Source organism: Strix aluco, chromosome 8 (assembly GCF_031877795.1).
Source record: "Strix aluco isolate bStrAlu1 chromosome 8, bStrAlu1.hap1, whole genome shotgun sequence".
NCBI classification, from domain to species: Eukaryota; Metazoa; Chordata; class Aves; order Strigiformes; family Strigidae; genus Strix; species Strix aluco.
Window position 1 is genome coordinate 16,261,020 of NC_133938.1, and position 134,359 is coordinate 16,395,378.

A 134,359-nucleotide genomic window follows, 5' to 3' on the forward strand; every position below is an offset into this window, starting at 1 on the left:
AGAGCAGTCAAATCTGGTATTCAAACCCTGCAATTTACAGGCATTGCTGCAATGGTAAGGCAGGCTGGCCACATAAAGAAGATTACAACTAAGGCAAGTACATATTCATAACCTGAGCAGAGCCTACATCCTCAGGGTAAGAGTTATCAGTATGGATGGGCAAAACCATCAATCTGTATATGTCAATCGCTTGCAATGCAGGCACACCTTAAATGCGAGGGAAGAAAATTAAGATGTGTAATGATTTAAATTTAGTGACTTGTTTCAAATGTGTATTGAAAACAATTGCTGTAGTTGCTACAGAAATGTCACTATCTCATCTAGAAATTGGAGTGATTATGAAGTGAAGTGATATGTGGCTCCAGAAGTAATTACCGTATGAAAAAGTGATTTCCATTAAAAGCACGTGAGAGCTTTTGATCTAACAAATTTCTCCTTTCTGTCCTGAAATGACCCTCTCATTTTTAGTTCTGAGTATATGTAGAGTGGAATATGTAAGTTTCATGAGGGAACTATACATCTGCTACAGAGCTTTAGGCTTTCTCAGAGAAAAAGATTGGTCTTGCTAGGATATTCCTAATTAATACTTCTCAACAAATATGTAAAAAAATGGATTAAAACCCACTGTGAGTCACTGAAACTGCATCATTAAACGTGAATAGTTCTAAAACTGCTGAGCTGACTTTCTTAAGAGTATAGCTATTTTTTAAAATCTTATACAGATCAGCAAAACAAATGAAATTTGAATTTCTTAGATTGCTCCATCACTGAAATGTTCTAACAGATTCAAACGGAACATTTTTTGTATTTGCATGATTTGATTTTTTTTAACCAATTGTGTTGAAAGAAAGAAAACAAACTACTTTTGTAGGAGCAGTGCTATGAGGCATCTCAGCATCGAAGGATTTTATATAAGAAAACCAAAGGATTTTATATAAGAAAATTAAGGCAAGCTGAAGATTAGGGCTAGAATAAGAGTTGATGCTCTGAATGATAAATATATATACATAACATACATAATCTATACTACATTGCTACGTTCTGCAATTAATTAATGAATATTAACTTGTTAATGTAGCATAAGTTGTGTAAGTGGTGTGAACGACAATGCAAATGTCCAGCCCTAAGTCCTTGTTTCTGTAATCTTCACTTAGACATGTAATGCTAGGATTGCAGAAGCAGTTCATTTAATGTTCCACAGCACTGTTGACTTATATTTGTTATGGTTTTGATTATGAGAGTGTTTGGGTATAAGCATTTATGCAAATCCATCAGTGCTGCATGTGTGTTCAGAGCATGTGCTTATTTGAGAACTAGTGTCGTGCATCGCTGCACATACATATGCGGTGCATGTCTGTATATGTAGGATTTTCCTGGAGTATGTGCAATGACCAGCAGATCCTTGTCCACCAAATCCCAAAGGGCAGCAATGGCTATTGGACCTTGGTGGATCCTCACACAGGGAGCCTGTGCAGCATAATTTGGATAGGCTGTAATGCCAAGAATATGCTAAAGATGCTGCAGCATATCTCATTTGTTAGTGATGCTGCTGCTGTCTTCTCAAGGATATCAAAATGCCTGTCAGCACCTGGATGAAAATCAGCTGACTCAGATTCAATCTGGCCAAAATGAAAATGATGATGACTGGAGCAGGGAAAATGTTTAAAACTGGGGTAACATCTTTAGCTATCTATAACATCTTCAGACATTTATTTAAATACTACGGCACCTCAGGCTTCTATTTTTTGTCATTGTCTGAGTGATCAAGATAGTCGATGGCAAAATTACCCTCTTCTTTTCCCAAGCTTAACTTCTGGTGCAGAACTGGCCATTGCAATCTACATGCCCTTCCCTGGCAGAGTGAATTACTGGTAGCTCACTGAACGTCTGGGTAAGTGTATAAAGAATGCAGAGACTCTAGCTTTGGCAAAATGAGACAGCCCTCTTCAACAGTAGCAGCTTTACCGCCCCCAATGATTTGCAGGTTATATCCTCACTGTGTCTCTTGTTTCTGATCTTCAAAGTAATAAAGACCTGGCTTCCCCAGAGACTGCTTCTTTAATCATAAAAACACAGGTACTCCTCTGAAGCAAGCAGTATCACACAGATCAAGATAATGCAAGTAAAAAGGTGAAAATCAAGAGAAAGTCCCTTAACAGAAACATTCATCAATAGAACTTCAACCTACAGAACGTCAAGATAATTCAGGTAAGCGTGCGCAAAACTTTGCTGCTGGATAACCCAGGCAGCTCGTACCACTGTCAAGGTAGTCACACGCTGGCTCCATCTGCCCAGCATCTGCATGCAACGTACTCCACTGCACGGTTTTAGGAGATTGGAAATTTCCCAGAGGCATCTGCTTTAGTGTGCACTAGTGCATGTATGTGTATAAAACCCTGGCTTACAGAGAGTAAGGTAATTCAGTAGTAGGCCGTGACAGCATGTGCTGCACCGGCAGGCAGCCCACAGTGTCAGGAGAGGATTTGGATAGCTGCTGGGAAAGGTGGTAGCCAGGACGGCTGCAGCCAGAACAATTCATGCGGCCTGCAGCCTTGGGGAAAGAATGCTGCCAGAAGAGGCCGATATCACATAAATTGTCCTGGCAGAATAAACACGGTTTGTGATCTGCAAGATTAGCACTTCTGCTCTCCACTCTCCCCACTTTAAGGCATATAAAGTAGAGCCTTCTTTTTGATAAGCATTTCCTCCCAGAGCTAAAACACTCAAAGCATTTCACATGGTAAACATATATATTTAAGGAGAGCTATCATCAACTTGAAAGTCACAATACCGTTTAAAATGCGTAGTTGTAGCTATTTATGACATGAGTGGCAGCAAAAGGGGGGAGGAAAAAAAAAAAAGTCTTTCCTGGCAGCTCGCTCGTTTTTTTTTTTTTTCTATAGTCTATTGAGCCATGTGAAAACAGTTTGTGAACAGGCGGCAAGTGCGAGTTTTCTCGGGTACGCCGCCGCAGCGCAGGCCCGGCCGGGAGGGGACGGGACGGCCCGGGCGGCAGCCGCGGGCCCCGCGGTGGCAGCTCCGCGGGGTGAGGGGCCCCGGGCCGCCAGGGATGCTCTGCGGGAGGCGGCCGAGCCCGCCTACCCCCCCGCCGGCGCCGGGCGAGCGCAGCCGCAGGGCCGCGGCGCGCTCGGCCGCCCGGGGTCACCTTGGGCACGTCGCGCCTCGCCCCCGCCCCAGCCGCTGCGCCCCGCGAGCCCTCCGGCCCTCCGCGGAGCGGCAGCGCTCCCACGCCGCCGGCCCTGCGCGGCCGGGCGCTGGCCGCGGCTACACGGAGGCGGCCGCGCCCCCGCCACAGCTGCAGACGCGGAGGCCGAGGGCAACCCGCCCGCCCCGGCCCTCTGCGAGCCGCTGCTGGCGCGGGCGGCGCCGCCCCGGGCTCCCGCACCACCGCCCCCCCCGCCGCCTCCCTCAGGCCGAGCGGCCGGGGCGGTGCCCCGCGGCCTGAGGCGGCGGCCGGGGCCGTGGACGGCGGCGTCCCGCGCCCCGCGCGCCCCCGGCGGGCGGCGTAGCAGGGAGGAGGCGCCGCCCCGGCCGTCATTTCCGCCGTGTGTCGGGGTGGGGGAGGGGGGCAGAGCGCTCGCCTCCTCCTCCGCGGCGGCCGGAGACACAGAGACCCAGCGCGGGGCGAGGGGAACCAGCCGCCGCCGCCGCGCCCGCGGGCCGCGCCGCCCCGCCAGCCGAGCCCTGCCCCCGCCCGCCGCAGCCGCCCGGCATCCTTCCCGCCCCCCCCCGCCCCGCGCCGCCCCGGCCCGGCCATGGGGAACGCAGCCACCGCCAAGAAGGGCAACGAGATCGAGAGCGGTGAGTGAGGGGAGGAGGGGGGGATCCGCCTCCGCCCGGCGCCTGGCTCCGCTCCCCGAGGAGGGGCCGGCGGGCCGGGCCCGGCGCGCCCGCCCCGCGCCGCCGCAGGCCCCGCGGCCTAGCGGCTGAGGCGCCGAGCCCCCCGCCCCGCGCAGGCCCCCAGCTCGGCGCGGCCTGCTCGGCGCCGCGGGGAGCCCGCCCCGGCCCCGGCCCGCCGCCGGGCCGCCCGCCCCCCTTCCCTCCTTTTCTCCCTCCCTCTCTCCCTCCCTCCCTCTCGGCGCGCCCGCCTCGGGGTTTAGCGTCTCAGGAAATAAGCGGGATAAATCCGCCTGCGGCCGCTGGGCCGAGGCCGCCGCCGGGCCGCGCGTCCGGCTGTCCCGCGGCAGGTGTCGGTCCCCGGCGAAGGCGGAGCTGCCGGGGTGGCGGCGGGCAGGTGTCAGCGCCGCCGCCAGCCTCCAGTCTCCATCCTTACCCCGGCCGGCTCGCTTTCCCCACCCCTGAACACACCCTTGCCGGCGGGGGAGGCCGCCCGCCCGCCGCGCTCCGTCTGCGGCGGGAGGGCTTCCATCCCGCTGCGGGGAATGTAGGTCAGGAGCTCCTAAGCCTGCCCGGATCGTGCGGCCCCGGTGACCCCGGCCGGCCTGCCCGCGCCCCGTGGCACGGCCTCAGCCCCGCGGCGTGTTGACATGGTTGGGGAGTGCGCTGGGAGAGCGCTCGGCACGAACCTGGCGCTGGGTAAAATGGAAGACAAAAACGTTGATCCGAACTTGCCATCGTAGGGTGCTTTTTGCTGGGTGTTTTGTTTTGGTTTTTTTTCCCCTAAGTCTTTCACCGTAGTCTTTAAATAATATAAAGCCGATTCGGTTGCTGGGAAAAAATACCCCAGACTTTATTTTTAGTAAGCTAACTTCCTTACTTCGCTTCTAGTGGAAGACTTTGGGTATGTTTGTGATGGATAAGAGAAAACACAAGACGTAGAGAGCAGCCAGTTGTGCAAGCTCAGTGTTACTACAATACCCTTTGTTACTGGCAATTCCTGGGGCGTTATTAAAATGGAAAGAAGTTCAAACATCGAAGTTACTTTTTGTTATCTTTTGTGCAGTTTGTTTACTTTTTGTGCGTTTACTACGGAGGTCTGGGGTAGAACCGGGTCACCCGGTTTGCAGGGCCGGTGCCTGCCCACACAGCATTGCTCCGGCGGCCCGGGGATCTGCATGGCTGTCTCCAGCTGTGGGACCAGGGGCTCTGCTTCACCTACCCAGGTCTGCTGTGTGGTTTGGCCTTGCGGTTCTTGCACCTTATCTCATTATTATTATAGGTTTCACAATGCAAACGTTTTATGAGTATTTGACCGTTACTGTTTAGTGGTTTTATTTTTAATATATTTAGCCAAGTACGTTAATTTCCGATAGGAAGTATTTTTTAGCCTACCTGTAAAGATATGTGTGAAGGGAGAGAGGGTGGATTGTGTGAAGTATTTTAGATGATAAAACACTGCATTTTGTACTTTATAGCAGCTGTATTGCTATTAGTCTGTGCAGTTAAATAACACTACACCACACAACGTTTACTTATGTTTTAATTAATTCTTTTCTCATATTACCAAATACAGTGATTTTTAAGTTGCAGAAGTTTGCTTCAGAAGTCCTCTCTCTCTCACTTTGCTAGAGTTTGAAAATTAAATGCTGCTAGAGACATCAAGCTCCAATGTTCAATTACTCAGTATATTTAGCAGCGAAAAGCTCTGTAATGATACGGCTTCTGTAACTTGGAGAAGGAATTGATCATCATTGACATACTGTTGGGAAAGACCAGGATTCACTTACTGTGAGGATCAATAGTATATGAATACTATATGCATAATAAATTATTAGAAACAATATTTGGTTTACTGGCAGTGAAAGTTGACGTGTAATCTATTCATACAATACACGGCAACTAAAGAAACATAATACGAGGGGACTTTAATATTTCTGAGACATATTTGCATTGTTGAGCCAGTTTTCCTGTGTTGCGCATTAAGGGTCCTTAGTAGCACATATTCCAAACTTAAGGACGCTGAAAATGAAGTTGTTTGAAGTGGTAACATAAAAATATCCAGTTTGACTTGTAAAGGTGATGTTATGCCCTTGATCTACATGTGGAGCGTATGGTATTGTGTGGATCAAGGACATGCTAAGGTCCCTGAAAGAACAACGAAGGGTAACACAGCTTCCACTGATAACTATACTTACTAGTTCATGAAGTGTAATTTGAGACCTCTTTCACTGTCTCTGGTCAGCACAGTAAATGCTGTTCACCTAACTGTGGCTCTTACATTCTTCTTGTTTATTTTAGCTTTCAATATATATTCAAATATACTTGTTACGTCACTCAGGCTATGAAGAGGAATATAACCAGTTGTGTGTGAACACCAGTAGTAGAATGGAGCAAATATTTCAGAGTATTTCTAGGCAGAAGTTGCAGGTGAATGAGATCTCCATGCTGGTTAAGTTTCTTAAGCTTAGCCACCAAAAAAGTAAACCAGGTTTGCGTAGCAGGGAGGGCAAGATACATGTGTCTATATACAGAAGGTGGAAAGCTTCAGTGTAGTCTGTTAGGGTTTTCTTTCCCTTCTCTTCCAGGTTCTCCTAATATGTTGTAGATTTTGATTTGGAGGACCAAAATTAAAAGTGATCCTTTACTGAAAAGAAGCTTAAGGTTTCTGTACCTGTTTAAACTCTGTACCTGTTCTAAACGGGTTCATGGTTTTCCACAAGCCACAGCCACCTACAAATTCTTTTAGAATAATAATATAAGTATTTTTCATTTGAAATCTGAAGACACACAATTGTCAGTTGTCTTAAAAGTTTCTCTAAGCTTGATCTCTCATCCTAATACTCATTTAATTATTCACTTCATTGTTTGGGGTTTTTATTTCAGCTGCTCAGTTTACAGTAACTGAGAAAACTTCTTTTGCAACCTGTGAGTTAAAAATGGCAGCATGTGGTAAATTACATTTTTTTAAAAAAAGGCCACAGGGAGTCTACCTTAACTTGTTGCAATTAATGTAGGAAAATGTTAGCTTTATTAATATTCATTATCTTGGAATCATTTGTTAAAGTAGCACACAACATAAAAGAAACATAACTACAACATATCTCTGAGTTTAAAAAAGGTCCCATAGTATTTTTTTAATCCAGTAAGTGAAACTCTTATGTTAAAGATCATTATTGATTTTGAACAAAACAGGAATGTTTTAACTTTAATAGAACTCTTTTCTAAACTGGAATGAATGTCAACCCTGCAAACTGTAAAGTTTGTAGAAAGTTGTGGGGTTTTTTTCTTCAGAAAACTCAATAATACAGATTTTTAAAGTGATTACTGCAAATGGCTCTGAATTACTCTTTAAATATGCAAGGAAATGTCATACATGAGGGCAAAAAGTTTGTTTAGAAATTAATAGTAATCTCACTTGGTGTTCTGTTTGTTTTGGTTTTTTTCCCTAGATTCAAGAATACTTAGTTGTGATACTGTCTGTTTCTTTCTTTTTAATCACCAAACTGGATTAGAGACCAAGTGATTAGAATACACTCTTTGGTGACTGGGAGATTTGTATACTTTTTCTTCTTCCAATAGGTCTTGAAACCACATGGTCTTGGCTTCCGAGTTGTGTTAGCCAGGATTTAAATGGCCCTTGCTGCTTTTTCTGTAGCAATATGTGGCAGTAAATTGCACCTAAAATGTATGTTTTAAACAAAACTATATATGGTTTTCAAAACATAATTCTGTACACATACCTTCTTACCTGATAGCCAGATCTCCAGCTTTCAGTGTACAAGGGATTTATTAATCTAACATGACTTTACTAACTTCAACTTCTGTGGTCTTTAAATAGCCAAGCACAGCATGTGTGATGTGTATTCTGCATGTGAATTTTATGTTCATTCACTCCTTCTCCTCAAAGTGTTCCCGCTACAGTATCTTCAGTATGACAGATTTCCTATTATAGTCAATTCTTCCCTTTTTAACTCTTACAATTATTCTGTAAGTAGTGCTCCTTTGAAATGTGCTTGACAGGAAGATGCAACCTTCTTCATTTTCCTTTGCCAGTAGATTTTAACCTTCTCAGGGGACGTTTCTTGGAAGTGAGATATTTTTTCTTTGTCTTATTTTTCACGTGCATTCAGTGCTGGGTCATTCTGTTGTATTTACTCATTGAGGACCAGAAGAGACCACAAGTTTGTTTCTTGTTTAGACCGGATGAGACAAAGCTCTGTCACTGCTGACCTTGATTAGATTAAAATTGGTGAAGCAGAGGTGAAAAGCTCTGTGTCCATTACTATTCCAAGCTTGCTGATTCCCTGTCACTTTTCCAGAGACCCTTGTTTCAGTGTTTTTGATCTGAGTGAAGTTTTGTCAACAGCTGTCTTCTTGCTTTTGCTCATTGTGTTTATGCTCTCTGATTTTGAAATGGATAGCTTTTGGAGCCTTGCTTACTCAGTTTAGAATGTCAGCTATAGTATATATTGTATAAAGAGTAATTAACACTATATATTCCAGTGATGCTGGAATGGAGTGTATTGATAACATTTCTAAACGATGTATTTAAAACTTCTTTCCATATATTTTTGGGCTTGTATTGTCTCACTATTGATCAGTTAGGTTTCAGCAGTAAGGAACTCCATCATCTGAAAATCAGAAGTAGTTATAATTACTTGCTGAAGAAATATCTAAAAATTCTTTTGCTGTAATCACTACTGTAAGACTACCAGTATGCACCACCTGAAAATTCTGCTTTAATTAAAAACAAAATACTTCTTCACAGCTTGGACTAGCAAAGAGAGAGGCTATCACTCAGTAAGTGATAGCCACGTGGTAGCATAACAAAAGGTCAGAAGGACCTCCGAGTGATAAATTAATGTATTTTGTTGTTGTAGTTAGGAGGGCTGTATTACAGGCTCAGACTGCTTTAAAGACAGAATATTTTTAATTACTTGACATTCCCTTGATGCTGGGTTTCTTTAGTGTTCGTTCATTTACCCATATATCCACATTCGTAGAAATGACACAGTCAAAAGTAGTATTGAAAAATGCTCAAATTTCTCATATTTTTGGCAACAGTCACATTGTTCCTTAGTGTAATTAAGGCTGTGTCTGTGCTGCAAAAATTAACAGTCTCACTAGTACAGGGAGCAGAATGTGGACAGAGGAGTAAGTGGAAAAGCTGTAAGGATGCAACGCTGCGAGTTCTGGTGTGTGGGCTGCCCTGCCCAAGTGGAGGACTGTGTTCCACGCCGCGTGTCAGGCTGTCAGGGAGTCTTTTCCAGTTAGTTAAGTTCTTCCATAACTAACACATCTCTCCTTTGGACAGAACTCTGGAAAGGCCTTTGGATGGCTCAGAGATTTTTGTGTGTTTTGCCTGCATCTTTACTATAGACATCACGAAGGACTTGTTTGCCGATAAGCTTTTTCTTTTTTTTCTTTTTTTAAACTACAGCAGTTAGTTTAATAAAGGATATTGTCTCTGCTACACAGCAGGTGGCTTCCAGATCAGATCCAAGTAGAGTGTAATTTTTTTTAATCAGTGCTTCTGGTCATTTAAGCTTGCAGAGTTTCCAGTGTTAGGAACCTTGAGTCAATGGGGTTTTCTCTTATAAACTTGTGCAACTTAGGGCTAAAACGTGGCAAAGAGGCTGCCCTGCAGTGCTGCTCTCAAGCTTTGTCTTTGTTACAGGTGCAAGGTGTTATTTCATAAGCATTTCTTTCAGTTGCAGTTCTGCTTTTCTGTCCCCTGCCACTTTTTTCCTGCCTCTGTGCCCTCAAGGGTGCTGGAGCAACTATTTATGAGACAACAAGGTGAACTGAATTTGAGATTGATCTAGGTTAAAAATAACCCTGCAGAAAAGGGAAAGCAGAAGGGACTTTAGTTAACCTGGATCAGCTTCCTGATCCAGTTCACTGCAGCTGCACTAACAATTGTAGCAGTGCAGGTGGGATACATCACACAAGTGAGACTGGATAGCAGGCACAAAGTAGGGGCTGCCTGACCTCCTGCTGCTGCTGAAAGCAGAGCTGTGGTTTCAGGCTGTACTGCAATTCTTTTCCCACCATACACAGTTTCTATGCTGTGAGGTAGAAACGCTTCCTGGGAAATAGGAGAGGACAAAGTAGCAGTGGAGCTATGAGGAGGTAAGTGAGGTGAGAAATGTGTTGTCTTAGGAGCTGCAAAACTAGAAGATGAAATTACCTTTTTTTCCTTTTCCTCCCCTGTCGGTATGGTTGGGAAAGGATTACGTATATTCCTCAGTGTGGTGTGCAGGAGGACTAGTCATGAATAAGGACCCCATTTTGTTTGAACAAACACAAACCAGACAATTTATTCTCCGAAACCCACGCGTTCTGTTTTGGGTAATAAGGTGAATGTAGACAGATGGGAAGTACGAGATGAAAGCAAGACTGTTATTCTGTGTAGCAGGAAAATCAGGATAAAGCAATTTGAAGGTATGTTTATAGATGTTGCTATGCAGGAAGCTAAAAGGAAGATACCGGGGTAGCCCTGCCTGTGGTGTTCAGGATCAGCACCGGTAAATGACAGTCTCTTTGGTGCTCAGTTGAGCCTGTCTCTTTGGCATCCTGCTTGCTGTTTCTTCAGCGTCACAGCAGAGTAACATCCACTAAGAGTAAGGTTTCACAAAACAGCTGAGCCCATCTGGTCGCTTGTACTGTTGAAAAATCTGTTTTTATTCCTAGACCTTTCACAGGTCACAATTCTAGTGTTTTTCCGATCCATTGAGAAGCTGTTTTAAATAGGCAGAAAACTATGTGGATTTTATCTCTTTGGGTTATCTATAATTATTTTGCACGCCAGATAATTCACTGAGGTGTCAGATGGCAAGAGACAGATTCAAAGGAAGCGCTGAAAGCACTGTTGGCAATGACATGGTGAGGTGGCAGGAGAAAGAAGTCTCTTTTCTTAGCATTGAGCTCTTAGATGAACTCAACAGTTTCCTAAGATCTCGCCCTGTTAACTTCTTGGAAAAGTGATTACTCCAAACTACCCGTTTCCTGACTGCCTTTGTTCTTATAATGAATTACTTCAAGGCATTAAGTTTTTAGTGTGAAATGTTAGCACCTAGCAGTTGGACTTTGCTTTTTCAAGCTTTTAGAGTTACATGAAGATAGAGAATAATATAGCAAAACATTGCTTCTTTCCATCTCTGTACCTATCGTATGGGTCTTTAAGACAATAGTATTTTAGAAGATTTTTAAAATTTTTTTCATTTTGTATTTAGTTTCAGTTCTCTTTTTGCCAATTTGATATTCAAACTAAGAAATGTACCAAAATTTTTATTTCATTCATTAAACAATTTTCTGCTTTTCCATGCCCAGAGGGGTTAATCTGTAATCATGGAGGACTTGCTAGTTTGCAATATAATTAGTTTCTGATATATATTCCTAGATACACATGTAGTAAGGGTTAGGCTAACTGTGGGTTGCATAACATTTTACTATGTAGTAAAGGTGTGGAAACACCTTGTTTTGGTTTTTGGTGGGTTTTTTTACTTTTCATTTTGTTTTTTTTAAAAGCCACAATTTTTATGACTCCAGACTAAACAACCAGTTTGTTTCCAGTGTTTCCTTACATTGGGATATCATCTGTCTGTAGTTTGAACCATAGTTTTGAGGGTTTTAGAAGATCTTTCAGAAAATCATAGAGGTATATAAATACACTCTGTATGTGAGACATAAATGAGCCTCCAGACTGTGAGAAAGCAAAAATCTTTTCTATGACATAGCTGTTCTCTACCAGAGAAAGCCTGATGAGCATTCTGAGCGAAGTTCTTCCCATAGGAAGGGCACAGAATTACTGTTCTACCTTGCACTGACTCTTTCCTCTGGGAGATACGGTATCTGTGTGATAGACTGACACTGAAATAGTAAGATACCTTACCTGTGATGTTAGAACAAGAGGCATAGAAAATCCTTCTTCAACTCATGGTTAGATGAATGAATATCTAATCTGCTGGGTGATTTGTGAAGGTAAGTGTTAGTTTTGTTATCCCTCTGCCTCTTGTTAACTTCTATCCTTTTGTTAAAATACTGTAATGTTTAAACAGAGGACGTCAGGAACTTTTTGTTTATGTCATTCACATTAAGCTGCTTCCAGCAAGTATGTACTTGTTAACCTACTGCACCTGCTGTTAGCGCTTGTCTGTAAACCCACAGACTTCCACAGCAGTGTGGTTCAAGAAATTAAAACAAAGGAAACTATATTTCTGGCACAAAGATGGAAACTTTAGAGATAGAAAAGATTGTTATTTTGCCTGTGCCCAGAATCTGTTTGCTCTTCCCTCTCATGAAATGACATAATTAAGGGTGTGTGTACTCGGATACATCAGCAGGTGCATTGTAATAGTAATTAAGGTTAGTTTTGATTACTATGATGTTAGGCAGTTTGAAATTCATTGTTTGTCTTGTAGCAGGTAACAGTAATAGGTTTATTGTATATTTAAATTCTAATTGTTAAGCATATGATAATCTAGCCTTACTTTGCACAGGGGGAAAATGTGACTTAACTGCACCAAAGTCTATCATTAAGATGAAGTTTTTAATGCAAATTACCTGTATTCAAGCATTTTATTAACAGATCCATAGATTAATGTGGAGTCTGGAGGTTTTAATCAGGGTTTCTCATTTGAAAAACAGGGTAGGTGGTGAGAGAGAGAGAGAAAAAGCATTACATAGCTAAAATCATGCCAAACCAATTTGAAAGATCATGGTATTTCTTTCTAACAGGTGTCATGACAAAAGCAGATATGTTTTCATGGACTTGTTGAGGACTATTTTATATCAGACAGCTTTTAAAAATGCAGTGTTTGAGTCATACATTTGGCCCTTGTGAAAACTTCTGTGGTGAGAATCAGGGGTCTCATTGAAATCCAGGACTATGCATGCACTGCAATTTCCAGCACTGGCACTCTGCTTTGGGAATTATGGGTTAAACATCTGAAATCAGTAGACTGCAACAGCGCATCATGTGGTCAAGCTGTTTTTTCTCCATTGGCTTAAGAAATAAACATTTTCGTGGCATTTGTTTATGTGAACTGAATGTCAGAGTGAAATAAGGTGCTAGATCATTTAGCTTAATTTAATGGCATATATGAATATCAGATTGCAAAACAAATAAGTGTTCCGTTTAATTTAAGTCTACAGCAGCTTCATGGGATGTGGAACTGCCTGGGAGGTTCAGGGTGTTTAGTGCTTTGTAATGGTTCTTACGGTGCCTGCTGGTTCTTTTGCGTATTAGCAGATATTTTTTTTTTCCCCTCTTTGAATTTCTTGAACTGATGATCAGGTGCAAAATTTACACAAAAACAAAATTAGCTTCAGTTTTTCACAGATTGTTCTAATACCCAAGAACAGTTCAATTTCTATCTAAATTTTGTCTATCGTTATGACATGCTTTCTGCCAAAAGATTGCTCTTTTGATTCTACCTACATTGTTACCCAGCTGCCCATTTAGTATTAGAATACAGAATTTATTTCATTTGCATATTTAGTTCATTTGCATATCAATTTAGGTTTTCTATATTGAATTCCAAGGTAGAACATTCTTGAACTTTGAATGAATGTGTCCACAGGTTTGTTACCACCTCCTGTTTTCATTGCTGGGTGACATTTGTTACATTTGTAGGTAACAAACATATCAAATGAGTTGCATCTAAGGTGAATGCTCAAGAAAAGGTTGGCAAGGATGGCAAAAGGTACTGAATTATTTCCATATGAAGAATTACTATGTAAGTGACATCTCTTCTGTCTAGAATAGGTAGAGAATATGATCTGTAAAACGGTGTGTGGCATGAGAAGTTAGAAGTGTCCTATGCTTGCCCTGTTCTTTTGTTAAGCCGCCGCTTCTAGTGACTCTTTCTATTGGCTTTTTCCTTAGGGACAGATAGCAATTTATTCCTAATAAAACATCAGAGCCATCTTTTACAATGAGGAACTACAGAAAAAGAAAATGGAGAGAAACCAGGCAACAGCTGGTAAAAGAAGGAAGTGTGGGTCAAGAAATATAAAAATAGGGAGCACTGAGCAGAGTATGGTCTGGGTCTTGTCTGTGTTCTCCAGTCCCAGAAGAGGGAGCTGATGAATGCTGGCCAGAGATGCTTTGCCTGAGGAGGTGGAGGTAAATGCCACAGGTGTCAGAGCCATCCTGGGAAGCTTCTTCCTCCTAGTTGCAGCTTGGTGAGAGCCAGTGGAGTTGATGAAGAGATCCTACATCACGTAGGGCATTAGAGGGGAAGTGTATAAATATAAATGTGAGTGAAAAGCATCTTAATAAGAGGTTTTGGAGAAACTGGAGGAGGGGTTGCCACTTGTCCCACTCAGGCCATGGCACGTGTGTGTATTCTACGTTTTCCCAGAGCTAAGCTCTCAGGACCCCATGAACAGCAGTATGGATGTGCCCATCTCTTTTAAAATGTTTTTCCTGGTTAGGCTCTGAATTTAGCCCAGAGTACAAGCCGGTGCACCTGGTGTCTTGCCTCTCCTGGTGGTAGGAGATCCTGTTTCCTGCTGTCTGGGCAGGGCAAAAGGTGAGAAGGTGAAGTGTGAGTGCATAGTGGAATTTTCCAAGACAAGGTGTGAAGATGAACTGGATGTCATGAAGCCTGCTGAAATACTGTGTGAGGAAGCACGTCTATATCACAGGGAGAACAATCTTCTCCTGGTGTTACAGTTTCCTCAATCTTGTAACCAGGAGGTTGTGCTGTTGCTGTAGAGGTGACATTGCAGGTCAGGGTACCAATGACTAGCTTCATCCCAGATACCCAAAGCAGTATTCTGTATTTCAGTTCTGCCACAGATGCCAGGTATACTTGGTGTGTTGTATAGTTTCAGCCATCTTTACCTGTTATGGTGAGTCCCTCGTTCACCTACAGTCCTAATATTCTTTGTGCACATAACTCCATTCCTAGCAATCCTTGCCTGTGTTTTCCTGTAGTCTGATGGAAGACAGTTTTATGTTGCACTGAAGAAGTCCATTGTTTGCTGTACCAAAGTGGTACTTTTTATGTGATCTTTTTATTGTGATAATTGTAGGTGCTACTTGTATACCTTCAAACAGGATTTTATTTTTTTTAATGGATGGTGTATCTTTAGAAGCTTGCTATTTTTAGGAGCTAAACTGATACTATAAAGTTGTTCTCTTCAGAAGAGTTGGGTTCTTTTGGTGGTGATGCGTTTTGGTTTTTGTGTCAGTTGTTTGTGTTTTAAACAGATGCTTGAAACTGTCCTTTATTAAAGAAAAGCATTTGCTAAGTAATTGACAGCAGGAATATAGAACATAATTTGTCCAAATAACTGTTGTGCTTTTCAGCCATAGCACAGTGTTGTATGATGATTTGCTTGAATTCCTATATCAGTTATAGCCACAATTACTTGTTGGTATTAGAATGGTTTTTTTCAAGACCTCTTTTAGAAGCAATTTTATAGTTTCTGCTGGGCAAGAGCAGTGTTTTCAGAGTAGAACCTGATTTTTGCTGGTATGATGTTTTTTGAAAAAAACCCAAAACATGTTTGTATTGTCTCCAACTTGAGCTTTGAGGCTATAATTATGAAATTTTCTTCAACTTGCTGCTTACGGGGTACTTGCATGACCAATTTTCTCTGGCAGTAAAGCTGACTTAAAAAATTCCTGCCCTGATCACCCCTGCTGCTCTGCTCACAGCTGCAATTTGCTGCTCCTCCTGGGCGGATACAGCTGTTTGAGGACTGCTCTGAACTGTCACAGAAATGGTTAAAACCCTCGCTCCCACCCAGCTCTGCTGTTTTAACCCATTAATTTCATGAACCTATCTTGAAATAGGGCCCCACCTTGTGTTGGACGGATACAAAGGAGGGATGTGAAAGAAAGGATGAAGCATTGTTGTAAGTGGAGTTTGCCACTGAAGAAAATGTACTAAGCGTTTGACTAACAGGAAGGAGAAAATGCTAGCATCAGATGCTAGCATCGCACAGTGTTGATCTAAGCTTTTAGATGGGTCAACCTGAGATGGTTTTTAATTTGAGGGGCTCTTTGGAGCCTTCCCTGCAGCCAGAGGTGGGTCTGAGTGACTTTTGTAACAATATGCATCACCATGTTATTTTCAAATACTGTCAGCAAAAGTCCAGTTTTTGCTTACTACTGAGGCTAAAATAGTATTTGTAACATTTTAGTTCTGTTAAATGTGGTTGCCCTCATAGTCATCAGAGGAAAATTTATTTTGACAAAGTTATCAAAAGGATCACCAGCCTTCCTCTCCGTATTACTCTAGATTGTGCTCAAGTATTTGTTAGGACAAATAAAACTGGAAGATGACTAATACATACACACTCATTTTAGATACAGCATGTGAGTAGGGAGTAACAGGAGGAAGAAGAGACACATGCAGATCTGTGCAATAGCACAATGGGAGATGTGAAAGAACCAGATATCGAAGCTAGCCTAAATGATACAGTAAGGCTACAGGTATAAGCACTGCAAATTTAGTATGATTTTCAACTGGAAAAATGAAGGCATCTCTTGCATTTAACTTTTCTACAGCTCAACTGATTTTTCCACTTAATAGTGAAGATACCAATTTTCTGCAGGATGTATTTTTCATTTAAAGTGAAAATAAAGTTTGTAGCCTTACCGCACTTTCTTTCAAAAGATAACTTGTGGTAGTTCTGCCTTTCTTTGTGTGAAAATAATTCCAAACAGAAAATAGTAGTTGGCTGCTTTTCCAACAGTCCTGTTCAGAACATTGTAATTTTCTCCACCAACTAAATTGACTCATTCATTTCCACTAATACATACAAACTTACTTGTTCTGCTGCCAGTCTTCTTGTTAAGAGGACTAGCCCAACACGCAGTGACTGGGGAAACAGAGTAGTAGATGTTCAATATGGAAAGCATATAAATTCAAGCCTTTCACACGCAGTCCCTTCAGACTTGGACCCAAGAGGAAATTTTTCACAATGAGAACAATCAGCCATTGGAATAATCTCCTCAGGGATGTGGTGGGTTCACCAACATTGGACACTTTTAAGATTCAGCTGGACAGGGTGCTGGGCCATGTTGTCTAGACCCTGCTTTTGCCAAGAAAGGTTGGACCAGATGATCCTTGAGGTCCCTTCCAACCTGGTATTCTATGATGTGTTATGGAGGAGTTGAGTATCAAAGCAAGTCTGTTGAGCTTGAGATTCTTACCTGTGCAGCACTTGAGAGGGCTTTATAGAAAGTAACTGCAAGTTGGGGAGAACAGAGATCAGGTACATTTATGACAAATAGAGCAGTGGTGAGAATTTGGATTCCTCTCAAATGGCATGGTGGTGATTGCATAGCCTGAAGAGGGCAAGAGTTATATGAAAATCATTTTGATTTCTTGTTGAATGTACATTTAATCATGAAAAAAAGACATTTAGTGGGTTTGGGGAAAATGTATGCTCCAGTTGCAAACGATGGAATATATTCAGTATTATGGGAGTAAGACACAATACTGGCAGTTTTGTGAGAGTCATAGCAGTAGTAAATACTGAAGAAAGATACAAGAGAATAAAGAAATTGTATTATTAGTTCCTATTAACTATTTACTAATAGTATAGATAGCAGAAGTAGCATTATAGCATGAGGAATATTTTTCCTCTTCCAAAATAAAGTAGTACACTAGTGTTATGTGGAAAAACAAACAAACAAAACCAAAAAAACCAAACCCAAAAACAACAATACAAAAAACCAAACTCTATTGATGCACATAAAACCCCAATTTTTCTTTATTGGTAATAAGGTATTAACTTCTTGATATAGTAGAAAAAAAGGTCGGATCATCCTCTGTTATATAAATCTCTTTCTGTTACTCTTCTTTGGGACCCTTGCTTCCTTGCTGACAAGAGCATCAGAATAAAGGTCTTGGACCTTTACTTGCATCCCAAGAATATGATGAAACAGTAAATCTCCCTATTTGTGGTTAGATCAAGAACTATTGAATAAAAGGTAGCATTACATTTTTTTTCTGGTGTTTCATCATATGGCAGAACATATTCTCACGTGAAAGATTAAATTGCAGATGCTGTTGACATCTGTTACTGTTTGGGAGGTTCTTTTTTCTTTGTGTATTTGGAGGAGGGTTATCTGAATCATAATTAGTTGTCTGCTGCAGCAGCAACAACTTTGCAGTATCCTTTGATAGGAGACAATCTGGAACCACAAACGAAAACAATACTTCATTTTTATAGATGTCTGTTCTTACTGGTGTGGTTTTGTGGTCTAAACATAGCTTAATTGTCACAGTGTTGGATAATTTAGAACTGAACTTAGAGGACTGCTATGTGAAGTACTAAAATACCGTGCTTAGAATTGGACATTGTTGCTGTTTAAAAAGTACTTCCAGCTAATGGTTTTTCTCAAGTACTTCTTTAGTGGTGGTAGTATTTAAGAAGGGACAGCAAAATTAGAAGAGTTTTGAAGGATAACCTACAAGCAGATATAAATCTGGTCCTTCAAGTTGTTACAATTTAATAAGGCAAAAATGTAGTCATAACAGTAGCCTAATATTTACAGCTTCTTTATACTGAAGTATGCATATACTATATGTATAAATGGAATTCACTTAACTGAAGGAAAATCTTTGAACAAGGGGAAGAGGAAGTTTCCCATCACCACCACCACTTTGTGATTTTTCAGGTTAGAGAAAGTAAGGAGAAGTATAACAGCTCTGTTACAAAAAATGTGGTTATGCTCTAGGTAAGATAGTTGTTTGTAAGGATTTTATTGTATTTTGACAAATACAGTGTTGGTGAGTGATACATTTGAGTTGAAGTTAGAAAAATGGAATGAAGTGGTAGTTAATGTGACAACAGTTACAGCTTGAAGCATTCATGTATTAGCAATTTAAAATTCTGTAATATGCACTAATACTCTGTAGAGTTAGGTGAGATGCTACATGCAATTGGAGATCAGTTTACCTTTTTTCAAGTAAATGCACAAAAGAGTAGAGATTATGGCCAGTTATTGTTCCATTCACACCTTAGTCATTGATTTTGCCGAAGCAACCAAAATAATAAGCCTGTTTCAAGGAAGGTCTTTTAATATGTTGTGTTTTCTAAAAATCAGATATATTTGTTTTATTCATTTATATAAAAGGAAATAAACTATATTTGAAATATTTGTACTCTATAGAAATTTTCTATTTTTTTATTTGAATCTCAGAATGTATGGATGATACTACTATTCTAAACAGCAGTCATTTTCATCCAAAGATAATGGTATATATGTAACCTCCCTGTAAATAGGCCAGAAATCATTGGCAGTCTAGTGGTGGTGGTGAGGTAGTTGCATTTTGTAAAGTGGGTGTCTGATTAAGGATAGAAAAAAATTGGACATTTATGTTCAAAGTTGAAATTTTAATTATTAATGGGCAAGGGATCTACTTCTATTAGCTTTTGTTCATACTAGTATGGTACAATGAATTTTTTTTCTTATCTCAATGAACTTTTAGCCTCTTAAGAAAAGCATTTTTAAGTCACTTTCACTTTAAGAAACTGAAACACTTTTTACAATGAAATCAGATATTGTGGTGTTCTGTTAGACAATGTAAGTACATTTTCATTAATTCCAGTTGCATGATGCAGTATTACTTGGTGATTTATTAACAAAGAGAGTCTAGCTTGGGAAAAAATTATGAGTATTGAGACACTTTGTCTTAATTCAGTGTCTCTATTTTAGTACATATAGCAACATCAAAAATGTGAGTATCTTATTTATTAAAGAGTATTTTCTGTTAAGTTCTTTCAGTTAAGTGATCTTAATCGCAAGCACTATTAGTAGTCTTACCAGAAGAAAATATTTTAAATTTGGGTTATATATTTCCTGCCAACAGGTGTTTATACACTGTGTCTGTCTCTATTTCATCTTTTGTCTTCTAAAATCTAATATAAAAATTAACCACAGGCTGCCAAGATTGTCATTCTTACTGAACTTTACCTTTCAAATTCTGCACCTGTTCAGGTAATCGGGAAGTTTTGACTTTTTGGGAAAAGAGGACACCTACATCTTGTTGAAACAAGGTGTCATAGGGTACTTTTAACTCTCTGTATTTCAAGAAGATATTTTTATCTCCTATTTCAGGATAATAAGGAAGTTTTAAATAGTAAACACTGGTGTGTATTTCAGACTTAAAACTTTACATTTTAGTTGTTTTAACTACTATCTAGTAGTTAAAATTTGCTTTGCTTAGAGTAAAGATTACATTATTTCAGTGTGGTTTTTGGTATCTTACTTTGCCTTATAAGAATAGGATTATTCAAGCCTTTTGAAAATATGTTTCTTTTGCTGCCCCTTCTTGCTGTCACAGTTGTGGTATATGGGTTGGATAAATTTTTAGTGAAGGGATGGAAATGCAGCTTTCCTGTTCTTGGTAAATAAAAAAACCCCACCAAAACTCAAACCAATCACATTAATCTTTTAAGTAAAAAAACCCAAGCAGCACCCTGGTGAAATATTTCAGGTAGGAGAGCTATAGCACTTGAGAGAGTGTACCTGGATGTCATTTGGTAAAGATGTGTATATGTGTGTTTCTGAGGGGAATCAAAGACACAACAAGAAAGCCCCACATACAGTTTGAGCAAACAGTGGAACACAGGCTGTGAAGAATGTAGCAAGGTATTTTTTGGCTGAGCATGGCTAAAGAAGCCTCCTGGTGTTCATTTCTTCTTTGTAGAGGTAGGCTTTTATACATTCTTTGTAAATACCCAGGATTGAATCAAGCTAATCTGCAGAGAGCAGCATCTCACCTACTTCTGTTCAAGTGGTGAGTGGATGATGGAAACAGGTAACCTAAGCTCAGGTCAAGTAGGTAGCAATGTGCATTTGTGTAAGCAGCATGTTTTTTTTCTTTCTTGACTGACTTACAGCTGTAACGATGTGTACTGTCCTGAAGATTCTCTTGCCATATTACTTAATCATATTTCTTTGTTCTTGATTTATGGTTTATTTTTTATATCAACAAGCTAAAACATGAGTTTTCAACTGATACATCAGTTTCCTTTCCTGGCTGGTTAAATATCAATATATGCTTTCTCTCTAGAAACTGCTTCTCAGAGTTTGTGATCACATGCCACCAGATACACAGTGTGACAGTGTGTCAGTTTATTTTGCAAGCCTGATGCTTTCTTGCTGCTAAGGAAGTTTGCAATTCTTACATAAATTTATAAGCTTTAAAAAAAATTCTGGTACAACTCTTCCAGTTCTGTCAGACTGTTACTGTCAGTGAAAAAAGAGTCAGCTTAAAAATGAACTTTTATGGTTGTAGAGCTTTGATAACAGTTGCAGGATTCCTTGCTTGGGCAAATTAAGTCCAGTATCGTGGGGGGAGGGGGAAAGTTTTTATTAAGAAATTGAACTTGTGATTTTTCTTGAACTTTTCAGATGTAATTAACATACCTCCCCCCCCGCTTTTTTTCTTGCACCTTTTTTCAAGCTGTCTTTCTGTCTAGGTCTGTTTCAGCCAGATTAATTTTATGTCTCCATTATGTTTTTGTTTAGATTGGAATTTATACAATAATACACACACATCACTTCAAACTATTTTCTGTTGAAGTGCTATGTGAAAGTTATTTTATTTGATATCTTACCAAAAGTTTATCAATACAATGGACAGAGAATAAAACGAAGCTGTAGTTTCCTCCCTGCTTATGTTCTTACTGTTCTGAGCACTTTGTGGAACAAAAAATAATTCTTCAATGCAGTATCAGACCAGTTTTCCCCATTGTATTGTAAAATTAAATGTTCAAGTAGCCTTGAAATCTTAGCAATTTTGACATTACAGAGTTCTTAAGATGTTATGCTACAACTTTGTTTTATTCCTTTTGTTTTTTAATGAGGTAGGGAATTGTACGATTCTGTATCTGTGACTAGATGTACTGTTCAGAACCATACTGCAGGTGAAGTAAATGTAAGAATTAGGAAGAAAACTGAAAAGAAGGCAAGGAGATCAGTAGAACTGTTTGTCATCAGAAATATGGAAGGAACCCAGTATTTTCAAAATTTGTCATTCTTCTGTTTGGAAAGTTTTCTGAGACACACACTTTCGTAGCTGATGTGACAGAGGTTTATGGGAGGGTCTGCAGATGAACAGCTTCTTGATCTAGATGATGCCACAAGGTCATACTTGTCTTTTAGGTTTCTTTTTTAAAAACCTCTTAAGTTTCTGTAATCAAAATGAGAAGGAAAGAAAAAAAACAGTGATGTTCCAAAATCAGATTTTAAAAGGCAGGAAATGAAGAATTAAGATTACCTGGGTGAGTATTTTAGCTCCCTTGCACCTGTGTGTTTTAAGAGAAAATTGCATGATTATATGCTCCTTCTTCCCCCCACCCCCAAAGGGTCTTGCTACTTTCGGTGCACAGGACATTGAGCAGTACTCATTAAACAAGTTTTATTTATATTTTCTTTATTATTTTCAGTGCATATCTGTCTGCCTTATTTACTGCATATTATTCTCTTCCTTGGGAGCTTTTTACAGAAATTGTTATCTTAGTATACAACTGTTTTGCAAACATTGAATTTACCTTTACAACATCCTGCTAAATTAGGAGGTTTTATTATTCCCATTTTACGGATAGGGGACCAAGGCACGGAAAGATGAAGGTAAAATGTTTCCCGTTATTTAGGGAGCCCTGTTTGATGTGATAAAGGCTTTATTTCTTGGGACACATAATACATTAAATTCTCTGAAGTATTCAGGTGCTGTTTATATAGATTTCTGTGGCGGTTGCAATTGTTTCTTCTTCTTTGTGAAACAGGCACCCAAATACCATTTGGTCATCGTGGGGGATAGAAAAGCAACAGTAAGTGCAGCTGAAAATAATATGGTTTAAGGAACTTGTCACAGAGCAGAGATAGTGTCCACTCCTCAAGGATGGCTTTAGTAGCTTTCATCATCAGCGTGTCCTGCTGCTTCCCAGAGTTGTGTAGATCTTTTCACCCTACACAAAGGAGCCCTACAGATCTATTTGCGTCACTTCTTAATCCTGAATGGCTGCCAGGGCAGTTCAGTACACTACTGCAGGAGGTATCAGTCCATGGAAAAACGAATACATGACTATATCTGTTGTTACAAAGCGTGTGTAAAAGGGCCATGCTGAGGTTACTAAAAAGATGCTAATTCTGACTTTTTTTATGCTTTTGATTACCAAAATATGAAATATAAATGTTTTTAAAACATAGTTTTCTGTTTGAAATGTTATATAGACAAGTACTTCTTTATACGCTTTGATTTGTAAATGTTTTCTGATAAAAAGGCAGTAACTTTTACTAGTTAGTTATTGTCTTTATTTATAAATATTCGTAGCTAGTATGACAATAGGTTGATAGTGGATTAGTTCACTTTATCCAGTGTCAGTTGAATTTCTGCTTATTATTTATCGAACGTACAATAAAGCTAAGGGGTAACACAGTAGCTTTTCCAGTGGCAAAGTTTGTAGCTTTTATATTTTTATGCTCAAGCTGGAGGAGTTATTAAAAATTTTGACAAGACCTCAATTTGTACAGATACTACCTCAAGTTTGAAAAAGAAAACTTGGGATCTTGAGGAAGGAATAGGTACTGGTGATAAGCCTTTGCTCGCCAGAACTATTAGGAAGTTCTTTTGCTAAATTCAGAACTACTCTTAAAAAAATCCATTAAAAGCCCACTTGTCTGTGTTTTGTAAGAATAACAGAAATGTGTCAGGCTATGGTATAACAGTATGAAAATTGTTTGTAGATACAATTTGGCTCCTATCCGAGGTCAAACAACAGTATTTGTTGACTTTCCTACTTAGGCTTGATGCACTGAAAATCTGGGCTGTTAAACTTGGGAGTCATATGATTGTCTAAATCCTCACTTCTCAGTCGCGATGTTCCAGAAAAACAAGGCAGAGGCAATGCAATCAGGCTTAGCAGTTGTATTGCTTTTAACCATTTCTGAATTTCTGTTAGGGAAAATATAGCCTTTAGTAAAATTATTAGCTTTTTAAAATTAGTTGGCACTATTAAGCACCTTTCATCTGAAAATTGGCAACTCACTGCAAATATTTATAAAACAATTAACTTTTTAGAAGACCTAGGCTTACAGCAATACAGTGAAGTGACTTCTTGTAATTATTGTAGGTTTATAGTAACACTTCTAGTAACTTAAAATAATACGTATCTTCATTTTTTGCCAGTCATGCATTTAAGTTGGCAAGTTTGTTAGAGAGATAACTCTACCTTATTTTATGGCAATTAGTATATCAATTTACTTCACGTTCTCAAAGTGCTTATTAATTTTAGCTCAAAATAGATCAAATGTACCACATGTGACTGCTGTATCATAATACTACTTATCTATTTTTAAATCTAAATGGACTCTGGGAAAGTACTTTGCAAACTTTTGGCTTCTGTTGCAGAGCAGGTTTCCTATGTATTTCTGGGTAAAGTGCCTCCTAATGGGGTCCTGTATTATCCGTTGGTCTTTCTGGCCATGTTTCAAGGCTTTTATGTTTATTAATCAAAAAACCTGAAATAAAACTCAGGTGAATTGTGTAAATCCTTTTGCAAAAAGAGCAAGCTGGGGAGACTCCATTTCAGTCCTGAAAATGTTCTGATATTACAAAGGGAAATAAGATGTATGCAGTAAGTCATGAGCTCAGAATTATGTTGTGGTTTTTTGTTTTACAAATATTTTCTCTGTGAACTTATATTCAACACCAAAGAAATAATTGTTTCCATGTGTATATGTTAGAACCTTCTCAAAATGTTTTACGTGTCTCTTATTAAATATATTGACTAATGGAAAGCAAACAGTCTTCACCTTTCCTGCTCTGTAATCATGGAGTCATGGCTCAAAAGTAATGTGTAAGTTAGTATTTCTTCTGTCATGGTCAGGTGGGATCTCTGTCTCCACTGCGTGTGGTCCAAGTTAAATGTTAGGACTCTTCTATCAGGATCTTACCTCACCAAATTATCATAGTCATGAAAATTAATAAAGTAGAGATAATAAAGGAGAACCTCCGAGGCAGTGAAGAATTTCAGTATTTTCTATCTTGGTGGCACCTGTAAAATAAGACAGATAAATCCAAGGAAAGCAGATGAAATGTTACTGAACTGGTTGGTTCCATGGGTTGCATCTGAGTATGCAGTTGTGTTGTATGCTAATCATAGTTTGGTTTTTGAGTGTAAATCTGTGTAATTGCTCTTTGTAATAATTCAGTCTGAGGGTTGCAAAGACAAAAATACCAATGACAAGCAGCACCACAGAGATGGTATCAGTATTTAACACAACATGATAAAGGAACATTAATTATCTTTGCAGTCTGAACTCATAAGGGTACTCCCTTGGATCCCAAATTAGGTGAGAAACATTGACAAGCACAATCCACAATAGACTGCAGATACTGTCATTGCTTAGCCTGTGAGCCAAATAGCAGTAGTGCTATGTGGGTTTTCTGAAGTCACTCTTCATGCTGCGGCCTTGTCTCTGGCTGAAGAGAGAGCACCCCAAGGTCAGATTTTTTATTTCATATAAAGTTATCAACATGTTAGTGATGCCGCCGCCACTAAGTTTTACAACTTTAACATCTTGGTCAGTATCTGTAGCAACATCAGACACAAATTAAGGAGGATGGCAAAACAGATTTAACAAACAGTTAGTGTTTGATGCATTCTTTTTTCTCAGCATGCCCAAAGTGTATCTGTAGTTTGGTATTCGTATCCTGAGTTAGCTCTTGCTAAGTCAAAAGTTGCTAAAATATTGAAGAATATTAAAGAAGTGGGTGTTTCATCTTTCTTTTATGCACAGTTGGCAGTCAGTAACTAAATTCAGTTTTCATTTCAGTTTAAGAACTGAAATTAAAAGAGTTGAGATTGTTTTGAATCTGTTTTTGGCCTTTGACCTTCTAAAATTAATGTCTAAACCAGAATTAAGAGTACAATTGTATATAGGCATGTAGTGCTGTCCTTTAAGTTTAAATAGCTGAAAAATTAGGGCAGTGAGGGGTTAGGCTTTTTTGTTTTTCTTCACAAACAGTGATAGGGCAGACCTCTTTTCATCTAGAAGAATTTTGCCTACGCTCTTGGGGACTTGCATTATACAACATCTCTCACTTCTTGTCTGATTCTGTTTTTTTAATGAGGCAGCAGTTGGCACCTGACACTCTTTGTTAACATGAAAGAAGAAAACTATTCTAATTGTTTGGGAAAATACTGATGAAGATGCCTTTTCTTGCTCTGTACCTTACATTCAGACTCACTCTGGTTTTGCCTCCACTCACAGTAGTTGTTTCAGATGCAGAGCCCTTATCCTGTCCTTCCTTAGCTCCTTGTTACAGTTTTACATCTGTCCTGTGTCAGCTCCCTAATGCAGTCAGCAGTCAGGACTCAATTCCTTGCCTGTTAGCCCTTCCTCTGCTTATTTTTTCTTTCTTTTTTCTTTTTTTTTTCCTTTGCATTCTGTTGCGAAATTTTTATTTTTGACTGAGTGTCAGAGACATTCTGGTGAATTGTAATACCGTATGTTCCCTGTGTTTGTATCATAGCTGTTCCTGAAGTGGACACTGACTAGGGAAATATTTTAATTTTAGGTTGTGTATTAACAGCTCACTAATTACTTGTAAGCAAAGAAGAATGCATAGTTTCCTTTATCTTTTGTATTTCAGCCTGTTGCAGCAACAATTAATCTCAAGGTTACTGGTGTAAATAGTACTATTGTATCTTTAAAAGATCTGTTATACTCTTTTGAATCAACGTATATTCTTTGGAGGCCCTAATTTGGGGGTTTTTTGACTTAGGACAAAAATCAGACTTTATTAAATGTGGCTTTTGTTTCTATATACTTTTTATTCTTTTAATCTGTAATATGTCAGCCAATTTAAATTGTTTACTGTCAGAAGTCTGATGTTAATCCATTTTCTTGGCTGATGCAAAAAAAAAATCAGCAATGTTTGAACTCGAGGATGCCAATTTAAGTATATGAAACACTAAAATAAGTTATTTTTAATTTAAGCAAAACTAGTCAATTTTACTTGAAATTGTTTCCATATTTAAACTGTAGCTTTATATTAAATTTCAGGCTACCAATTACTTTTAGACTACACTTAGAAATTAATTATAACAGATGGAATGTATGATTAGAAATTTTGGCATATTGAGCAGTCAAACTGAACTGAAAAATATTTGAATGTATAATATGTGGGACACAATTATATTTAAGAGCTATTTGATTGCAAAACCAAGGGTGCGAAAGGATGGTTTGAAGAAAGGCAGAGAGAACATCTGAGCTTGGCCCCACTGCACACTGCAGGATCTAAGTGGCCTCTTGCCTTCCAAGAGACCGTGTCCCAGTTGGGTGTCTGTATACTTGTATCTCTAGATGTGAATTCACTCCTTTAAGGGAATGAAACAAATAATTTCAATAAAAACTCCAGATGAGAGGGAAAGATTCTGGTTTTCAAAACCACTGCATATCATATATTCATATAATGATGCTCATATATGATGTTCAGAATTAAAATACTTATGAAGAAACATGGGTTGCATTTTTTTATAGTATTGAGAAGAATTTGTCTTTGTAGACAAGGAGAAGACTTAAGGGTTCATGTTGAGTTTGTTGCCCTGCTATTTTTATATCTATTCTAGATGACTGCCAGCATTTTATTATCAGGGTTGTTAGTTATGGTTTTGTTTGGAGTTCTCCTGAAAGTATGCTTTTTTTATCTGTATTCCTTGAGCTGTTTGCTTATAAGTAGAACAAAATTGTACCCAGGATATCAGCTTTTTTTTTTTTTTAGGGTGAGTATATACATACCCATTTTTCCTTAGAGGGAGGAAGGAAGGAAGAGAAACTTTGTGTTTCAATATTAATGACTATGAGGCTGAAAGTTTTCCAGCAAAGTATAAAGCTTTGATCTTCTAGCTGAAGTTATTGTAATTAAGGACTAAGAGAAGCTGATTTTAGGTTAGATTTATGAATCTTTTCTGTGTAGGCTGGCTAGAGTGTTAGGAAGGAACTCGGTAGGCTACATAGAAATGGATGCGTGCAAAGCGAGCATAAGAGAAGGTGGAAACAAACTTGGTATACTGTGTTTGCTTTTGGACGGTTTGCCAAGTCTGCTTTGTTAATTCTGTGAAATAACAAATTGATAAACTGTATACACTTTTAAATGCTACAGTCTTGGAGGATGGTGATGAACATTAATGAGGTGCTTTTAATAAAGATTGTTCTTGAATCTGAACTAGCGGTGTAGCTTTTCAATTATGAAAGTAGAGTATGCTGCTCTGTTCCTAGAGTTCATGAGCTGGGTTATCCTGCACAAAATGAGGAGATGGGTACCTTCAGAGCTTGACATCCGTATGGTATATTTTTACTGGGTTTGGAATACTGTTCTCCATAGTGGCTGGTGCTGCACACAGACTTGTCCAATTGCTGGTGGACATAGTTTAGAGTTACTGAAGCATTCATCATGAATGGAGTATGGTGCCATCATGAGGGTTTTGGCTTTTATGACAATGTGACATTCTTTGTTGACTATAGCCTGTTAGAGAGGGATGGGATCCACCTGTCTAGAAGAGGCAAGGGAATCTTTGGCAGTAGGCTGGCCAACTTGGTGATGTGGGCTTTAAACTGAAGGACTAGGGAGGCGGGATCCAAAGTGGCAATGCTTATGCCATTGCAACCAACTGGGGATTAAGCCAGGCCAACCAGAGCAGCAACAGATGTTCCTTAGCTGCCTCCCAAGATGAGAACCAGAAGACCAACCACCTCAAGTGTATGTATACCAATGCATGCAGCCCGGGGAACAAACAGGAGGAACAGAAGCTCTGTGCCCAGTCAGAAAGTTATGATACCATAGGAATAACTGAAACATGGTGGGACAACTTGCATGACTGGAGGATCGTGATGGATGGCTATAGGCTGTTTCATAAAGATGGGCAGGGAAGAAGAGGAGGAGAAGTCATGCTCTATGTTAAGAACAACCTTGAATGTATAGAAGTCAGCTACAGCAATTGTGGAAGCCCGATTGAATGCCTCTGCGTCAAGATCAGAGGGGTCTTCTCCAAGGGGGATCTTACAGTAGACCTCTGCTACCAACCTCCAAACCAAGACGATAAGGCCAATGAAGAAATATTTGGGTCACTTAAGCAAGCTTTGGGTCAACAGAACCTGGTTCCTACAGGTGACTTCAACTACCCAGACATTTGTTGGAAGAATAGTACAGCAGCTCATATCTCATCTATCAAGTTCCTGGATTGCATAGAGGACTGCTTCCTCATACAAATGTTAGATGTGCCAACCAGGAATGAGGCACTGCTGGACTTGCTACTCACAAACCCAGAAAACCTGCTTTGTAGTATCTTGGTTAGAAATGGCCTTGGCTGCAGTGGTCACAGTATTGTGGAGTTTGGGATCCTGCTAAGCATGCTGAAGGTTAATAGTAAGACAAAAGTTTTAGATTTTAGAAGAGCAAACTTCAGCTCGCTCAGAGCTCAGCTGGGAGGGATTCTTCCATGGAGGATAAAGCAGCTAGAGAGTGCTGGGATTTTTTCAAGAACACTCTGCTGGAAGCACAAAAACAGTTCATCCCTTTTAAAGGTAAGGGATGTAGGCAGAGAAAGAGACCCTCTTGCCTTAACTGTGAGCTTCTGAGTCTGCTCAAAACCGAAAAGAAGCGTATCAGAGATGGGAAGGCAGATGAATACCCATTGAGAACTACAAGGGCATTGCCAGGGTGTGCAGAGGTACAGTTAGAAAAGCAAAAGGTCAGCTCAAATTGAAATTGGCCAGAGATGTCAAAAACTGCAAGGAAGGGTTCTTCGGGTGTATAAACAACAATCAGAAACAGAAGAAAAATACTGGCATGCAGTTAAACAGGAGAGGTGAATTAGTCACCAACAGCACTGAAAAGGCAGAGGTTCTCAACACTTTTTTCACCTCTGTCTTTACCAGCACTGTTCGGCTGCAGGCCTTGGGAACAAAAATCCAGGTTGATGCAAACACAGACCCACCATTAGTGAAGGAAGAGTTGGTATATGAGCTGTTACAGGATCTTAACCTCTACAAATTGATGGGTCCTAATGTTATCTACCCAAAGGTGTTAGATTATGGAGAGCTGGCTGACGTCATTGTGAGGCCGTTCTCGTAATCTTTGAGAAGCTGTGGAGGTCAGGGGATGTCCCAGAAGACTGGAAGGAGGCTAACGTCACCCCCATCTACAAGAGGAGCTTAAAGGAGGATCCAGGAAATTATAGGCCTATCAGTCTTACTTCAGTCCCTGGGAAATGTTATGGAACACATCCTCCTGGGAGGTATCACAAGTCAAATGAAGCACATGATTGAGAAAAGCTAGCACGCATTCACCAAGGGCAAATTGTGCTTGACAAACCTCATCACCTTCTGTGATAAAGTAACCTGCTTGGTTGATGTGGGATGAGCAGTGGACATTGTCTACTTGGATTTTTCCAAGGCTTTCAGTATGGTTTCCCACAGTCCTCTCCTAGAGAAATGGATGCGTTACACACGGTCTAGGCAAGTGGTGTGTGCGGTGGGTGGGGAACGGCATGACACCCAGAGGATGGTGGGAAATAGCTCCTTTTCAAACTGGCAACCTGTCACGAGTGGGGTCCCCCAGGGATCAGTATTAGGCCCAACACTGTTTAATATCTTCCTGAGTGATCTGGATGATGGGATCAAGTGTACCCTGATGAAGTTTGCTGATGGTACCAAACTGAGTGGGGAAGTAGACACTTTGGAAGGGAGAGCCACCCTGCAGGAAGACCTGGACAGGCTAGAAGAGTGGGTTAACAAGAACCTTATGAAGTTCAACAAGGACAAGTGTAAGGTCTTGCTCCTGGGAAAATATAATCCAGGAGTGCAGCACAGTCTGGGATCTACCCGGCTGGGGAGCAGCTCTGTGGAAAGGGACCTGGGGGTCATGGTGGACAGTGAGCTCAACATGAGGGAACACTGTGCTGCAGCAGCAAAGGCGGCCACCAGGCTGCTGGATTGCATCAACAAGGGCATCACCAGCAGAGGTAAAGAAGTTGTTATCCCACTCAGCGCTTCTCAGGCCACTGGTTCTGTGTTCAGTTTTGGTCCCTGCTATACAAAAAAAGGTGTGGACAGGCTGGAGAGGGTCCAGAGAAGGGCCACAAAGATGATCAGAGGGCTGGGAAGCCTAGCATGTGAGGAAAGGCTGAGAGAACTGAGTTTGTTCAGCCTTGAGAAAAGAACGCTTCAGGGAGAACTTACTACCATGTTCCACTATTTGAAGGGTGGCTACAAAGAAGATGGAGACTCCCCTTTTTACAAGGAGTCACATGGAAAAGACGTGGGATGGGACAATGAGTAATGAGTTGCTCCTAGGGAGATTCTGATTGGACACAAGGAAAATTTTTCACAATGAGAACCATCAGCCATTGGAATAATTTCCCCAGGGAAGTGGTGGGTTCCCCAACATCGGACACTTTAAGATTCAGCTGGACAGGGTGCTGGGCCATCTTGTCTAGACCCTGCTTTTGCCATGGTTGGACCAGATGATCCTTGAGGTCCCTTCCAACTTGGTATTTTGTGATTCTGTTGTATATAATCTGCTCTTAATTAGCTATGGACAGAGTTTTAATGAACATATACCTGAAGATAATAAGGAGGGTACAGAGATGTAGTTAATCCAGTAATTGTGACAAGTGAATCTCCAGAACGAACAAAAAATGAACAGGTTATAAACTGTTAGCAAAATCCAGATGAGTAATGAATCTTATAGTGCTGCATTTGTTTTAACTAAGGAAAGAGCAGCATGATTTGAGTTAGTTCAAATAATTTCCTTCATGATAGCCTCCTGCCCATTTCCTCCTTTCTCCCTCTACTCATCTTTCCATATGTGCATTTTAGCCCCACAACATCTTTAGTGCCTTGTTAGGTTCAGAATTGGATCATTAAGGACTAAAGTAATATGTTCCCATTTTGATGTGTTTTCCAGGATCTATCCATTTAACCTCTGAAAAGTATTCAGTGTGTTGAAGTAGTATTTTACTTTGGTGGATATAGTAGGGGTTGAGTACATTTAAGGCATACCTGAAAAGTTAATTTAAATGTAGATTTCAAACTAAGTAGAACATATAATCACCTTCAGTGTGGAGCACCAAAAGCCATTCTTCTTCAGAACTAGGCTGTGTCTGACATCCTGAATGCCCAGCAAACCCTCTGGGAACCATGCAGAGTTGCATTAGACAGCATATTAGCATTGTTAACCTTTCACAACTTTTCAGAAAAATTAGGTGCCAGCAGTGTTTTCAGAAACTACAATAATACATTGTTTGCCTTATTTGGCTGATAAAGCAGTTGATACTTTCTTCTGAAAGTGTCATCTTTACAGAGGCAAAGGAATGGAAATGTCAGCGTAAGTTACCTAATAATACATAAGCAGTCCTTTTCACTTCAGATAGGTATTCTTTTAGGCTTTCATTTCTGTGTAATTTTAAGTATTGTTTTTTTTCTGTCATGTAAGAAGGGTGAGGGCTCAGTAATTCCAATTACTAAGTTCATTATTTTGTTATTTCACTTAAATAGGATGCCATGTGTTTCCTCCTATCCCCACCCAAGAGTGGAGGAAGTTGGGATACAGTGAAAGTAAGTTTAAAAATGTGCCCAATGTATTGCAACTGGTGCCTCATTTTGGCAGTTTTCTTGGGTAGAGTTTAACTTCAGAGGAATTGGAAGAAAACCAGAATCTTCCCACATGCCATGTGACTCCCAGAAATAACAACTCTGTATTGAGGTTGTTAGGAAAAGTTATGAGTGTCTGAGAGCAGCACTAAGTGAAACATTTTTTTTCTTCCAGGAGGAAGAAAAGAAGCCTCTGGCTAGTTACAAAATTTTAGGAATTTTTCTCAAAGTGGTTCAAGTAAATTAAGATGATAAATTCAAGACATAATGTGTCTTCCAGCTCTGCCAGATTAGAGGGGTTTTTGCTTCCCAGAAATTAGAAGGGCCCATACAATGCTGTCATAAGGTAGACTTTACCTATTCAAATTAGGAACATTCAAAACTTTTCGGTAGTAATCATGAATAGGATGCTCATATCACTGCTAGAATAAGGATAACATTTCCAGTTATTAGCGGGAATCTCCCCAAATGGCCAAGTCTGTGTAGACAAATTTTCCATTTTCCCTGTGTGCAATCTGCAGTGGAGGTGTGCAGTGAAGCTGTCAGTTATTTCAGATGTGCACATTGCTGCAACTCCAGACTTTTTGGCAGAGATGTCTCATTTAGGGATGAAAATATTTGGACACTTGTGATATGTCACAATTCTCACATTCTGACCTGTGTAGGTTTCCTGTGTGCAGTTGGGGTGGGTTTTTTTTGCAAGAGTTCTGCTGATCAGGACAAATCAAAGAAATACCAGTGGCATCTCTCAAACTTCTGTTTTTGAACAGTTACTTGTTTTTCTTGGCTTGTTTTTATACATACAGTCATCACATAATAAGCCTGAGCAATTTATAGTTAATCTGTGAAAGATCAGAACAAAACTCAAAGCTCTTTGGCTGAGAATTGTTAGCTCTCCGATCTGTGACAGCCATTTCTTATCTGGTACATCTCTTGGCTTTTGAGACTGAGAATAGAGTTAAAGGTGTGCGTATGTTGAGATGACTTACACTGTTGTGAACATGTCATTTCTGTAAATACCAGAAATGGAAGCCAGTGGAAAGAAAATCAGAGAATGAACTTTGATAGTTAATATTGCTCAGTATCAAATGCATTGGATATATGTCACAAAAATTTATTTACCTGTTGGAGTGTTCATTAGCTCAGTAGGTAAAGGGAAAGATAAGTTTACGGTCAGCTTTTGCTTGAACATGAGTTTGGGGAATTCTTTGGATAACAGTGGTATAGAAGAGACTTGCAGTATCCTTGTTGAGCATATGGGGTTGACTGTCAGTGCTTTGAGGTCACTTACTGTGAGAAGCATTAGTGGCATTTCAAAGCATGAAGTAACAGTGATTTTTCAGATGCATTTTTAATTATTGTTTGCTCCTATTTCTCTTTAAAGCAAATAAAAGATAAATACAACTAATGGATGTTGTTGTATCTAATTAAAAAATAACTTCAAGAATATTTGCTGTCAGTTTACCTGTCAGTTAAAAGTTTGTTGCATTTAAGAAAAGAAATATTTTAAAATCAATTTAAATATTGTTGGAATGTGGAAACGCTTGTTCTTTATGCAGTCTGATGGACTGAGCTATAATGGAGCCATCCAGAAAGAAAGAAAATTATTAGAAAGAAAATCTTTGACTTTTAAACAAAATGCAGAATTGTCAAACTTCTTGGAATAAAGATGTTAGGTGTTATCAAGCACTGATTTTGCACTAAAAATAATAAGCATTTGTATGTTCAGTACAGCTTGTAACTTATTCCCTATAAGCTGGTGAAGGACATCACTAGTTTCTTTTGACCTAACTAAAAAAAAAAAAAAAAAAATCTTTGATAATTTTGCTTTGAGAGTGAAAATGCAAGGTTGTGGCTGCTTTAGGGTACAGTATTAAGGAATTGTATCTTTTCTCTGCCATCATTCATACTGCATGCTGACCTGACATGCCATGTGAATTGTTTGATTTTTGTTCAGAGTATTACAAGTAATGGTGTATTTTACCCATACTTGCTTCTAAAGCTTTCCTCACAGTTTGAGTTGTGAATAAAGACATTTATATAGCAACTTCTAGAATTTTGTTTTATGAATTATTATTCTTAAAATTATCTTGTGTTAATATCAAGTGAAACAGCATCTTGACAAGTTTACATTAAGAAAAAGAAAAGGAACAGCTATGCATTTAATCTTGTAATATTTCTATCCTGGAAAGTGCTTTCTGCTTTACGGTGCTTTAAACAAATACTCAAATAAATGAAATAATATTTATAGTCATGTATTTCTCTCATTCTTAGTAAGAGTAAGAGTGAAAGATAGATATTCTGACCATTCTGCCTACTGGCAATTGCATCTTGCAATAAAAAGTTTTCTCAATTTCAAGATACCCATTTGAGTTTTAGTTGTTTTGGCCTTTTCGGTAAAGTAATGCTTGGGAATGCCAAAGGATACTATGGACTGGGAAGTAGAGTGCCTTTTGCTTACCCGTAGCTGGAGAACACATTTCATAAATAGCAAAATGGAAATGTTTCATTTTAAGTATTTTTTTTAAACTTGGTAAATTATTTCTGTTATATCCAAATGCAAATGTTATTTAGGAATATATCCAGACTGCTAATAAATAAATTCACCTTACATGAAACAAACAATATAAATTATAATTTAGAAATGAAAACCCATCACAGATAAGGAAAAAAAAGAAGATCTGTGCGCTTTGCTCTCTCACTAAGAACAATAGCTTGTAATTAACAAGTTGGTGTGTGAGTTGTTTCCCCTCTAAAAAATCTGAGATACTTAGTTGTGTTGATACAACACATTACAGATGAATGAATGAGTGCTTTTAAAACTTACTGTTCAGTACTACACTTTTCATACCTCACACTTTGTTCTTAAACCAGCAGATGGCATTCATTACTCCATTTAAGTGACTAACATAAATTCTGTAAACCTAATGAAATTCACTTCAGTATATAGAGAAATCCTGTTGTTTGAGCTGTACTTCTGGTGCCTCTGTATGCATGCAGGTTCCTGTAACTGGGATACTGCTTACTTAGCACAATGTGTATTAGGAGCATTTAACAAACTTTGAAATACCCTCTTAAACATTCTACAGCCTCTTGTCTTGGGGCCAGCAGCATCCCCTCTACTTCTCAGGGATTTAATGCTAATTTTCTACTCTAGCTCTCTAGCTGCTGTGGAGGATCTATACTAATCTGGTCTTTTCCCCTATTTTGTACAGTATCTGAAGCTGAGCAGGCGGGTAGGAGCGGAGGGGCCAGGACACTCCAGGGCAGTCTGTAGTCTAGCCGTAAGGCTTGAGAATACAGGATCTATTTCCAGTACAAGTAGAGGTGTGTGCATCTCCACATCACATGACCAAATATTTTGTACTTTAGACCATGCTTTATGAAAGCCACTACTGTATTCTGATTTGCACTCTTTCTTTCTGTGAAGAAGCACTGTCCCTTCCAATGAAGTAACTTTGGTTTTTCATTCTTTCTTATTTGGACATTTTCCCAATTGAACCTAAGTGGCATATAACCAGGGAACACTCCAGTTTTGGAGGAAAACAAAAGTATTCATTTAAAATATTTAGCTCAAAGTGGAGTCAGTTGGTTTTGGTTTGGTTTTTTCCTCTGGGGAATATGCTGTGATTTAAAATGCAGGCAGGCTTCCTGAAAGAGGTACTGAAATGATTCTAGTTACTGTAGTATTTATCTTTGTGGGTTTTTTACCATACAATACAGAATCTGATAGTAGAGTGTAGCTACTACTATAGTAAAGAATTTTTATCTATAAGACTTCAGTTTTGGTGAGCATTTTACTACTGTCCCTTCTCTTGCTTCCTCCCATTATCTCATATAAAGAGTTAGCTCTAAGCATGATCCCAAATCTCTCAGGTTTAATTATTATTTGTTATGTGAGGCACTCTTGACTTGGGACATATAATGCTTAGTTTGTCCTGAGCCGTGGTTTTCAAACATAAATGTGCCTGTTATGGGGCAGTTCCTTAATATAACTAAGTGGCTAAATCAAGGGAGGATAGACTAAACCTGGAGATTCTAGAAAAAGTAGATCTCATCAGCCTGAAGCTTTCAGTAGCCAAGATCACCTCCACAGCAGCTGCTTACCTGCAGGAGCCTTTACTGTTTCTGTGAGAGAGATCTTCAGCATCATTGTTCTGATGCGAGATTGGCCACAATTCAAGCATGTATCTTCTCCTTCAACTCCGTCAGATATTGAGCAAACTAAGTTCTTAGTGTGTTTCTTCTAATTCAGGACCTTATCTTACTCATTTTGATGTGTAATCCATTAATGCTTATTGTTTATCAACAATATATTTTGTTGTAAATTAAGTGGACCAAAACCTTTGTCTGCCTGTTAGTTTTTTTAGAGAGAGAAAGAGTTACTAAGTTCATAAGCTAAATTTCTTCAAAATTTAACCTTGGACTTTAATTTAAATAAGTCCATACACTTTCCTGTTTTTTCTAGACCTCATTTGTCCAAAAAGCAAGAACATCTTTCTTAGTTTTGGCAGACAACTGTTTGATTCAAGTATAACAAAACTCACACAGGTCTTAGGGTACTTTTGCTGGAAAGTAACAGGGTTTGTACAAAACTTCTGATTGTATGTCAAACTATCTTAAACAGTGCTATGAAGTAATTATGGAGGGTTATTTGAGAAAGCTTATGATTTGGAAGGGCACAGACACATTTCTGCAGGTGCTTTCAGAAGATTTCTTGTACTTATGTGAAAGCAGTTATTGCAAAGATGGGTGGATCTTCACTAAACTTTGTTTTATTATGGAGCTATTGTGTAATCTTTGTTTACATTCTGAAAACCTCTATCTTGCAATGTGACAGTCAGTCCAGACTAAGGACCAGTGAGCACATCATCTTGAAGGAAGCTGTAAGAAAAGCAAGGAGGAAGGAGCAGTGTTAAGAAAGGAGAGAAACAGAGTTCTCTTTGAGTTGGACAGTTTTATGGAAGATTTGGCTTGTAATGAAAGTTCTCTGTCCCCTTCTCAACGCTAGATTTGGGACTATGACTACAAGCTATTTAACTTCAAAATAACCAGATATGCGTTGATGGAAATGAGGAAGCTTGATCTGCTGCCATGATATGTGTACGTGGAAAATCACATCATCTTTGATGATGAATTTGTCAAATTTTGACAAGAAAACTGGTGGGAAATGTGAGAGCTTTTAGCTAGCATATGACAAATCAGATGGTAAATACAAGGAGGGTTTGACTTTTTTTTTTTTCTTCTCTGTGTTCTTAGTTATTTTTTTATTCCTTTTGTATCATCATGGATAAAGAATAAACAATGCTGTTGGACTGTGTGAGCCTTAATTTATGCTTCCTGATGAGAGATGAAGCTATTAGATGTCTGCTGCAATTAAGCTTGTGTACAGCAGATGCCAGTAGAGGTCTACTGAGTCAAAATAGAACTATGACCAGCATTTCCATAGCAACAACTTCCTCTTGGCAGTCCTATTTATAGAAGTGCTGCAGTCCCAGCCTTAGTACTGATCTCAGAGGGGCTCTCTAGTAAGGGTTAACCATTTTAGAAAAAATGTACACGTAAAGGTACACTAAGATTGCATGGGCTTGCTTGCTTGAGTTTTACTAAACAGTGAAATTATTGGTTGTCTTTGGTTTTGGCTACATTGTGAAATACACAATATACATTTTGAAAAATCTTTGTTTCAAAACGGAAAGCCATTAAATCTGTAAGATATTAGCAAATACTGCTCTTCCTTCTGTGTGTTTAAAAACAAATGCAAGCTAGTAGCATAGCGCTGGACGTATAGTGAAAATCCAAATACATCTGCTTTATCAAGAAGTCTTTTTCTGCCTCTTATTTCTACCCCTAATTCTTTCTGAAATATACATGCCTGGCAAGACTCAAAATGGATTGTGTTTAATTACATAATTTCTGAAGAAAATGTTCTTTTTTTAGTTATGAAATGGCTATCTGTATACTTTGGTTTACGTTCTTTTCTCTCAAGCTTTATATAATAACTAGAAAAAGATCATACATGTTTCCTGAAGCTTGTAGCACAGAACGCTTTAGGTTCTTCAGTATATCAATGCCTATAAACTTTTGTTATTTACTAATTCAAAATTAGACAATTCAATTATTTTCCTTTTTTTAAATGTGTTGGCTGCATCTTTCAACTTATGAATATTTTATTGGTTAATGCAAGACCTGCTCAGTTCAGCAAGATCCTCAAGCTCTTAAAAATGGAGGAACTCTTACACTTTGTATCAAATAATTGCTCACTCCTTTTGTAATAAATAATAAAGTTGGATGAAATAAGTGATGCATAAAGGAAACGATGTGCTTTATCAAGCCATTAATTTTTAAAGCAAATAAATAAACTGTCTTTAACATCTAGAAAATAGTTCTTTATTCATTTATAAGGTTTCTTTAAGTTATTTTTCCATAGATTACACACAAAATAAATATGCAGAAAATGTCACAGTATGTCTTTTGGATGAAGGCCTGTGCTGAAAAGAAGAAATACTGATTTTAAATATTTTAAATCAGAAAATAGAATATTTTTATATAGCCCTTGAAGAGAAGTAGAACATGCGTAAACAGGCAGAGACTCAGCTTCATAGGTAACCAGGAAAATACTAGGTTTCAAGGTTTTGAAACAAGACGTAAATTTTAGTTAGCTGGAGGTGATCTGAAATTTATTTTGCATCATGGAACCATTTTTCAAGGCCCTGTCAAGGAATACAGTTAACTGTCTTAAAAACTCTTGTATGTTTTTGATTGCAACATATTCACGGTTAACCTTCATTAAACACTAGAGAAGACACTCCCAATTTTGACACTGTGAGGGAATTTCAGTTCTGTGTATGAAACTAAGAAGTATGGCGTTAGATCCTAGAAATAAATACATTTCAAAGATACATAGGTGTGCTGTAGTTTTTAATGTTTTTCTGTTTTGTGCTTCTTTAAAATTCAGGAATTTCGTGGTAACCTTTACTTGGGAAACATTTTAAATATTTTATAATTGTGCATTTTCCTGTATTCAATTAAAGCAGGACCGTACAAATCATGCCGTTACTCAACCATCTAGGCTCTTCAAGGAAAGAAGGGTGCTCTCTTTCTTAATCCTTAGTTTGTAAGGCTTGACTGGTAGGGTAGAATTTCTTCTTTGAGAAATTATGTTTTAGCAGAGATTATTAAAAAGAAATTGTCCACATAGCTACATTATTCCTGACTGGTTTTCAGCAAGAATCTGAAAGAGTCTATGGGTGGGTTATAGTGCTGTGTGTTCTTACCTGTGGTTGAGAGAGATACACTGGACATAGCCCCCTGGGAAGTGTGAACAAGGTTATGGTTTGGCCACCAATAAAAGTATAAATAGTTCTGTTGCCTTTATCAGATTAGAGGACACAATGTTATTCCTTTTCTATGGCCATCATCATTATGTTGTTTTTTATAAATTTGTGGGAGAGCACCTTAGAATTTTTTACGGAAATATTATTTATCAAAATATGGTAACTTATACAAGTCATGTTCATATTCATAGCTGAATCTCTTACCTACCTCTCTGGGTTTTTTAATGTGTTTAAAATATTGCCAAAACTTAGTGGCTAGAGTTTAGTGAAAATAAAATTTCTGCCTAAAGGAAATTCTTAACATTTCAGTGTTGATTTTGGCTGCAAGGAGAAGTTGGAGCTTCATTATCTCTTATAAAATGGAAATTTTAGGAACTAGTTAGAAACATAGAAGCAACTCTCTCTTACGTTTTTTCTATGTAACTAACACTTTCCTTAAATTCTATGCCTAGCTCGTTTGAACTGAGTGTGTTTGGCAGTGCCTTGGAAGAGATGGAGCTCTGCAGGCAAAGGGAATCACCGCGCTGGCACTGAGAACCTGCACCGATGTTACTCGGTCAGGCACAGAGGTTGAAAGCTTCCTGGCATACACCAGGTAGCACATACACTCTGTAGCCTGGGCAGCTTGGGTTTATTTTGAAGTAAATACAAACAAGGAGGGGATCTTCAACATTGTGCAGCTCCTAAAAGGAATAGGAAACCTGGATGGCAACTGACTAGTCTTAATGTCTTCAAACATTAATGGCTTTTTAAATAACTGACCTGAAGTAAGCCGTTTTTTTGGTAACACAAAAGGCCACAGAGACTGTAGAGTAAAAGTTATTCAGTGAAAGTTAAATGCATCCTAATCAGGCCTGATATTATAGGGCTCATACCTGTACACAGAGGTTGACACGCACCTCATCTGACTTTTGTACTGAGTGGGAGAACATCTGGATGTTCCTGGTCTTGCTGGAGTACAGCCCGCTTTTGCTCTTTCGGGAGGGTGTACGAGCTTAACCACAAGACTGTACAGCTTTAGATCAAAGCTGGCTCAGGTTCTTCTTCCAGCTTGGAGCATGAGTAAGATGACCTCAAGTCTGTTTGCACATGTCTGTGTAAGCATAATTGTATTGAAAGGTTTACAGACTGTTCTAAGGAAAAGCAGTACTGGCTAGCAAGTGGAAATCCTAAGACAAGCAGAAAAACAGAATTTTACCTTTGATAAAGCACCATCCATTGCTGGTTAATGAGCTTTTGGGCAGTAAAATACTATGTCAGAGCTTGTGGATCCTGTGCTTTGTATATAACATATAAAATATTTGGTGTGAATAAATTAATGTTACATAGATTTGGAAGATTAGTATGTCAATAGGATGAAGGATTAAGTAGTAAAAGTAAATAGGATGTTCCACCTTTAAAAATCATAGACTTCATTTGAAGACATTGAAGTCCACGTGGGATGTGAGCTTCACAGAAAGTCAGTGTGGTAGTATTTTGTATTATAGCTGGGCAATGCCAATCAATGCCAAAAATTTCCTAGATTAGAAAAGTGTATTACTATCTATGTAAAAATACGACTGGTACTTTCTTCTCATGTTTTGCATGTAGAGGAGAATTTCTGTAACACTGTTTGGCAGTAGTTTGTAAAATCCTGGCAAAATCCAGGTTTTCTCTTAGGATATCTTCTAACAATCCCTTTTTGATAATCTGTCTTCACTTAAACCAGTTCCCTTCTGTGATGGATATTTCTGCTTCCTGTTTTTGGCACTAATTCAGTCATCCAGGCTTAGTCACCTGGGTGCATTCGGAGCTCTGAATTTTGGTGGGCAGAGTTGCTCTCTGACAGTTACCGCATCTCTCCATTGACTCTAGAGGGTTGGCAGACTCTAACTTATGTAATGTGAAATGATGTGAATTTTGTAAATTACTCTCTTTCAGATCAGGGAAATGAAATGGGTTAGTTGAAGACTTGTGTGAAAGATAAGACAATAGTGTAGAGGCTCAGAACCATGGGAGAGGGGAAAGACAAGACAAGCACACCATCATACCAGGTGGCTGGGGAAAACAGCCGAGGTCAGAGAAAATAATAAGTCTCTTGGAAGGATTCCCTGCATGCCCAGAGACTTGCAGTCAGCTACAGGGCAGCATGGCTGTATAATTCCAGAGGGGTTTTCCAGCCCCAAGTTGTTTACCAGGCAGGGAAATAAGCATCTTGTTGTCTAAGTATTTCTTACACTGCTGTATGGAAGATGGCATAGCATTATTCTGTCATAAAGTGTTTGGTTATATATGGCACATAATGTATCCCCTCTGCCTTGTTGTGACCCCAGATAAGGCAAACAGATCCCCATGGTCTTCACTAGCTCTTGTTTCTGGCAGCAGAGCCTTGAACTGATGGCATGTTGTGGAAATCAGCACTGATCTTGCAACAAAGCAGGTGAAAGTCTGGAAGGCGTAAGGTGGAAAAGGACCTGTAGTGCCCTGCCATCCAAGGAAGGTTGCAGCACCTGACCCTGACCATGGAGGGCAGCGTGGTCACCAACAAGGTACCAGATGCTCATCCAGATTTGCAAACTGGTGTGCAAAATGTAAGCGTTTAGACAGTTGGTTCCAAATTTTGAATAGGTGCTGGAGAAAGAAATTACATTTCCAGAGTATATCTGAAGCTTGAAAGCAAAGGACATTTCTGTGCTTTGCATAGAGTCTAGAAATTTAAACTGTTGTGTTGACTGAGGCCGATTATAAGAAGTGCTGGTTAGGAGGAACATAGACAAATCTGTAAAGTCTGTCCCTCGACATTTTTATTGTTTTATCATTATCATAGGCGGCTTGTCATCGTGGGTTTTTTTCTGAAGCACAGAGCTGTTATGAAATAGTTATGTAATGTCCAAGGATGGATATCTGCTGACATTTGAAAACTATTCAGTGAGAAGTATGGTGGTGAAAAATGAGAGGTATGTCTTTAACACGTGTTGACTGTAAGACAGGAGACAGATTGTGGAAAAGTTATTTCAATCTTTCTTAAGAATAGCCTAAATTTTTAAGAAGCCACATCTTATATGTGCAGAGGGTATACTGGGAAACCTGCCTAATGTATGTGTTTCCATTTTCACAAAAATGAATATTTAGTATTATCCATTGTAAGCATGCAAAATTACATAATTTGCAAATTAGTATAATTTAATGTTAAATACAGCTTTCAATTTATTTTCCCTGTGTTTTGTGCCATTAAAAATGATGCTTTTTAGACTTACTCTACAGTTGAAAATACTCAAATTTCTTGTGAATGAAAAAACTTTCTTACACAATTCCAAGAGACTTGCATGCAAAGCTTTTACATAAGCAATGTCAAGAGCTGGTGACTGTGACTTTGTGACTCTCCTTCCAGCTGCCTTTGGGGCTGGGAGAGTGAGCGCACTGCTAGATAAGGATCTGCCAGCACTGGTTGTTCTAGTACTTTATTCCTGAAAAAGTTAAAAGCATTTGGATCATTCTTGGAGTAAGTAGAACCCAGTTTGGATAAGTATAATGCAGTCATGTTTATACGTATGTTAGAATTCAACTTCAGTCTGATTTTTCTCAAAGGAGGAAAATAATACTTTTTCCCCCCCAATAATAAAATAATATTCAGCGGTTTTTGCAAGTAACCTCCTTGCTTAGAAAGTTGTTTCTGCAAGTAGCTTCGAAAAGTTGCTCAGTTGAAAACATGAGATTACTAATGATTAGATTACAGCTGGTTACGTTTGCTCTGATGATGGTAGTACTCCATTTTAGTAACAGGGGAGGAACTGCGGAATAGTCACTTTTCTTTTTTCACGTATGGTTGTGGTAAATTAAAAAAAATCTGCCTTCTGATCTTCTGAACAAATTGTTTATAGTATTTTAACATAAAATGTATATTCAGATATAAAATGCAATGCATTAAAAAGCTATAAAAACACATGCTAGAGCAATTATTGCATATTTTTTTTTAAAAAAACCCCACTTTTTCAGTTGACACGAAAAGAGACTTTTAGCAGTATAAACCAGTACATTATAGAGCTGTTCTTAACAGGAAGTAGAAGAGAGTAGTGGTTAGAAAATATTGCATACAGGAAGCTTGACACATGCATAGCTCTTAGTGGCTCTGGGTTGTCCAGCTCCCTTCAGATATTTTCTCTTTTGTTTTTGTAAAAGTCGCCAGTGTGTATAGATGGCAACTCAGAAGGAGGTACCTTGTAACCAGTGCACAGGGACGGCCACAGCGCTGCAGAGGCTGGAAGGTTTTGCTAATCGCCTTTTCCATAGGCATTCAAAGAGTGGTGCACATGAACAGAGAGTGGCTCTGGAAAATGAGAGCCAACATTGCTCTGAACTTGCCGTCCTGTGGGACAAATCAAGTAAGTAGGGTTTTTTTGTTTGGGGTTTTTTTTTATAGATACTCGCTCTTCAGTTTGCCTAGTAAGTGAAGAACTTGGATGTTTGTAATCAAATATGAACACTGATCTGTGATATGTTCCAGGGGCAATTTAACAATTCATTACCTAAAGATACTAATTTGAAGAATAGCATAGTGCATCAGACAGGGGGAGATGGGGGGCTGCTTCATGGACTGGTGGCTGCCAGGAGAATTTATTCCTTGTCCCTTCTTTTCACTTAAAGCACAGTTGTTTTGGCAAGCCCCCACCCCAATTTTTACTTATAAATTACTTACTTTCTTTTCAGATTAAATCAGCTAGTTCAGCAAAAATAGAAAACTCATTAAAGATTGTAATGTTTAAACTTTGGAACAGGCAGACGTTGCTGCACAGGTTAAACTTCTAATTATAGGGCTTTTTGTCATTCATCACTTTATTTTAAGGGATGTATACATCAGAACACTATACAGTGGTAAGCGATATAAAATTGTGTTTAGTTTTAACTATTACATATTAATTTCATGTGGGAATGCTGACTATCATAAGCTTTAATTTCTTTTTAGTGAACAGTTTATTATTTGTATGGATTAAAACTTCATTATTGCATTTTGAGTAATAAAAGTGAGAGATTTCAAAAAATCACAATCTAAATAAATTGACATTTGATTATAATTTTTTCTTTTATAGCCATGCATTATTTACAAAGCAATTATTGTTTCTCTGGTCAAATACTGGTTTTAAAATGCTACAGTATGGTAATTGATGATAATTTTGTTCCAGATTTCAGATTCATTGATGGATTTGAGATAGCACAATTATTTCAGTTGAAAATAGGCCTTATTGGAAATGCTTAGCATCACAGTGTTACCATGAAGAAAATCAGTGTTTATATATCTCCCTGCTTGCAATTTAAAATATTACATGAGTAGGGAGTGAATCTGTTCTCAGAGGATAAGCAGTAAACATGGAAACAAAAAGGTGTTAATGCATTGACCTAAAATAGATTAAATCTAGGTCTCCCAAATGAGATGGGAAAGGATTGACTAGTTTTGTTGGGAAGATAAATGATGAAAGTGCATAAATTCTGAGCTTCCACTTCTGCAAAATATTTTCAGCTTGGTAAAAATAGATGCATACTTGTGTTTATGTAGCAGCTCTTTTTTTATATAAATAGCTATTTGAAAAAATAACACTGAAGCATTTTTGTTTATATAACATGAAGAAAGAAATGGTATTGACCTACTGACACTTAAAAATTGTGACCTGTTTGTGCACAAGTCTCTACTATTTTTTTCCCCTCTATTTAAGGCAGGCTTCCTTGTATGACATGCTTGATGAGGAAATGGACTGTCGTGTCTCTTGATGATAAACATGGTGAAAATGGCTGTTCCACGAATGCTATTTTAAGTCATAGTGAAGCACAGTGGTTGCATGCAGTTTTTCTGAGCCAAAGTTACTGAGCTGGTAGCTGAATGGTGGTTGATCATGTAGTTTTTTGGTTTTGGGGTGAAATTCTGAATCTTTATCCTGAACCTTTACTCTCAATTTGTAGATTATTTTTTAGAAATAATTAAAAATACTGTAGGTACACATGGATTAAGTCGATGTTTCAAGATTCTCATGTCACTACTACTGTAGCCGAAGGAGTGGTAGAGAAGATAAGTGCAGTGGAGGGACTATTTCTGTCTACTACTGACTCCTAATTATACCTTCAAAAAAATACATAATCTGTGGATATTCTTTGTGAAAAATGAAAGAGAAACAGAGATGGGGTTTTTTTGTTTTGCTTTGTTTGTTTGTTTTTTACCCGAGAGCTCAATGTCATAGAATTGCATAGGGTCACTGAATTCAGGTCGTAGATGAATTTCACAGAAAGTGTAATCAATAAGCAGTGTTTTAGAAACATACTGGTGTTTGTCTTGTAAGGATATTTGAATATTCTCTACTATTCTACCCATATTACTGCAACTTAGAAATGTTGGTGTAAGGTTTTAGGTGAAGCTAGAAGGCAGATAGCATTGATTTACTCTTGAAGTTTGAGGCAAAAGTGTTCTTTTTAATTCCTGAAAAAAGTTTGGAAAGTGATTTCTCAGAATTTTTGTTGTTTCAGGTTTGAGGTAGAAGCCATTTGAAAAGGAAGTTAATATATTTATATCTTCTGCTGTAGTGAAAATACTTAAATATTGTAACAGGTCTGTTTCTATGTATGTGCTTTTGCAAGCAGTTACTGCTGAAGCTATGGGTTTGCTGAAGGGGAAGGGCCTGCTGCTGGTTGGGTGGACTTTGTGTTGTCAGTCATCTAGTGGTGTGGGTTTGAGCAATTTTTCCATGTGGTCTATGGCCTTAGGGGGTTTTCAGTGGTTGATTTTGAAATTTAACATCTTTGCTTAATTATTGGTTTATGTAAAACATAAAGTTTTTCTGATGTGCCTTGGATTCTTGGTTGGTGCATGAAATCATTGAATGTGTTTTGTAAAATCCTCGTAATCCAGTAGGGCAGAGGTGACTCAGGGCACCGTGGGCCTTGGAGTCAGTTACAAAAAGCTGACTGAGCACACGTGTGATTGTACAGCCTGAACTGGAAACCAGGTCAGTTGTGCTGCACAGCCAAAGGATGAAAGAGATGTGATGGTGGTCATCAGAATGATGTATTTCATTCTTAGTTTATATGTCTTGACTGTGACCACTTGCAACTATATGGAACCTACGTTTTGATTTTTGTTTTGTTTCTTAGTTGCTTGTTGTTCTTTGAAAGATTAAAAGGGGAAGGGAATGGAAAATGAGGCTGCTTGGTTTCAAATGTAGAGACAGTAAGATCACTGCGAGTCTTTTATTCTTGAACTGATGCAGATATTTTCCAAATCTGTGCACAATAAGAGACACATTAACAACTTGGGTAACTGACATGGTCAGGAGAGCCACCAAGCCACCACTAGTGCATTTTTCTGTCATCTTCATAGTGTCTACATTGCAAATGGATGGGTGATGAATAGTCAAAGGAATATTATTTGGTCTCTAACTGGTTCCAAATAATATCAGTATACTTTCAAATACTGTGGAATGACTTATAGAGATTTAGCTGAATAATTACTATATATGTGTGTGTGTAGAGAGAAAAATACGTGTGAAATATGAAAATGTACAGAGTACATTGTGTGAATTGATTAAAGCTTTAGAATAACTACTAGTTGGGTACAAGTCAACAGATAATTCTGGTCTAAGGTTGCCATGGAAACAACCAGTGCTTGATATAATTGAGAACATCTTAAAACCTCCTGGTGTTTGCATGCTTTTTTCCCCCTGCCATTTTGAGTTGCTTTAGACATGAATAGGTAGCATTGGTCAGAACAGAAGTAGTTAATGAGCAAAACCAAATACCCGTGTCCTGAATATTGATTTTGGTTTACTACTGGCATCTTGTGCTTCATAGTTTTTTGCATCACAAGGAGCTCATAAGGAAGAACAGCTCTCTGGATTCTGTGTGCTTTCTCTTTCCAGTTAGTGTATAAGTGTGTTTAGAGCTTGAAGCACTGATTTGGTAGAGATTAACATACTTCATCAACTGTTGGATTAATATTAGGAGCAATATGTTTCTGAAAACTAGCTTTTCAGCATGAATGGTAAGTCCTTTCTATTACCTTTGACACTATTTTTTTGTTCGGTCTTCACAATCAGGAAAAATCTACCAGGTTTCCCTTTCGTGTCTGCATAGCTGCATCGACTAGTGATCTCTTTGTTTTTGTAATCGACTTGCTGTGGGTTTCTATTAAAAATTGCTAGTCTTAAAGATTTGCAGTTTTTATTAACCATTTTGCTTTGCATAACTGGTATTTAGTATTTGAAATTTTATTTTAAAGCTGTCTTCTAGAAATAAATGTTACAAACCATTAGGCAGAGAATCTGATTTGGAAAATTTTTTAATTGAGTGATATACATGTCAGTTCACTTAATTTTCTGTGCCACTCGTAATAAATTATTTTATGTGAAATGATACGAATCAAAGAGGCCTTCTGAAATTATTATAGTTGCCACCTAAAAATTCTAAACTGGCTTTTATTGTTTTTCATCTGAACCAGCTCGTTCTTCTGTGGCTTTTATTCTTTCTAAACGATGGGATAGCAGAATAGTTGAGGTCATTCATGGAAGTAGGGGAGGGGAGTCTCATTTGAAATGAGATACTATAATAGATGTAGTAAACTTACCAGGCAGGTATTTGCTTTCTAAAACCACTGTGACTACATATTATGAGGTACTTAGAATGTAATGGAATTATGAAGTACTGTATTCTTGCTTGGAATGTTACTGAAAGTTGTATCTAAATATATAAACTCTGTACATTTATTTCCTTAGGAAGAGATATCCTTTGCAAATTGTTTGCAAAAAGCCCAGATATGTTAGTTGCTGAAATGATGCCTTTTTGTTTCAAACAGATAGTCTGGAGCTCTGGAAAATGACTTGAGACGGTTAGAGATTGCTTGAAAAGGAAAAAATAGTCATGTATATGGGCTTGGTGTGTGTCTGTGTGGTTTTGCTTTAGCCTACAAATTTAAAGGACCATTTTTACAAAGGTTTCACTTTGTACATGGCATGAGATAGTGGGAGGACTCATCCCACTGCCTTATCTAATATCAGCTTATATATACTTATCTCATACAAATGTGTTGAGGTCAACTTCCCTGAAATGAAAAGTGTGGCTGTCGTTTCCTCAGTATACGCAGTACAATACACAGATGTCAAAACTGGTACAGATACAGGACACGGGTTCAGAACTTTGTACGTGCTATAACATAAATCTCCATAATGTGTCATGGCTGTTCAAGTAAACCTAAATGCGGGCTGTCCCTGAAGGAGGTGGCCCAGCCTCCCGTGTGTGCTCCCTGCAGCCCAGCGGGGATGCTGGCGGCGGGGAGCTGGCCGGGAGCTGGTGTGGCCTCGCAGGCTGACGGCCGGCCCATGCTCACGCCACAGAGACGCGGCGGCAGCCCGACCTCCCTGCCAACACCTGCCCCTGCTCGGCCTGTCTGCAAAGTGGGGTTGAAACTACAGCCTCACTGCGCCTCCTCGACGGCACGCAGCCGCCTCCGGCTGCTGATGGAGAGGTCTCTTGTTGGGTTAGAAAGTCTCTGCTTTTCACCAGTTACCAGGCTGGGCTCTCCATCACCTTTGTCTCTGTTGCTCTTACAGTTAGGTTGTAGCTTCGACAGGAATTAAGGTTTGTGGAAATCCGTTCTATGAATTTTGAATTTTGCTGCCTGGGTGGTTTATTTGTTTTGGTATTTGGCTATGATTGAGCCATTTTAAGGGAATAAATTTTTTACAAGCTAGGTGAAAAAGAGGTTACAGGTGTTTTGTTGGTTGGATTGGGGTTGGGGGGGGGGGGGGGAAGTGGTTGTTTTGTTTTCTTTAGGGCTTTATTCTGCAATTTACATCTGTAGATTTCATTCATCTTGACATTTACGCTCCCCCTACCATTAAAATAAATAGCTGCAGCTTTTACCAAGTGTCGGTTCCTAATCAAAAAGAACTATAAATGAGAAGTCTGATTTTTGACAAGAGAAAGGTGGCTATCTCCTGCTCCATCAAGAGAGGATTAGATTAATTCTTCGCTGTAAACATTTCCCCATTTAAACCACTTCTGCTTTTCAGTGCACCTTTGTGGCTGTCTTCACTGCAGCAGTGTTACATTACACACTGTCAGTGGATAAAATCAGATGCTGTCCTTATGAAACATTGCCAAGATGCAAGTGAAACCTCGATGAAAAAATGATGTATTTTCTGCAATTGCAAGTACAATTGGCTTTTTTTTCCTTCCCTGCCCCCTCCCTCACACCTGCCCCCCCCCCCCCCCCCATCCCCCCAGGAGAGCCCCAGTTATATGCCTTTTTTTCTGGAAAGACTTGAAAGAAATAAAAAATGATCTGTTATTTCTTTGGTTTAGGGTTGTTTTGAACAGCAGAACATTCTTGAACAGATAAAACTGGAAGGCCAATAGCCCTAGCTCCCAGTTCTGACAGGCCAGATCTTCTGTTTCAGTAGGAATAGGCTTAATGCTCCCAAGCATCACCAAGTACGTGATTGGGCTAGTACTTTCAAATACTGCAAACAGATAATTGCTGATACAGACATTTGCGCTCGTAAGATAGTAGTTACCAAATGTGTGTGGAGACAGATGGAGCAGTATGAGGAAAGAGCGTGAAGTAATGCTGATAGACTGCTGAATTATTGTCCAGCTTTGTGTACACTGGTGAATAGGGATGTTTCAGGAGTGAGGGTGAAGGGAGGTAGTATAAATACCTTAGTTATGCGCATTGGGAATATCTTTCAAGGGCAGGGGACAAGTAGCAAGTAATTACTCCTACTACTGAAAAGAGTATAGAAAATGGAAGCAGGCCATGGAATTTTCAGGTGCCAGAACTGTACATCTTCCTATATATGTCTTGTGGGACTAATGGTTTCTTCTTTTCAAGAATTCCACAATGTTAACCTTTAGCCTCTGAGATCGGACTAAGATAATTTCTTAGGTGTTGACCTGGGTTCATGTTTTGTTCTGATTCCTGTAAGAAATACTTGAAAAAAGAAAAAGCAACACAAGAGTTTCTGCATTGACATAGTTCTTAAAGTGTATCCGTACAGTGAACAGTCCCTCAGAGTGCTTGGTTTGAGGTATAAGGAAAAAACCAAGTTTAATAAAATTGAGGTTTCTTCCAAAGGAAAGGGTATTTGACATGTTTTAATCTTGCATCTCTTGAACTGTGACTTACTCTAGTCCTTTAGATTTCTTACATATATTTTGTTACCAGAAAGATTTTATTTCCTTGTTTTTTGGTTTACATCTCAAATTGTTTATATAATTATTTGTAGCTGCTGAAACTGCTGTTGCAGGCCAAAATTTGCACGGGAATTCCTCAGCTTTAATTATTGAGGATCTTACGGGCAGTTTTGTAACTTGAATAATGTTTTTGGTGTTTTCCTTTGCTGACAGATACTCTAACCCATTAAGAATTCATATGGTTTAGTTTTTTTAATTTAAATTTTTTTGCAGGATTTTCAACTCAGTTCTGTGTAAGTTTTACACCTGCCTTTTATCCAAATAAGCTCTGACTTTAACCAGTTTCTCTCTAAAGACCCATTCTTTATCAGAATGGGTAGTAAACACTCTTACCTACTTTTGGCCTGCCCTAATCCTGAGGCAAACAAAAAGTTGTTGTTCACTTGATGTGTTGAATTGTGAAATGTGTTTATTTACATAAGACTTCCTTATTCAGGAAGTCAGTCTCTCTGCTATTTAAGGTTATAAATGAACTTCTCCTGCTTGGCTAGTTTCTGTAGGCAACCCTTTCCTGTAAATACTAAAAGTGTGTTCTGTGGGAGATATGTCAGTATAGCAATGTGTCAGAAGCTCAAATGTTGCAAAGAAATGAAGAGCTATTTTGCTGATTTACCCTGACAGCTGTGGAGTTGTGTCCTACCGATCCCAGCGTATGTATATGAGAATTTGTGTAGTTTTGTTAATGCGAGGGCTGGGACGAAGTAGCTTTGTGGGAAATGGACTTCACCATGAGTGCAGTTAAACCAAGATGGGTGTATCTACTATTGTTTTGATGCCTTGTATGAAATATTTGAAAAAAGAAAAAGCAACACAAGGGTTGCTCTTTTCAAGTAACTTGTACAATGCATCCATACAGTGAACAGCCCCCGCAGTTATAAGGAAGAAGTGAGTTTAGTAAAACTTGGGTTACTTCTAAAGAAAAGCGTATTTGTGCATGAACGTATCCAGTATTATGAGAGGCATTGCCTGCTTGCAGGGAGTTTAATAGCCAATACACAGATCAGATCAACTACCTGCAGATTTACCCTTACTGTTTCTAATAATATAGCTGTAAAACATACTGTCAGTGATAGCTGCCCGGTAGTATGCTGCCCTCTTTAGTCACTGAAATTTTACAAAGAGGGAAGGTGGGGCAGTAATATGGAGAGGAAAGTTGGTGCTAGCCAGTTAGTCAGTATCTTAAGAGTGGAGAGGGGTGAATAGCTTAACTAGAAGAAAAATGCAGCAGGTGCGGTAAACGTTTTGCTTGGTATGTGGTTTTGACTGCAAGAGAAAAATCTGGTTATTTTGTATATTTGTATTTAACTACTAGAATATGCTGAAAACCTTTACTCAAGAATGCAATACATCTACAAGATATTTTATAGTAGTGCCCTAGAAAATTTTGTTCTTGGAACTCATTCTTAAAATGTATTCTTTTCTTTTTTCTTTTTTTTTTTTTTCCCCCCACATGGTAACCATGGAAATATATGGACTGCAGAAACAAGAGGTGCTTTGAATTTTCACAATTTTTGCACAGTTTTCAATTTTCTTTGTCAAGTAATACCTGTTAACGTTTCACACCGGAAGGCGGTCTTTTACGGTATAGGTCCTGTGGTAGTTGCAACATTTTAAATTACTTGCTGGATAAAGTTCAGCTACAACTATAGAGGGTGGTACTGCACAAATGAAGCTTAATCCCTAATTGCTTACAAAGCATATCAATGTATGATAACTGAGGATTGTACATGTTAAGATTTCTTTACATAACCTTTTCTGTATGAACTAATTTTATATGTAGGGAGTGTTAAGTACTGTATTTGAATGTAATTGTATTAAACTTATAATTTATTAATTTTAAATTTTAAGTTAATAGAATTAATTTATACAATAATTGAAAATTAATAACTTAGAATTATTTCTCAGAAGCCTTTTCAGTAGTCCAATGCTGTACTTCCATGGTCATGTTACATTAGCACAAACTGTCACTCTTCAGAAAAGGAGCAGTTCTCCTGCCCCACATATTTGCCCATTTCCACCCCACTTCTCCCTTCCCTCACCCCAAGAGAAGCATTCATGTGATGGAAAGAACTGGGATCTGCTGTGGATTAAAATTAGCTTCCCTTGTCCTCCACTGCCTTCTGTCCATTACTTTTTAATCTGACCTAATTCCCCGACCTGGCTTGGCAGTCAGCCAGAAGGATGCTTTTGCTCTTTCAAGGAAGGTCATGATAGAGAGGCAGGAGTGAGTGACTGTGGAAGGACAGAACTGGTGTTTTTTGTATGTATACCAGCCCATACTGAACACTGAACTGCAGCATAACAAAGCAAACTGCTATTTCTTGGACTTTTAAGCCTCAAAGCATGTGGATTGTTGCAAGAGTGGAAGCAGATTGACGAATGTGCCCTCTCTGGCAGTCTGGAATGATCCCTTTCAATGAATGCTTCAAGGGCAGGAAGAAGGTGTGAGAGACTCCTTTCCTTAGGCCAAAGCTTAGTTTTAACATATTCCAGAATTAAAAGGAGACCAGCTCTAACTGGTCAGTTTAGAGAACTGGAACAAAAAATCAACCCTAATCAATCAGCAAAAGGTTGCTAGTGACACTTGAATATGAAAGGAAAGCTTGGGCAAGAGAGACGCCACCCTGAAAGACCAAAATATCTGAAGGGATGGAACAGCTCTCACCCACCAGGAATCTGCAGGAGACTTTAGGTCATGTCCTGTACTTGCATGTTCAGATGAAGCTATTCTGCTTGTCTGCATTGAGGAAGGTTTACATATAATCAGTAATTTAGGATATGAATAATAAATCTCACCTTGGTTCAAATGTTTTGGTTTGTTTGGTTTGGGTTTTTGTAATTAAGTGTATTCATTTATAAATTTGATGAGCATTGGGTCTGGATTCTCTTTTAGATTAAGAAAGCAGAGTTTTTAATCTCATCTGTATTTTTTTTTTGGTGGAAAAGGGTTGAATCGGGACATATGTGCATGTGCAACTCTGCTGAGCAGAGCTAGTACAAGACTTGATTGTATTTGTGACTGAACAAATGTACAATTTACATATATGTTTGGGGAGTTTTAAACTAAATTGCAGGGATTCACATTTTAAGTGACTCTGTCAGTTGGGTTTGGTCCTGTCTCCCCAGAGTGGTCTCTGTTGAGTTGTACTTTTGACATTAGCAGGGTTCACAGCCTCTGTTTGGACCAGTACTTCATGATATAAGAAAAAGAATAAGAGGGAAAGACTGAAAATTAGATTTGGAAATAGAATTGATTTTATTATCTCTAATAAAAATAGAAGGAGGAAGGCTGACTATGGCAGTTGCAGTAGAGTATCTACGGCTCAAAATTCAACAAAGATAGGTATTATCTCTGATAGCTGAAAACTTGGCTCCTGTTTTGGTTTGTCTAAATCTGTCACATCTCTCGTGCAGGCTGTTGCTGTCTAGCCAGCCAAGTAAAGAGGTGAACATTAAGTAAGACTTCAGCTTTAATTTACAGCTTAAAATTATAGCCTGTAGCACTGAAAACTAAAATTTAAAAAAAAAAAAAAGACGAGAAGAAAAGCTGGGCTCTTTACAGAGCTCTTAACTGTTGCAAATTTTCATTTATAAAACTGACAAAATACTGTCTAGCTCAAGACTTCAAAATTGCAGACAGGATTAGAACAAGATTTTGCCTGTGTTCCACATTTTGAGTTGTAATGTATAAGAGCAACTTGTATTTTGCAATTGCTCCACATGGTAAATTAATTTCTGAATGTGCTCCCCCCAAAATCAGATTCCAGTGCTTTCTTCTAGTCTTTAGGCACTGCAGCTGTAATTGGTCTTAATTTACTGTTTATCTTGTTCCTCTTCCTTTTTTCCCATGGTTTTTCCATGCCTTTGTTTTCTCTGCTTCATACCAGTCCTTTCCAGTATTCCATAGAAGTGTTTATAACATGCAGTTAGATTATTAGCGCTTCCATCTTAATAGCAAATTTGTATGCAGTTATTAATTCTTACTTGATCATTCATTTACTAAGAACTTTTAGGGTTTGTGTTCCAGCAAATGGGCTCTTTCAGAACTGCTCCAAATGTTTAGGGGGTTTTTTGGGGTTGTTTTGTTTTGTTCTGTTTGTTTTGTGGGTTTTGTTTGTTTTAACTGGAGGAAGGTTCTTATGCATTGCAGCTGGTAAGTTAGTTGCTCTGCATCACCTGTTTTTAGCATAATTAGTGTTTACACAGAAATAGATGATCAAAATCTTCCTGTCAAAGTAAAAAAACTTGATAAATGAGTTATTAAATTGATGCAGTTTGTTAATCTAGCCTTAGTGACTTTGCAACTCTTAGAGCAAAACCAAGACAAAATCATAGCTGGTCAGTCTTTCACAGGAGGTCCAGTAAGTGTGTTGCACAGCAGTGTTAAGACAACATTGACTTGCCCTGTACCAGGCTTGTACCACATTGGACTTTTTTTCCCCACCGTTTTCATATTGTGAGAAACAAAGTGTTTTTTTCTTGCTGACAGTCAGATTCAACGATAACCACTTTAGTTTGTGTTTTGAAGTGTTTCCCAACTATTAAAATGTTAACTGGTGCTCATATTACTTCCCCTGAGTGTATAGTAATATTTAACACTTAGTTGTGTCTGTTTTCAAACACTTGCCAGTGTAGAGAAATCTTGTTGTAAGCCTCATGATATTATTCCTGCTAATCAGAAAAGAAATTTAAAGAAATTTAAGACCACAGGTTAATGGTGTAAGAATGGGGCTTAGAACTTGTTAATGGTATAAAAATGGGACTTAGAACTTAAATCGTATGCTTCTCACTTGCTTCTGAATTGTGGTACCATAACCACAAGATGCAGTGAGGCATCTATATACATCTCTATAATGTTTAAGGCTATAAATATTGTTTTCATAAAAATGAAATATACCTATATATTTACCAGAATCTCTTTATATATATTCATTTTTCCTTTAAATGAAATTTGCAGATTTAATTAAATAGCCCATTTAATTCCAGACTTCAAGTGATTATATTACAGTTTTGGAACAAAAATTGAATTGTATTTTGATAAAGGGCGTTTTAAATACCAAGCAGAGATTGGCATTTAGCACAGCAGATGGGGGTTTGTAGTGGTGCCCAATGTTTAGTCTTAATCAGTTTAGTTCTTGCTTTTTTGCCATGAATCCTATCCAAATACTTCCCCCCCCCCCCCCCAAAAAAAAAAAAAAAAAAAAAAAAAAAAAAAAAAAGAATTCTGGCTTGCTGGCTCTTGTGGGAGATGTGCTTGAGAATAACAAATACAGTGCACGTGGGAGGTGGGAGAAAGGCAAAGTAATTCATGGTAACTCTTCAGGACTGCTCCATCTGTGACCCCTTTCCCTCTGCTGTCACTGCACCCCTGCACCTTGAGAGGTCCTAACCCTTTTAATTTTTTTCAGAAGCTTTCCTCTGTTTTACTCATTCTTAAACTGTGTTATAGGCCAGACTACTCTTTGTAGTACACCTACCCTTTGTTAGCAATTTTTTTATAAGCCTGCTAACTTTTCATGCAAAAGTTAATTAATAAAACAAAAATATTGTGCGTTGTGTGAATATACTGTTAGATAACAATCTCCTGTTGCTTAGGAGTGGGTTCAGGGGGTTTTTGGTTTTGTGTGTGTGTTAGAGTTTTTTTCATTTGTTGTTTTTTTAATACCTCCTCCTGTGCCGGTATTACCTAGGAACCTCCAGATCTTGAGTTCCTTTTCTGGCAGACTTCCCTGCTTATCACCAAGTTGCCTTGGTTCTGAGTACAGCTCTCTGCAGGCCCAGTCTCACATCACCTGTGATAGGCAAGGGGATAGCTTAGATCCTGTCCAGCTGTGTGTACTTGTAGCACTTCTTCTGATGAGGGTTTGAACTGAAGCAGGCAGAAGTTATAAAACTGTTTGAAGTCTTTCATTTGTGACTCCTCAGCCATTACCCCATTTCCTACTACCTTTTCTTGAATCTCCCCAGATTTCCTACTGTGTGCTTTGGGTGTTTGCACTGCGTAAAACTTGCATCTCCTGCCAACAGTTGCTCTTGCTGGTCACACAGAACTAGATTTGCGCCATGTGTCTGTGATTACCTAATCTCTAGACTACTGGTGCATCCTCTCCAGTTCCAGCTGATGTCCTTCTTGATGCATCTAGTTGTTTTGACCACTGTTGTGGCCCTTGTTGTGCCAGTGCTGTTATTCTTGCTTTCCTCTCTCCTTCCAGCACCTTACTTTCTTGAGCAAGAGCTTTTCTCCTTTAGTATCAGCCTCCTTTACTCCGACTTCTGCTGCACCAGTGAAACCAGTCTGAATAGGGTCTGTTTGCTGGTCTTTGCATACATTCCTTGAATCCTCATCTTCACTCAACCATACATGAGTGAACCTTGCTCTTCAGTGTTTATGGGTACCTGTATATATACCAACATCTCTTTCCTGGGTTCTTTTTTTTGACAGTCTTACAAAATCAAACCGTACTTGTATGGTGACTGTACAGAATTCTCATATGCATTCCAGTTTTCATACAGCAACTTCAGCTGTGCAGTTTAGACTTTTCAAGGGGTTTTGCTGTTGTTGGGTAACAGGACTGAAATTTGATTGTGAATTTTTTTTGGAGATGGCTTGCCATTTCTGTGCTATCCACCACATGCCATGCAATTCACACATGCTGTCTTTTGGAACAAAGTGCTAAGTAGTGGGAAGATCACCCGATTACAGGTTTTATTGTGATCCAGCATGCTGTGATGAAGATAGATACACTTTTGTTAGCAACAGTTTCTTGGATGTGTGTGTCTTGGAATAGATTAATTATTAAAGATGCCAACTTGATCTCCTGAAGTTTCATAAGCTGTGCTTATTTCTGTGATGCATCATCTTTTTTTCATACTGAATTTAGCTGCCTTTGGGTTTTTTTTTTTCTTTTTTCTTTGCTCAAACATTCTGTGATTTAGCATGAGTCATTCTGTCTGTGTGGGAAAGGGCTGGTTTATTACAGGGTCCATTTTTGAGTGGGGAGGGGAAAGGGTGGAATGTATTTGTGTTTTCTATGTGTTTGTTGTGGAAATGCATAAAACTTTTCTTTTTTTCTTCTTTCTTTCCTCTCTTCATCATCTCATCTGTGTGGGTGAATGTTCCTGCAAACCCTTGGGGAACCTATAGAGACTTTTGGTATGCTCATTCCTTCATTAGTGCCCAAAGTCACAGATGTTAGGAACAGTTTAAAGACTAGAAATGCAAACAAGAGTCACATTGTCACAATGTAAAGTGGTTAAAAAGGTACACTTGATGAAAACTTCAAAGTCTAATTAAACCTATTTTTTGCATCATCACAATAATACCAATGGCCACTACTATCCAGATGGCATAAATTTTGATTCTGTGCTTGAAAAGTAGAAATGAAATGTATTATCCTGTAGTGAGAGCTAATGTTTTGTGATTGACATTTAACTTCCAAAAGTATCTATCCTGTTTCAAATTCTTAAGTCTGTTTTCAGAAGTGACCAAAGTGTATGTGCTTAAGTTGCCTAAACTCTATTTGAAATCACCTGAAATCATCTGTTGGGGTGTAGGAACCCAGGTGACCTCTGAAAATGAGAACCAGGCACAATTTGACCCACTTTCTCATTAGGAAGAAAATGTAATTCTAATAAAACACTCCACAGAATACGAAATTGTTTTTAAAAGATAGTGATTTTAAGATAAATGAGCACCATTACGTGTCTAATGCTGCTTTCCAAGAAAAGAGGCCGAAAGTAAGGTAGAATAAGGTAGAAGTTTTGTTGAAGAGCAGCTTGTGGCTTATGGATATTCTAGAAATGAGAGATTTTTCTCATGCTTCTACAATTTGAATATTTCCAGCTGGATAGCATTTTTTTTCATAAACAGCATTCTTAATTCTGTAAGTAAAACAGAGACAAAGATGACTACACGTAAATGTCACTGTATATTTTTATAAATACTGAATAATTATATTTCAGTGCAAAATATTTGGACACTTAAAATATTTATATGAACAATGGAGATAGCATGAGGAATATTTAAGACATGTACTGTAATAACATGAAAAAATGAGACCAATTATTTCCTGTTTTGGTTGTGCTATGTAGTGTTAAAGTTAACTAATTTCTAAGCAACAGCCACTTAAGTTTGAAGGCTCAGCTTTTTGGTAATCTTAATGACCATCTTAGGTTTTTTCTTGTCATTAAGAGAAAATAATGTTCATGCTACTTTGTCATAAATCGATGTTTTAAAAACTTTATCAAGTCATCTCTGTTCTCCTAGTGGAAGAAGGATCATCAGGCATGAATCTGGACGTTGTTAGTTTCCCTTTTTTGTGTTGAGAAATTATTTCATGCCATGGGAAATCTTGTCCTTTTCTCAAATTAGGATCATTAAAAGTCATTACATGAGTAGCCCCCATAATGTAAAAACAATGGAAATATTTTCTCCACATGGGATGAAAGTCAAACATTTTTACTGATTACCCACTAAAATATTTTTAAGTCTCAGTGAGTTTTAATACCAATTTAAAACAGTTCCTCTGATATAAACTATGTTTTTCTTACTCTACTTAACCTTAAGTTTAGCGTAATAAATATGTTCCTCCTCTCTGATATTGCTTATTAAAATAAAATTGCTCAGTGAATATCATACTTTAAACACTTTTCTAACCTTGAGGTCTGCCAGAACTTTTGATGATTTTTCTGAAATTCCCATTGTATTTGCTGCTCCATCGGAGCCAGTGACGGTGGGAGCCATAAACATCCCTTGAGTATTTTGTGATAGTTGAGTCCAATAGTGCACTTGGGAGGGGGGGAAAAAAAGGAAAACAAAAAAAATCCACACCCAGCCCTCTCCAGGGCTGCCATTGTTTTTACTGCTGTTGTAACTGTACCGGTAATAGAAGAGAATGTTTGAAAAGTTCTCGGTGTAGACACTAGTATTCGCTGAAAAGTACGAGAAAGGTCTGATTCATCAGATGATTGTTTACAACCCCTTATAAACCTAATTTTTAATGACCATCGGAAGGTAAAATACAGTTCTAAAACACATATTTCTAAATATTGACCAGAATGATCTTGGCACATTGCTGAGTATTTTTAGAAATTGCTTGTGGCAGAACATCACGGTACAGAAAATCCACTTGTTATTAGTGTTATTTTATGTGAAATGATTCAGAGAACACAAAAACAGTATGATATTTTCTTCTTGATTCTGTGACTCTTTCAGAACCACAGCGATGTCTGAAACACCTCCCATTTATGACTGTGCATTAAATAATCTGCATTGATCTGGCTGATAAATAGAACAGCTGAAAAATGATCTCAACAAAACATATTGGTGCACATTTGAAACAGTCATTTGGAATTTTGTTATTATCCATTCCTTCAATTTCAATGGAAAATCAATATTAAAAATACATATTCTGTGACTGTGGGCAGGCCTAATGTGCAGTGTCGTTACCGCCCTGTGCTTTGTCTTTGCTTGCAGTAATGCTGTCCATTTGGTACTTGAGCTTGCAAACAGCCTTTAAATAAAGGTGATGAGGGGAAAAAGCAATGAGATTGACATTACGCTCAGTCAGCTGAAAAAAAATGTAACTTTTACTTAACAAAAATAGATAAAAAGTCTATCTTTGTAGAATGGCTATTTACGTCAGGCGTTTGTGGTTTTTTCCCAGTCGAATTGAGAACGTCTTGCATCACCTTAAAGCCTGCTTGCGTATACAGTATTGCGAGTTATTAGCGCTGACGTAGTTTAAGTAATTTGTGTAGATTGATGTAGTTTCTCCAGAAAGCTTAAGAGATCACCTGGACGTATTGTAGAAGTTCTAGAGGCATTGGTGCTTGCTTTCATACATGGTGAAAGTAGCATATTACTATTTGAAGAAAGAAGTTGATAATGTTTACATACTTTGTTAACAAAGCATCTCCATCACATCCATGATGAATTACGTTAATTAAAATGTACTTTTTTTGGTGTGCTTTCAGTGAAAGAGTTCCTAGCCAAAGCCAAAGAAGACTTTTTAAGAAAATGGGAAAGCCCCCCTCAGGTATGAGTCATTTAAGCATTCATTAATTTTCTGTATTGCATTTCTTTGATAATGTTATCAGTGTGTAATGAGCAGCACGGGAAACAGAAGTAAGTTTAATGCCATTTTTAAAGGAGTTTTTATTTTTAATGTCAGTTTTGTCATTGAAGTTCATCAGCAAAGACTCTTGGGTCTTCTCCAGATCTGAGCTGATGAAATACTCATACTGAACAACAGCTTTCTCTTACTGAGAGTGCTTACCATCAACATGACGACTAAAAATCTATTGACATGTTTTAGCTGGCTTTTTATAACAATAAGTGTTGCCACATCTGTAATTTACCCTGTTAATAATTTCCCTGATTGTATTAAGGGGAATTAGGGTATAAGTGTACTGCATAGGGCTTGGAGCAGGTTAAGGAGCTTGTTAGAAATCTTTTAAAAGTTGAACTTGGGGGTTTGGGTTTTTGGGGAAGGATCATTGTTTGTTTTTTTTTTTTTTTAAAGCAGCATTTAAAACATTGTGGTGATGAATATCTGACAGAATTTACTCAGTGATATGCTCTCAGACAACTCTCATGTAGAACTGTCTCTAGAGCTTGGGGGTTTTTGCATGTTCTAATATTCTGGTTTGTGAAGCATGAGGGGGTTTATCTGCATGTTAATTTCATGATCTGTTTACTGCTAAATATTTCTTACTAAGCATGTGTTTGTATGGTCAAATTATAGAAATGTTGGTACAATTCAGTTAAGTCTTTTTCTGTTTTATGAGCGCAATGTAAATCTCTTGTTAAAATTTGACAGGCATGAAATTATACCAACAGTATAGTTGACTGTAGTCGTTTCTGATAAATTTTACTCAATTTTCTTTCGTAAATGAATTCATACAGTTAAAATTGTCTTTGGGTATTAGATTGTAAATAATGTCATTATATCCTTGTACATGTAGAATACTGCTGGCCTAGATGATTTTGAGAGGCAAAAAACCCTTGGAACGGGATCATTTGGGAGAGTTATGATGGTGAAACATAAATCCACAGAACAGTATTATGCTATGAAGATACTGGACAAACAGAAGGTTGGTGTAATTTATAGTGTCTTTTGTGGTACAAAAGAGTGTGCTGTAGACAAAGATCTGGTAACTGTGGCTAAACTGTGTTGCACTTGCTGTGCTTTTGCTTGTTGCACTTGGATACTGGTGATACTTTAAACACTTGACTTTCTTTTTTAGCTAGGAGATTCAGTTGTTGGGATTGTGTAGAATTCCTGCAACAGCCAATAGCATTAATGGCATGCTAAAGAGGCTCTAAGCAGTGTCCAAGGAATTAATAAAATGTTATCAGTTAAATTATTTTCTTAGCTTTTGTAAGGTGGCCTATATGTTCTTTGGCAAAATCAAAACGTAGTGCTGTAGTTAAAATAAAAAAATAGCTAAATATACTTTTGCAGGGTATCTCAAAATTCTGAAAGACTCTTTGGATCAGAAATTCTCAAAATTTTCATTTGTGAACCATAACTTAACAAATTGTTTGCACAAATAATTTCTTTTCTATTCTTGATCCCATGAGGTGTTACTTTTTGTATGTGTAATTATGTAATAGTCCTGCTGCATCTATAGTAACTGCATAGATAGAACTGTAGTCTCTCAGAACAGCTGTCACACAATAGACGTTTTCTGTATTGAAAACTGAAGTACTGTAGTCTGAATCTGTACTGTTACCACCCTGATTTTTTTTAACAGCTTGTTACTCTTAGATTAAGTGGAGTCATTTGATAAAGTTTAAATTTTAAATAAAATGGAATTCCAGAATGCTAAGAAGGATTTTAGAGGAATTTATCAATGCAATTAGTTTTGAATAGTTTTGACAAGCTTTTCAGAAGTACATTATTTAGACTAGTAGATTCAAAGGTCCTCAATGTAAGAGCTCTTCTTACTTTGTAAGGCACTGTACATAACTTTGCTGCTGTAAAACAACAAATCATATTAAGAAAATATTAATCTGGCTAAGAGAACTTAACAATCGGCAACTGAGAAAATGAAAGTCAGTGTTGCCTCAGTGTGCACTCTTGCACTTAAGCATTATTACATTCCTGAGTAATTTGATGTAATGGAACTATGGCAGTGACATAAACCGTTTTCCCTGAGTTGCAGTGCCAGTATTCTTTACATGTGATTTGGGGTCCTGGACCTGGAATAATGAATCATCTAATTAAAGACTAATGGTCAGACAAAAAGAAACCTTTTAGTGTCAATTCTGGCACTTTTTTTTTAATGGTTGCAGTAGACTTGCAGTAAAAGATTCACAGGATTATAAAGATGTTCGCCTCCAGACATCAGTCTTCTATTAGTAAATTAGATGGTTTTGTCTATAATCAGAAGTCTTGAAGTGTTCCTTTATGAAATATGTGCTTTTTCAACTTAACTTAGCATATATAATTATATATTTATGTATTCTATTAGAAATATATTAGTGTTATATTAGTAACTTCTATTAATTGATCAAAAAATAGGAGATGGCTTAAGGAGAACACATTTCTATGACTTTGTATGTTATAGAAAATATACAGATGTCTGAAATTACACAATGTGCAGTCTGCCTATAGTTGTTCATTTACATTTTACTTGAAATGAGAAAGCATATTGTGTGTCCCTTTGTTATCCAATCTTACGCTTGCTTCATCAGGATATGAAAGGGAAAAAAAAAGTAATGGATGTTAATGTAGCCAGTAGTTTTGTGTGTAGGGTTGGTATTCTGTTATTTGTCTGCCTTTTAGGCAAGATACCTGTAACATACCATTGCTTGGCTAGTTTCATTATGTAATTGGTTTTGGAAAGAAAATACTGTTAACAAAATCTCAGACACAAACAAGCTGTTGAGAATCTGCTATTACCAGATATCATTTGATCTACAGGAAGCTGTCATTGGTCATGCCCTGAGCCAGAGCTTAAATGTGAGCAAAGCCGTGTTTATCTGAGGCTCCAGTTTGATATTATGAAGTGTTAAAACAGCAGCTTCAGCCTGTGCTATTGCTGCCATCACCCTCCAGTATCTAACCAGCAGATGATGCAGGAAGGGTGGTAAAATCTTGTCTAGCATTGCAGCTGAACGCTTCACAGTATCAAACTAAAACTTTAGCTTGCTTGCTTTCATGGCCAAGATAATTCCAGTACCATAGCTTTTTAGGGATGAAGGGGACACTTCCCACAGATTAGCTGATTTGAGCAAAATTTTTATTTGGTCCCTAAAGATCTGTGATTCAAAAGAGATTTAGTATTTTTAATTAACTATTTATTTTGCATGGCGTTTATTTCAAAACAGTAGTGGTTTTTTATAGATACTACCTTTTGCATCTAAAAGTTAAATTTAAACACAGTTTCGGTCAGGATTGGAATATCTTGCTTATCTGTTATTTTATAGCAGTTAAATTTGGTTTCCGAACATGTAAAACCAGACTTGTTTTGATCACTCTTGTACAATTTCTCCTTGTTTCCAGGGGAGGAAGTAACTTTACTTGGAAGTCATGCCATTCTCAAAACGAGATATAGATAAATTGTGCAATAGGAATTAAGTAAAATGGAGAGAATCGGTTATGTAATGTTGGCATTTAACACAAGGAAACCAACTGTTAATGAGAAAGAGCAATGATCAGAAATCTGCCACTTGCTGCCTTGTTAGCAGCTTAACATTATCATGGATTCCAAGAAGGTAGCATTTAATTTTTTTAATGCCTTTGCTAAGCGGTTTGCTAAGCAGAAAAGCAAAACCAATTCAGAGGTCTGGCAGAAGTATGGAAATTTTGAATCTGTATTCTCCTTGGTCTTCTCACTAACATGTGAGCTATATAAAATAAGTCAGTTTACTCCTGTTCACGCGTAACAAAATTCATAATTAAATGTATCTGACACGATTTCCTGCCTTTCTTAGCAAAGGGTCCAAAGGTCAAATGGATTTTATTGAACTGTCATCTTGCTGCAGAAGTATCTCCATTACAAACACAAACAATTCTTAAGAAAATGTAAAATGTTTTCCTTACTGATTGCTATACTCAGCATGTAGTAAGAAACACTATTTCTAGAGCTATATGGAAGCCATATTGCATGAGTATTACTCTTCAAAATGTCATTAGACTTTTTAATACTTTCAAGGCACTGTTATTGTACTAGTAATCCATAAGGTTTTTCATTATCTGTAAAGTTACAAGCTTGCTTTCAAGTAATTGTTTTAGGCTGAGAAATTTATCAAGAACTATAAAATGTCATACTTAAACTGATGATTGTTTTTTCTCTCCTAGGTCGTCAAACTGAAGCAAATAGAACACACACTGAATGAGAAGAGAATATTACAAGCGGTGAATTTTCCTTTCCTTGTAAAACTGGAGTATTCTTTTAAGGTAATCATTATTTTAAAAGTAGTTGTTTGGGTTTCAGGGAAGTGCATGCTCAAACTTTAGATACATTTAACCTGTACAGTACAATAGTTTTAAGTATTTTTGTTTTCAAAGATGCCTCGCTTGGCACTGTTGCCAGGCTGTTCCTGTTGCAGGAGTTCCTGCACTTGTGTGCACACTTGCACACACCCCAGTTCAACAGATGATGATTGAAAGGATATGTCCAAATAAATAAAAATCAAATTAAACTCAGATTTCCCTCGTTTTGGAGGGAAATCATACAGCAGGGAGCTTTTAGGCATCATTCTGTCTTTGAGAGAAACCAAAGGATGTATTTCTGTACCAACATATGGAATAGCAAATTTGTAATTGTTCTGCAGATTTTTTGCTGGAGACTTATACCTGAGGCAGGTCTTAATGACAGTCTTAACTCTGAAGGAAAGAACTTTTGAGTTTAGCTTCTGATTTCATGACAGTATGTGATAGTCTGTAAAGAAATTGAGTACATTCCTGAATTATAGACTGATATGCGTCCTCTATATATTTGTTTCTTTGTTTTAAAATTTTTGAATACCATTTAAAATGAACAAATATCTTCTACCTTAATCTTGACAGTTTTAAGATTTGGGACTGGAGCTGTGGGAGGCAAGAATACCTGTCTGTCAATTCTGAACTTTTAAGAGTGCAAGGTCTTGTCTTGCAGTAGGCATCTTATCCTCCCTTCCTTCAGGTCACTTATACACCATTCAGCATCAGGAACTCACTAATTATGTTTATTCAAATTTACTTTAAAATAGATTTCTTGAGATATATGATGCTCCTTTGTCATGTGTGTTTGTAGTTTTTCGAGAATTTCTACCTGTGTTGCTTTCTATTTGTTAAGGTCATTGGATGGCTACAATTTTTCATTTTCATTTTTTAATAAAATATACTATATTTAGGAATTACAGAGACTATAGCATACCTAATCCGTATTTGTGTGTGTTTACTTACTCCCTTAGGACAATTCTAATTTATACATGGTAATGGAGTATGTTCCTGGTGGCGAAATGTTTTCACATCTAAGAAGAATCGGAAGGTTCAGGTAAGGGTATTAATGAAATTATTCCTTTAAAAAGGCTTATGTTGCTAATTTGGGAAGAGGGTTTTATAAAATTTGTTAGTACTGAAGAAAAAATTCTGAAGGGGTAAGTGCATTTAATTTACCCCCCTTTCAGTGGACTTAAACTAGTCAGGCAATGAAAAACTTGTAATTATTTATTTTTCAGTTAGTTAATACAGGCATTCATGATGTATGCACAATAGAATCTTGGAATTCCTATGCATATTGTCATCAAAGTCAATGATAGTTTCTAAAAGTAAAATCTAAAGTCTAAGCTCTGTACTGTGGGGTACGTTCATCTTGATTTGCATGTATTTTTTAGCTGCAAGACTTAAATTAGGGAATTAGTGTAACAATTCTAAAATGTTTGCTGTTTGCCTTTTTTTTTTTGTTCTTGTTACACAGTAGAAGAGCCAGTTAAAAGATACTTGATTTGTCCCTGGCAGTTACATGGTTGTTTCAGTATCTTAGCATAGCATTGGGGTACTTAATATTCTTTTAATTCTTCACAGTGAACCACATGCACGGTTTTATGCAGCTCAGATAGTGCTAACATTTGAGTACCTCCATTCATTAGACCTCATCTACAGAGATCTAAAGCCTGAAAATCTTTTAATTGATCAGCAAGGATACATCCAGGTATGATATTCTTCATATATTTAGGGAGTGGAGTGAGCCTTGTCTTACAGTATAGCATTAGGTAACTGTAGCATATGTGTTTAGAATAAATGGTCTGAAGCTGGTTGGCATGTCAGCATGTATTCTGGGAGCATTAAAATGCCCTACTGCTTAGTAATGGTTAAAACCATTGGATTGTACTTCCTCTGACTAAAATTAAGTATGCAGAATGGAGCTGTCTGCAGTTGAGCAAGTTGTCAAGGTTTCCCTTGGGGTCTGTGGTGAGAAGTAGGTGATTACATGGCTCTGTTCATCTGACCTATTTTATACGTCTACCCTAGAACAAGATGAAAGGTGCCGTAAAATGTCTGGTTCTCTGCATTGTCTATATAAGTAGTTTGGCATAACCAGCTCAGATGTCAACACCGACACTACAGTACTTAATTTCAGTCAGATGAATCCCGCTCTTGGAGATCCTAATCTTTTCAGCACATCTGGAGTAAGAGCTGAGTTGAGATCAGATCAGAACCGCAGTGCTGCAAATGACAACTTTGGTTTTACAACAGCTTGTCACGGCACCTCCTCATTTTCCTTTTAGCTCTTATGTTTTTGATCTAAATGGCAAATGGGAAGGCTTGTGCTATATAGCAGCAAGCACCCTGCAATGCTTTGCAGTCCTTAAACTACAGAAGCTTTTCTTTCCTCATTGTGTCACCTTTTTCCATAGGAGAATTTAATAGGAAAATACATAATAAAAATGTTTGAGAGAGGTGGAAGGGGTTCATATCTTATGTTGTTTATAACCGTAAAATAATTTTGCATGGAGAATAAAATAACACTGTAGGGAGAAGATAAATACAAGTTCTGTTAATGTGGTTGGGGAGCACCATTAATGTAAACCTATGAACAACTTACTCCAGATTGGCAGCTATATGCAACAGTATGTTTTTGTCGTGGTGGGCAAACTGCAAATGATAATGGGTCCAACAGCCACTCCTCTCATATGTGGTTGGTTCGCTTCTGCTCTTGAAAGAGAGGGGGGTTTTGTGTTCATATGTTGATACTGCAGCTCCAACTAAATTTTGTTTAGAAACTCTGTTCATTTTGGTTTTGAATTTTAAAGCTATTACCATTTGTCCCATGTCTGCAGTGTATTCTTCTTATGTAGGCTGATGTGCATTCACAGACACAGAAATGATTCTTTGCTGACTGAAGCAGGTCTGTCTAGTCAGCATGTCGCCCTCTGTTCAGTTCCAGCTGTGATTGCTATTGTTCCTACCAAAAATGAAGCAAAAGCTGCCTTGATAGTTTGGAGTTTGGCTTGTTTAATTGTGATACTAGTTTATCAGAAACATCAGCGCAGATTATTGTGTAATTAGCAATGATTATCATTGTGGTACAGTATGTTTTCTCAGGGAATAGGCTGAAAATCATACCAAGAAGGAGGAAACAAAGGAAACAGATCCCCAAACAAGTGTAGACTTGATAGCTTGAAACTGATCCCAGAATTTGACATGTAACTCCCTGGCTTCCGTATGTATTCCTCAGTACGGTCCAGGAAAAATCACAGAGGATGATAGCGCATACAGAGTTCTGAAAACTTACTGCAGAAAACATGACAAGTGGAATGAAGAATTTATAATGGTCAAGAACTTGCCATTTGTGAATACAGTTACTACTACATTTCCCCCCCAGATTTCAGATAAACAAGCTTGACTCTGGTGATGCTTTCAAAGATACACAGAAGTTACTGGAAGACCTCTTCTATGTTGTCTTATTCCCACACTAATTTTACATATAACCTTTATACACTTATGCAATAAAATTCTAAGTTTACAAGACTGGCAGATATCTTGATTGTTTTTGTGATTCATTTATTTGTTAACTAAAGGAAAAGATAAATATCTTGTTCATATTCATGTTCTATAAACTTTCAGCAGTATAAACAGTTGGATGTGAAGAGTATAAGAAAAATGATTAATGTAATTGCAGTACATGTGGAAGATTAGTAAACCATAGTTCCCACTGATTTTTTTTAAATTTTTAAATTATAAATAGAAGCTTGTGTCAGGGGAAAATATATATTTTCTGTTATTTATTAATTTTATCATGAGAAACCTTCTATCTGTCTGAATTAGAAGTATCAGAAGGACTGGCTACTAAAAGTATATCTGACTATATGATACTGTGTGATTTGAGAAGTAAATTTTTCCTCTGTATAAAATAGATTTCCAAAATATTTCAGAAGTACTTAATTTTAAATTTCACTGTAGAAATACTCTTAGTCAATTTATTTCTTCTGATGACAGGTCACGGATTTTGGCTTTGCAAAAAGAGTAAAAGGAAGAACTTGGACGTTATGTGGGACTCCAGAATACCTGGCACCTGAAATAATTCTCAGCAAGGTACATTGTCTTGTTATTTTATCACCCAATTATTACACTCTGAGGGATAAACCATTGCTGATACTTCCAAAAATCAAATCTTGACTAGTCAACTCTTTATGAATTAGACAAAATGCAATCATTGCATTGTAAGTATGTTTTCAGTATACTAAAACTTACTCCAAAGCAGGTGTTTTCACAGTACAGAACTTTCTGCATATGCTTACCATGTAACTTGTGAGGGTAAAAAGAGATTTAAAGAATCTGTAATTAGGTTATTTAACTGGCATCCTTATCAGAACAGCAGATCTGAGTGATGACATTCTGAAGTGTTAACAGACTAGAACAGGAGCTCCAGAGGTAACAAGAACCGCATATTGGATGAATCAGGAGTCACTAAATAACAAGTTGCAGAGTGCTTCAGGTTTAAGGCACTTTACATGAAATCAAACATGACAAACCACTGATTTTACACATAAAGTACATGCAGTCTAAGCTTACTGTTGATCGGTTTGTGTCTGGTACTTCCACTAAGTGTTTGAACACAGAAGAAATATTGTTTATCATATAGCTGTTCAACTGTAGCCCTTAATGTTTTGTGAAGGAAAAATATCCGTACAGTTTATGGAACTGTTTATGATATAAACAATTATAATTAATAATGTTAAATTATGTATTTAATATGTGGTTTAATTAAATATACTTTGCAGATCTTTAAAAGTACACCAAAAATACTTTTATTTGGGGAGAAAATGTTTGTTATTTGCAGCTTTATTTGCCCCTATGCAGTTAAAGCAGCACAAGAAATTGCAACACATTTACTGCAAAGTCTCCGTAGTAGATTTTTCAGGAAAGACTGAGTCTTAACCCTGAGGTTTGTAAAAGATCTCAGAGAACACATATAAAATTGATGGGGTTGATGGGGGTTTCTGTCTTTTTTAATATTAAAAGGTTTTACTAATGATTTTATGTTCAGGCTTTAAAGATTAGATCATAAATGACTCTATTAACAGCTAATTAACTAACCTTTAAGCTCTTGTAGCTGGTTTACTAAATATGAAAATGAATGTTCTGAAATGTGGATAATCAAACAAAAAGATGACGGTATAGAATATAGGAAGCATTGTTATGTGTAGTGAAATTTCCCTAAGCTTTGAAAGAGGTTTCAGTCGTTCTGTAGAAAGGTTATTTTGATTTTAAATAAATAAATTGTGCCCATTTCTGTTGCTTAGAGCGTCTTGTCACATCAGTGTAAAGGCATCAGTGAAACTCAGCACAGGAACGTGTGCAAAATGTTTCACTTCCATCACTGTTTCACTGTCATCACTGTATTAGGTTTTAAATATATTGCTGTAGGAATCTGTGAACTTTGGTTTAGTTTGAACTAGATTGTAAATTCTGTATTAAGCAAGCAATAATGCATTTGCTTTCTTTGCATTCCATAGATGTATACTGAAAATCTTAAACTGTGTTAGAAATGGTACTAACCGTGGTGTTTCTCATTTTGTGCAGGGTTACAACAAGGCAGTGGATTGGTGGGCATTAGGAGTGTTAATCTATGAAATGGCAGCTGGATATCCCCCCTTCTTTGCAGATCAGCCCATTCAAATTTATGAGAAGATTGTGTCTGGCAAGGTGGGGGCTCTGTGTATTTTACAGACGTTATGGTATTATATCCTTTTATGCTTGGATAAAAACGATCCACCAACTATTAACAACTATTTAGCTATATGCTTAATATGCCTAGCTATTTTCTAGAAATATTTTTTAAGCTTTTGAGAAGCTCTAAAGAGCTTCAATAATTCATAGTAGGTTTCTTTACTTCTGCAGACCTGTAGTTCAAGACATGTCTAATGTTCTGTTCAGCTTTCATTGTTACGTAAAATTTTAAAAAAGTGTTTCCAACTTTTCCCTTTTATTTTTCATTAATATCTCTTAGTGTGCCAGTTAGCACAAAAATGTGATCATTCTGTTGTTTCTCCTGCCAGCCAGTGTTGTCTCTTCATGTTTCCTAGTGCTCACTTGATTTGTTAGTTTTTCTCTTCCTTGTCCCTACATAAACACATGCTGTGCCACATCTTACGTACTTCTAATTCTAATCAGGGGAAGTGCCTCAGTAGGCCCTGTGGTACCCTGCAATGAGTTTGATTCCTGTCTAGGATCTTGTTTAAATCAAGAAGGTGGTTGCTCTTCGAAAGGCTGTAATACTGTGAGCCTTCAGCTGTCTCTATGAATATATGGGAATTCATTTACGAATATACATTTCTAAAGAAATGTTTATCTTCAAAAAAAAAAAAACTTGGGCATTTTTTTCAGGTGTTTTTTTTTTTTTTTTCGCTTGACATTCGTACTGTTGGTCATCTACCTTTTTTACTGAGTCCATGGATGAATAGTTGCAGAAACCGCACTAGACTTGAACTCTGGAAACTCTAACATTCAGTTCTCAGCTAGCAGTATGTTTCCTTTATAACCTTAAGTCTTTCCTTTAATCTACCTCATGCACTTAGTTCTCTACTAAGAAAATGGAGTTAATATTTCCTTACTTGTCAGGTGTGTAGGTATTACATTCATTAAAACCTGTGAATTTCTCATGTACTACAGTAGAGCCATATTGACAGGTAAACTGAAGCAGTGTCCTTCATTATCAGACCTCTTGATTTCGCAACATGTTTTTATGTTAAATAATTCCATGTTCTGCATTTACATCATAACTGATCAGCTGAATGTAGGGAGTGTCAGATGCTGAGACTGAGCATGAGAAATACAACTTTCTGCCTGTTCTTTTCCCCTTTCTTCTCTCTGCTACCTCAGATGGTATCAGTAGATCTTTTGCTAGTAAAACCCTATGTAACTACATCCCATAAATCATCTTCAAATGTTTCTTAGCCAGGTTTGAATTAATTGTATTGGCAAGTCACTCGTGTACTATCTTCAAATAGTGTTGTATTATTTATGTAAGACTTCTGGTGTTGGTGTATTTAGTTATCAGAAACAGATTACAGTACAGCATAAAGTTGCGGATTGAATTTTCATATATGATTGATGAACGTTCAGTCATTTCAGAGCATATCTATATATGCTGTATATATGCTATACTATACTATATCTCCTGTGTGCATGTGTGTATATATATATAACGCAATCTAAAAATTTGTTCCTAGAAAATAGTTGAGAATGCCTTGAGATGATGTTATGTTGGTGAGATACTGTTAAATTCAGCTTTTATGTCATTATTACATTAAATTAATGTTTTTCCTGAACTCAATCAGATCTAGAAATTTTCAGTTCAAAAAATGGTAGATGGACTAGGTAATGCTATTGATAAAGGCTCTGTGAAACAGAAATACATGTGCAACATAATAGTCTCTCTTTTCATGCATTCCTACTTGATTTGGTTTTAGAGGAAGAATAGAAAATGGCCCCAGTGTTTCCTTTTGTGTAAACATTGTTTTACTTCACAGGGGGAAGAATGAAATTCATATGTTATTTTTTTTTAATGTTGTGGATATATCATTTTAGGTAAGGTTCCCGTCACACTTCAGTTCAGACCTAAAGGATCTTCTAAGAAATTTACTCCAGGTAGATTTGACCAAACGATATGGAAATCTCAAGAATGGTGTAAATGACATAAAGAATCACAAGTGGTTTGCAACTACAGATTGGATTGCCATTTATCAGAGAAAGGTAAGACCCTTCTTGATCAACAAGACCCTTCCTGATCAAAACTATTACAGGTCTTTAAGGGGTTGAAGTAAAACTTCTGATTATTTTGTTTATTTCTGCTTTCCTGTATCTGTCACTTTTAATTAAACTGAGAAAAGGGGAAAGTCATTTAATCTTTAGGATTCTGAAGAGTATATACTGATTGAATTAGGTTGTTTCTTGTTGGTATTTTATCCTGGACCTCTGTGTGTACATTCATGTTCTCTTAACTGGTGTTGTGCTTTAGTCTATTTCTGGAATATCTCAGAGTGAGCCATCTCCTGCCTCTCTCACTTTTTATTTAACCCCTGCTATAGTGGCATCTATAAATACTCCTCCACAGCAGAGAGGAATCTGTTTTGCTTTCCAGCTAGTTCTTAGCAGTCAGACTGTGCTTCAGTGTGGAGAAGCTCTAGCCAGAGCTAGAGGTTTGGGGTTTTTTTCTGCCAAAGAAGTATGCTCCCTCCTTCTTGCTCTTGCTTTGTCTGTGACTGGGACAGGATCAGATGTAGAGAGTGTACTCAATCCTCTGTATCTACTGAGGAGTTTTTATCTTCTGACACTACACTTTACTGCAGTTCCATAAGCTGTGGCAATGAGAAGAGCCCTGCTGAATGCTTTTTTCTGGCATTTTTAGAATGGTTTTCTAGACCTGCCTGACCAACCTTACTTGTAATGTGGTTTTTAGAAAGTCTGTGCCCAGTCTGCACTATGAACCTGCATAAAAAAGCAAGCAACAGACACAACTGGGCATGTTTTCAGAGCATGAGCAGCCATTAACATGTCGGTTAGAGGGAGGCACATTAGTGGCTACCATGATGAATGAAATAGAGCTGGGAGAGGAAGCTGGGGAAAGGGATGAGGATGATGGCAATTCAGTCTAGGTCTGTCTTCTAGTAGCTCCAAAGCTCCCTGTCCCCTTGAAGGTGGAGTCAAATTTAAATATCTGTAGATTAGTGAGTTACTAGAAACAGATTTCTAAGAAATTATTTGTTCTCTTAAATGCAACCTCTGAATTTTTAGTTTTTCGATAGACAGCAATAAAAGATTAAAGTAATTTCATTGGTGTTGTCCCGAGACTTGGGTGGAGAGATAATTTCGTGTCTAGGTGTTGGTAAAAAGGTTAGTTGAGCGATAATATTCGAAGGAATTAGTTTACGTTGTTGAAATGCTAACAGTCTTGACTATAGAGGCATGAACTTGCTGCTGTAACAGCAGTATTTTAAAGGCCAAACCTAAATACTAACAATAGTTTATAAAAAGAAACTGGTTGTTTGGCTACACAAACTGACAGTACAGTTGTTGTAGTATTCACTAATGTATTAATTACTAGAAGACAGGGTACAATTAACACATCCTGTATTCTTTGTATTAAGTATAGATGTTTTTAAGAAAAGATTCCCCATTGCAGAATTATAATTATCTGTTCTTTGCTTTCTTAATGCCTGTTTGCAAGGCAGATTTATTTATATGCACTGAGTTTCATCCACTGATATGCCGTCTGGGGACACCCAGGCCCCATAATATTAAATCAGATGTTTTAATACTGTGCTAAATATTCTTAGCATTGCTAACACACTGCTGTAGAGAATTACTTTCACAGAAACAAGAAATATTTTAAAATGTGAACTAGTAGTACAGTCAGAATAGCTATTACTGGTTTTAAAGGACTGTGAAAACTGATGCTGAATAAGTTTGACGCTTCTAATTATAAGGAATAAATGCTGTAATACTAAGGATCTGAAACAACAGCATGGATTGTAATATAATTTAAGCAGTCATAGAAATGTAGCAATAAACTTTGGGTTTATACCAGCTTTTCACAGTGGCTGTTACCACAGCGTGTATTTTCCTGAATAAACGTAGTGTTCCTTGGCAGCTAATGTAATGTGAATAATTTGTTATGCTACAGTTATAAGTGAACCAGTCAATTACTTAATGTTTCAGATAACGTCAAGTCTTGTTTTCTTTGTGTGCTTGCGTAGCTCTTTATTAAAATACTGCCTGATAATATGGTTGTACTTAGGGCCAAACAGGTATTTCTACTATAAACCAGTGTTATCTCCTGCAGTCTCTTCTTAGGGATTTCCTTAGTGAAGATAATAGGAAAAATCTGAGGCGTCTCATTTGAACATGTTCTAAAATTCCAGCAGTAAATAAGATACTTCTTGTGCTCTGAGCTTTCTTGTAAGAGAGTAATTGAAAATCAATTTGAGAAGACACAGAGACAGAATTCAGATAATAGTAAATATGTGGCTTTGTAGGCTAGGTATGTATGCAGACTGTGTATTCTCTCAGGATAAATCACCTAAACACGTATATTGTTTTAGAAACAAAAGGATACACATGGCAATTGTAGCACAGTCTATAAATGCAGAAAGTTAGTGTTATTTCTTGGAGGTGTAGTGTTGTCACCCAATTGTATTTAGTCTGTGCTGTACCTCTTTAATTTACTGATTTACACACACACGCGCGCACACACACACACACACCTGCCCCCCGCCATGAGGAATCTACTCGGGGCACTGGGCACTGAGCAGTTCTGCGATTGCAAAGTGTGATCTGATCCCCTGCCTCAGCTGGAGCCATGCCTGCCCTGCTGTGCTGCCTCCGGCACACATGCTCCTTGGGATGTCCCAGAGAGATACACTTGTCTGATTACTTTGCGTTTTCAGGTTTAAATTTGCATCACCTCAGTAATTTTGCTATAATTTTGCTTACTGTAAGGGTAGATAAACCAGGCACCTGTCAAATGAAAAAGAGGAATGCCATACTGATAATCATGCCTCGCACTCCAGTTTGTCCTAGACCTGTTGCAGTAGAGCATCTTCCCCTCTCTCTGGTCTTCCATTCTCTCTGGTCCCTTCTTTATCGTCCATTCTTCATCATTGCCTCCCATCAACTCCGAACCCTGCCTATTCCTTCTTCCAGCATGCAGTTGATTCTAAAATTTCAGTTATTTTAAAAAGTAATTAAGCTTTATTTTGAATTTTGAGATGTGATAGACTAGAAAGATTAATATTTGAATTAATATTAACTGAGTCAAGGTAGAATTTAGTAGTCTGATCCCTAAAATAGCATTTCAGCGTCTGCAAGTTGGCAATAACTCCTTTTGTTTTCTTTTTTTTTTTCCCTGACTGTGTAGAGACAGCATAAGCTGTTAGCCAGTAAAAATGCAGGTGTGTCCCTGTGCAGACCCCTATCTTCATTTAATGTCATCTTCAGTTTAACTTCTAAGATAAGTAGAGGCTGAAATTGACAGAAAGATTTAGACTGTTAAGTTGTAGCCCAAGAATTTTATTGTAAGGTCAACTTCAAAAAGCTCCAGGTTCCCTCAACTTCAAGAAGCAGCAGTTAAGAGGGTCCTGGAAAACAACTGGTTCCAATACCTGAGTGTGAATGGCTTACTACCATCCAGCTGACATGAGATGCACTGAATCTCGAGGCTAGTCGATGACAATATGTGGATCTGAGACGATGCGCAGGCAGTCTTTACCAGAAGGGATTTGCCATCATTAATTAGAGCTGTGATGGCTTCCTATACAGTCCTTTAGTGACCCCTTCAAGTCATTGCTTGTCTCAGTGGTGGCCTAGTTTCAAGGTGGCTTTCACTTCCCACTTGCAGTTAGGTCCTAGGAGGAACTTTGTAGGAAATGCAGAACAAATTGTTTTAAACTTGTATTAGGTTCGTTTTTATTTGGAAATAGAGGATTGTTGGTAAGTAGGAGGAGAGGGGTTCCAAACTGCCCAAAGATGTTTGAGTAGTGTTGAATGGCAATCAATCTAATCTGCTTCCACCATGACTGTGTGACTGTTAGGTGCAGCCCTTGCTGCGCTGGGAGCCGCACCACACAGCTGATGACCTGAAGAGAGCAGGGTCTCTTCTGCAAGAAGAGAACTAAACTTTTGAAGTGGAAGTAATTGTTTTATTGATGTTTGTCAGTGAGATACTAGTCTTTTTCAACTTACATTCACACATCGAGGACTGCACCTTCTTAGGCTGGTTTTATTTATGTACTGTGACTTTAAACTGTAATAGCTGGTTTCTTAGCAGGATTTGAGGAGTAATGGGAATATCGTGCTCATTATCACAATGTTAAATCTAAGGGTATTAGGCCGATAACATTTCATATGCTTTTTTTTTTCTTCCCCCTGCTGCCCATACAGGTAGAAGCTCCATTCATACCAAAGTGCAGAGGCCCTGGAGATACCAGCAACTTTGATGACTATGAAGAAGAAGATATTCGTGCGTCTCTAACAGAAAAATGTGCAAAAGAATTTGCTGATTTTTAGTAGGAGTAAGAGGACAAGACGACATCAGGGCTCACATTGGGATCTTTGCACTCTGTTAACAGATGAGGTGGAGCTGAGACCATCATATGTCAAAACAGTTACCTAGTTACTTCATTCCACAAAGCTGACTGAGGTCTTTATTGCCATCTTCCATGTGTGCAGTTTGCACCAACCCTTCTAACTAGGCACAATTAAGCAAGCACTGTTTGTGCAGTAACACAGAATAATAGACCACTTTCCTACTTAACTTTGGTTTCTGTCGTTCTTTGTTTCTGTGTATTGTTCATTTTCCCCCTTTAAAATGAAGTAGTTTTTTACCCAAGAATGCTCCATTTTATTTTGAATAATGTATTATTTGTGTGAGTGAAATGGAAGGTGTTGCGGCTAGTGTGATTTAGACTGAAGTGAAAGATAAATGTTGCTTCTAGTCTGTGCCAGCCAATAATTCTTGTCTGTCTTGTGTCTGATGCTACGATTTATAATAATTTTTTAGTAGCTCAGACTAAACCTAGCCAACATTTTTAGCATTTTTGAAGGTAGTATTTATCGCCATATAAATGTCTGCTAAATTAACTTAAAAACATTTCTTCCTGGAGACTGACCAAAATTCAGTAGAATCAATTGGATGGCTTAAGTAGGGGACAGTAGCTAGACCCCGTGCCTTGGTTTTCTACATCTCTGCAGTTTTCGTCACTGCCTCCTTCCTTTGTATTTCCCACCTAGGCAGTAGGTGAATTGCCATAACCAGACTGTACCATGGAAAGCTTACAGTCTCATGAGAGGGAGTAATTCCACCTGGTCTGGATTTTGGACCATATTTAACCAAGTCAACTTACCAGCATTTCAGTTGGGCAGGTATGAAATGGCTTTTTTTAAGAACATGAACCCTAAACTCTTAAAGGAAGTTTTGGTCAGTATTGTAGAGAATATGATTCATTTTGATTCACTTTTTTTTTTTTTAAAAAAAAAAAAAGCCAGTGTTTGGGCTCCCAAAGTATTCCTTGTTTTGAGCCTTTTTTGATGAAAAAAGGCATCCATTAAAATAAAAACCACCACACCACAAAAAGCAAAATGCGCTCTGCCATTAGCTATGAAAAACAAATGGTTTAGCAAATGCAAAGTAATGTTCTAGATGCATCGCTGGATGAACACGGTTATTTTTTGTTAGCTGTTAAGAGGTTATTGCCAAGTTTTTATTCTGGTATACTATATTAGTAAACTGAGGATGGAGTACTGCTACAATCATTTTCTTTTTAATTACAGCACTTCATTCACGAAGAAAAGAGACAAAGTTTAAAAACTGCAACAGCTGGGTTTATTTTAGTTGCGTTGTGTCTTCATTTCTAACCTACTTTCTTTCAATCAAACAGAATGTATGGTCACACAGATATAAGTATTTGGGCTTAATTATGTTTTGTATACTCTCACCAACTGACTTAAAAGATACTGCTACCATGTGCTAGCTTTGGGCACTTTTACACATTTATTTCAATGTTAATAATCAGTGGCTCAGCACTTTTTTGGGGGTTGCTTTTAAACTTATTCATAGTAGTTTTATTTATACACTTGATTCTGGCTGTCTCAGTGACCTGTCTTAAAACAGCACATCTAAACAGTTTAGACTCATATTTTATGATAAATTTACATGCATACAAGGATGAATTGTTTTAAAAAAAAAAAAAGAGCTATATTGATACATAGCCATTGTATTTGTTTTGAATGTCAGTGCAAATAAACCACTGGCATTCCTTCCTTTTAATCTGTATGACACTCCTTTAAGAAAAGCCTTTGTAGACATTTTACAGAGTATGAAACATACCATCCAACATTCTGTATGTTTAGGTTGTTGAGCATTTTTGCACAACGTCATTAGGAGGCTGACACTGAATGCAGTCTTTGTCCACCCATATTTACATATGTGCAAGAAAAGTATAAGATACTTTGCTGTAGCAAATTTTATGTAACAAAGATATATCGTCACATTAATAAATTTAAAGAAATCCTTTGTATGAAAATGTTAAAATCTTTTGTATTTCATTTAGACCAAGGACATGCTGCTGTATGCTAGCTGTATGCGATAAATTCTACAAGTAACTTTGTTGTCGTTTATGAACTTTAAAAGATTTTAATAAATGTTGGAGATCACAATTTGATTCTGTTATGATTTTAATTTTTAAACATTACATTTATAATACTAGTAAGGTTCCGAGATTTTTTTTTTGTTTTGTAAAATACTGTAATCATTCATCTTGCGTGTACAATAAGACAAAAGTCTAGGAAATTGGTTCTGACATGTCTGTCTGATATCCAGATTAAATTCTACGTGGGCATAAGTGGAAAAGTCATCTTAATGCCATGATATTATGCTATTTTTTAATTTTATGAAAATCCTGTTAGAAAGTAAAATACTTTTCCAATATGGCATAATAGACTTCAGTATGGAAATGAGATTCTATTTTGGAAAAGGAGGGGAAGTGTGCAATTTCCAAGGCATTAGTGAGTACATTTGACAATGTGAGTATTATACAACCCTCTCATTTAAACACAGTCATAAAATATAACTACGAATATTATGTTACCTGTATTTAATTTGAAAAATCCTTTTCACAATATGGAAAAAATTGTATATCTATGACAGTAGAAGCTTGTTAATTTTACACATTTGAGGAATTAAGTGTTGAACTATATGGCATATTTTAATTGTACTCTAGTTGTATGTAACTTTCATTTCCAACATAAAGGATTGTATCTCATTAAGTAAATTGCTTTTTTATTATCTTGTCAGTTGCATTAAAACCCTTATTTTTAAATCCTTTAAAGTATTTTACTAATTTTTGCAAATAATTAGATGTTTTTAAGTGCTGCAATAGTGTGCAATATAGTAAACATTTATATACAGAAGTGCAAATTAAATTATGTACAACACTTGTGCTGCTTCTTTGTGAATCAGAATGTTGTATGATGAGAGTCGTTGCATCTCCCCACGCACTGCGAACAGGGTTTGAAAGCAAGAGGAAAAGGTTATAAAATATACTGCACATATCAGTTGGGACCCATTAAGCTTTACACTAACTAGGGTGCTTGGAGAAGACAGTGTAGAGAACATTAAAGGCACTATGAGAAGTCAGTGAGTTGGACTTAGACACTCAGAGGCAAGCAAGGTGATTGTTAGTTGCAGTATTGTTTGTCTTCATATTTTCACATTCAGACTCAATGCTTTTTATTAAAGATAATTGCCTGTTTCTAAACTGTCTGCAGATCCTGCTGTACAAACTTTGTGCTGTGTCTCATTGTGCTGTGAAACAACTGATAGAAGTAAAGACTGTTCATGGTCTTGGCATTGTCTGTCTTGAGGCTTTTTCTGCAAGTGGTGTTGGGAGAGGCCCTGGTACCTGCTCGCTGTAACGCAGCTGCTCCTCCTGCTTTCTGAGCAGAGCTTCGGCCTCTTTGCTTCTGCTGCTGTACGCCTACTGGCTGTGGTTTTGTGTTCCTCTTGGTTTTGTAGTACAAATGCTATATTACATATTAAAGATCTTTGTACTTTTTCTAAAGCTGAGCTAAGAAACTGCGAAAAGATTGTCTTCTGCTTTTACTACAGCTCCCATGCAAACACAGCATGTTGAGCAGCAGATTTGAAGGTGTCATTCAAATTTGTTGTTCTAATTTGCCGTATGTAAGACGGACATACCCCAGATAAGAATTTGAGAACTGTTCAGTAAGAAACTGGTAAAAAGTTGATTCCATTCTCCAGCTGGGGTGTGTATAGCTGATCTGAATGTGTTTGACCAAAAAAAAAAAAAGTTGTATGACCATCGTAGTTTTACAATTGTGGGTCTTACACATATTTTAAAAATGTTTTTAATTGTCAGCTTGAGAAATCAACTGATTTGAGGCCTCTGACAGAAGGGGTGAAATCGAGCATCTAATGTCAGGCTGGGCAGTGATCACTTCCAGTAAAAGAGTTAGAGCTCCACAAGGATGTTTAATGTCTTACAGTAAATATTTGTCATCTTACATAGGAATTATGTAAAGTGTTGGGTTTTTTATGAGGATAAGACAGGTGTTGTGGGGCAAGACAGGATCTCAAGATAGCTTCCCTTCATAATTTTTTAATTTGATGATCAATAAAAGTTTGAGTTAAATCAGGTCTAGTCACATTTTACCTTTTTGTTGTTGGGTTGGGTTTTTTGGGATACTACAAAAAGGGACGCCTGCCTAAAGGAAACTAGCGTATATTGAAAATTTAGTTTATTCTTATAATTCACTACTCCCAAAAGTTCCTACCTCAGTAGGATAACAGCAGCTTGAGGCTTCCATGAAATCATTGGGATAAGTTCCCAATAGTCTATTTCAAAGCCAGTAAAATTTCCTTTAGAATCTTTGTAGTCTGGTTGTTCTGTTCCCTTCCTCAGAGGGTCAAATACAAATGTTGTTTGCAAAAATGTATTTCTAAACATTGTGTTTATGTGGCTCTTTGCTTTAAATTTTAAAAGCAACTAATTTGTGGTGTTCATTTGCATTAGCTCATGGTCAGTGAAGCATGTAAGAAAGACCCAGTGACAAACTTGCATGTTCCTTATTAGTGCTCAGTTTACAAGCTTTAGATTTTGATGGATTGCACAGTAGCAGTCTTGTATCTAATAGCAAATTCTGCTCTTTGTGTTGAAAAGCAGCCTGTCTGAGGATGAGGCGTCTTTGCTAAGGACAAGATGGAGAAAACACTTTGCCCAAGACATGGACGTGGTTGCAGCACTAAAGCTCTTTAGGATGAAAAGGTTCCTTCTAGTTGGAAGACGTTTGAGGACAGAGGTCACTGGTCTGTTCCCATACATACACAACCACGGTAACATGTTTTCCTTTGCTGGGAAGTAGAGGTCAGAGACTTCATCCTTTGCCTTTGCTTCCAAGATGCTTGGAAGATGGGAAAGGACACAGCTGTAGGTGTATTGACTCAAACCGAGCATGGTGTCAGCAGCCTGGCATGCAGTGTGGTACGTTCTGAGTGGGCCCAGTCAGTTACAGGAGGAAATACTGGTGATTAGGGCAATAAAGAGAAAACTGGAGTGCTGGAAAGGTTTGATTAACTTTCTGAAATTCTTCCACCATCAAGATTATTCGATTAAATTAAAGAAGTCGAACACCTCATTTACATTTAGTGGCATATCAATGCTTTAGTCTATGCAGCAATATCATAAGAACTGTCTTCTACTGGAAGTATTCTTTACTGTGTCTCTACATTGCTACTTTGAATGTATATATAGTTATCTTAGTTCCACAAAATGTATGCTTGATTGGGATGTCCTTTCAATTTCTTCCATCTTTACCATCATCTTTCTACTTGATGTTTGCATAAAGGGGGAATCGAGGCATCAGGACCCCGTTAATGATAGGTAACGCTTTTGGATGAGTAAACCAACATAATTCATCTATCTCAAAGGTGTGTTAATTGAGGTTAAGCAGTCAATATTTCATTATTTCATAAATGCCCAGAGCTTATAAAATAATCTCTCTTCCAACTGCCACCTTAAAAATAAATCATAATGTGTGTCCCTAGTAAATACATTCTTTCCCTTTATTCTCTTACCATACACACTGGGAAATATGCATCTGGCAAGCTTGCTTACCGATGGCAAAAACTAACATTTCAGCTGAGCAGGTAACCTTAGTAAAATTACTATGTTGTACCAGAAACAAGGTCATGGTTGGCAGAATTATTCTAAGGGCTACATGATACAGCGTTAATGTTAGCACATTAGTTCACGTTAGGAGTGTGGTTCTCTTTCTGTAGAAGTATCTGCTCTGTGGTTTAGGACGTAACCCAGGGACAACATCCACATCAGAGACCCACCTCCCATGGCCAAAGCACCCACACACAGTTCATTCATTCTGGGAGAGGATTTCGTGACGGGAGAGAATTTCATAATGGGACTGGGTCAGCTGCAAGGTATGTTTTGTGCCAAGAGAAGTATTGCAGTGAATGCTGGGGGAAAAGTAACTCCCTAGAGTCTCATAAATTAATTGGGCCTTTTTAAAACTGTACAAGGAAACTTGAAATATCAACACAAATGCTTTTTTACTCAGGATTTGTACAGACCAAAGCTATGCTTTAGGGAATTCCTAGTATTATATCTGAAGTCATTAAACTGGTCTTAATTCTGCAACTACTTATTGACTAACAGAACTCAACTCTGCCTTTTCTTGAACTTTTTTTTATGTTCCAAATTACTACAAAAACCTCTAAACTAAAATGAATCATAATTCCTTCTCTATAACAAAATGTTCGAGTTGCGTTCATTTGCCAGTAGATGGCACATTTATGTAGTGTGGAACAGTGTGTGTAAGAAATGTCAGCTGCCAAGCATAGTAAGAACAAGCCACTTGGAAAATATTTAAGAGCAGTAGGGAATGAGAAATTTGGATTGTACCAGTCGCATAATATGTCAGATAATATATGCAAGACCAACTATGAGTATTTGTTGTTTAAGTATTAGTAGATTTTGCCTTTAAAATCCTTTTAATTATTAATACTGGCAATATTTTTTTACTGGTTTTCATATCAGCAAAAAAGAAAATGTTGACACTAATTTGAAAAACATTTTTTTCATACTATGTATTGCACAAGCTGTATGAAAATTCCACTAAAAATCCCTGACTGATAAATCCTATATTCATTAGAGGCTAGAATCGGGTAGTCTGTTTTTAGCAGCACACAATCACATTTCTGTATTATGTGCACTTGGAAGTTCAGAAATACACTGCTTTTATCCAAAGACTGTCACCAAAAAATCTGGTTCATTAAATATATAGTATTTAAGTAGAGAGGATATACAGTTTTAGAGAGTTGGATGCTGAACAAATTTAGATGTATCTCTAGTAATTATATGTTCATATAATAAATATAATGTTTACAGGAAAAAAACATTGTTCAATATTTTTCTGAGTTATGTGACCACAAGAGCAGCTGGAGAGAAAGTAAAGTTACAGCAAACATGTTCTTGAGAGCGTCTCTGATCAGAGCCTCATCAACCAATTTAGACCTGAGCAAAATTTCAAAAGGTCACTTTAACTGTTACAACCTTAATGCACAACTTTTGAATGTCATGTCCGCTCATGTTTGCATGTGAATATCTGGGTTTGGTTTATATTAAGAGAGTAAAGAGGGGAAACACAGTCATCTAATGGGCGACTGGAACACTTATCCTGCTGTAATGGTGACTCCTTTCTTCCAGGGAGTGATACAGTTTTCAACTGCAGTCTGCCAAACACGTGCATCCTCTGATCTTTCATATTTACGCACAAGGCAGAGGGTTGTCATGATTTCTTTTGGTTTCCTCGTAGTTCAGTGCCTATGAGCAGATGGAGAACCCATAAACCCTTGCACTGGCACTAGTGACAGAGCTGCAGAAAACACCCTTCTCCGAGTATGTGGTGCTTTCAGCGGGCTGAGGAGCAGCATCCTCCATGGCTGATCAATGGAAGAAATACCATATTCTGGTCTTCCACACCTGGCATCAGTTCTGGCAATTAAACCAGAACTGTAACATGTAAAGAAGATGCCGGTATTTAGCAAGACATGGGTGCTTTACAAACATCCAGATTTCTAAGATTTGTAAAGCAAGCTAAAACTGCCTGCTACTGGCAAACTCTGCCTGCCTACTGGATACCTAGTGGAAAAACTTCACCGTCCTCGAAACTCACTGAATGATCTATCTGAACACCTTGGAAATATGATCATTCCCCAAAATGACTATGGTCAGCAAAGGTGGACACCCTTCAAGAGCTTGCTGCTATCTAAATGTTGCGTAGATCTCTCTGCATGCTCAGAATATTTTTTTAGAAGAAAACTATAAAGGAACATGTAGTGCTAGGGCCTGAATAATAGGCCCTGAAACAAAGCTGACCTCTAGATGAACCTTACAACCAAATGTTATCCATTATTAGTATCTGCTAATTAGTAAAATCTGTACCACCATTAGCATTTATTAATATCTGATCATTAATGAAATATGTTTGCTCACTAGTGAAAGATGTAGCTTAGGCAAAATGTAAGCAGTAGTGAGGAAGAAATGTGAGAATGCGTATCCAACTTCCCTTGTTTATCAGTCTTCAAGGCTGAGAACCCAAGTGTTTGGCCTTGTTAGAAACTCCCTTGATTCTCCCCCCCGAGCCCTGGCCAGGCTTTGGGTGGAAACCAAGAGGATGAAACCAGATGTTTCCGCTCAAAGAAAAGAGCAAGTCATTCTGACTTGCTGGTTTTTGGTATATAAGGCCGGACCCTCTTGCCACGACTTTGGATGCCTCACCCACGGATGGACACATCACATAGGGACTTCCCACTTGCCGGGAAAGGCTCTCCAAATCCTCGCTGCAACCAGGGCTCCCCAGCGACTGCGGATCTGGATGATGGTAAAGTGTGCAAGTGGTGATGTATCCTTCTTAATCACTATTCTCCCTGTCGTGTAGTAATGATTAGGTGCATTACCTTGCTTGTTCTTATTTTCTATAATTAACTGTATACAGTAATAATTAAGTGTACTATTCTGTGTTTTTCTTATTGCTTGTTTTCTGTATCACTTGGTTATATCCTTTAATTATTAACAGCAAAATAAGCCTACTCTTTTCACTCTGGTGTCTGAGTTTAATTGGCATCCTCAATCAGCAGAACAGAACGTTCTGGTTCAGCTGGACTGCTGATACCAAGGTGGGTTTGTGACTCAGCCTCTGCTCCTTTTTTCTTTATCGAGTGCATACATGGTCCTGAATCTTACTGACCTGGGCTTCTAAGAAAACCTCTTGATGGGAAGATGATGTAGGAATGTTACAACAGTGCCTTTAAGGAGAAATCCAGACACCCCAGAAAGTCCTTGTAGGATTGAGTGGAAACCTCCATGGGCAGGTGTGGAGAAGGCTCTTTAATGTCCCCACGTTGAAAACAGCACAACTGCATTGGAATATTTTGACTGCTGCTGTCAGGTGGCTACTGAGGAAACTAGACGTTAGTTTTAGCTATTGTAAAAATAATGCATAAGTTAGGTTTTTTAGAAATGGAGGAGGCATTTGGGGTTGTCCCCGCAGAGAATATTTTCCAGCTTGTGGACTAGGTGTCTCCTCTGTCTCTTGAAAAGGCGTTGTGTGAGAGCTGCGTGGGCTTGTAGGTGCGCTGGCTTCCACAGGGGTCTGTACTGGGCCCAGTTCCCAGGCACAGTGTCCAGGGAAGTAAAAGCTCACACGGGAAGCTGGTGAGGTATTAGAAGTCAACTTTACAGCCAGAACTGTCTTGTTGTTAAGAAGATGGCAGCCTCACCCCTGTAAATATTGTCTGGAGAATGAGGAGGAGGAGTAGAAGGGCACAGCGCAGACCCCGAGAGTGCTGCAGGGGAAAGCTGTCTGGCAGGAGTCAGGTTCCTGCCCCCCCTGCAGCAAAAGCACCTGTGGATCGCACTGTCACTGCTCCTCACCAAGTGGGTCACTGGGCCGCCAAGGCATCAACATTAGGTGTTTATTGTTTTTTCAGTGATAGGCAGGTTCTTCACTCCTGGGAAAAAAAGGCTTCCCAGCAAAGTGGGGAAAAACCTAGCACTAATTTCTTAATGTAGTGTTTAAAATAGTTACGATTTCTGCTTGTGTTTTATTGACATATTTCTGTCTATAACCGTATTTTTCCATTCTTGTGTGCATCAGCGTGTTGTCCTTTTTCATTTGCCTCACTTCATACAACCGAAGTGCTACCTTTCAGATTTCCCATGGATTTAACAGCTATTTCACTGAGATGCCTGAGCCATATTTATATAAAATATTTTTATTAGGCTGGATTCTGGTTTACAATGTTGGCATTTCATATGAATGCTTTTTATAAGCGTCTTGCTACATTATCACAAGCTAGGCAAATATGTGGCAGGTACTACTGCTAGTATGGGCAGAATGAGTTGTGTTTTATACGATTTTTTTTTAATATAAAGTATAAGCTTTAAAATAGCAAGGGTTTAAGTCTGGACAGTGGCATTATTAAATATAAAGCAATTACCAGAATAACAAGGAGCACAACAAAATAAGTAGGGCAGGAAATTCTCAGTGAAGTGGATATAATTCATGTGCAGGAAGATTTATTTAAGCAATTCAGTCATGGAAACCAGAGGAAGCAAAAGCAGAAAGGTACCACTGGCCTTGCATTTTAGTCAGCTGCTGTACACGTTCATTTTTAGCCTGGTGTGTGAGGAGGGTGCAACTCTAGTCATCTTATCGGAGATTCAGGCGGTTACAAAAGAAAAGGTTGGATAATGCTTATTGTGTAAAAAGGACCTTAGCATACTAAAGCAATGATTTAAGGGGCTCCCTATCAGGACAAGACTGAGGGTCTTTGCCATCCTGTTAATTACTGACTTGCCAGTGAATCGGAGCAGTGCTCCTCCCCTCCAGGCTTGCAGCAGGGGAGCTGTGCTGCTGATTCGGCACTGTGCACCTGCAGAGCTCTTAACCCATGCGTTGGTCCTGAAATCCAGAGCTTATACAAAACTTTTTGCACATCTATGGACCTTGAGTTTTACCTTATAAGAGTGTACCCAGGTAACTGCATGGAACATAAATTAAGGCTGACTGACTCTGGTGCTCTGACCTAGTATTTAAACATGCACTTAAACGCCTTAGAAATTAATGCCAGGTTGGTACAAGTCACTCTGCTGTATTCTTGTCACGGGTTTTCTGCCTTCCTTCCCTCCACACTTGCTTTACACCAATGCTATCTTTGGCCTTTTGTCTAGGCTTTATACAGAACTTCAGAGCAATGTGGCAATGCTCAGCCATGCAGAAAACCTGGGCAGGTCAGAAGGGGACTGTGAAGAAGACACAGCATGGCTTTTGGATGACCTTCCTGGCCAAGGCAGGAATTGAAGAGAGGTGCTTCATTGCTAGACTCAGTGGGCGGACTGAAGGACCTTGCTGGGAAGTGTCCCTCTTTCTTCTATGCAATGCCAATGTAGGGAGGGGAGAACAGGATGACAAGTACCAAGCTGTCGGTGCTGTGAAGCACGGTAAGTGGTGAAATTCCATTCAAGCAAACTAGAAAGAATATGGACTGGAGTGGAAGAGACCTTAACTGAGGAAAGGCAGTTTTCTGAGAGTGGATAAAAGAGTTGGAAAGGCGCAACCTGCACCAGTAACAGGGATTTTGCCTCTTTCTGGGTATACAATACTTGCTAGGGACTGTGGAAAAGACCCTGAGTTATTCACCAGTCCTAGGATGACTAAAGTCATCGGTGCCGTATGGGTGTGATAAAAGACCTCCATAAGTGTGGTGTGGAGCTAGGGACTATTCAGAGCAGATAGGGAAGGTTAGAAGGCACTGCTGAGACCCTACTGCACCCCATGGTGCAGCTCAAAAAGTCTGCTCCTGAAAGGTGAATGTACACAAAGAGAAAAGGGGAACGAGCTCCTACAACGCGGAGCTTAGACAGAAAGTCTAAAAGGGCTATGGTGACTCAGACAGCTGAGTCTATATAAGCCAGAGAAACAGAGAAAGCAACTATTAAACTAAACAATATTACTGCAGGAACGAATCGATATAAATTGTTCATGTATTTTTCAAGTTGTAAATTCAAAGTTCTTAACCACCAGTAAAGGGGAGGTTGACACAAGCTTTCTGACTGGCAGAGGGGGGTGAGATTCCTTATGGGCTCAAAACCAGCACGAGATGCAGATGTGATTACGTGAAGGTTTGCTGCCTGTGATGGCAGGAGATCAAACTCCATGGCCTGGGAGGTCCCTTTTTAGTCCTGTATTGCTAGGAAGGAAATGATGCAAAAGGGATTTTTAGACTACTGTTATAAATAGACTGGAAATAGCTATAAATTAATTCAGTCTGGGTGGCAAGCAGTCATCTTAAACCTGTGTCACTTCCACGTCTGTGACAAGAATTTCTTACAACCAGCCTGGGTCCCCCGTTTGCTGCCCCTGCCCCCAATGCTGCACATGAAGAGGAGTTGATTTTTGGCGGCTAGTCACGTTTAGATGAAGTCTCTCAGCATTCCGGCTATCTCTGGTTTACTTTCTTCCTCACGGTGAGGAGCATTTCCAATCTGGCTGCCAGGAACCACAAACGCTTGGTGCCAGTCCCGAAATGTCTCCCCGAACACCCCGAGGAAAAGCATAGCGCCTTCCAGCGTTTATTCCGTGCTACAGTTCAGTCAGCGACGGCCACCAGCTGCCTGCACAGCCATGCCCGGGCCCTTCGGTGAGACGCTGCGGTGCGCAGGCCCGAGGCAGCGCTGCCGGGCGGCCCCTGCGGGACTGCAGTTCCCAGCAGGCCCCGCGGCCGCCGGGCCGGGGGCTGTGGGCCGGGCGGGGCGCGAGCGCCAGCGGTCCCGCCGGCCGTTCGCGGCGCCCAGGGCGGCTGAGGGGCGGCCCGTCCCGCGCCGAGCCCCCCCCCGCCTGCCGCTGGGCCCGGGGTGACTCGAAACGTGCGGCCGTCGTTGGCAGACATACGTATTTTACACGCGGATATAATCCATTCTGCTCTGCGTAAGACTGGTTTGCACAGAGGAGCTCGCCTAGCTTCCCTCAAGGTGCAACCACAGAAGTCCTTCATTGTTTTCTCACTTAACTTTCCCCGTGAACACGTTTAACCATGTTTTTTACCCAGGAGACTGGAATGAGAAAGGTTTGAAGGGCTTTGTCTCTGGGGGAGCTGAAATTTGGTACCCACAGCTAATGGTGCTGCGTTCTCCTTTGACACATGCACGATGCATTTTGTCTTCGTGTATGCTGCCACTTCCAGGGACCAAAAAAAAACCAACAACCAAAACCAACAAAAACTAGCTTTTCAGTAGAAAACTGGCATTTTCCAATACCCACAAAACAGGGTCAGCTGGTGTCCAATACCTACACTGACTTCTGCATGTTTCTTCTTGTGTAACAGCCGAAGTTCAGAAACACACGGGGTTGACCCCTGAACCTGGATCTACGGACCCTGGTCTCGCTTTGTTCCCCTGCGTGGCCTGGAAACGTTTTTTGCCAGAAGTGGGATGCAAATAGTCAAACAAAAGCCTAATTCACTTTCCTGCTTTGTCTCCCTCCAGACATAATCTCATTTTAATTAAATTACCTTACCCCAATGAATGAAAATACAAACCACAGATCATATTCCACACTGAATTTTTCCACAGCCCATTTTCTTCAAATTCCTCTCTCTGCTGTTCAAGGTCTTTTAGACAAAACGCATGCACTGTGTGAGCCTCACTTCGAATACTCTAAGGATTAATTGAAGAACATGATGGAAGGAAGGGAAGAGTGTGAGTAAAATAGCTGGTTTATATTTGTATCCTCAAATGTCAGTTCATTACCAAAGTTAGAAACCAGCTGATGCAGAAAATTCATTATGGCCTCATTTAGAATGCTTATTCCTTGAGAGACAAAAAAGAATTGCCTTGCATGGCTTACTTGTCCAACACAAATATGCCACATTTTACAGTACACTTTGGGATGTGAAGAGGGTTTTCTTTAGAGTGCAGTACGTTTAATGATCTGTTTAACTTGTTTACCTGCATTTATTTAAAATCCAAAGCAGTGAGGCCTCCCACCACTCTCTGTTCTCAATACTCCTATCAATACTCGAGCCCCATTATTTGCATAGTGTTTGCAAGCTTTGCTTATTTATTTGGCAGTATGTGAGTCAGGCAAAATGAAATGGTTGGGGAAGTCACATCTACAGCCCTTTGCACAAAAGTGCACTTTTCCTGTGATTTTAGTGCTTGTAACTGTGTCTGGTTAGCAGTGAGGTGACTTGGATCTCTGTTCACAAGTGCAGCCAGGATGCAGTGAGCTGCTTCTGGGAGTGAGACAGACGCACAGGGCTTGGTGCTGCTGGCCGGCAGGCTCTGTCTGTCAGTGCCGGCTGGGGCACTCCTGTCACGTAGCCGTGACTTGCTCTGCAGAAATCAGGCTGAAGTTACCAGCTGGTTCTGTACGACCCCCCAGGTAGCTTGTAATGTCTCCCTTGCCTCGCAGCGAACAGCAAGGGTGTCAGTTGAGTGGTTTGACTCAGAAGGAAATTCTGCAAGTAAAACATCCCGCAAATTTGTACTAACCCAGACTGTTAAGGATGGTCAAAAGGTCCCAACGTCTGAGTTGTTGTTGGGACGCAGCCCTGGTGCTGAGGGGAAGCCTGCAAAGCCCGTGCATGGGGAAGGCAGGGTACGTTGGTTGGTTGGTATTGCTTTGTTTCCCCAGCGCTGACACAGTGGCATCTGTGTAACGCTTCTACGCCGTTAGAAAACATCCTGAATCAGGGGGAATGTGGAAGAAGAAATTAAAAATTAGTGTAATTAAAAAAAAGAGTGCAGTTGCTGGAGAAACTTGCCGACATTTGTATTAACCTCTGCAGGCAAGATTTTATTGCCAGTGGGCCAGACTTAGTCGAGTTGTGCCTTACTGTACGGCCAATCCCACGGGTCTCTGTGGGGCTCCTTGTGAAATAAGGTACGGCGCTTACACGAGTGAGAGATGGAGCCGTCCCAGGGAATCGCTGTCTCCATCTCCTCTCTTCCCCGGTCCCGGCAGTGGCACGGTGGTGGTGGCACGGCTGAGCCGTCCTTAGTCGCTCCTCTCTCCTGTCACCCTCAGCCTGCCGACCCTCCAGTTCCAGAGAAAGCCAAGTGTCTGCTACTCACCTGCAAGTTGATGAACTCATTCTAGAAATTAATTTTATGTAACTTTATCAATTTTTCGAGATCTGGCTGTTTCTGTTTCCCACCTTGTGTGAAATTTCCTCGGCTCAGTACCACATCCTTCAAAAAAGATGTGCAGGTTTTTTCCCTTTCCCCCCACCCCACTCTCTCCGCTCCTGCGTACACCCCATTTGGTGGCAGTAGAAATGTTCACAGGGAGCTCCTAAGAAACTCAGGTCACGCATGTGGCACCGAGTGCTCCTCTCCGGCCGGGTGCCGCGGCCGCCCGTGCCGGCAGCCCTCGGGTACCGGCGCTGCCGCCGCCCTGCCCGCGGCTCCCCCGCAGGTAAACTCTGCCCGCGGGCGTCGGTCCCTGCTCCCCCGCCTCCATCCCCCGCCCGACAAACCTCCCGGGGCGCCCTCCCGAGCCTCCGCGGCGCGGGCGCTTGCGAGGCAGGGGGGTGCTGCGGGGCGGCAGGCGGGGGGACCCCGCGGGCCCCCTGACAGAGCGGCGGCGGGGGGGGGGGCGGCGCAGCGCTGCGCCTTTAAAACGGCCGCCATGACGCGGGCGGCGGTTGGTGCGGGCCGTGTGTGGCGGCCGCGTCACGCGGGCCGGGAGCCAGGCGGGGCTGCTGCCCGGTGTCAAACTGAGCCGCCTCAGAGCGCCCCGCTGCCGGCGGGGGGGGCGGGAGCCGGGGGCTCCGCCGCTCCGGAGCAGCCTGTAGCAATGCTTTGGTTTAGTTGCTCGTAGGTAGGTTTTTCTGTCTTACTTCCCCCCCCCCCCCCCCCCCCCCCCCCGGCCAAAAAATGACAATGTGGTGCAGTGCTGCCTGGCGAACGGTTTCGGAGATGCTTGTAAAATGGTGAACGCGTGTCACACAGTCCCGGCGGAGCCGTCTCCTCGCCCGCCGCGGGGAAGGGGAGCCCCGGGAGCCCCCCGGCGCCCGGGTGGCTGCGCGAGGCCGTGGGCTCCGCGGACGGTGCCCTGCCCCGAGCCCGGGGCGGCCGCCGGGTCCTGCGCGGCCGGGGCGAGGGGACCTTCCACAGACGGGCTGGTGCGGTTGGCGTTTTGCAGTCACCTCAGGTGAACCAAGAAGTGATTTGAGGGAATGCGTTGAGTTACGTGGTCAGCGGTGCAGGAAGAAGCATCTTTTTGATTAGTTTGATACTGCTTTCTTGGTGCTTTACATGCTGCTAGCTGTATAATAAAGGGTCCTTTTTTCTTCTTTTTTTCTTTCTTTTTTTTAACAGCAGTATTAATTACTATCCTCTGTTTTTGCAAAGTTTTAGCTGAAGAGCGTGATTTCCCTATTCTGTACTTCCAGAGCTCTGTGACATTTCACTGGCATCCATTAATGCTACAGCAAGAACATCCCGAGTCCTTGGTCAGTTCTTTGGTGCTCTCTGAAATAGAAATGGCTTACTTGAGAACAGAAAGAAAAGGCTCCGGTCATTTCTGCATGTTCGGTGGAGTGGTGGAAAACGCTGTGTGGTGAAAGTACTCCATCATGCTGCAAGGAGGGAAACAAACTGGATTTTCTCCCATGTCCTTCGTATGCTCCTTTCCTTTTCAGAGTTCAGTATGCCATACCTATAGAAGAAGCTGTGCTAGTGCAGGAAGGATGGTCTCATGGATAAGATGCAGATTTAGGCCTTGGGAGTTTGGCGCTCAATTAGTAACTCTGCTTACCAGCTTTGTGTGTGAGATGGGCATAAGTCACTTTGTGCTCATCTGTATCCCAGATTCCCCATTTGTAAAACAAGGCCATGGATTTCAAAACCCCACTAGGGATAAGATCATAGGTCTGTTTGGATCCTGTGTATAGCAGGATGACTGAAGCTCTCTTGAAATCTAGCTAGGTATCGCAGGTCACTCTCTATGTGCATGAATGTAGAGTTGGATCAAAATTTTATGAGTTTCAAAAAGGATCAGATGTAACATTACCTTCCTTGTTTTTCAGGCATAAACAGTTTCTTGTGTTTGAAGCACAGGTCAACTTTTCCTAGTTCATTAGGTATTATCAGCTTTGCCAAGCTTCTGAGGAAAGCACTCTTTGACAGCACCTTTGCTCTCAGATGGAAACATGGTTGTGTCCCTGTAGAATGCTTCTTTCTGTTACATTATGTTGCTCTTTTCATACTACCAATAATTAAACCAGCTTTTTTCCCCCCTGTTGATCAGTTGCTGAAGTAAAAGAAACCTCTATCCTCCCCATGCTAACTGTTGACATGGAAAACAAGGAAAATGGCTCTCTGGATGTCAAAAAGTAAGTGAATCCATAGTGTTCAGTTTATGTAAACAGCACATGGATTTTGATTGTAGTTTTCCTTTGACTTAATGCGGTTGGCAATGGTGGGCACCTCCATCTTTGCTCATTTCAAACCTTCCCTGTTCTCAATTACTTTTACTGTATTTCAACTTCGATATAGAAGAGTCTCGGGCACTGAATTGATTAAAAGTGGTATGTGGGAGGACTGTATAGCAACGGAGAGATGTAGAAGCTAGTAACTTAAGTTAGCGGTATACCTTTCTCCATTGATTTCTTCTCTCAACCAGAGACTAAAGCAAGCGGTAGCACTGTAACCAATACTCTACCTCTGCTCACCTGCCTGCTAGTGGCTTTTGCAGAACTGGTGCCTGATGGAGTGAGGTGTCCTGTGTGGAAGTCTCCTCTCTGTCTCATTCAGAGCCTTTCTCTGCTGACTGCCCGGCCATCTAAAGCTGAGAAGTAGTAGCAGCAGCAGCATATGTCTTTGGTGTCAGTTCTCCTCTGGAACAGATCGTTTGTTTGCTGGAGAAGCCCTAAACTGCTGGGCTTTTGCTTCAGACCTAGGGTGGGAATAAGACAGAGACATGGTGTGCACTGCTCCACAATTTTCTTTAGTGTGGTAGACTGCAGGCTGAGGGATAGAAATGATTTTGGAGGCATTTCTGTATCCTCAAAGGTCAGCAATTCTTAGATTAGGACTAGCAATCTGAAGTTACGATCTGAGAAGTGGAGAAAAGGAGCCTTGCTGCTTTTTAAGCTGTGCTGGGATAGATATATACATATATAGATATGTTAAAAAAAAAAGCCAAAACACAAAGAAAGGTACTAGAGAGAGTTCTTAGTCTTCGTTCTCTCTCTCTCTCAAACTGTAACACTTCTGCAAAGCTGCCCCTCATTTTTCTCCTTCAGATGTGTTTTCCATAAGCCTTCCAAGAAAAGTTGACAATGCTTAGGCTTCCTGGCACTAGGGTAATATAAATAATAATAACAACAGTCACTTCAGGATGATGATAAAATACCTGATTATGACACAGCATCAAAAGATCTGATGGCAGCCATTAAAATCAGCAGGGTCCCCCTTTGCTTGAGACATTGGTTACACCACACCAACATAAAATGCATTTTCCTATTCAGTGACTATGAATAGATTATATTATGTATGTCCCTCAGAAGCCACCTTCAGCTGGCAGTCTTGCTTCTACAGTGAGGACTCTGTGGTGGGAGGAGAAAGGAAGCAGTCAAAGCAAGGACAGTTTACATTTAATCATTTTCTGCTGAGGCTTAGGTGATAAAGGCTCAACTACTCATTTTGAAGGTGGCTTTTTAAAACTGGTGGGGATTGTCATTAAACTGATCAGGAGCTGTGGTTTCTAAATGAGTGTATACAGTATGGATGTGCACATATCTACAAAAGAAGTATTTAGCACTTTCTTGAAGTGGTTATAAATAGCTTGGATAAAATCTGTTCACAGCTATATCCTTTCAGGCCTTGCTGCTTCTGCCACATGATGGCAATAAAGGCACAGGGACAGTGGTGGAAAGCAGACAAACCTAATCTTTATTCATTATCAGTGCATCTAGTATCTCGTTACAAAGCCTAAAATGCCAGTCCGCTTAAGATTTTACAGCATCCGGGATGTCTGGCATGAACTGGTGGTGTATGGCTAAGCCATGGCTGTTATATATTCCCTTTTCTTGTCTAAAGAATAGAGCCCTGTGCAACAGCAGGGCAAGGAGGAGACTGTTGAAGTCTAGAAGCCAAATGAGCATCTGTGTGAGTAGATGGGTTAAAATCCAGGTAGCCTCCAACAGTCTGCCACATGCCTTTGAGTCTTCTGCAGCTGTAGCTGTGGAAATCGGCTCCACTTGAGGTCCAGCATGATGCTACTCCTTGAGGCAAGATCTTGCAGTTATTTCCTGTGATTAGTTAATGACTAAGGTACAGCCCCTGAAGTCACTGCAGTTGAAGCTGGAATGGGGCTGGACCAAGCTGTAGTTCCCTAGTGGCAAAAGAAGAGGTACATGAAGAACTAACGCACCTGGGCTGAAATACAAAATTGTGGGAGCAAGGGTTTGGGACCATATTTAGCTTGAAATTAAAGTGTTTTGGGAAGTAAGCAAAATACAGTTTGGAGGTATTTTTATAGATTGAATCTTTTATTTGCTGTTTAGGAAGACTTAAATGTCTTATAGGATTTATTATGTTGGGGTTTTTTTAATATACTGAGTTGGGGTTTTGTTTGTTTATTTTAAGTAGAAGATGAGTCATTTAAAGTGATAGTTTACATCTTAGGGAAAATGGAGATTTAAATATAATTCTTCAAATGCTGATTTTACAAACGTGTAGGCTTTGTGTGGCACTTCTCACATTTTACTTCTTAAGCCTCACAATGTGCACAACACCAAAAATCTTAATTGAAAGGCATTCTTTGATTTAAAAAAAAAAAAAACAAAACAGTGCAGCTCTGATAAGGCCAGATAGTCTCATTTTCAGTTTTGCTGAGTGTTGCCTTTCTGTGTAATCACAATCAGTGAAGTGATTCATTACTTGATGAGCAAAAGTAAGAAACTCTGGCCCTTTGCTCATTGCTCCAAGATATGTGTATATTCCATGTGGTAAGTGAAAAAACCTGCTTTTAGAAGGCCAAATGCAGCATGCAGTGTGATACTGAGGTTGCAGTGTGAGTCCCTAGGGCCAGAATTTTGTTGACATGTTGACAGGTACATTCCAAGAGTTAGGGGAGAAGGAAAAATTATCTGTGTTCCTTTTCCAGCTGGTACCATTGAAAATCAAAGTCCTGCCTCTAAGCTTTAGGACCTGAAATGGACAGGATTCTGACATCTGCCCTGATCTGTACATTTTTGGTATTTCTTCATTAGCATTATGGTTAAGCATGCAGAACAGTGGAAAACATCTGACATGAACTTTAGGACTTCTAGTTGGAGAGACATGTTAAAGAAGTTCTTGATGTCTTGCTCTTCGTCCTCCTACATTGCTATAGGAAGGGCAATCAAGCTCACTGTGTGTCTTTTCTACCAAGAATTTGCCAATACACAAAGGTTATCTGAGATAGGGTGATGGCAGGCTGAGGATAGGAAATGCAGGATAAACATAGTAATATGAATGATTGGTTGGTTTTGCTACTGTGGAAAGCAATTGCCTGAGGTCAGTCAATCACAGAAGGGATTTGTTCTGATTGTGTTTAACAGATGTTTTCTCAGGCTCCTAGGTATTTAAAAAGTCCATAGATTTGTCCAAAGATGAGTCCAAAAGCAATTTTGGGAAATTTTTTATATTGAGCAATTAGTGCAATCATTGGTGCCTCTCTTTTTTTTTTTTTTTTTTTGTTTTACAAGTAAAGATGGTTTCCAGTAGTTTCTATCCATGTTACAAGGAAGCACAGGCTCATCTGGGAAAAGAATAATCCACATACTGCAATTCTTTATAAGTACCTGGTAGCTGAAAACAAGCTGCAGGCTTGAAAGACAGGAATTTGGTACCTCAGTCATGGTAGTCTTTGTTGTCCAACTGCAAAGGCAGCACACTTGCAGGAAAAGATCCTGATGCTATCTTTGGCTGATGTGAAGATCCATATACTTTCTTCTTTTCTGAAGGGAGAGGTACCTCAGTTGTCCTCAGCATCAGGTCTTTGAAATGGAAGAGGACAGGAGTGACTATCAGGGTGGGAGGAGGTGTGTCAAAGGATACTTTTCCTGGAGGAACGAGGAAGGAGGGGATGTACATGGGGTGTGCACAAAGAAGCAGCAGATGCTCTGCACACATTTAGTGATTACTTGTCTGGATTTGCACTTTGCAGTTCAGTAGAGAACGGGAGACCTCCGGATCCTGCTGACTGGGCTGTTATCGATGTTGTGAATTATTTCAGAACAGCTGGATTTGAAGAACAAGCCAATGCTTTTCAAGAACAGGTAAATCTGTTAGGAAACACCTTTTGACTGCCACCAGTTTCTCACATTGCACATTTTTTGCCATGGACCTGCTTATATACTGTTAAATGGGAGTGAAAATCACACATCAATGTGGGGATCTGAGTGTGTTATTGGGTGAAAATCCATGGGACTATGATCTTTGAGTAATAATACTGTTCAACAAGGTGTGGATAATGGGTGGGAGTTTGTTTAAAACTCCTCTGAAAGGTGAGGAATCTAAACAAATTTTCTGGCTTGGACTCAGTCTTCCTATACAACCCACTCAGTTTCACTGTCTTGTTATTTAAAATGTGAATGGTAATTCCCTTCTTCCTTAGTGTATTGTGCAAATACTCTCATGAGTATTTGTAAAATCCAGGGCTCCTAAGAAGCAAGTTGCTTTTGAAGACCTAGGATGAAAAAGGGGCTGCTGTGTTGCATTGAACTTGGCAGTGCAAGTGAACAGGGAAAGAAAAGTTGGCAATAAAGGGGAAGAATCTTTTTATGCACAGGAGCAGCATGTTTGTAGGACTCAGTCTGAGAAAGAGGTTGGGTCTTCATTTCTGGGCCTTGTAACTGCTGATGCACAGCTTCTTTTGGTAGATTTGATCAGCAAAGAGCTTAACAGACATATGCCCCTTGTAACACCTGTCAGCACACTGGTAAGGTGTGTTAGTGGGGCAGGATAGGGAAGCTGGCTTACTTGGCCTACAGCCCACCTGTTCCACAGAAAAGGAACTTAGGTTCACGAAGATGATCAGGGGCCTGGACCACCTGCCTTATGAGGACAGACTGAGAGAGTTGGGGTTGTTCAGCCTGGAGAAGAGAAGGCTCTGGGGAGACCTTAGAGAGGCCTTCCAGTACTTAAAGGGGGCCTACAGGAAAGATGGGGAGGGGCTCTTTATCAGGGAGTGTTGGGATAGGATGAGGGGTAACAGTTTTAAACTGAAAGAGGGTAGATTTAGATTAAATATAAGGAAGAAATTCTTCCCTGTGAGGGTGGTGAGACACCGACACAGGTTGCCCAGAGAAGCTGTGGCTGCCCCCTCCCTGGCAGTGTTCAAGGCCAGCTTGGACGGGGCCTCGAGCAACCTGGTCTAGTGGAAGGTGTCCCTGCCCGTGGCAGGGGGGTTGGAACTAGGTGATCTTTAAGGTCCCTTCCAACCCAAACCATTTTGTGATTCTATGAAGTTACATATCCAGGTTGTCAGTTCAGCACCTTCCCCGGTGAGTGTATAGGTTTGCGTGCCAACTACCAGGAAATTAATTACCAACACTTGTATTTAGTTATCAAAATAGGTGATTGGACCTTCCAAGGCACTGGGGTAGTGCAAGTTATTGGCAGCTTTGCAGGGAAACTGTACATCTAACATGAAATAACGTTACTGTTGGTCAGGTTAACCTTGCTGACCTTCAGCACCTGGACAGTGAAATCCCATCTGATTGTAAGTGATGAGTATAACAGAGTATCTAAATTTAGCTCTTTGTACTTGGGGGTGAAAAGCCTAGTGTCGGGTAATTCTCTGGCAGAGTGCAGAGAGAGGCTCTTTCTGCAGCTGCTACTAATTTTTCAGAATTTGAAGACAGGTAAACATGCAAAAACCCCTGTTTAAGTGTATCTAGTCCTTAATACCAGCATCCATGTCTCCTCAACAACCCTGGAAATGTGGCTTGAAAAAACACACAGGCAAAGTGATTGGAGCCTCTGGGGTTTTTTCCTTATACTGACAGATATCTCTGACTTTCATCAAATATCTTAACCTCTCGGCACCTCAGCTGGCTTGTCAGTAATACTGCAGTAATTACTACTGATCTTGCAGCAGAAAGGTGAGGCTAACTCATGAGTTTTGGCAAAGCAATTTGCAACAGCCTGATGGAAAGCAGCATAGAAGTAGAGTGTAAAGGTTTTATTAGTATTCTGCAGTGAGGGCAAGTGGCTTCAGGAGGATAGCTGAAGTAAGCTGCTTTTTGGCAGTGTGTTGCCAGGGCTTTGCTAGGATAGCCATGGGCAGAAATGTGGCTGTGATTCCACTGCCAACTTCACTTTATGCCAAAGCCTTGGACAGGGAGGCTGACAGCTGCCACCAGGATGCGGCCAGGGGATGTGGGACGGACACTCACAGCAGAAGTCATTGCCACTTCCTTCCCTCTCCATTCCCTTAGCAATGGAGCAGCAAGTGCCTGGTTCTCCCTGCCAGCTCTGCCAGCCCATTCCCTGCCTGCAGCAGGAACAGCCCCAGGAACAACCCTGTCCCTAACCTCTTACCAGTGGTGGTGTTCTGTTTCCTCTACAGTGTTTACTAGCCACTAACTTTAACTCTGTGTAGTTATGGTATTTGTTATCAAGATCTCCCAGGCCTTCCAGGTATGGCAGTGCGGTCAGGTTTGCTTTGAACCCTTAGCCATCCTCTGTCTATTGAGTCACCAAGCATGCAGCTGAAGCTCTGGCTATCTCTTTACCATTTGTACTGCAGCTTGCCTGGGGCCACAGAAACCTAAATTTATTTGATCTGCTACTGCCCTGAATATGTACTGGAAAGGGAATGAGGTTGATAATGGTAAAGTATTCTGTTTCACCTACAACATGGGGAAATTGTTTTCCACTGAACTGCTTCAGTAGGGGTAGCACTATGGTTTGCTTACGAAACATCAATAGCTCAGAATGTAATCGTGAGATCTATTATTACATTCAGCTTTTACACAACAGTAACTGAGTCCACGCTTTCTTTTGATGAATCTGCATACATCTGGACTCACCCAAAGCAAGTGACTCAAAGAATTTTTAAGACCTGAATTTTTATTACAACATTTTAAGGAAAATGAGAAGACATTTAAGGACTACAGAATGTTTTATTAAAAGTGTATTTTAAGTGCTGGTAAGAAGTGATGATTGTATGATGATTATACATTATTCCTTCTTGAACTTCCACTCATGTCAGCAAGTCAAAAGAGCTCACTGATGAAAACAGATTCAACTGAAAGATGTTGCCCAGTAACAGAAAAATGTAACAACAACAAGCAAATCAGACAAGCCAAGGAGCTGGGGGCACAGGATAACTAAAGAGAGAGGCAGACCAGATGGAGGATGAGGGTGTGAACACCTTTAAAGAACTGCTGCCTGCCAGTACGTGGCTGAGCTTTCTCTAGGAGCCCTGGGAGCACAGGGGGCTGTTGCTCACTCAAAGGCTGAAGCTGTTTGCCATGTCTCAAGACATGCTAGTGCTATGCCTGACCTTCATTACTGCCCATGTGGCTTCTTAACCATTGGTCTTGTGATAGCCAGACAAGCCCAAGTAACCCAATGCTAGTTTGCTGGCCTCAGTGCAGTGCCTTACCAGAAGGGAAACTGGGGTTTGATGCTAGCTTGTGTCCACTGCTGCTTTCTAGCAGAGCCATGGTGTGGAGGAGCGTGTGAGCATGCTGGCTGCTGTGCTTTTGTGTTAGCTGTACTGTAAAACCTTGCAGTTTGCAGTCACTTGGAGAAAGAGCAGAAAAAGTTCTGGGAGGACTTGAAGCTTAACTGGTCCTCTGGTTATTTGCTGAAGACAATAGCTATTGCTGCTGAGGTCATCCTGGCACAGTGGGGAATTACTGTTAGCTCTAGTTGTGCAGAGGGGTGCCTCTGCAGATGACATTAAAAAGGCATACCAAAAGGTGGCATTGAAGTGGCATCCTGAAAAAAATCCAGAAAATAGAGAAGTAGCAGAGAAGAAATTCTGAGAAGTCACCAAAGCATACAAAATCTTACCTGGTGCAAAAACCGGAATGACTATGACAAACCTACAGAAGCAGGTTTAAGTGGAAAACTAAAAAGAAGTGGAAGAGGTAAAGCTTACAGTACACACAGAGATATAAAACACTTGAATTCTGAATATGTAATCACTAATTTCTACCCCAATATGTTTAGAGAATCAGTTTCTAGTTCAGTGAAAGCCTTAGTAGTTATCAACATTTCTAGAATTCATGGGAACCCCATGGAAGAAGAAGGGAAAGGAATAGATGATTTTTTTCCTATTCTTGGAGTTTCTCCTGTTCCAGGTACTGGACTTACTTCATTTGGATCCTGCCAAGCTGGAGGCTGTTCTTCCTCCATAGCATCGTTGAAAGCAGCAGAAAAGGCAACTTCAGATCGGTCATAGCAATGAGCAAAATACTCACTGGTGTCAAAATTCCCACAGAAAGAATTGTGACGAATGGAAAAGAGAGGATAGAAACTGGTTTTAACCATTAACATTCTCAACAGTAATTGGAAAGAGGCTCCTGCTATAATTGGGTAAAAAGTTATTAGAAACTTTTTTCTTTTAGAAATACTGTTACATTGCGTTCCTCAGAGAGATTAGCAGTCATATCTCTCAGAGAGATTTTAAAGAAATTCCACTTTCAGCTGAGCTTTGACTATGTAGTGGTTTGTCCATGTATTTTGTATTTATAAACTATCAAATCATAAGAGAGGTCGGTCTGGACAAATTCGTGCTGAACTCTTATATAAGCTCCTCTTTTCACCTTGAGTTGTAACCAAGGATGGGATCTCTGACATTTCCAAGACAACGTTTAATATTTCTAAGGAAGATGCTGCAGTGGGATAAATTGATGTGTGATGTTTATAATATTTATAAAATACAAACTTTTGGCAATATATTATCATGGACAACAATAATATACGCAAGCATTTGAACTGGTTGTTGGCTACTGATAACAAATTCAACATTTAATAGTGGTTTTTTTAATTAAAAGTGAAAAAGAATGGAACAGTAGAGTGAAGTCCAGTGCAGGAGAATGCCATAAGACTATATACTACTTTGGGCTATGACAACCTTGGGAGGTCTGGCTGTGTTGCGAGACACCAGTCAATGCATTGTTGTGTAGCTGTAGCTCCTGTTTCCTGAGTAGTGCAGTGTGATTGAAGTGTAGGAGTGTGTAAAGAAAAGGATGGTACCATGTCTAAAACAGATGGGAGCTGAGAGAGGTGGATTCTTTCTCTTCCATTTTGACCTTTGAAAAATCATTTGTAGATAGTTTTTAAACATACAACAAGGTTTTGAGGTGGAAGAAACCCCCAATCCTACAGGATTTCTAATCTAAATAGGTCAGAAAGCCAAGGAGACTCAAAGAGAGGAAACAAACCCCCACATATGTGTGATTTAGAAGTGGGAATTTTAAGCATGAACAAGTAGGGGTTGTTGAGACCTAAGCTGGGAAGTTGCTGCTTTTAGCCTCTTCTGTTGTAAATGAAGGAAGAGAAATTCCCTCAGAGTGTTGAGCTCCACAGTTAGGCCCATCTAAAATTTCTGATTTCAGGAGTCTTGCCTGCCTCCCACCCCGGCCACATGGGAAGGTTGGCCTTTTAAAGAAGGCACCTGAAATTATTAGCAGATACCGACTAGTCCAAACTTGCATATTGCTGTCAATGGTAATTCTTCTGAAATGCACTTCATAAGCCTTTTTCTTAAGAGTATCCTTCCCTTAATGGCTGATAATTAGACAATCTGCACATGTACCTATTAATTTGAAACAGATTTACAAGGAGGGAATTTTGAAATTATGCTCGTTTGGGTTTTGTGCTTGACTAAGTAGTATTTATGCCTTAGCACAGATGAGAACTGGAAAGCAGACAGCAGAATTCAGCAGCTATAAACATAGCTTCAGGAAAATAAAGGCTACTATTTCTTTTTTCATTGATCCTCTGTAGGAGTCTTCCATGTGTTGCATGACTGTTCTCATCTGTTAGATTTGTACATTTGTCTTTATCAATTCTTTAATTCTTCTTATAGGAAATTGATGGCAAATCATTACTGTTGATGACAAGAAATGATGTACTGACTGGACTTTCATTAAAACTGGGGCCTGCGCTGAAAATCTATGAATATCACGTAAAACCTCTACAGACACAACATCTAAAGAACAACTCTTTATAGCGAATTGTCTAATTGGGGTCATGTTGTGCCTCAAACAATAAATAAGCAATTTGGTTTCATGTGATGGAACTTTGTAAAGAGAGAATATATCTATTAAGAATTTAAACCAAATTACGATATATATCCTATTGGATAGAGTTGGCAATATACTATGTACTGAGTCTGAACTGAGAGAGGTAGTGTGTATTTTTTAGATAGTACATAATGATTTTCTCTTTTAGGAAGTGTCAATGAGCATGTTGAGATAGCTACATCACTGTATCCAGAACAAAAGGGAGGTATGTCATTCTCATTTTTGAGCTAGACATGTTCTTGATTTCATGAATTAAAATACCAAACAGCCCCCAACCCCCCCTCCCCTGCCGATAAAGTTTACATGCATCTTTGGGAGATAGAAACCAGTTAAAGTAGGTTTTGGTTTACACTAAAGACCTACTAAAATTATTACTACTTATAATTTTAGGATGGGTCTGACGCTTGCCAACTCACCCTTTTTTGCAGAGGGTCCTATTTTGACCTTATTAAGGTTTACTTGTGGTATGCTGCAATGTTTAAAGCTGTACATACAACTAACATAACCCCTTCGATAGCAGAAGGTGTTGCTGACAGGTGAAACTGGATTGTGTATTTTTTGCTGTCCCTTTAAATTTTCAGCTTGTTTTCACCTGTTTTTAATAGTAGTTCTATGTAAAGTACAGTTGGTTTTTAAAAGTTCATGTTGCTTTGCAAAACAAAAAAAAGCTTCCTTTTATTCCTTTTTTAATTTATGATAACTTGTTTTCTAACATTATGCAGAAATTTGTAAAAAGTAAAATTCTGCCCATTTTTAATATTGTCTGTCATTGGTGTTGTAATGGTTGATTTTTTTTTTTTTAATGCTTTACTTAACGGTTTGAATACTTATTTTAAAAACTGAAAGAAGCTGTCTCGTCACCATACATCTCTGTTAAAAGAGAGTCTTGTTTGATCTGTTTGTACCAGTTCCCTATTTGATAGGTTGCTTGCTATATCCCAATAAAGCATTGCTTATGTTTGGATTCAGTTTACTTTACAGATCTTTTACTTCCTCTGTTTCTTTGTTGTGGTATATTGGAGCTCCCGTTTTTCTTCATTTTCCCATTAAAAAGGTACCAAAACCTACTTAATATTCTATGTTCTTGTGATTACTTTTAAAACCACTTACCAAGCTATTTAAAGATTTCATTATTTTTGCTGCTTCTTATCTAGTGTTATATACTGCTGAAGGGAGAAGCCCTGGTCCCAATTCACCAGTAACGTCTGTGCTTCTCTTACCCCTTTCTAGAGCTGGTGGTGCAGAGATGCTGTGCTGGCCCTGGTACACACGGAGATTTACCCCAGAACGCCTGGGAGGTAGCCACGGATGGTGCTAAGCACTGTCTGGGCTCACCATCTTCTTTGGCTCAGAGATGACCCCTGAAATTGGAATGTGGGGTTACATCAGTGAGGCTGAGCAAAGGAACCAGGAAGTAGGAAATCAGCGGGAGAGTGTGGTGAAAGTGGAAATGGTGTGGGAGGAAATGGTGAGGGGGTGCAGCTGAGAAGGGAGAAGGTAAGAGAGAGTGGTGCTTTCTGCCATGTGGGGACAGGATTCAGGGAGAGGAAGGAGAAGCTCCTGTAATCTCCTGCCTAGGTGGTGGCCCTGCCTTCACTTCTGACTTGCCCAGGTGTGAGGTGACTGTTGATGCTTCAGAGCTAGGAGAGTTGCTTATGGTTTCTGGTGTTGAGATTTAAGAAGGGATAAAACCACGTTAATAGCTATGCTGTAGGTAAAGCTCACAGTATATGGCATAATACATAACCTATATACAGCAGCATGTTTTTTGTATACTTTCTAACCTTTATATTGTACATTTATTTAGAATTTGAGACGCATGGTTGGAGACACGGATGTATTCACCATTTCTCTTTCTGTCCCTTGTATTGTGCTCACTTCAGGTATTGGTCTGTTAGCAGCAGGTTTGTAAGTCACAGCCTGAATTCCACTTATGATTTTATTTATAGTTTGTAGTGTCCAGAGATACCTAATGGGAGTAGGGATCTTCTGGAAGAAGAGATTCAAATAGAGACCATCGTCCCTGCCTTGGCGAATTTTCACGTACAGTCTGTATCAGACTAATTACAGGCTGCAATTGAAAAATTATACATGAAACTCCTAAATATTTAATATAGAATTAGGTAGGTTTATGAAAAGGATTATGTGAAGCAGCTGCATGTTGCAGTCTGGAGATGCCTACCAGCCCTGTATTTGTAGAATCGTTGTTGGAGGAGAATACATAGTGCTATGTTACTGAAGGATGAATTGAATATTCTGGTTTTCTCCATTTGCATGTTTGGTGTGGGACTGACACATTTTGTAGATCTATGGATGACACAGTTAAAAGTAAAACGTATTTATTCCATGAGGGAGTAAAAATCTCCACTGTGCAGCCATGAGTGCACAGTGATTACTGAGCACTGTTCTTTCTTTTAATATGTTTTAATGAGCAAATGAATTGAATTCAGAAACATCCAAGTTGTATTCCCCTTTTGATCAGCATCGCTAACTGGCTCATACAAATAGAGGCCTAACAGAAATCTCACTGCAAGTGTGAAAGGGAATTTGAAGGATGCTGCTCAGAACTGTAACAGGTTTTTTTTACTGTCCCTGATCTTTATTGTAGTTACCTACTGTTCTCTGAGCTTTCTAATGCTGCTGTGCTCTTTGTGCAGGTGACTGTTCTGGTTTTGTCTGTTACATTCTCCTTGCTGTTTCTGGGAGCAAAAAATCTTTTTAAAAGAGACTGAAGGGTTTGAAAGAGGAAGTCAAAGCCAGATTATTTTTAGCTACCACTCCTCTTGCAGAAAACACAGCTGCTGTTGAGATGAGGAAGCGACTGATGGGCATTACTGGATACCATGTCAACACTGCAGTTCTGAGATTTGCAGAGCTATGCAGGAATCTCTTTTATAACATGCCCGCAGCTAGGAGAGTCCCTCTTCCTTAAAAGCCCTCCCTGGGCTTTGGGCTGTGGTTAAGCTGCCAGGTATCTGACTACTCAGCTGGGTATGGGAGTGACAGTGGTCTCAGTGCTGCAGGTCTCCTTGCTTTCACACTGAACCAGCAATTTATGGAGTGGCCTCCTTCTCCTAGGGGCATCTTTAAGGACCAAAGCAGCAGTCAGCTCCCCTGCCCTGCTGCTGGTCAGCACAAGAATGGAGAGATGTGCTGCAGCCAAGGTCCTCCTATTCCCTGTCCATCCTCTTACCCTTTTCATAATACAGCACATCTATCAGAATCTTTCACAGAACTTTCAAAAATGGTTTGAAAGCATTACAGCATGCCTTTTTTGGTGTAATGGTTGTGAAATATATATTGGTATTGTTCATCAGCTCTGATGTTTGCTCTCCTCTCAAGCTGTAGATACACAATGCATAGCATGTTCTCTTTGCATCCAAATATAGTGCCAAGTACCACACACAAAGCACATATAAGGCAACTATAGCCAATTATGCAGGCTGTGGCTGTGCCTGTCCACAAAGGTCGCTTTCTCAACCCAGTGAAAATTGTTCTGTCTGCTTGGTGATATCTCCCATCCCTGTCTGTTATTGTTCCTTTTAAAACAGTTTGCTCTAATGGGCTGCTCTGTATCAATTTGTAGAAAATTCTTTGCTCTTATAATTATAGAAAAGACTCGGCAGCTGTAGCAAAGGGAGTAGCCACCCATGCATCACTCCTGGCTAGAAATGGCCCAGACAAAATGTCACGTTCAGCCCTTGCTGTCCGTGATTACTTGCTAAATTAAGTCTTCTATCTTTTCTAGGCTTTTTTCAACATGTTCAAATTCTAAGTCCTTTACCTCTTCCTCTTTTTAAAAATCAGCGTTTAATTGGTCTGTTATCTTCAACACTCCTCTTTCCACTGTCACACTTAAGTTACAATCACAGTTATTTGAAAAGCAGAGGCTCTTACTTTCTGTGAGTCTGGGGGAAGCTACAAATTTATTTCTCTTTTTTTTTTTTTTTTTTTAATGGCAATATTGTCTAAAATTTGAAGGCTGAGTCTGAGCAGGACCAGAAAAACATTATCTCACTTTGTCTCCTTTCTAGTTCTTTACTTCCAAGTCAAAACAGCAGTTCCTTCCCTTCTAGGAATGGTTTTAGCCCAGAAGACATGTGGGAAATTAATTGACTGTAAATATGCATGTGAACAGTGTAACTGTCAGTGGCTCAGTAGGCAGCAGGACAAATGGAGTGATAGAGGGAAGGGTCTGCTCTACTCTCACCTTCACCTCAGGGACAATTTACACAGGCAATGGATTGGCTTCTGCTTCATCTAACAGAATGAGAGGACTTGGTGCTTGGGGATGTCAGCCAGGAGAGCCCATCAACGTCCCATTCCATCACACCAAAGGCCTCCATACACCTTGGCCTCTGCGTTGCTCAGTTTTGACAGCAGCTTCCTCCGGGAGAGCTGCAGAGGGCAGTGGCTGTCATTAGCCCCCTGGCAGCCTGCGAGGGCGGGCTCCATTGGAATAATGGGCAGACTGATTTAATAAGTAGCTTTCATTCCTGGTGGGAAAGGCTGTGTTCTTTGTAATATGATAATGCAACATGGTCATTAAATTCTTTTTTGCTTAGCCCCTGTAATTAGGGAATTGTTTGATTTAGTGATGTTCCTTTGGATCCCAGATGTGTATTCCATTTACTCCCAGAATAACATTAGCTGGTAGACACTGTAAATTTGGGGAATGCTGCTGTAACCTCAGACACCTGGAGAGCCCAGGAGGAGCACCATGAAGACTGTAAGTGGCCCTTGGTCTCCATGTGAGAGTTTCATTGCTGCAGCAAGCTGCTGGTGAGTACTGGAGACCACTGTTTTATTTATATGCTGCACTCGTGAGCATCTTTGTTAAAGGAACAGCCAGCAGTTATAACTGCTGTATCATCAGCTGATCTGCTGATAAGGCAACAACAAATGTTTTGGCACGGGCAGGCTTGCACTCATCTCAAGATGTTATTTTCCCCCTTTCAGATGATTGCTATAATCCAGCTGCCCCTCTATAAGCACTCGGCAGTACTTGCTATGTTGAGGATGCCCCTGACTTTGTAGCTGATAAATTGTATCAAAAAAGGGAGGGAAGGCTCACCATTTGCACCCACCTCTGATTCAAGAGTAACATTGCTTTGTCACGGGCTGGTGGATTGCATCAGGAGGAAGGAAGTGAAGAGTGAGGAACTTGTAGCAGAGTTTGTTTCCCAGCTGGGGACCAAACCTAGGGAGAAGTCTGGAAGTGGGTGTGTGCCTTGGGTGTAGCAACCCTGTTTCACAAGGATACTCTTCTACTCCCTCCTCCCTTCTGTATAAATACCACAAGCCAGTTTGCCTGCGCTTCTCTACCTGGAAATATGTGTAATCTAGAAGACTTGGAAACATTGCAGGAGTACAAGGGCATTAAAACTTGAGCTCTTGTCTTTTGCATTCAGCTGTAGATTTTAATGAGTACTGAGGGGGGCTTCTGCCCCCTCTGGTTTCTGCGGTTATGTTTCCCACTGCACCAAAGGTTTCTCTACCCCCTTATTTTTCTAGTTTTGAGACCCTCCAATGTTGTTTGGTTTGGGTCTTTGTTTTCAGCTCTGAAGTAGTCAGATAGGAAAGATACTTGTCCTCACTGCTTTTTTTTTTTTTTTTAATTTTCTGTTGTCTCCCTTCTTTGATTTGTCTTATATTTTTTACTATCACTGTATTTCTCTCTCCTTCCTCTTCCCTCTCCCCCCATCTTCCCTGCTTATTTTCTAGTCTCTCTTGCCTCTGTTACCTTATGTTCCCATTCCAGCTGGGTCCCCTCTTGCACCTCCATCTATCAGGGCCTGGGCTACAAATGTCTGTCCACGCAGGCAAGCATTTACGTGCAGGGATACACGACCTGCTATGGTCAGCTAACAGGACTGAATGATTACCTTTGCTTCTGCCCCCCAGGTTGGTGAAGTACTCCTCCAGCTCTCTCTGGCAGGCAGCAGTAGGGTATGTGCCCCTTTCCTTGTTCTTTCCACTGCTTGTTTTTTTGTGAGCCTGGCAGAGGTGAATTGCTGTCCTGGTGTGTAATTTGGGATGGATCTTGAAAACAACATGGCAGGCTTCAAAGCTGAAACTTTGCAAATCGGTAATAAAACTATGTAACAACTAACCCCAGCTCATGTTGTTTCTTATTTGATTGCCATAGATCAGTCATACACCAGCTGATATAGTAAATGCCCCTTATGTATTTTTTATGTATACATATTAAGTATACATATATGTATACTTATGGGACCAGGTGTGTGTGCATACCCCCAGGTATGTGTGTGTGTCATTTCTTTCTCAGCCTGCTATGAATAGTAAGGTTCAATCTCAGAATCAGAAAACAGTTTATATCCTAATTATAGCTGAGATGTGAGCTGACATTTTTGATCTTATAACTGGAGAACATTTGATGGGTTTTCTTTCTAGATACAGCTGTGCCCTTTCCAGGAAGAAGATGGTTGGCTGTTGTATGTACACAAATAGGGGGATTCTAACTTAAAAAGTATTTATATTGAGATTTCTAGCCAGAAAGGGGTTTTTTGGTCACTTTAAGTCAGCTCAGTTCAGCTTAGAAGCAGAATCCTGTACTCCTGATAAAAACAAGATTCAAAAAAAAGAAAAAGACAACTTTAAAGAAGAAAAAAAAAGTAGCTGTAATAGTTAAAAACCAAGAGGTTTAAATGTGTGTTGGAAAGCAGGTAGCCTGAATATATATAGAATAATACAGCCAGTGAAGACAGATCACTTGTACTGACCCTGATGGTGACATTTCATCTCAGTTTTAGATATTGGCTAATGAATTTAGCTAGTGCATTTTATCTATGTGGCATTGGTTGCGTGTGGAGCATGATCAGCAGCTGAGGAGGATTGTGGTTCAACTGTCCTGGGCAGCTATCAGAATTGAACAGAAACAGGATGTGAAAGAATTGGATGCTAAAATGATAATAAGATTTTTGTGTACTTGAAATACGCTCTTTCTTGGTAGAAGGCTCCAGACCCTCTAAACTACTGGAATATAGCCCAGGACCAGCAAGGTTCATGTTATCAGCAAGAAGATGTATTTTAAATGGGAATTTTTTGATCTGCTAGCTGCTGCTCATTTTCATCAAGTGTGATTTCATCAGCAAAGCATCACAGCTGCCTCTGAATAAAACACAGTAAGCAACTTGAATAGCTTCTCAGGACAGGAACTGAAAAAAAAATCTCAATTAAAATAATGCAAGTCCATTGTGGAGACTGAATCTAATGAAGCCAATGGGAATTTGATCAGGTTTCAGGCCCAAGTAAGTCTGGCTAAGTCCCATTTTCAAGAATGAGTTATGCCATTGTTATCTGAATCTAACTGCCATATAGAAAATTTGGGCTTCTTCCGATTGCCAAAGTACTTTCTTTAGAATCAATCTGCCCACATAAGTGACTCAGGTTTGCAGTGCTGGATGGAGCTGTGCTGAGATGCCTTTAAAGACTTGCTGAATGTCTGCATGTCTGTGGAGGCTTATAGAAATCACATTGCATGAGTGACATGTGTGCTTGTTGCCACAGGAAAGTCTAAATAAAAAACTTCTTGCTGCTTTGTGTCCTCATTCTGCCATGAAGGTTAGTCCACTACTACCTTACAAGCCCACAAACGAAGCACAAATAGTAACAAAGGAAACCTTCTGCCTAATGCAATAAATTTCTCATAAGGTAGAAAAGAAGTGGGTTGTGAAGATCTGCCTTGTTTAGAAAGAGGTAAATGCTGAAATGTTCAGTAAGATCCTTTTTCATCTGTTTTTCCATCTATTGGTAGTGAACTGTCATTTGGAACAAGACTGGTCACTTTTTTGAGGTAAAATTGGCTGAACTAAAACATTTCTCTTACTTACAATGTTTGCATTTATGTATAAGTAGTAAATTGTTTGTTATTTGATAAATAGTCAAATACTAGTTTGTTTTTTGATGTTGCTCTTTATTTGCCCTTAAAAGATACCTTAATAAATTACAAGCACCTAAAAATAGCAGAAATAGTAAGATGTAAGCCCACAGGTACAGTACAACACAATCTAACAAGGTAAGAAAGAATGTCCCTGGCAAAAGCTAAAAGTGTTGTATATAAAACTTTGAGAATTGGCTAGTGACCAGAGGACAGCGTATCTGGGACAGCTTCACTCTGTGGTGTCATTTGTCCTGTTGTTTTTCAGGAGATATCTCAGGCTTGTGAACAGTGTCTTCTCTTCACATCTGTTATGTCCTGCTCACCAAGGCAAGTTCCTGTCTTGCAAAGCACCTCAAAATGTCACACGGTGCAGGACATGTTCCTCGTTTGCAGTGCCTATGAATTTAAAGATTGTACCCAGAGGAACGCTGCAGGTCTGCCAATTGAGAAGGCACAAAGGCAACTGAATTGCAGTTTTCAGAAGTACCTTTGGGCACTTTCCATTGGATTTGCACTCTGTCACATGGAGTCTGTGAAAATGATGCTCGGAGAAATGAGAGCAGTGGCTAGAAGCTGTCAGAGTTGACCAGGATTTCTGCTGCAAATCACAGAATCATAGAATCACAGAATGGTTTGTGTTGGAAGGGACCTTAAAGATCACCTAGTTCCAACCCCCCTGCCATGGGCAGGGACACCTTCCACTAGGGCAGGTTGCTCAAAGCCCCGTCCAACCTGGCCTTGAACACTTCCAGGGAGGGGGCATCAGTTTGTGAGATGAGAGTTTTGGCTGTATAGTTTTATCTCTATGTTCAAAGCTATCACCCAGGGTAACTAAAGAAAGATATGCATTGTCTGTCTTGTCTAGCTTTCTCCCTACCCCCCCCCAAAGTAATAGGGTTACTTAGGTTGACTTCTGCCTTCTCAGAAGTCATGATGAGATTATTAGACTAAAGAAAACTATTTAATTATACTTACAGAGATAGCCCAAAACTTCAAACACCTCAGTGATTAATATAAAAGTAATTGTATAGTAACTTTATAGTCTGATGAGTAGTAGGAGCAGTTGTGCAGTCAGAATACATGCAGAGAAATTAGTCAACAGCTGTAACTATTCAGACTGCAAAGGAGATAGAGACTTTTTAAAAATTTTTTTCATTTCCTTCACAAGGAAATCAGTGTCTGATTGATTCCCTATTCAGTTACTGGGTCAGAACATCAGCTCTGTAGAGCAGTGTGGCATCAAGGGGTCATGACCGGTTACATCAATGAAACATCTGGTCTCATGCCTGTATATTCATTTTACTGAAGGAACATCAGTAAATAGAATATACAGAGTTGCTGATTTTACATGTCAAAAACATGTTACAGACACTACCGAATTAATTGTTTCATTAAAAGGTCTGGGAATAGCTGGTTTAAAAATTAATTGACTATAATGTTTCCAGCTGGGATTTTCAAAAGAGCATAGGGGATTTCAATCTGCAAATCACACTGAGATTCAGGGACAGACTTTGATTTCTGAATTCCTGAGGGTCCTTCAGAAATCCCAACCTCAGGAGTTCATAGAGGGAAAAGTAGTCAGCAATGGAAGAGGCCAATGAGGAGTGTACGTCGATAGGAAAGCCATACTGTTAAGTTTATCAGGAAGATGTGAGTGTAGCCAACAGATTTAGTTTCCCTGAGCAGCTGCCAGTCCAAAGTGACTTTGCCTGTCATCTTTTAGCACATGGCTCTGTGCTTCTAAGAACTTCTTCCTGCCAAGCGTGCAAGCACAGGAGCCATAGGGAGTTTCCACTGGAACCAGAACCTGAGGGGGATGAGCACAAACACAGAGGTCATTTCCGAGACAAGGATGTGCCAGTATCATCACAGCAGAAACTGCAGCTATTCATCTCCTCATAAAATCATGCCCAGGCCCTTTCCTTCTCTTATGAACATCAGTGGTAGATGTTGCTGTTATCTCAAGTGAAAGTGGACTTGTAATGTCCACCTGAAAGAGGGCAAGGGTAGGATAGGATGGCAGCAGAATCACGACTTAGGGAGGGAGACTAGAGCATAAACAGACTATAGACCATTGATGCAAAATGGAATAACCCAGTTTCTCTCTGCTGCATGAGGATAACAGACTTTCAGTGGGACCTGGCTGTCAACTAGAGCAGCTGTGGAGGGAGGAGCAAATATATCTCATCCCCTCCATCTCTCACTCTCTGCCTGATCCCAGGCTTATACGTTGTCCACTGTTGGATCAATCTGCTTTGGCTCCTAATGGCTATGGAAACATCCTTTCACTGCTCCCTTAAAGTGCTGGTCTTCATAGAATCACAGAATGGTTTGGGTTGGAAGGGACCTTAAAGATCACCCAGTTCCAACCCCCCTGCCATGGGCAGGGACACCTTCCACTAGACCAGGTTGCTCAAAGCCCCGTCCAACCTGGCCTTGTCTTCTGTCACCTGGAGTTAGCCTTTGGCCCAGCTAACCTACTTGTAACCCCCACTGCACCAAGGTTGCTCCCTGGCCTCAGTGGTGCTGCCAATGGAGCAGAAAGAAGAGCCATAATGGGCTAGCTTTTCACATGACCTGGCTATGTGAAAGGATGACATAATGAATTTTGTTTGCTTAAAACTGCACAAGTTGACATTATAACTAAAAGTCAAATTCAGTGGAGAAAACAGGAATGATTTTTTCAGAGGTACTCTCGGTTACATATCCCTTTGATCTCCACAGCATTCCACTGTGCTCCTTTAGCTTTTATCAGTAACACAAGAAGGCAGTTATCCTTCTTCTGTAATCAGTGTAAATCTCTTTCAGAGGTAAGGTGGAGCTTTCACTGGGGCTGGGGGAGAGTTTCCTCCTTTTAACTCTGTTCTATGCAGAATTGCTGCTATGCTTTAAGGCTGGGTGTTTCTAGAGTCCAGGTAAGTTGTATTTGGAGCATTTACTTACTTCTTTGTCATTGGTCAAGCCTAGATTCTTCATGTCTACGACATTATAAAAAGTGTTGTTCAACACAGTTTCTATGACCTGTACCTGAAACCATGAAAACGAATGAGACAATGAAGTAGGGCACCTTTTCAGCCAACAGCCTGGCAATCTTTTCACTCACTGAAAAGAAAAGCAACAGAATCCCCCACCCCCATATGTACAGGGGTTCAATCTATTGAACGTGTAGACAACGTTGTATCACCCCTTTCACTTTCACTCATGTCCTGCCAAGCACTGAGTGATATTCTCCCCCATTGTGTTCACAGCTGGGGAGCAGCATATGAACTTCTCAGCGTGTTCATATTTTTTCAGACCATCTAGCTGTGCCACCAGTTTCCAGTCTTACTTGGGACTGCCAGAGGAAACAATAGGCTCATTTTGGTCTTCTCAGTGGTCCAGTTAACATTCACTATTGTTTAAGTAAAACATCAGCAGGAGGAAAGAAGATACCTGTGACACTTTGGAAAGGACGAGCATCTGGATACTGTTGACAGTTTTCTGGTAAGAGGGTGAATATTCCCCACAGTCGGGTGGCCCAGAAAAGGCTTCAAGGATACATTCACGGATTTTGTTCCTAGAGGCAACACAGATTCTTACAAAACCTTGTATCAGCTGTCTCTGTCTAGATCCGTAATGTTTCACTGTAGAGTGGGTTTTTTTCGTATTTTCTCTGTCTTTTCTGACAAATACATAGCACATGGGATTTTATGGAAGAGCAATTTCTTTGCCCTGTCACCTCCAAATTCCACCCCCCAGCTCTATAATTCACAAATAGGTGTTTTGCTAAAAGTGCTTAACAAATTAATTGTTAGTTTGTTCTCCTAAAGTGTTCTGTGCTGAACACTGAACTGTCCATTTAAATACTGCCCACTGATGCACCATCAGAGAGAGAAGTACCCCCCAAGCAGTACCCCCTCTCACCCCTCCTAACAAGTGCTTAGCGCCACTGCTGAGATCTGTGAGAGCGGCTGGGGCACAGCAACTGTAGATCTTGCCCTTACACCTGCTGTGTTGTATAGAGGGACTTTGGGATCATAGATTAGGTAATAAATATTACTCGATTTGATGTATACCATATGCAGTCAAAGTCAAAATCCTTGCATTCGCCATATGACCATTTGCAGAACAGCTCTCCACATAAAATCCTGTCATGCCTTTCAGGAAGAGTGGTGTGTTCATTCTTAAAGAAGCCTTCAAATCCAGACTGTGTGGTCTTCATAAGTTTCAGATCTTTAATTCCAGCAAAAACAACCAAAGGACCTGTGATCCAAAAATACGAGAAATATGAGCTCATTTTCATGCAGAGAGAAAGAAACCTCTGGGTGCGTACTTGCAGCGATAGCTTCAGAGCCATGAAGCAGTCTCTCCAGGACTCACTCATGTGCTTCTGTTGCAAACCTAACTACTTTTAAAAATTATATTCTGTGCACTGATGTTAGCAGAAAGGTAAGAAACAAGACAAGAAACTACTGAACTCAGAGCTCAATCTAGAAAACAGAGAATCCTATCGAGTGACCTGCACTCAAGGAGAGCTGAGGACACCCTTTATCTCACCTCCTTGGAGCTGGGACATGCATTGAGTTGGCTCTCACTGATGTCGGTTCAGAGACTAATTGCTCTAAAGGGAAATGAATAGGCTACTAGTGCTGCAGTGTACAGGAGAGGTGTGGTGAGCCATTTCTAACAACACAGACAGTGTAGCAGCTCTCTGTACAAAGACTTGGAGCCTCAGTCAGAAATTCACTTTACATACCCTTCCTGTCGGGAGTTTTGCATCTGTAAGAACTAGAGGGCAAGGAGCCAATGCAAATCCCTGCAGTTCAGCTAATTAGCAGGAACTGGCACTGATACAGATGCCACCCACAGGTTCAAACTGACAGCAGTTTTGCTCTGAGGCACTATTTATAAAATGTGCTGTTGTAGGTCACTGCTGCATGGGTAGATTATCATCTTCTAAAGACCAGTTGTATCCTGAACTTTGTTTTCTGACAAACACTTAGGATGGCAGCTAAACAATTTCAAGCAGTCAGTCATCTAGAGCACACCAAACTGATAACTGAAAATTTCACTGACCAGAGCTGCCAAAAAAGCAGATTCAGAAAAGAGAAACTTTATGGCACGCAGGCTTATTCAGAGCCTGTACGGATAGACAGTGGCTGAAGCCCAAGCTGCTGTTTCTGTGCTGCTCTTGGTGCTCACAGTATGTAGTTCAAAATTAATCCTTGAATATGTCTGGCGCAGAGTAATCCTGCCTCGGACTGGGAAAACTAACAGACTTTGTCTCTAAACTGTGTCTTTGCAGGAATTTATACTGGAAATAATTCCATTATGATGGATATTTCTAAATCACGTATTTGTTTAGAGGTTTGATTTTTTAATCTGCTCTGTCACTGGAAATGATCAAAACTGCATTTAACCTATTTCTTCTCTTGTTTACATTCATCATTGTTTTTGAATGAGTCCAAGGAGGTGTATCTATAATTTTGGCTACATCCCCCTGTTATTTACTAAAGCTTTAAAAAAAATCTAAAGAAGAGACTGTCCTTGGACAGGATATTTTAGGGTTTGTTCAGATCTTGATGAGTTCATTGCTTGGGTATAAGACTGTAATACACAGGTATTAATGTAGTGCAGATACTATTAGTGAACCTGGAGATATATTTATCTCATATTCAAATACATAGCCTTGTTTGAAAGAGCTCCTTGCAATGAATGATTTACCGAAAGGCTGGCTGAGTGGCTGGCTGTGCGGCAATCGACCTGAAACTCGCACTGAAGAATATAATGCCTAGGCAAAGATTTTGAGGTGAGCAGCCGTGCTGTGCTTTCAGTATGTTTTGTGCTTGTGCTGTCTTCAGCTGTCAAATGTTGACACTGTTAAGTTACTTATGATGTTTTCAGTTTCCAGAAAACTCTGAGCCTTTTATCAGCCAATACAATGGCAAAAAATAATTCTATTAAAGTTTCTTTTAATTATGAGAAAAGTGTTAAAAGCTAAGATTAACTGAGAAATAAATTTCCGTGTCTGGCTGATAGGTGCATAGGAGGATGCTAAAGATAGAGAAGGTTCTCTTATAAGAAAAATAAAAGGGATTTGAAAATCTTGTCTTTGGTTATTGTTCACCTAGGCAGGGAATCCTAAAGAAACAGCTAAAAAGCTACATGAAGGGAAGATTAAGAAGGAAAGGCTGTTTCTTCAGTAAGCTTTAAAGACTTTTTGTTTGTATAGAACCTGAAATTGCAGAATTTCATGCTGAATTTTCAAGGTGATGAAAAATTTAATTCAATCTGTACATTAATAGCAGCAGCTTTTCAAGAAAGCATAAATTCTTCTTCTTCTTTTTTTTTTTTTTTTTTTAATTCAGGTTTCTTTCTTTACATTTTCCAGAAACCAAAGTCAATACTATTGAAGCTGCTAAAAATACAGCAGTAGTTAACATTACTAGGAACATTAAAAAAGATTAGGTCAAGAGGCACTGGAGACTTGTACGGGCTCTCTCTTTTCTTTCAGTAGGAAGACAGGACCAATGCTCAAATGCACACCTTTCAGAACTTTTGTCCTGTCTGCAAGTGAAACTTGTCTTGTCACTGCTCCTAACCCTGGCACATTAGAGAAATAGGGAGAGAGGGTAGGATGGGAAATAGTTCTAAGTTACATTAGGGCAGTAATAGATAGATACTGAACTAATGTCTAAAACCACTGAACCCACTGTGTTAAATGATGGTCTCAACTCAGTTCTCAGTAGTCTGAGAGATGGATTAAATGAAACACCAACACAGTGAGATTGAATTTACACTCTTCCTGTGAGTCATAGCAACAAGAGATAATTTTTGTTCTCCCTTTGGAATGCCAATTTATGGACCAACAGTTGAGCTTGAAAGCCTATGTCTTTTAAGTTCACAAAACTCTTAGTGAAGCCAAATGGTGCTTTGTTTATGCGTGGCATGCAAAAATAGTAAGAACACTCTGAAGTATTTTCATGTGAAAAATTGTTTGCACATAGACCTGAGGGCTCATGATGTTCAAGCCAGCCTGGCTTGCAGCAACGAAATTGCATCTTTCTTAGAAATAAAACCAAGGCATGTTGACATGGTTTTGAAAATAACCACAAACTAGGCAATCGGCCTACAGCAGTGTGGTTTCATGATGCATTTCTATAGGGTAATGATAATACTGAGACTGCAGAATATAGTATCATCTGAAAAAGTAATCAGACCATTCTCAGAAGGCTACTAAATCCTGTGACAATATATAGCAGTTTTGCTGGATGTGCTGTTGTATGTTTAGGGTATACATACAAATGAGAGCTACAGTAGTTCTTCAGCCATGTCTCAGAGATCAAGGGCTGCAAAATTAAGACTATAAAAGTATTCTTTGTTTCAGACCTCTGGAGTGGTTTGGCTGTGCTGTAAGCCCTGTAACACCTTTAGCTGTGTCTAAAGCCATCTTCATCTCTCATCGGCGGAAATATTTACAGAGAAGTAGGGAAAGTTGCAAATTCTTTTCTCACCATTTCGGCACTGCTCAGCTTCACAAAAGCGGATCCCATCAGGAACGCATATGAATGAGTGGATGTGGGGAACGCCATTCTGCGATTTAGAGCAGACATGTAAGTAAAGGTGCAGTAAATACTATCTTAACTTGAAAACGGGAACTAAGAGAGTGATAAATGGCTTCAGCATAAACAAACTGAATGCGTTAGTATTTTAGATACCTCATGTAGACGTTGCCATGGTACTTCTTGAACATAGGTTTTGACGTACGCCACTTGGCAAAATGTTGTCATGAAGTGTTTGCAGATATCTATAGCAAATTGTTCTAAAGTCGGGATCTAAGACAACAAATAGTATTATTAGAAAGAAGCAATTACCTCATGTACAAAAATAGATTGTTCTGACTGTTGTAAATATTTGGGAAGGATCAATGTTAGAAATACAGATTTCTGTCATTTCTGATTTTCCGCACTGTGCCTAGTCATTTGATCAGCTTGCAGCATACACTGCAAATAGCTACAGTCACATCAAGAATCCCCCATTCTGTGGTATAGTGAGCTGCAGTTCTTCGACTGAGTGAAACTGCTACAGAAGCCTTACACTTTGAGGATATAATGCTGAAATAATCATAGTGATATTCTGATTGAGCTTTACAGACTAAAGATGGGATTTCATTACTGAGACAATTTATGTTACAGATTGTCATGATGATAGATGCAATTGAGGGACGTAAGAGCACAGTTAACAATTAAAAGGAGTCTCACATACATACACATTTAAAAATGCTATATAGGAATAATGCATTATTATGTGCTATTAAATTAAAAAAAAGATGGATCTTATATGACAAATCAACAAAGAAAAGGCTTTGGAAAACTAAGGAGTCCACAGGATAAGCACTGGAGGAGAAAAAAATTCTTTCCTGAATCACTGAAGGTGACTAGTGCTGATCTGACATGCCAATGGGGGAGAGATTATTTTGATGCATTTTGAAAACAAAAAGCTAGTATAACAAACACTTCCAAATGAAGTCATAAGAAACAGCAAGGCTAGTTAAAAAATACCCCATTTTTTTTGGCCAACACAAGGACAATATTCTTTATGGTGTCTGTAGGTATCACAAGGGAGTTGTTTCCATCCAGGTACTCATGAGCAGAAGTCAGCCGGAGATGCGTGCACACTTCCACTTCTTTAACAAAGTGCTTCTTCCCTTCTCTGTGAAGGCGAAGGAACTTAATTGTGTTCTTCCCATATTCACAGTTGAGGACTTCTACATCCTTGATCTGCAGAGAAAATACATGACAATTGTAAAGGAACCCAGTGGAAGCCTGAGTGTGCTCAATGAAACATAGACAATGTTTATGGCCTTTATTTCAGTGGTTACCTGCAATAATGAAAATATTTCCATTATACATTGCAAAGTCCTGGCAGGAAGAAAAAACACTTTAGGAAGCTATTACATTAGTAGCAGGTGTGATAGAATTTTAAAATTTTATGGGGGGCAGATCATATAACATGAGTAACAGTGAACTAGTCTCTCTGGTTCATCATCTTTGGATTAGCCCTGACTATAGACCTTCACTGAATCTCCCCTCCATCACCTCTTTCTGAACCCAGTGTCCCAGTGCATTCAGTCACTGCAGGTACAGCCGTGCAGAGGGCAGGCAGCATTCACACCCGCACCCTCCGCTGTCACTCCACTGGGGCTGGCTCTGCTGGGCTGGGCTGCACCTCTCCAGATACAACTCCTGATTTTCACTGGCACCAAGGACTTTCACCACCTCCTACTCCTCTAGCTCCCAGCTCTCATGACTGCTGTCAGGCACCACGTGTGCAATGCACTGAGCCCTCTCTGTTTTCACGCAGAAGCTGTCAAAACATGGTCAGCATCCTGCATGGCAGAGCCCCCCGTTAGCAGGCAGAGCCCCCCATTAGCAGGCAGAGCCCAGCAGGTACTCCATCTCCCCAGGGCTGGCCCCCGTCACGCACCCAGAGGCGCAAGGCTGAGTGGAAGCAGTGAGTATCAAAGCAATTCTTCCATGAGGGACAGGAAGGTTGCTTTGTAAGCAGGCAGAAGTCCCAAACAGAAAATGGGAACAGCTGACACATTCTTGGCATGTTGTGTGTTTTATTACCCCCTCTGTGCACATTGCAATTCCTGAGAGAAAGAAGAAAAGACAGACCGAGCTGGGCTCGTTGAAAGCAGTTCCTCATAACCGTGTTATGGCTCTGATCTCCCACCAAAGGGATCAGAAATGAGTCTGAGCAGCAAAATTCAGGTCTCGATCCACACCTCCAAAATCCTGGCTTTCTGGGATCGTTGGTTTTGTTTGTGCTAAGCCTTATTCAGTTTTATCCTGCTTCTGTCAAACACACCTAATTTACACATCTAAATATTACAGTGTTGGAAAGGCTATACTAGAAAGGAGACAAAATTCTGTGAAGGTTGTGAAGATTTCTGTTATGCTATATCCAAAGCTTATTGCACAAGATTTTCCCTGAGGCTGAAATATCCCATACTTGGTATCAACATCTTTTAATGTAAATCAGCACCTTTTAATGTAAGCATAATGAGGAGGGAGAAAGAATATTTTACACACCAAAATACAAATTGAAGCTTTTTATGTGTGAGTTGCTAAAAGACTATCAGATGTAAAATTGCTCGATTCACACATTTGTTCCTAAGAGAAATGCTAATGCACTTAAAAGATAATTTAAAAAAAAATTAACTAATTGTAAGTAAATTACTGTGGCTCAGAGATCAGAGCATTTTCTCTGACTGTCAGTCCCTGCAGGCTCAATCCCCACAGACAAGTGAAGGCCCCACTGCCAGAGCCAGAACTGGGCAGGGCTCAGCGCTGCACCAGAAACCCTCTTTGCAGGAATGTGCCTGCTGCCAGGGCTGTTTGGAGAGGTAGTGAGATGGAAATGATTTTGTTTTGCTTGTCTGAACACTGAGGTTTCTTCATATAGTTGTAAAAAATTCATACTTCAGTCATGCAGCACTGAAAACAAAAAAGGTTTCGGTATCTACAGCTTTTTTTTTTTTTTTTTTTTTAAAGCAGAATACCTTGACTATTCTAAACAGTCAAAATACTACCTCCTAAAATACAAGGGTAAGTTTTCTCAAAACCATAACTTGACAACTGTCATTTTGCCCTTTTGTTGCCCAAAGAAATCGTGAGCGGTTTCCAGCGGGTCCCGGGAGCCCAGGCCCCGCTGCCGACAGCCGTCCCTGCAGTGGGAGCCTGACCACCCGAGCTGGCTCTGCTGTCCCGGGCAGCCGCCCAGGGTGTGCTTACTGCCTCGTACGGCAGGAGCTGACAGTTAACGCACACAACTTCTCCTTTTAGAGCCTACTCAGTGCTTGCCTTGTGCAGCTGAGAAACCAAAATGCCCGCGGGATCTGCACGGTGTCACCCTGCTTTACTATTGCTTCTCTCCTCTGCACCCCTGTGGGCAGCTGAGATCTCCTGCAGGAATGAAGACGGGGAGACAGTCGATTGGTAAGTAAATACCACGCAGAGGAGAAACTCTGGGTGAGTAAATAACACTTGAGATTAAACCGCATGAAGGAGGTGGATCACTGAGAAGTAATGCATAGCAATCACTGTTTTACTCCTGTTTGCTTGTGAGTAGTAGCTGAATTTTGCATTTGAAAAACCTATGATAAGTTACTGAAATGTGACTTCCTTTCACTGAACCAACCACCCTACTGCATTGTGACTAACTGCAAAATAATCACCGTTTTACACAGCGTTCATGTCTCATCATCAAAGGGAGTGTAACCTGTGTTCGGGTGCCAAGGCTGCGCTCGCCGGTGGCAGCCCCAGGGGCGCCTGGCCCGGGCCAGGGCTCCAGCACGTGGCTTGTCTGGCTGAGGGAAAATAGCCGTATCTCGCCCTTAGCCTCGTCGCTCGTACCCCAACAGCAGCGTGGTGGGACTTGTCCCCTTGCTGCCGTCGCTGAGGGGGAGCGGAGGCTGGGCCGCCCCAGGAGGGATGCGGGAGAGGCGCGGTGTGGGGTGGCAGTGTGAGAAAGCGCCGTCTGCGCCTTGTGACTGAGGAGCAGAGGTCGTTCCCCACCGCCGGAGCTGCCGGCACGTTAGAGCTGGTACCATCCTGCTGCCAGCAGATTAACGTGCTTTGAAGATGAAAGATGTAAAGTATAATTACATAATATCCAGCCCACGCTTAAAAAGTGAAACAAGAGCTCTTAAAAAAGAGCACGGAAGCCTCCCAAAGATAAATATCAACCAATTTCAAAAGAAAAGTGTCTTTCTCATGGAACAATGATTACTTTGGATACAAGTGATAAAGAAGTAGATGCTATTCTTGCACATCCCTTCCCTTGCACACAGAGCTAGCTGCAGGGAAAGCAGGAGTTCCTCACACTGCAGGCAGGCTACTCAAGCAGGACCATAAATCTGGTTTTGCTCTGTATAGGCACAGCATCAAACGTATGAGGGTCTGGTCCATCTCTGTGACCTATCACCCTTGCCAAGGCCCTTCTGGATAATGTGATTTTTTTCAGGAATCAGACTCTCAGTGGGTGCAGCTACCCAACAACTTAAAGGTACAAGAAATCTTATTTCTCCACAAACTGCAATTATTCCTTGCAGAATGAGTCTGTCTGTGCTAAAGCTAAACAAAAAAACCAGACCAAACACAAACAAACAAAACAAAACAAAAAAACATTTACCATCCATTTCTTAAATGAACACGATTTTTGTATCCAAATTCTCTGAGAAATTCTGTGAAAGCTGTGGCTAGGAGTAATTCACCTGTGCCTCTGTGTGAACACCAGCAACGAGGGATCTGTTCCAGATGGGAACTTGGGGGTCTGCACAGGGAAAACCATGTTCCCTTCTGACAAATTTAGCAGGAAGGACAGGGGAGATTTCCTTTCCAATATGCCATGATCACAGAATCACAGAATCTTGGAAAAGACCTTGAAGATCATCACAAATGAAAGAGAAACTTGCCTATCTTCAGGGGTCATCCTAGTTTATTGACAAGAAATGGTCAACTTCTTCCTGATTCTGGATTTAGTTGCTATGAAGCTGATAGGAGAAGCAGAACTGAAACTGCTGAGAAAAGCTTCCTTTTAACCAAAGCTTCCTCTTAAATGCCCTTTCAAACAAACACAGCACTGCAGGTTTTGTATTCAGTTAGCAAGAGCTTTATGTGAGTTCCTACTATTCAGTGTTTTCATCCTGCAATATTCCGTAACTACTCAGTATTCAGGCACCCTTTCAGTTGCTACTAAACCGGAGGAATCACTTGCCTTATCTGACCTGATCCCACTGCGCTCCCCAGCTGTGCCTGCGGTTCCTACCCATGCACAGCGCCTGGGCTGGCAAAAGTCTCTGCTGTGTTTTCATTCCATGCAGGAGCTCATCCCACCATCTTCACTGCACCTCGCACAGGGACCACCAGAGCAAATGGCCTTAGGATCAGCTCTCTAAGGAGGGCACAGAGTCTTTCCTTTATTCATCCAAACTCACTGTATTCTGTGAGAAGCTTTTCATGCAAATAAAAGCCAAAACTCTGCTCTCTGAGAAGTGTTGAGTCAAGGACTGAAGCCATGGATGTACATTGTTTGGGGTTTTTTTGGGGGTGGTGGTGGAAGAAGTAAATATGTGATTAAGAAGTAAAGATGTGATTATTTGTAGTAAGTTAGTGTTCAGTCACAAGCAAACAATGTGACAACACTAACTGGGTGTAAGCAGATTTGCTTTTCCTTGGTTCTCAGGAAAGTAACTTTCACTCTGCTCCCACAATACCTAAGCTCTTGAGAAACTTCCTGTGCACAAATAGCAGTGAAGACTTTTATACAACTTTAATTGCTAATACACTCAACTGACTTTCTGGAAAGGGCCAAAACATGTATCCACTGGGAATTGGCAAGCAATTTACTGATAGCTCAACTACGGCCATTCCCGTAAGCATACCTGCTAACGCGGATTTGTCAGATGCAAGGCTGTAAACACCCCGAGAGCATAAATCTTCCACTACATTTCAAAGCAGATAGGAAAGGCTTTGTATGCTAATTCCTGGATCAGCTCGTACTACTGTAACGACTGCTATTCCTCTCCTTTCCAAATCTTCATTTCATATAAAGGGATTGTTGTGATGCCTCGTGCATGGACAGCTCTCCCCAGCCTTGCTATATAGATCACTTTCTTCTCTTCTCCGTGATCTGTCATCAGCAACAATTTCTCCTGAGATATTTAAGGAACATCACTCAGTCTGTGGCAATGCAGGTGGATTACCAGGATCACCAGTGGTGTGTTTCTCTTCTGCCTGTACATGTACGTTTCCCATGGATTAAATGTTCCTCTAGCAAAATGCTTTTCTGCCACTTCTTACCTGCTTTCAGAGATGCTGGTTTTGACCAACTTGAGATTGTAAATCAACAGGGCGAGGCTTGCTCCTCCTGATATATTTGAAGGGTTAAGAACAGTCAGGCTGCATTTTTGGTAAATAGTATAGGATTGAAGATAATGCTGCTCAGTTCTTACTTACTATTGACATAAATAACAAATTATTCAAGTACAGCACTCAAAGAAAGTGGCTCAATTAATTATATTGCAATTAATCCCATGGACTTGTGCACTGGGAAAACCTGTTTACTTCATCAGGGACATTAATGTGAAATGAGCCATTTACTGACAATATTGAGTACTCTACAATTTTGAAAAGATTTGTCTCTCTGGCTAATGGTTTGCAAATATCCAGTCTGCAACAGTTCAGCAGAGTGTGAGTCTGTTATCAAAAGTAGGATTGGAACAACATTGTCACATGGCTTTATACTTATTTTGTGGGTTTAATATGTATAAATATAACATTATCATTTTTATAATTTTATCTATTTTATATAAAGTTATATTTGTATAATGTAAGAATGTATTGGTAAGAGGTGTCCAGGTTGATCATGAGAATATCAGACTGAGTTTGGGACCTGAGGTTCTCTACCAGCATCAGGAGCAATAGGGATTTGGTGGCTAAACAGGACTCCAAATCAGGGCCACCTCAAATTCTTTTGGGGTACCAACAGCAATCTGTCACAGCAACAGGTCAAACCATCCTCCCTTGCTTGCTAAGAAGCAGAACAAATTTGTCTGCAGCAGGTACTGCGCTGCCAAAGTGCTGCTGGTTCCTGCACTGGGTCACCTCCTCCAGGCTGGGAGATGTCCACACCGCAGGCTGGTGGCACTGGTCCCCCTCCAGCATAGCAGCATGGGCATCCCCGGAGTCACCCTGCTCTTAAATCCTCAATCCTTACACATTCAAACAGGATGGTTGTAAAAAACAAGTCTTCTTCACTGTCACAGGTTTGCTCTTTACAAGTTGCCAAAACATGCCAAAGGAGAGATTCCCTTGCTGGGGCTGGAATACATGTACATGGACACCCTGGCTCCACAGTGGCAGCTCGGTAAATACCTCGTCAACATGACACAGGGTGCTCTGGGACAAACACTGAAGCAGCTGTACGAGATGTATGAATCTGAGGCAAGTGACATTTAATTATCATTTTATTAGTACACTTACTTGATATTACATGCAAATGAAATGAAACCAGCCAAAAAAAGCACTTAGAGGTATGGCCAGACCTGACCAACTAGATCTACTAAAACACATCAAGGGGAGTGTCTCGACAGCTGGGCAGTTTATTTGCAGTTTTGGCTACAATTAGAAATTACCCTTGAACTTCCATTTTCTAGTCAAGCCTATCACACACTTAAAGCATTGCCCATCAGAAAAATGAGCATTGGCACATAGTTCCTTTGTTTTTTTCTCTGCAATCCATGTTGAGCAACGTCTGAAGCTGTGAACTGGCTGTGAACTCAGACCAGGGCCAGTGGTGACTATTACAGACACTTGTCCTAAGTCCTCCCATGTGCATGTGTTTCATGCTCTGTCTCAAATCAAATCTGGGTTTTGCTCTTCTCCCTGAAATCACTGTGACTGTTTCAGCAGAGATATGCTGCTTGTTAGGCCTTTTTTTCCCCCCACAATCAGACACCTCATTTATATTTGTGTGAAGTGATTAGAAAATACCACAAGATCTGCCTATAGTTATTTTGTTACCATCTACATAGTATTCTCGGGAGTCTGGGTGTGTCTTTGCATTTTTGCTGTGGGTTAGTGGTGGTAAAGTGTCATTAATTTCGATGTGGAAGAGATTCCCACAGTCAGTCAAATATTGTCAATCTGTTCAACTGTCCTATTCTGGTCAATTGTCCTATTCCAGGTCTCACTGTAATTGTAATAAACTGCTTACAAATTCAAAGTACATCAGGAGGGGAAGCATGTCCCAACTCCTTTGAAGTTCTCTGTTCAGAGAGAATAAGGTGTGGCTATATGCAAACCTTTTGCTTGTCCTTCATAAGAACGCTTGTCACGTCTATTTTCCTCAGCAAACATTTTCACCTGGTCTGGTTGCTAAATCAGAGAGGCACAAAAAAAAGAGGGGGGGGGACTTCTTTGCAAGCGAGTGCCCAATAAACCCATGTAAATTGTCTTAGTGAGTATATTCAACCTCTTGAGGAAGGGCTACTGCAATGATTGAGAGAACTTCCACTTTATATTAACTGGGACCCTAATGCTGAGTCTTCAGGTTTATTCTACTGTAACTTCTGTGGAGACTGTGCCAGCTGAATTGGGAGAAGGATTAGGCTCATGGTGTTCACACAGAAAAGTCCTGAATTCTTTTTTCTGTTCCCAGCAGAAGCTCGCTTGAATGCTTTCCTTTTACTGAATGTCATGTTTCAGAAATGTGTGTTTTCCTGCAGAAGAACAGCATTGCATATGCGATATACAATGATGAGGTCCCTGAACCAGACTCCAATGGGTGGAAGAGAGGACATACCAAAGGTACAAGGAGAGTCCCAAGTTATTATTTTCTCCTTTCTAAAGTTGTGGATAGCATCTACTTGTCTGTCTATCTGCATATCTAAAATTCCTGCCTAAAGCAAAACTGGAGAATGATTTGCATCATGCGTGGTTTGTTGTATAGTTATATATGCTGCAGCGTCTGTTTTGGTTTTGCTATGCCTGTGCTATGTTGAAGAACTCTTAGGGCTTATGGACCCTTTGTTTTCAAGAGTTAAAATTTATGTATCTCCTTTCAGCGAGTGCAGACCACATTGTCCTGAGCCTAACAGCAACAGCAGTACAAAACGCGAAGTGAAAGGCACTCTAAACCCCTCCAAACTCTCTCTCTCTGGGGCAAGAAGCTGCTGCCAAGATCATGGAAGTGCTAAAGCATGCAGCAGAAGTAAAGCAAGACTTTAAATAAGTGTAAAGTTCAGTGGAGGTGTACATGTTCCGCTGAGGAAGCAGATGGGGTTTGCCCAGCCTGACTCTGGGATGACCACATTTTGCAGGGCTGTGTTTTCAGGCTGCAGCCATGGGGACAGCTTGGAGCTGTGCTCCTCCCTGGAGCACCCTGCTGCAGAGGGAGGCACAGCCTGTCTCTCTGCTGCTTCCCTGCGGAGGAGAATTTGGTCTGGGGAAGAAAACACAGCATTGACGGAATCTGTTTCCATTTACGCAGAGAACATATGAAGGGAAGGAAAATGAGTAGTGGAGAGAGGGTCACAGCCACTAAATCATCAGGCTTTTTAAAGACAAAATTTGAGCAGAGAAAGAGAAAAATTTTGAAATTTTTTTTTTCAAAAGAAACATGGTGACAGTTTGAGTTAGGCTATGCAGGAGAGAATTAATGCAATTTTAATAGAATGTTAGTGTCTCTTATAATCCATTGAACTATTCTAGAGCCAGTTTACTGTAGACATTAACACACTGAAGTGTGGTGTCTGCAGCAGCAAATCCAAAGTAGGACACAGCTTTATCATCTCAGGGCTTCTTCCTCCTTAATTCATTTGCAATAACTTTTTTTTTTTTTTTTTTGACAGGTTTTCTGCTCTTGGACAAATCACAAGGCTTCTGGGTGATTCACAGCGTGCCCCTGTTCCCTCCCATCCCTGAGGATGGTTATGGGTATCCAGCTACTGGGGAGTCCTATGGACAGACAGCCATCTGTATAACCTTCAAATATGACCAGTTCACAGAAATAGGTATGAGAATTTTCTCCCTAAGAAAGCCTTTGCCCCACCGCACCTCTCTGACTGCTTTCCTCGAGGCTTCACCTCAAAAATTGCTTGTTCTTGTCCTTCATTGTCAAATTCAGAAACCAAGTGGGGCTTGGAAACAGCGTTCTTGGCCTCAGTTATGTTTATCCAATGATTTCCTGTGTGAATGTGGGAAATTCACTCTTCTACTCTGTCTCCATCTCCCTGTGGGGACTAGGGATAATAATAGTCACAAGTGCAGTTCGAGAGTAGACTCAGTCCGTGCATACAAAATGCTTTGGAAGGATGAAGTAGGATGATTAATCTTTTTTAACAGTAATAGCTTGTTCAGCTGCAATCATCTGCAGTTCTAAAAATGTAAGGCAACCACTGCTTGAGTCTGAGTAGTAGCCTTGACTCATCAGAAATATGAAGTATGGAGGAAATATCACCCAGAATTTACCCAGGTACTTTTTGTTACAAAAAATACCAATACTAAAATTGGAAAAAACTCAAATCCATACCTGTAAGATTCAGAACAATCTGAGAGTGATATCTGGTACTGGGATCCTGAAAGGGACTATCAAAAGGCGTTACAAGAAGTCATACTTCTTAAGTATGACAAGAAGTCATGCTTCTTAACGCTTTTCACACTGTTTTTCACTCTTTTCTCAGTTACAAACCTCAAATGATATTAACAAAACACATAAACTGAGCAAATGGCCAGCCTAGCCATACCCCAGAGCTATCTAAACCAGGTTCCTGTTTGTGGAAGCACATCTATGCATGTGTTTAGGAAAAGAGGACAAGAAAATGAGACACTTACACTAATGCTTTTCCTGCTCCATCCTCCCAGTTTCTGGTAATCTGTGGTTCAGGGGATTTCCTGAGCCGGAAAGACTGGAAAGTTCCTGATGGACTGGTCTTCCATGAACTCATCTAATGAGCCCATTTGTTCCCTTGCTCTTTATGATATCCATCGCAAGGAATTCTACAGTTAAGCTGTGCACTGTACAGAAAAGTAAATTTCTTCTGCAAATTCAATCCAGACACTGAAAGTCAAGCTCTGTTCTCCCTAGAACCAAACTAGACCCTTTGGCATCTCTCCTGTTTGCATTTGGCTTGGCAACTGTAACTGACTGGAAACTACTCCTGTAAATATGGACAGGCTTGGATTTACACATGCTGTCTGAGCGCTGTGTGACTGCTTAGAGGCTTGAAGATGAACATGGGTGGAAGTGGCAGTGGACCAAGACCACTGGTTAACAGTTCTGCTAGGAATAATGAGGTGTAAATAGAAAAACCTAAGCATACTCTCCCAGCCAGTCTACGTGCCACAGGGCCAGTCAGAATACAAAGCAACTAAACACGTTTTTTGGTTGCTAAAATAAGATACTTTGACACTGAACTCCTCCAGGAGATAGGCTGTGAAGACTAAGAGGGATTTAAGTGTCCTTTCCAAGGCAGAACTTTGCTCTCTTGATTGCTTCACTTTAACCCATTTTAATACTGCATGTGTTCATTTCTTTGGGTTTTTCTTAGACCAACAGATGCTGAGTAATAATCCAGGAATCTACAGCTGTTCCATCCCTAACATCTTCCAAGCTGACCTCCCAAATCTGCAGAAGCTCTGTGCAGGGTCCAGGCTGCCCTCAGTCCCCTTGCACCACCTCTCCAAGCTCCAGTCAGCTCACGGGGAAACATTTCTCCACTTTGCAAAGTCACACTTGTTCATAGATGGTAAGAGTAGCTGTTGCTCTATCACACATTCTCAAGCAAGAAATAAGTAATTAATATATTCTTTGGAAATTAGTATTTTCTCTGAGGGGAAAAAAGAAGTTCAGCTTCAGAAATAAAGGTAACAGAGGGCAAGGAATGGTGTCCCATCATAATATTCTCTCAGCCCCACAAAGTGAAAAGCTGTCTGGTCCTTCAGATGCCTTAAGGTGTTCAACAATGTGAATTTCAGAAAATTTATTTTCTGTTATTCAACATTAACAACAAAGAACAAAAATGGGCTTTGAATCATCTGCTTTTTTTTATTATGAAGAAGGCTTGAAATTTTTTTCCTTTCTTTTTTTTTTTTCCTGCTGATTGTTTGTAACAGGTTTTCTAGGAGAAGGAGTAGAAGCAGAAATTAGCTTCTGAAACGAAAGTCAAAATAAGGAGAGGGGGCAAAATTCTCTCTGGCTCACTTTCTGCATTTGAATGAAATGAGCCCAGTTTAGGTGATGCTTTTCAGTCACCTCTTAAATGAAGGAACATGAAGGACTAATTTCGCACAACCTGTGTTATTCCACAGATATCTACGTGGCCTGGATGGCCCAGGAACTGAAAACCGATTTGTTGGCTGAATCCTGGCAGCATTCCGGCCAAAAACTTCCTTCAAATTGCTCTCTCGACTACCACGTCTACAACATAGACCTAATAGGGATGCCATTGAATTTCACCTTCTATTCCATTAACGATCATTCCAAATGGGCTGTTTCAAGGACATACGAAGATCAGTGGACGTGCATTGGAGACTTAAACCGCGCTGCTGAGCAAGCTTGGAGAAGTGGTGGGTTCATCTGTACACAGAATGAACATATCTACAAAGCCTTCAGGCATTTGATAATCCACTACAACAGTTGCACCGATGCTTCCACATTGATATAATGAACCATTCCTCCCAAAGAGTACAGCCCCTCATTACACAGAAAGTGTAGGAAATATCTCCCTTAAATTATATTTTCACTCTGAAAAATGGCCCTGTGAGTTGCCAGATGTGTTAGCCCTTCACCTCATTAGCTATGAAAGCAGGTGGTTTGCAGGTAAATTATGGCTGTTTTTCTCTGGGTGATGGACCAGCAGGCCCTGTGTGTGCTGAGCCACGCTCCGCTCTCTCCCTGGCTCCTCTCACCATCAGCGCCGGGCTGGGACGCTGCTGCACAAGGCTACACCAAAGCACATCGCTGTGAGCAACTGTGCACAGGCGTCCCCAGGGCAACTTGTGAGTGATGCCAGACATGGGACAGGAGGAACTGGTCTCGTTAGCTAGGCTGTCAGGGCTGGACAGCTAGCAAGAGAAAAGTACCCCAAAATGCTTCAAAATTGCCCCACGTTCCAGGCACTGTTGACATCAATCACAGCATTTCTGCTCAGTTTGGGCTGAATCTCTTAAAGAGGTGACATAATTAGATACAGACAGGGAGATGAGTCGATCTGTGGACAGAAAGGCTTCATTTTTACATGATTAATCTTTAGAGAAGAAATGAGCTTTAAATCATTTGTAACCGATAGCTTGGGAGTATTTCTAGTGCTTTTATTCATGTACAGCAATCTTATAAGCAAATAAACATGTCCAAAATATGAATAAGCAAAATAAATTAAGAGCAAAAATGGTCTGTTTACAGCTTCCCTCTTCCATCTTTATAGCTATTGGTGGTTGGTTACAATGTTTTATAGCTGCCAAAGGAAAAATGGAGACAATTAGGAAAAAAATTTGAGAGAAAAGAGAAGAAAATATTTGAAGGAAGATGTTATTACACCTATATTTTCACACTACAACAAACGTGGCTGTTAATTTTCAATACTTCCAGTCTCAGGCTTAGGACCTGAAGTTTGCATGGACTTGCTATGAAGACAAAGCTAATCTGCAAAATCCTGATACACTCTTGGGTTCAGATTTCTGTATCTGTATTTAATATGTTCCTAAATATATTTATAGGGTTATACCTCAGTTATATTTTTTTTCTTGAGTTGCTAATATAAACTCCAGTCTGAAGATTTGGCTGTCCCACTAATATTCCTGTTTTGCTGTGTTCATAGTCCATACACTGTGTCCACAACATAGTCCACAACAGTGTTTTACAAGGAAGTAGATATAAAGAAATGCCCCACAACTGCAAGAAGTTGTCAAAGATTTTGCCCTGAAAAATCAACCACACAACAAAGTGTATGAAGTACCAAACAAATCAATTTCAGAAAATGTTTGTGCATACTTCTTGAAGAAATAAAAAGAATGTATCATCTGGCCTGCTTAATGAGAAGAATTGTGCAGGAGTAGATTTCATATTTAGTCGATCTGGATTGAAGTCAAACCTGAGTATCATAGCTCCGTGAAAATAATGTAGATAGCTTAGATATTCTGCATGAAATAGGTGTTTTTATCTTCTCCATGTATGACCAAATAACATTGATAAATAATTTGCCTGATAATGTTTTTTCTCTGATGTTTGTCAAATTGTTTTATGTATATAGTTTTCATTGTTTTACTAGCTGTGGTCAAGCAACACCTATTTGTGGCACTGAAAATTGCCAGTGACACAGAATGCTGAGCAGTGGGATGCTAGGGCATCACTCAGATAAGCCAAGATAAAATAATTTCTCTTGCCCACCTTTTCATGGCAGACACTAACCCAACCTGCCTGACTGAACTCTTACATCTTGCCCATAGCTTTGCATATGCATGACCTCAGTGTACAGGAACGGTGAGAAGTCTGCAGTGCTGGTGAGGTTCACCATGG

At 39.8% G+C, this 134,359-nt stretch overlaps 4 protein-coding genes across 7 annotated transcripts; 3 read left to right on the plus strand and 1 right to left on the minus strand.

The window, feature by feature from the left end:
- Positions 1 to 3,586: 3,586 nt before the first annotated feature.
- PRKACB (protein kinase cAMP-activated catalytic subunit beta) lies at positions 3,587 to 80,368 on the plus strand. 2 transcript variants are annotated; one of them, XM_074832378.1, is made up of 10 exons: positions 3,587 to 3,822; positions 61,021 to 61,082; positions 62,011 to 62,139; positions 65,355 to 65,453; positions 66,452 to 66,534; positions 67,065 to 67,191; positions 69,480 to 69,575; positions 71,067 to 71,189; positions 73,074 to 73,238; positions 77,424 to 80,368. In XM_074832378.1, exons 1-10 carry the CDS (start codon positions 3,777 to 3,779, stop codon positions 77,547 to 77,549), a joined length of 1,056 nt encoding a protein of 351 aa, XP_074688479.1. In that variant the 5' UTR covers positions 3,587 to 3,776; the 3' UTR covers positions 77,550 to 80,368. The 2 variants fall into 2 exon arrangements, with proteins under 2 accessions (XP_074688479.1, XP_074688478.1); XM_074832377.1 differs by lacking the exon at positions 3,587 to 3,822 and adding an exon at positions 43,956 to 44,198.
- Positions 80,369 to 92,822: 12,454 nt separating this feature from the next.
- On the plus strand, positions 92,823 to 105,711 carry SAMD13 (sterile alpha motif domain containing 13). 3 transcript variants are annotated; one of them, XR_012624137.1, is made up of 5 exons: positions 93,112 to 93,759; positions 94,389 to 94,473; positions 98,295 to 98,406; positions 104,178 to 104,599; positions 105,625 to 105,711. XR_012624137.1 is itself a non-coding variant. In XM_074832381.1 (4 exons), the coding sequence occupies exons 2-4, from the start codon at positions 94,421 to 94,423 to the stop codon at positions 104,319 to 104,321; spliced, it is 309 nt and encodes a 102-aa protein (XP_074688482.1). In that variant the 5' UTR covers positions 92,823 to 92,957; positions 94,389 to 94,420; the 3' UTR covers positions 104,322 to 105,367. The 3 variants fall into 3 exon arrangements, 2 of the variants coding, with proteins under 2 accessions (XP_074688482.1, XP_074688481.1); XM_074832381.1 differs by lacking the exons at positions 93,112 to 93,759; positions 105,625 to 105,711 and adding an exon at positions 92,823 to 92,957 and having other exon boundaries at positions 104,178 to 105,367; XM_074832380.1 differs by lacking the exon at positions 105,625 to 105,711 and having other exon boundaries at positions 104,178 to 105,367.
- An 8,255-nt stretch (positions 105,712 to 113,966) lies between these two features.
- LOC141926797 (uricase-like) lies at positions 113,967 to 121,923 on the minus strand. Its single transcript, XM_074833196.1, has 8 exons — positions 121,909 to 121,923; positions 120,838 to 121,110; positions 119,995 to 120,111; positions 119,791 to 119,869; positions 116,353 to 116,539; positions 115,730 to 115,853; positions 115,241 to 115,324; positions 113,967 to 114,104 (listed from the first exon to the last, which is right to left on the minus strand). Exons 1-8 carry the CDS (start codon positions 121,921 to 121,923, stop codon positions 113,967 to 113,969), a joined length of 1,017 nt encoding a protein of 338 aa, XP_074689297.1.
- DNASE2B (deoxyribonuclease 2 beta) lies at positions 119,666 to 133,234 on the plus strand. Its single transcript, XM_074832379.1, has 7 exons — positions 119,666 to 119,889; positions 123,127 to 123,279; positions 127,110 to 127,287; positions 128,571 to 128,652; positions 129,696 to 129,857; positions 131,394 to 131,591; positions 132,154 to 133,234. The coding sequence occupies exons 2-7, from the start codon at positions 123,167 to 123,169 to the stop codon at positions 132,507 to 132,509; spliced, it is 1,089 nt and encodes a 362-aa protein (XP_074688480.1). The 5' UTR covers positions 119,666 to 119,889; positions 123,127 to 123,166; the 3' UTR covers positions 132,510 to 133,234.
- Positions 133,235 to 134,359: the final 1,125 nt, after the last annotated feature.

Coding starts and splice junctions, on each gene's coding strand:
- DNASE2B (XM_074832379.1), top strand. CDS start 123,167: ATGCCCGCGGGATCTGCACGGTGTCACCCTGCTTTACTATTGCTTCTC. Junction 128,653..129,695: donor GAAGAGAGGACATACCAAAG/GTACAAGGAGAG, acceptor TTTTTTTGACAG/GTTTTCTGCTCTTGGACAAA. Junction 131,592..132,153: donor GTCACACTTGTTCATAGATG/GTAAGAGTAGCT, acceptor GTTATTCCACAG/ATATCTACGTGGCCTGGATG.
- PRKACB (XM_074832377.1), top strand. CDS start 44,012: ATGGCAACTCAGAAGGAGGTACCTTGTAACCAGTGCACAGGGACGGCC. Junction 65,454..66,451: donor AACTGGAGTATTCTTTTAAG/GTAATCATTATT, acceptor TTACTCCCTTAG/GACAATTCTAATTTATACAT. Junction 67,192..69,479: donor ATCAGCAAGGATACATCCAG/GTATGATATTCT, acceptor TTCTGATGACAG/GTCACGGATTTTGGCTTTGC.
- LOC141926797 (XM_074833196.1), bottom strand. Junction 119,870..119,994: donor CATGGCAACGTCTACATGAG/GTATCTAAAATA, acceptor TCTAAATCGCAG/AATGGCGTTCCCCACATCCA. Junction 115,325..115,729: donor TCCTTTCCAAAGTGTCACAG/GTATCTTCTTTC, acceptor TCATGGTTTCAG/GTACAGGTCATAGAAACTGT.
- SAMD13 (XM_074832381.1), top strand. CDS start 94,421: ATGCTAACTGTTGACATGGAAAACAAGGAAAATGGCTCTCTGGATGTC. Junction 94,474..98,294: donor GGCTCTCTGGATGTCAAAAA/GTAAGTGAATCC, acceptor TGCACTTTGCAG/TTCAGTAGAGAACGGGAGAC. Junction 98,407..104,177: donor CCAATGCTTTTCAAGAACAG/GTAAATCTGTTA, acceptor TTCTTCTTATAG/GAAATTGATGGCAAATCATT.